The following is a 133,409-nucleotide window of genomic DNA, read 5'->3' as shown; positions in this document are numbered from 1 at the left end:
TGCAATCATGGCAGTTGTGAGACCATATGATATTTACTTCACCAGTCTAGTATATGCTTCCATATTTTGCGTACATGCCGGCTAGGGTTTCTGTTGTGACAACGTCTCCAAAGCTCCTATTTTTGCACAAGCAGGGAAGATGCAAGCTAAAGTCAATGAGACCACATTTCAGAGAGAAAGAAAGGCACACGGGGACAAAGGAAGGGTTCGATTTTTACAAACAAGAATCTAGAATGCAAACAACAGAGGAGAATAAACATAGATGTCCAAGGTGAAATATAGGCAAACCACTTGGGAGGAAGGGTTTGCAGGAGGCAAATATTTAAGGTTTGACGTGGCAGTTGAAAGGAAGAACTGGATACAGATGTGTTCCTTATCCATCGAGTTTAGATTTCACAAACATTATATTTTGTCATAGTAATAAATTCACTTGCATATAGATTATGGAATTTGTATTTTTTTAAAATGGAATTGCAAGCGTGGAGCATGTGGATTATAAGTAAGCCAAGGATTCTTTAGTAGTTGAATTGTGATATTTTAAAATTGACACTCTACATTTAAGTAAGCGAGGGTTGTTTATTTGACTTTTTAAGCAATTATGCTCAAAGATCTTAACTTTGAATAGAGATTTATAACTATGTTATGAAATGATTATTATGGGTTGTATCAAAATTGTATATTTCTTTATTATGAATGTTCATTAAAGGTAAAGGCATCCTAAGGGTAGAAGCATCTCATAACTAAACCATTTTTATTCAACATTATGTACCTTGTTTTTAGGAAAATGGGTTGAAATACAAGGTGTTTTGAAAATATTTAAATTATAAATATTTCAAGGAAATCAAACTGGTTATGTGGTTAGTGGAATAATATATTCATAATGGAATCTCAACATAGTTACAAAGCATGGGAGATACCTAATGCACTAACAAGGCAATCAAGACATGTTCATAATTGGGAATACAAAATAAAAACCTAGGACACATATGGATGCATCCATTAATAAATATAATTGTAAGATACTTTGGGTCATCTGCCTCATTTCTTTTGAGTATATGTATGGGAGTTTCATCACTACATGAGGTCTGGATAACTCATACATATGTATCACTTGAGCTATCAACTGAACTAAGGGACTTGTATGACATCACGGCTTGAATAAATGGAATGAATCTATCATTTAGCTCATTGGTTTTGTAGAGATTAAGAGATAGATCCGTTTTGCAATCATTCACTGTAACATATTTTGATCTACTATTACCCACCAATAATTTCATATTTTGTGAGCTAAGACCATTTAAACATATGGGATCACATCAAACAATAAAGCCTAAAGGGAATTAAAAGAGTAAGAATATATTATTAATGGGTGTATATACTTGGACGTCAATCCAATAGAAATACTGTTTCAAACCTTTTGAAGTTGACTTGAATATAAACACAGCTTAGAGAAATATATAACTATTGTGAATATAGATTTTGAGTATTGTTACCCTTTTAATTAGGAAATTTATTCTAATGGTGAAATCTATTCTCCTGTGGCTTCGAATGAATTAGATGCCTTGGTAGGAATATCAAATATTCTTAAGGCACCCTCGAATGCTATTAATCTATCATGATTATGATGGAGATGGTCATTATATGTTAACATTAAAGGGGTAATATAAATCATTTAGAGCTAGGTTAATCGTGTGAACCTTGCACTAAAATATGGAAGAAACAATATACTACTGCTTAAAGATATTTAACTAAACTTCTAATTTAGAGGAGGATTTATCATTATATGTTTTGTAAATAATGGGTCATGTTATTATGATACTCAATATCATTTCACCATGCTGTAGAGGGACCTCATCAAGAGTTTTATAAGGTTTTGGCATTGTTCATTCTTGTGAGCTAGCCCAAATAAAACCAACATGGCTCTATCTTAGAATATAACTTTTGGATGTTGTAATTATGATTACAATATTGTAACTTAATCTACTATGGTTTGTGTGAACTAAGGTAATTTTAGGATGAGTAATAACGTTAGCCCCTAGGTCAATAAAACAAACCCTAGGACATTCAAATTGGTATGAATAATACTGGAGGACTTTGGATCGGAACCTGATATCTTTAAAGGGAAGTGGTACAGTACCAGCCACCAAATTATGAACTTATTTATGATTTTGTATCTATTGCTAAGTGTTATTAATGGAAAGGAAATAATGATGAAAATTTGATTATGGGGAACTTGAGTATAGGCATCCATTGAGAGAAACCTTGTTAGGAGAACTACGTGTGACTTTGACCCGTTTGGAAGTGGGAACGTAGACAATCCTTGGGTGAAGGATGCCCTTGTGACCTCAAGTTGGTAGGGGTAGGGTCTAAGGGGGGGATAACTCCAAGGTTCCTCACCTATTGACCTATCCTCTTTAGTAGGTTTCAAATGAGGCAGAACAAGCATTAGAAGATTATGAAAGAGTTAAGAAAGTCTTATAACTTGTATTATATATATATATATTGTGATTTTTGAATGATTCAAGTTGATAAGGTGAAAGGGTAGACCACCTTATGGTTAGTTTGTTTATCTATTGAGTAGAGGCAATATTATGTTGGATCCAAGTGATCTTAGGCGGATGTATAATTTAATCCTAGACCTATAAGACTTTGTGTATAATCCTAGATTAGTCAATTATGATCTCTCTGTTTTGAATTAGGAACCTCTCTTCTAGTTACAGTGCTAAGCCATATACAGGTGCTGACTTTTACGGCTACGGATGGAGTAAGGGCCCTATGAGGGCATAGGTAGAGGTTGCATGCCTCAATGCATGGGCTTCCCTTCTCCATCTGAGGTGATCACTGATGGAAATCCTATGGCCCGCATAAGATAATCTTATTTGCTCAAGATTGACAGTAGTCAAGGGACATACTATGCCAATAGATTGTCAGTTGTACTCCGTAGTTAGTGGATGGTTATTGCCAGTTGCATGTAGGTGAGGGATACCCCGCATTGATCTAGGGTATTGGGCAGATTCCTCCAGGAGCATGTAGGCTTTGGGGCCAGTTGCATGTCGGCGATGGATGTCCTTGTTGCTTAGCTGTCCGATGGACTACAGGGAAGAGAATTTCTAATGAAGAATAGGTAGGTAATAATTGGACCAAACCTTGTATAATTTGGGCATATATTTATGTGGAAATGGTATACTTGACTTGTTAGGATGAGGATAGACACCCGGTGTAGTATGGGATACATCGAACCTTGTTCCCACTTGCTCGTTGGTTCAAAAGACTAGACAAAAGAATGTGTCCCACGGTGTAGTGCGCAGTGCTCCGACATTTCTTTTATTTGGGATGCACTATGGGCAAATGGTAGCTAGTTGTTATGGATATGTTAGTTCCTCACTATGTAAATGCTAGTCACTAGGTATGTGATGCGTACTGAAGCTAGTCCCTATGAATATGGGATGTATGCTAGAGCTAGTCACTTTGTGTACGTGATGTAAGCCAGAGCTAGTCATCAGTTGTGTGATGTGTATGAACTAGTCACCATGTGTTAATGGGAAGTGTGCTATGACCCTTAAGTAATTGTGTATGTTTGTACGTTACTTGTTAGCTATTGGTTATTGCTATTGGGCTAGTTTTGATAAATAGTCCTGGTAAAGAGATATCGAAGATCTTATACAAGAGGAGAGAATGAATTCCCTCTAACCTTTGGGGAGGAACTACAAAGCCTTTGACTCTCCTTGAAAGGATACGTAGGCAGGGTCATCTAGAATGAACCCTTGAGGCTTAGGTTTAGGTCTAGTAGGGATCCAGACTTCAAGAGCATACCCTCTTTGAGTGCAAGCTTATTTGGTGATGTAGGTTTGTCGCCACTTTGGTAATCAAAGAAATTATGAAGATGATGCTTCTAAGATCGAACAAGAAGCTTGGTTGAATAATTCGGTACTTGGGAATGTAAAAAAAATAAAAAAAATTGTAGCAACCGAGGGGTGGTTGTTCACTTTTATATAATAATTGCAAACAATTAAATTTATCTCACAGAGAGAAAAAAACAGATTTCTGGTATAATAACAGTGACAAATGCTGGAAGGTTCATGCCTCATCAGTTTCTTGATGATATGTTTCTTCTAGCCTCAATGTTGGTATTAGCAGTGAAGACCCCAGATCGCATTTGAAATGTCTATAAATAAGTCATAGGACCACCTAATAAGCAAAACATATTGCTTTCTCTTTGAAAATATGAGAATCAGAAGGAAGAGCACGGAACTAAGCATATTGGGATTCAAACCTGTTACACTTCCAGCAGCACAGGATATCAACCTAGCAGGGGCCAAAAGTACAAATTGAAAATGCATGAAAAAATGAGAGACTAGACCACAAAGTATAAGATTTGCCGGGAGATTAAATCACCAATGCAAATGAGACTAGCATATTTGCTCACTCTATAACCACAATCTAAGCAAATTTTCAAGTTGCCTTGAAAGCATTCATCGTAACTTTCTGTAAAAAGGGCTAGTCATATCAATTAAGATATTGTATAATCAGATGGAACGAAGTTACAAAGCCAATAGCTGGAGGGGAAGTAATAATAAGGAAATCTACAAGTTTTCAAGAAAATGAGACTAGCATAAAAATTGTATGGAAATCCAGGTCCGGAATGGAGCAGATGAAACAGGTGAAAATACTTTCTAGGACCAGAATTAAAAATTAATCTTCATGGCAAATATGGCGGTTAATATATCAGTTGGGAAATAAATTAAGGGGGACTATAATAATAATGGATTTCACAGTTTGCTTGGCACACCCGATTCTGGTTGGTCATAGCAATGAAAAAAAGTTATCCAAGGGAGTAGAGATCAGGAGAGTAGTTTGGCTCATTCATGTGGCAGTTCTGAACAGAATTTTGAAATTCCGAAAATTGAAATTTAATGTATTTTTTTCATTCTCTTATATTGCATTTTTAGGAGCTTTCAATGTGGAATTTACAGTGGGCAGTTCATTGAATGCCCGTAAAGGATGCAGAGCTACCTTTGGTAGCATTGAAAGTGAAACTACTTCACGACCTAAGCTTTCTAATGCATGTCCAATATCCAGATTCCGAGCTAAGGTCAATTAGCTATATGACCCCGTCAAGTGGCACTGCAAGTGTAGCCTGATTCTAAAAATTCAGTTTTGAAATATTGTCCAGAACTACCACATGGATGACTCAAACTGGTTCACAGATGAGTAAAATAAGTTATAATAAAGGAAGGTTGGTTTGAAAAATCAAGGCATTTATGTTGCATCATCTGCATAACAAAATAAAATTTACAGCGTGGAACTACCACATGAATGGTCTGAACTGCTTCCCAGATAAGTAAAAGAAGCTTTGAGAAAGGAAGGTTTGTCAAAAGTTAAAACAATCAAGGCATTATCTTCTGGCTTTGTCTGCATAACAATATCAATAAAGAGACATTGCACCAAAAAGGTTGGACAGGTTCATCTATATATAACATGCTTCCTAATTCTTGTCAAATATGGAAAGAAATCACAAAAAATTGAAATCAGAGCTTTTTCCTAAACTATTGAACACCACGATAAATACTTGTTCATAGACCAAGTCTCAGTCAACAAATTTACGAATTGCTTCTCAACATATGCTACCTACTTCATTTGTTGGAACGTTACGTTGGGGAATGACATCAAATAATTTTAGTAGTGAAGCCAAGGAACTACAAAATATGCCCAACATAAATGGTAGCCAAATTTAAGAGCAAATTAATGGTTCACAGAAATAAGGCATCTTTTGTTGTTACAATTTTGATTGCTCGTACAAGAGTTGGCAATTTCTAGGTCTACTTGTCTCGCTAGATTTACCAGTCAGACATAGATCAGCAAGGAGTCCACCTATATATAAACTCAGGTTTGATGGATCTAGTAGCAATTTTTTTGGATAGGCTGGCACATAGTGAGATGCATAGTTCTAAAAGCCTTTGCAAATAATACTGAAGACACGACAAAGGTGGCGATGGAAGCATTCATGTGATGAAACGGTGTTAAGACTTGCCAAAGTAATAGCGATTTCCATCTTAAGTGAATCATTCACATTCACAATTGGAATATTTTATATTGCATATAACTACAAAAAATTTAAGATCATCAAAGACAAGTGTCAATGCTTAGCCAAGGTAGGGCTAATGAGGTAGACATATGAGATTGATATGAATATCATATTTGTGCATATCCTTCCACCATTGTTTAGTGAAAAGGAAAAGGAAACATGGTTTAATCTTAAGCAAGGTGAATTTAAAGATTAACTAAGTGCCGTATAATAAAATATTTGAGGTTTTTATAGTCCATTATAGACAAACAAATGCTTTTTAGATAAAGATGTGGGAAAGAGAAACAAAATACATCAACATTTGGGTTTAAACCATAAACCACATGATCCGTCATCACTGCAGATTTAGAGATCTTTATACAAATAAATATTTACAGTACACTAGATGTTACAAACCTTTCTTGCGTTGAACATTAATTATAAGAATTTAAACATAATTATTAAGTGAGAGGTTCAATTAGTTAAAGCTAAAGCTAACTGATAGTACAGTGGCCATTTGAAAGATTAGATTATGTCTCTCTTTTTTTCACAGGGCCATAAGATCTGTAAGATGTTTGTTTTGTGTTCACGCAAGTGTTCGTATTAACCATAAAAAATCATCAGTTAAAAAGCAAAATCAGCAAATCGACTTTAAAGAGCCATCAGTTAAGATCAATAACAACTTTAAAGAGCCATCAGTTAAGATCAATAACAACTTTAAATAGCCATCAGTTAAGATCAGTTAAAATCTTGATGAGGGAATCAAGCTTGAAGAAGTATTTCAAGCTCTGAACCAACTGCCCTCGGGTAAAGCTCCTGGACCTGATGGATTCCTAGCGGATTTCTTTAAGAAGTGTTGGCACATCTTAGGTCAGGATCTTGTGGAAGCACTGGAATGCTCAAGAAGACCAGGAAGGATCCTTAAGGAAGTAAATAACACTTTTATTGCATTCATCCCCAAGAAGGAGAATGCATTAAATCTGGGAGATTTCAGACCTATCTCACTCTGCAATACTGTCTATAAAATCCTTTCAAAAGTCATGATGAATAGAATGAAGCTCCTCATGGAATCAATTATCTTAGAAGAACAAACAAGGCTTGTAGCAGGCCGCTCAATTCTTGATGGAGCCATAATAGCACAAGAAGTAATCCATACTCTCCAAAGCACAAAAAGACCATGTATGATGATTAAAGTAGACATTTCAAAAGCTTATGACAGTGTAGATTAGCGCTTCCTTTGCAAGGTAATGCAAGCTTTTGGTTTTGCAAAATATTGGATTGATTGGGTATTTGAATGCATCTCCACTCCGAAATTCTCAATCTTGGAAAATGGGAAACCAGAAGGTTTTTTTCCCTCGTCAAGGGGAATCAGACAAGGAGATCCCATCTCTCCTTTTCTCTATATAATACAGGGGAAGGTTTTGGGCAGGACAATCAAAAGAAGCCACATGAACAATCTTCTAGAGGGAATCAAAGTAACCAGAAATTTTACAGTCACACATCAGCAGTTTGTAGATGATAATCTCCTCTTGGGAGCTGCAAAAATAAAAAAGCATCCCATCTAAAACAGATCCTAGATGCCTTTGGGAAAGCTTCATGCCAAATAAGAAATAAGGATAAATTAAAGGTCTATTTTTTTTCTACCTCTATACTCCTGAAGTCCAAAATACTCACAATCCTGGATTGTAGTGAAGGATCCCTCCCTTGCATCCACCTGGGTATCCCAATTGAACATGACATGATGAATGCTAAATCGTGGGATCCTCTTAAAATTAAAGTGGACCAGACCTCTAACTCTTGGAAAGGGAAATGGCTTTCTTGGGCGGGCAGATTAGTGATGATTCAAGCAGTGATATCGGCTCTACCCATTTATCTTTTATTCATCCTATGTCTCACAACAAGTGCCAATGCCTTCCTAATTAAGAAAATGAGGAATTTTTTTTGGGCAAAATACAGAGGAGAAACACAGAATAGCTCTAATTGCATGGGAAAAAATAATCAAGCCTAAGGTTCTAGGGGGTTTAGGCATTAAGGACCTCAAACTGCAAAATAAAGCCTTAGGGGCCAAACTAGTATGGAAGTTCATAAAGAATCCCAACACCACATGGGCTAGAATGTTAGCAACCAAATACTTACCAGACCAAGAACCTCTCAATCTTCTAAGAGCAAATACATTCCCCAAGGGATCGAGAACCTGGAATTTCATAATTTCTTGTAGAACTTTGATTTCATAACAGCTCACATGGGACTTCCGAGATGGATTATCAAGTCTCTTTTGGGAGGATTCTTGGGGAGGCTACCCATCTATTGCAAGTTCCCTTAACATTCCTATAACAAAGAACTGGCTTAAGTGTCACTGGGGTGTCAGAGTTAGAGATTATCTGATTGAAGATGGCTCACCCAACTCTCAAAGTTGGAAGTGGAAATCATTGGAAGGAGCTCCAACCCCAAGGAATGAACTAGATCAACTTGAAGAGCTCCTAAAATCAAGAAATGTAAACCCGAGAAGAGGGAATGACTCTCTAATATGGGCATCTTCCAAAACAGGGCACTACAATCCTAAAGATGGTTATTGAGTGCTAGCCAGCAACACTGCTCAAGAGCAACTGGATATTCCGAAAAAGTTATTTTGGAGCTCTAAAGTCATTCCTAAGGCAGGGATCTTTGCATGGCTAGCCTATCAGAGGAATATTTTAACTACAGAAAAATTCCTAAAAATGGGGTATGCAGGACCCTCTAGGTGCATCATGTGCAAAGCTCAATCAGAATCAGTGGACCATCTACTTCTCAACTGCCCCTTTGCCTCCAAATGTTGGAGTTGGCTATGCGCTAAACTTGGGCTGATCACAACCCTGCCAAATGACATTAAATCCCTATTTCAAAGCTAGCCCATCCCAAGCAAAGAGTCCACCCTGAGCTCAATTATGGAAGTATCCCCTTCATGTTTAGTCTGGGAAATCTGGAAGGAGAGGAATAGAAGGCTATTTGATGACAAATGCAAAAGATTAGAAACAATTTTAAACTCAATTGAATCGGTGATAGTGGATTCAGTAAACTGCAAGATAGCTTTCTCCTTGGAACCACCTAAAGCCTTTTCATCATGGGATGAAAGCATTAGGAAAAATTGGCATGGGAAAAATTGGCATGGAATCAGGACTCCTCCTTCCTTTGGGCAAAAAGACAACATGAGAAAAGCGGCAACCTGGTCTCCTCCAAATCCTGGTTGGATTAAACTAAATTTTGATGGTGCTTCTAGAGGTAATTCGGGTCCTTCAGGCATAGGATATGTAATCAGAGATCATACAGGAGCAATCCTTGGGAAAATGGCAAAGCCAATCCCCCCAGACACAAACAACATAGCATAATTTAAAGTATTGCAATTTGGATTGATAGAGTGCATAAAGTATGGTTTAAATAACATTCTAGTGGAGGGCGATTCAAAGATAGCAATAAATGCAATTAAGAGGAAAAAACTCCAAACAGGAGATTGCAGGGAATCCTAGACAACATAATTGTAAGCCTCGATAGAATAGAAAGCTATGAAACAAAGCACATCTACAGAGAAGCAAACTCAGAGGCAGATGCTCTCTTGAAAATAGCTGCTCAAGGAACCTACATCTACAAGTAGGAACAGGGAATTTGGCCAATTGTCTCATTAGACCATCTCATTTGACAGGTAAGGACCTCAAGGGATATCAAGCTCAGATGTAAGAGCCACCTTCAAAAATATGTGAAAGCTAGTTAAAGCTTTGATTAACAGGGCAAACTTTAAAATTAACCTTGGCGGCTAAATGAAACGGCTATCTCAGTTCAAATTTTAATCTTACCTATTTCGGGTAGAGTGGGCTCGTATTTAGTGATCTCACCTAAACTGTGGTTATGAGCTAAGTCCCTCGAATCAACTGTTGAGACCTAGTTGGCAAACTGTCAAATCCGTTTATGGTTTGCGTGTCCTGATCAGGAAATTTGGCATGTCGAGGACAGACATCCCTCGCCACCTTAGTTGGAAAATTTAATGCAAATCTGTCCCTCATCAATTAGTGTGAAAAAGTGTGCCAACCTATTTCTTCGCATTGCCTTCTGCAAGTTGATTTCATTCTTTGCCAATTAATTCCAGAGCTCTGATTTTTTCCTCCTTTGCTAATAGCTACATTTCCAGTCATGTCGACAGAGTTCCCGTTCGGATTCATAATGAGTGTTTACCCCAGACCCATCTCCTATTTTGGAGCAGACACTCCAATTTCTCTTTTGATGTCTACGCGCCAAGTCTCATTCCGAAAAATAATAGATTTGAGACTTAAGCGCCTTCTTGTCTTCTCTGACTTCCCTCTCATTTGATCAGTCAAGATGATCTTGGGTAGTGGGCATTTGAACAGAGATGGGTATCCACAGGACAATACTAGCATCTCCTCCAGGTTTGTTGCATCTTTGCTGGATATAAAACTTGCTAAGCAGGCCGTCTAGACCCTCACGAAGAAGATTTTCCCAGAGGAGGTCACCCAAGAGCCCCAAGAAATTCTAAATAAAGCAATTTATGATTTTGGGGCTCCTCGGCCAGATGATAGAATCCTATTCAATGCTCATGGCGAATTAATTAACTGCTATCCTTTCCTACTTGACCTGAAAGGGAAGGACTTGGATAGGCACAAAGTTTTTGCAGGAGCTGGTCTTGGGTACCTTAAATGGCGGTTTCTGGGAGAAAATCCAGAAGACCAGGGCAGAGAGGACGACCTAATTCAATTTGCCAGACTTAATGGCATATTGCCCATGAAAGCAGAAGAAGATAACCCTCAAGCAGAGTAGGCAGGCAAGGGTGGCGCTAACAGGGGTCATTGCGGGTCTAGGCGTGGTCGTGGCAGGGGCCGCCCTCCGTGTAGAGGCCGTGGGAGTGCGAGGAATGTGAACCTGCAATGTGAAGCCGACAAGGAAATTGCAAGCTAGGTTTCTTTGAGTTTTGTATAAGTTTTTGTTTGAAACTTCAGCGATAAATTTTGGCTTATCAAGTATATTTTTGTTTTTAGGGCAGTAAAGCATCTGCCATTCAGACTTATACTCTTTCAAGTTAAAGTTTTAAGACTTCATGCTAATCTCTGAAGGACATATATGTCTTCCATGATCTGTATAAATCTTGTTAAAAAACCTATTACCTACTAGCTATGTTAGCTCTATTAATTTTTTGCATAATCAATATAATGCTGGCTCTGCCTTTACTGATAGAAAAAGGAACTTTGAAGGGTGTCTTCAACAACAATGCCAGCCCCAAACTTTTTACAAAACTTAGGTGCTTAGGAAGAATAAACATTTAATGAACTTTAAAATAAAGATAACAATAGTAGATCTCGCTGCACAATTTTAGAATTACGAATAAACTTAGATAAAAACTCTACATATGCTAAAAAAAGAAAGATTGGTTTGGAGCACCCATGAATTAAATGGAGGACTCAAGTGGATCCTTAATCATCCTTGGAACTTCTCAAACAATTGCATTCCATCAAAAGAGATTTTGCGAGTTTTATCAAGTATTTTGTACAAAATAATTTGATTTTTTATGGAGCAACATTATTATTATAGTTTTGCATTCAAGAACAAATACTAAATCTTATTTGAAATTTTTTAAGTTTGTTTCTATTATAAACTTGTTTATTTTAATTAAAATGTTTGTTGTAATTCTTAATTATTATAATTTTAAATTATTGTAATTATATTTATATAATATTAATTATAACTCATTTTAATAAATAACTAATAATAATTATAAAATTGTATAATATAAACATTAGATTGAAATAAAACATTTTTTAACGATTAAATAAAAGATATTTAAATTAAGGATTATAAGTTACTAAATTATTTTGTATATATTAAAATGATTAAAATTAAATTTATGATTTGAACAAAAAAAAGTATTCAAAAATAGAATGATTTAATTTTTTTTTGTATAAAATTATAATCATAAACAATACTACAATAGCTGGGTTTATTTTTTAAAAGAAATTTGTCATGTAATGTTTTTAATAAAATAGTTTAATTTTTAATTTAATTTAATTTAAGTAGTTTTAGTTTGAGTCAAATCCTTATAAAACAGTTAATTAATTTTATTACCTATATTTTGAGAAATAAAAATTAAAAAATAACTTTATTTACAATGCTATAAATAAAAAATTAAATTATTTTAAATAGACATTTTTTTTTAATTATAAAAAATCCACAAAAAACAAAACCTAAATAATCTATCATTCCTATAAATTTGTTCTTATAACACCAAATTTCTAAAATCAATCATAGTGGAGATAAATAATTTCTTCAATTTATAAAGTTCAAAAGTTAGATTCACAAACTTTGATTGTTGAACGATTTAAAAGATTTTTTTAAAGTTAAAGATAAAGGGTTTTAAAACAATTATATTGAAACATTTATTAGATGGTTAAATACATTGTGATTTTAAATCGTTTTTTCTTCCATGTGGAAGTAACGGGGTTAATATATGGTTAGCATATTTAAATGTTATTTTTGTTGACATTTTTCAATCTCATAAATTCATGAAAAAATGTGAAAGGAAGGTTTAATAAATTGATATTTTTATTCTTTACGTATTATCTAAAATAAGATATAAATAATTAAATTCTTTTAAAAACTCTAAATTTCCATAGTCTATATTAAAAATAGAGATTTACAATTGATTAAATCTCAAAAATGTCATCTTACTCATATTTAATTAATTATTGTTTCTTTAGCATATGTTATTTAATTTTAATTATTTTATCTTTTCTTCCCATTAGTTCCTCTCCTTACCTTTTCAAATTGTGAGGATTGATCAAATCTAAAGAATGTGTTCTTTTCATGTTTCCTTAGCACGTGCTCTTCATTTTTAATTGATTAAGTTGTGTGTAAGTCTTAATGTAACTCCTTCAACTTCAACAATTAATTAATTTACCTTTTCAACTTTAAAAAGCATAAGTTTAGGAGAGGCACACAATTATTATTATTATTTATTTATTTATTTATTTATTTATTTTAAGTAAATAGTTTCAGAGGGGCAACATCCTTGTATTAATCAAAATAAGAGAATACGAGGCCTGTTTCAGTGAGAGCGGTAGGGGGAAAGAACCAAGAAGAAAACCCCCTACCCTAGCTCTATTCCTTATACAAAAATACCAGCAATGGAGGCTGGATAAGTACAAAACATCAGTTGCCAACCTCTGGAAGTATATAATAGAGGCCTTTAAACAAAAAAGACAATAACCAAAATAGAGAAACCAGAGAGAGAGGTGACAACCGGAGGCAATGGGAGTCTTCAGAGTCAACATCCACAGGAGCACGAGCCACATCCAGGATTATAGGGCATTCAGTGCCATAGTTCGAGTGAGCCAACAATTCTGCCTTCTCCCTAGGGAGTTGGTAGTTGTTTGGGAACCACTCCTTGCCAAGCCCAAAACCCCACTCATTACCATCAACCAAATCTCCATTCTCCAGAATACCAAATCCATCAGCACCCGCTAACTCTTCGTCTCGAAGAAAATTTTCCCTCCATTCCGACGTGAAGCTGTTTTGAATGCCAACCACCTTAAGCAGAAATTCAATATTCCTGGTAATGGCAGACCATGTTTCTTGAAGAGCATCAAAGTCTAGAGAGTTCACAATCACAAACTTCCTCACCTCCGCCCCATTGCCCAAGGACATATAGTAATTTTGGGGAAGCGGTATTCTCAGGTTGGCATTAATATGGATGAAATCATAGAAAAAGCATAAGGTTGTAATGTTTAGTAGATAAAATCACACTAATAATTCTATCTAATTGTGTTGTCTAACAAGATCTAACAATTGCATGTATAATCTTACTATAGAAATGCAATTACTACTAGATAATAATCAATTGACAAATTACCTTATTAGAAAACTAAGTATCCTCAACTCTTGTTTCATTTACACTTTATTTACCATTTATTAAGCAATTACTACTAGATAATAATCAGTTGACAAATTACCTTATTAAAAACCAGTATCCTCAACTCTTGTTTCATTTACACTTTATTTACCATTTATTAATTTGAACCTATTTAATTTTGATATAAATCTAATTATTGTTTAAATTAGTATTATTTTTAGAAGAGAGGTAGCACCTCTTTAGGTTCCTTTTCCTTCTCTTCAATAATATAATTTATATTTTTGGAATATTATGAATGTGACTTAATTAACAAAAGAACTTATGTGGTTTGTAGTTAGCATTTGGCTCACTCGTCCATTGGATATTGGGATAATGGAGGATTAACAAAATTCAATTTGTATATTTGGTTTAATTTATTTTGTATAAAAAGTGTCCTTGGTTAACCATATTTCTCATTCACCACACTTGTTTACTTCACTTTATTAGTAATGATGTTATTTTATAGCTTCTATGTCTTCTTAGGTGCAAAATATTTAAGGCAACACAATATCTTTATGTTCTTCAGTTAGCATCAAAATATTGAATAAACACACATATTGTCATTGATGTTAGAGAAGTATTCAATATGAGAAGTTTAAGAAAGGTCCGCTTAACTATGATGCTTGGGGTTTGAGATAGAACTACAATTTGAAAATGTTAATAGATATCAAAGATTGCATGAAAAATCTTAGTGGTAAACAACAAATTGTCATGCTTGAAATTGTCATGCTTTGATCAAGTATGTAGAATTGGGATGAACAAGAGCTCAGATTATGATTCATATCTTTAGAAATAATTAGAAAAATTAAAGTTAAAGTGTAATTACAAGATGGTTGACTAAGATATACTTATTATATTTTAATGTGAATCTTCTAATGTTGGCCGACCCAAGATTAGTGCCCACAATTGCAAATAAGTAATATTGAGTTTGCATTGTAATGAAATGAGGTTGGCCCCTCTTAGAAGAGATGCCATCTCTATGAAGTCACCTCCTTTGGAGTGGTATGAAAAGAACATGGAGTTAGGAAAGCAAGAAAATATGAAATATCATTCAATTTAAAAGTAGATTTACAAGGCAAAATTGCAAAAAGGTTTGAGCAGATTTAAAGGTTTGAGCATATTTATGAAGACCCTATGAAGTTGTTTATGAAGAGTTTGTGAGTATATATGTGACAAAGGTTTGAGAAAATTTATGAAGATCTTGTGAAGCAGATTCTGAAGAATTAATGAGTAGATTTATGACAAAGGTTTGAACATATTTGTGAAGATTTATAGGAGACTTGGAGTAGACTTATAGTTAGATTTATAAAAGACTTGGAGCATACCTAAAAACATATTTATAGTAGTTTTAGAGTAGAAATAAGTGCAACAATGATAGAGTAAATAGAATACATATGAAGATCATTCAAGGCTGAAGATTATTATTGAATAAATATTACGTAGTGAATAAATATCATGGAGTAAATCAATGATGGAGCATATATGAGTGAGTGTGACAAATTTATGAAGGATATGTATGCAGAGAGATTATACAAGTATACTTATGTTATGGTTAATGAGAAGAAAAGAATCATGGAATGATCAAATGAAGGAGATCTAATTGAGCACAACCTGTTAAAGAAGCAACATTCAAGGTGGAACTTTGTTTGGGAAGTTGGTGCTTCCTAAAGGAGAGATTAGTGTCTCTTGCTAAGTTGGTATTTATGAATTGAGGGGATTGGTGTCTCCTCTGGGTTGGTACTTACAAAATTTGAAAGAAAAATTTATATAAGAATATTTTGTTGTGGTTTTCTCTCATAAGGGTTTCCACGCAAATCTAGTGTTCTTGTGTTGTAAGATTGTTGCATCTTATGTGAATGATATTGTGCAATTGATCTCATTATCATTGTTAAAGTCTAGAAAAGAAAAAGATTATATCACATTTATTCAGCCCCCACCCCAAATATGAGATATCATTTGATTTAAAAGTAGATTTACAAAGCAAAATTACAAAAAGGTTTGAGCAGATTTATGAAAACACTATGAAGTTGTTTATGAAGATTTTGTGAGTATATATATGAAAAAGGTTTGAGTAAATTTATGAAGATGTTGTGAAGCAGAATCTGAAGAATTCATGAGCATATTTATGACAAAGGTTTGAACAAATTTGTGAAGATTTATAGGAGACTTGGAGTAGACCTCTAGTTAGATTTATAACAGTCTTGCAGTAGACCTAAAAGCATGTTTGTAGTAGTTTTAGAGTAGAAATAAGTGCAACAATGATAGAGTAAATAGAATACATATGAAGATTATTATTGATAAAAATTACAAAGTGAATAATATCATGGAGTAAATCAATGATGGATCATATATGAGTGAGTATGACACACTTATGAAGAATATGCATGTGGAGAGATTATACATGTACACTTAAGTTATGGTTAATGAGAAGAAAAGAATCATGGAATGGTCAAATGAAGGAGATCTAATTGACCACCGTCCGTTAAAGAAGCAACATTAAAGGTGGAACTTTGTTTTGGAAGTTGGTGCTTCTTAAAGGAGAGATTGGTGTCTCTTGCTAAGTTGGTGCTTATGATTTGAGGAGGTTGGTGTCTCCTCTAGGTTGGTACCTACAAAATTGGAAAGATAAATTTATATAAGCAATATTTTGTTGTGGTTTTCTCTTGTCAGGGTTTCCATGTAAATTTGGTGCACTTATGTTGCAAGTTTTTTGCATCTTATGTTAGTGATATTGTGCAATTGATCTTGTATCATTGTTAAACTATGAAAAAGAAAAAGATTGTATTATATTTATTCACCCCCCACCCCTCTAAGTGTAATACTCCCCCTTACGACAACTCTCCCCCTATGACATTAATGAGAAAGAAATGTTCATTATTCTTCCATCAACAAGTAGATCGTGGGAAACATTCATGCATTCTCCTTCAACATTCATATTCTCTTTTCTCATTGTTGTATTGACGCATAAATTATCCCAATGATCATGGAAACCTGTAGGCACCTCTTTTAATGGTTCTACCTTCACTCTATCAGATGGTAACTCTCTAATGTGCAATTTTTTACTACCATGTTAATCTCTTTTCTTGTCTTCATGACATAATCAAACAAAATTATTTCATTGCTACTACAATAGCCTTCTCAACCTTCTTCATCTCTTCTCTATGCCTCATAAGCATGTCACTTAACTCTTTGCTACTGGGCATATTTACAATATACTCGTTGTTCCATCATGGAAGATCTATCTTTTGTTGTCTCAATTTTGTTTATGGTCTTCTATAAATACAAATACTTCAACTTGGTTGTTGATCAATATCAACTCCGAACAAACAGTCTTCATTAACTTCTATTTCTCAAAATATAACATGGTAGAAAAATAAAGATGTGATATCTAATGTCATTTCTCCAATCTAGATGGACAATCTCTAATAGTGTTATATTCAATACATCCAATGGTGTTTGAAGTGAACTATTTACAAAAAACAACTCACATTGTTCATATTGTTGCATCAATTGAACAACTAACACCAAAGCCACCATAGCCTCAACCATGGGCACAACTCTAGGTACTACACATGGATCATAATGACTATGTGCTTGAAGTTCAGTCTCCTCCCTATGCTTTGTGATTTTCATTTGTAATGGTTGATGTGAGCTTAAGAGAAATCCTCATTACTTTATCTAGGCACTCCATAATTGTACATAGCTCATTGCAAGAGTACTTGATTATTTGATGCAAATCTTCATGAATGTCAAGATCAAAATACTCAAACTGCAGATTTGGAATTATAGGTCTTCTTTTCCCAATAGCAATAGCAAGAAGTGCATCATATTCCTTCTTGTTCTTCTTATTTATTTCTTTTTTCTCTACCAAAAGCACTTTAGTGTTGAATCTCTTTTTATCTTGCTATTTTACTCTCTACAGAGTGTCCCATAGCCAAACTTGGATATGAAATGCTTTCCTAATCTCTTGTTGCGTAATAAGAATGATTTACACTTCTATTGATTTCTTGAATTGCTTCTCTATAAGCAAATCTTACAGTTTGTAGAAAGAAAATCTGACTTGGCTTTACATAGTCTAAAAGTCTTTAGTTTGCTTTGGGTGTACCAAATACCTTGTACCTTGAACAATTAATTCTTTATAGATCATTACACATGAAAATGAGCTTTGCCAACTCATCTCCAAGAACAACATCTTGAGACTCAAAATTATATGATGTGATGCAATCAAACAACACTTTTGTGTATAGTAACTGTGGGTAATTTTTGTTTCCTTGATGCATGATGCATGTAGGACATAATATCCTCTACCTTCGTTCTCTTGTCGACTAATACATGCTTCCTCTTCAACACAAGCTTGACATAATCCTTGTTGTCTATCTCTACCTTATGAGTAGCCATTTTTTTTACTTGAATAATGATATGCATGGTATTTGAGCCCCCTATTGGTAATTGTGTTAGGAATTAGGTGATATACACTTTGCATAATGTTTATAATGTTTAATTTATTATTGTGTGTGGTGCACCTAGGGGGACCTAGATGGACATGCATCACTAAGAGTTAACATTCTTGGTGCCACTTTATGTGTTGTATGTAATATTGAGAAATATATTTAATGAGGGTGTCACATTGGTAGAATGTATTTAATTTAATAATGGGGAAACATTAATAAAGTAAAAACTTAGTACCCAATATTAATTGTGGGGTCAATAGTTTGGTAGTTTCATGGTATTAGTCACATGGTTTTATATAATACCACTTGGTTGTTTTGTTGGAGTTTGTTTCTATAAAAAAAACAAGAGTAGTTGTGTCTAAAGTTGTCTACTGGGCCATTTTGGCTAAGGGGTTGAGAGCATCTTTTGTCTAGCATTTGTGAGGGTTTGAAGCATCACATAGGATGTGCAGTTACATGCTTGATCACATGGAGTGCTTGTGTTTCAAAAGTATTCATGGAAGACTCTGAAGATGTATTTTAATGTTGCATTTTTGAATAATACATGGAGTATGGATGCTTTGGGATGCTAGGTTTTTCCCTCTTGAGGGTTTTCTTAGCATATATCTTGTGTCAACTTTGATGGGTATGTTTTCTATTCTTTTGCATATGGATTTTAAATACTTGTTTTCATAGGTTTCTCTTTTGGGTTATGTGGAAATTATCATTAATTTGGTTGCAAGTTTATTTTAAAATTGAAGCCTACACATCTGGTAACTTGCATAGATATGTTGATTTCTCTCTTTCAATTCTATCTTTTCCATTTTCCGTTTTTCATTTCCTATGGCTTCCTTCTCTACGATTAGTATCTTGTAACCATTGAATTCTAAGGGACAATGTATGCTCACTTTCAAGGTAGAATTGCATATTTTTGGCTCATTTTTTTTTCACTTCATTAACCTCATTATTCTCTCCAACCATATATTCTAATATTCTAATAGACTTCATCTCTTGAATTGTCATCTCCACAAAGTTGAGATATATTGCAATGATTAACTCCCCTTGAATTTGTGCTTCTCAAATTTGTGCATTTTTCTCAATCATAGATTCTTCCTTCTCATTATCTTGTTTTTTTTCCTTCTCCATGCTTTTGCAAACTTTTCCTTTTGTTTGTTCATGGTATCCTTCTTGTTCTCTTTGGGTTCTATAAGACAACTTATACAAAATCTTTCTCTACGCCCATAGTTGTTACATTTGTAGCATATGACATTATAATTTACTAATGGAGCAAATGAGTCTTAGTTCCTATTTGTCCATCCATAAGAACTTCCCTTTTTGTGCAGACCATAATTATATTTTATACGATCTCTACTATTTCTTGCATTGTGACCAAATTAATTAGATGAAAAACAATAACAATAAAAGAAAATTTGAAACCTCATTATATGTCCTTGTCTTATTGGGAAGGACTTTCTAAACTTGTTCTTGTTAACCTTTGGAGGACTATTGATCCTTTTTGGATCCCAATTCTTCTTCTTGTTGCTTTCACTTTTAATAGGGCTTTTTAAGGCTTCAATATACCTCTTTGGTTCGTTTTTTAAAAATAATTTATTTGGCATCTTTTTGAAGTATTCTTTATACAAATTGAAGAGCACTCAATTATATTGATATGGGGATGTAGTGAATTAGTCTAACAACAAACTTTTACCTTTTCAAAACTTAATTAAACACAACTGTAATACTTAAAAACTTAATCATCCACAACAATAACACACATGCAAGATATAACAACAATTAACACAAGACGAACACACAATTTATGTACAAAACCTTGCAGGGAAAACCATGATAAAATTTGCTTATATAGAAATCTTGTTACAAACTTCAAGGGCATCGATCCATAGGTGGCACCAATCCCCTCTTGATGATTTGTAGGCACCAAACCATTGGAGACACCAATGCCCACCATTGAGCACTAACTCAGTAAGAGACACCAATCTCTTTTTTTTGGAAAGCACCGGTTTCCAAATGAGTAAGTTCCACCTTTAGAATGTTGCTTCTTTAACAAATGATGGACATCTTATTTGCCTTCACAAAATCTTCTTGCTCTTTGCAAATTTGATGCAATCCCCAATCATATATTTTTCTTCTTAAATTTGCATAAACCTCTTCACAACTCTACTCCAAATTCCTTTATAAATCTGCTCCAAATTTATTTATAAATCTTCCCTAAATCCTTTATCAAATCAACTTCAAATTCATTAATAAATCTGCACTAAATGCTCTTGCAGTTTTGCTAAAATTCTATTATAAATTCTTTTGTAAGTCTGTAACACTTTTTCTTTAAATCTACTTCACATCACCTTTAGATCTACTCATGAACTTTTTAATCTATTTTCATAAACTTCATTAATATCTTCTCTTTTAAAAACCAAGGAGATAACCTTTAGGAAACAATGTACATAAATTCCAAGATAAAGAGGCATGACTCTTATAAGCAAGGAAGAGATAGTTGTAAAAGAGATATCTTGCAACAAGTGTAAAAGGGAATCCTTTGGAGGAGGAGGAAGAGATTTGTGCTCAAAGACATCTACCTCCAAGAGGACATTTTGAACAAAAATAACATCATTCCCCAAAAGAAAGGAAGGAGAACACGAACTCATACCTCACCCATATTTCTAGGTAAATGGATTCTTGATGAAAGGTAACACACTTTTGACCCAAAGTGAAGGGTTTATTCATAATAGACATGCATTGTCAAGTGAAGAAGACGTTGTACTCAAGGATACACACCTCTTGCATAAGAGAGAATCCTTGAGAAAACAAACAATTTCACACAAGGAATAATATCATATCATAAGCAAACACAACTCATCATAGGAAAATTGGATCCTTAGAAAGGATAGGAGATAGAACAAGAATCAATGTCCCCCAAGCAAAGGGACCTAGAGAAGGATTACACTCTCTCTAAAGAGAGATTATACATAAAAGGTGTACCATTTCAAGTAAAGAATATGTCCTAACAAAGGAACACACATGTACTCGCATTAAGAATAATTCAAAGCTATAAAATACACCAAATTATGAAAAATACAACTTAAGAGAAGATTCAATCTTCGAAAAGGAGAGAGAGAGGGAATATACTCTCCTTGCCCCCCAAGCAAAGAGACAAGGAAGAACTATGTTGTTCAATTATGATTGGAATTGAAGATGCATCACCGCTTATGACAACAAATTTATAATTCCACGGTTTTCTTGAAAGAAAAGTTAATGATTTCCTACTTAATCCAACAAAGAGAACAATCCATTTTAATGAGATGTACAATAAATTTAGTGGAACAATGAAACTAGAAACAAAGCAATAAGAGATTAGAAGAGGAACGCAAATAACACATAACATAACTCGGTAAAACCCTTGTAAGTGAAAATATAGCCTCCAAAGCACAAGCCCTGTGTATTAGTATATACATAGAGCCTAAGTCATTGATACGATATATACACTTAGATTTTGGAGGAATTTATCACCATAAACTTGCATTAAAATTAGGCATACAATCTTCATACTGATACCTCAATATATAGGTCAAGAGATCCAAAAAATTGTGAATGTTTTTTCAAAACCATAGGCTCAAACTTGTGAGCCAAAACCTAGTCAATGTTGTCCAAACAAGTAACTTCTCTAGAAATAGAATGTAACTCTTGATTTGACCATTTGAATCTTATGAACAAGGGGTTCGAATGTAACTCCCAAGCATTCCATGTGGGTGCAAAAATATCTCTTATGTGCCTCTTACAAATGACTATAAATGGTCATTCAAAGATGCTATTTACAATCCACCTATTTATCCCTTATTTAATGCTATTTTACAATCACAAGACCAATAACAAATAGTAGAGTGCTAACAATAAAATATGAAGATTCCATCCATGTTGGGTGCCCTTTTCTATATGGGCATATCATATATCTTAAATAATTCATCTACACCTAGGATTTGCAAGGTGTCAAACACTTGATCGCCTATCCTAATAATCTCTTAGTTGTATACATTGAAATAATGCTAAGCTACCCATTATATATCATTTTAAACTCTTTTTGTTAATATATTTTGTTAGTACACTGAAAAAATTCACAATAATATCCACATTCTTGACCATAACCATCTTATCCTCCACCGTGTCTCAAAAAATGTGAGAGTTTGGTTACATATTTTAGTGGGGGCTTTGAAAATTATGTGGATTTATCATTTAATGGCATATGGTTATCTTCATGTGGTTTCAGGATGGTGACATCTTGGTTTGTGATGGAGGAATTTTGAACCTTTGGTGAGGTGCCAATTTATGATGTGTTATTTGGAGCATCTGATCTCTTTGAAGGAGATGTTAGATCATCATGTCATGATATGTTCCTAATTCTATAATTATAACTTTGATGATGTTCTTGTTGGTTCTCTTTGGTTTTGAGTATTAATCATTTTCTTGGAGCTTCATGATTTTGCAAAGTTGTTCTTGAAGTTGTCATGGATTAATTGGTGGATGCTCATGGAGACTAGAGAGACTTGGGTGAGGCTAAGAGATCTCATGTTTTTGTGATCATATGTTGAGATGGTTACTCTTTGATGATGATTTCAATAAATAGATTGAGGAGCCTACACTTGGTTATGGATGTAAGTCCATTTTGGAATTGAAGAGAAGATTGTCATTTATTGTAAGCTTTAATTGCTTGAATAACTATGTGCACATGATAATCTTGTATCCCAACCTTGGTCTACTTGGTAGGTGAATTATTAGAGAGGTATTGTTGGCCTAATTATCAATTGTATTCTTTATTTCATATCTTGTATTCTCATGTGAATTATTCTTAAATACAACAATTTTGAGGACTTGATGAGAAGAAGATGCATGATTTATATGGATTTTCATTGTTCTCCTTTTTTTTTAATTAATTAAGCAGGGAAAGGGCTCTAATTTCGAGAGATCAATAGTTCAATATAACCCACAACAGAAACATCTAACCCTAGAAACAACAAGGTGGTCAAAATTAAGAAAACAAATAGAGCCCTCCTTTAATCAACTAGAAGCATTGATATAAGTAGTTAGATAGCTAAAATTTCACTGAACATAGGAGCAAAGAACCATCTTAACATAGCCAAAATTGGAACCTAGGCCAATAAGTCTTAACATTAAAACCATAAGTCTTAATAAGCTTGTCCAACTATAAACAACTAAACTACTAGTGACAGATAGGTTAACAAGCCTCCATTCAGTTTAGAAGAGAAACAAAATCATTAAATCTTATCTTTGGGATTAGAGATGATCCCCCAAGCCTTCACCAATTTTTACAAATTGTTCTTCCAATTATCTTGAGTTGAAGTATGGTTGTCTTCCTCCATCTCCTTTTAGTTCCCAACATTCTTCAATTTCTTCTTTAATTTTGACTGACCCGAGACCATACCCATGACAAAATTCCTCATGATGCCATCAATAATTATGGTAAGGGAATTGATAACTTTTTCCATTTGAATTTTTGACATTCTGAGGTCCTCAGCGCTAGCCTCCACATCCTTAAGCCAAACATGCATGTCAACCACTTGCACTTTGAGGTTACTAAGAAAATACCCATTCTTGTTTCCTTCCTTAATAGCCACTTGTATTTCCTCTTTCACAATGTCTTCCTCTTTCCTTAAAAAAAAACCAATATACTGGTTAGGCTGCACTTCCTCATCTACATTAGGTTCAACAATAACATTTTCTCCTCATCCTCAAACTTAGCTTTGTGCTCACTAATGCCTTCATATAATACGAGTCTTCAAAATTTTCCTTTTCCTTCAACAAGTATTTCTCCTCAAATGGGGGATAAACATTATTTTTAGGATTAACTTGCTCCTTTTCTCTATATTTTCTTATGGAGTCTAGCCGACCTCCTTTCACCCGAACTAGTGTCTTTCTTGTTGTATCCTTGCAAGTTATACTATTCCTCACAAATTTATTGTTCATGCTTATCCAAATCAATAACTTGGCTTTTGGGTTTAGGGGATTTAAGGTTCAACTTCCTAGCCTTAGGGTTACCTATTTTTGCAGCAAAAAAAATACGTTTCTTTAGATTGAGTTTTAGTAGTTTAGCATCCTCATTGAGTAGAGGGGTTTTTCCAAGCTTACATTTTTCCATCTTGAAAGTAGAGGTTTTTTCTAGGGCATGGGGAGTACTCTCAAGTAATTCAATTTTAATTGAGTTGTAGGGATTGCTAAGGTTAATAGACAACAAGTAGCTACCATGTAGACTTTTAGCAAGCTCATGCTTATGTGGGGCATACATAAGACTTTAATGAAGGGGGGTGACACCCAACTCTTAATGTTATGACACATCAAGGAGAGTAGGAAGAAAGGAATATTGATAAGCTCCTTATTCCTATTGTGACTTATAATGAGGAAGTGATACCCATTAATCGTGGTATACCTTCCCTCTAGGGTAAAATAGAACATTACATGAAAACTAACCAAAGTATAGGGAGGGGGGAGCTTTAGCCTGGCATAGATTTTGAAAATCTCTTTAGATTTTCCTTTCTTTAAAGAATTTTTTGATAAAGGTTTCGTAATCTACTGAACTTTTCTTCACCACTCGTAACCCTTCGAGCTTCAAGCCAGTCGTTTCAACAATTAACTAAGGGGTCACTTTGAAATTGACATTGCCTATAGATTATTCACCATTCAACCAAGAGTTACAAAATTTGGATGATATATTGCAGTTATCACCTTGCATAGCCTCACAAAACGGAACTAGGCTTGCCTCCTTAAAGGTTCCACAAATATTCGTTCTATTGCAGAGTCAAGAGGTCATTGGGCTTCACCCACTTCATAGCTTTGCCCATGACAATAACCTCAACTCTAACCTTAACAAACCTATTCCAGAGCTTTGTATGAAAAAATAAGCAACAAAAAATGGAGGTAGTTGTAATATGAAAGCAACTTTGTCTTTTACCAATCACATTTTGAGGAATGATTAATATGGTATTTAGCAACCAAATTACACACATTTCCCATTCGATAAGATACACAACAAATTTACAATTTTGGTCTTTCCAATTTAAATCATTATAATACTACCTTTTGACGAAATTAAAAACTAAGTTTGCAATCTCAAAAATAAAGGGATATTTAACAATCCAATGATTCTTAATATCATTTGTTTCGATATGACACTCCATAAGGTACATTAATTTGATGAATTTAAAAAAGTAATAATTGTATTTCTTGATCCACTTCATGACATTAATAGGATGACATCATTATATTGCAATCTTGCAATCTCTCATTGGCAATAATGTCCTTCAAATATTTAGGACATCGAGAAAAATTCAAATAGCTCCATTCATTATAGTTTAAAGTCGAGCTAGACATTCCATCCATCGTATTGTTACATTCTCTGAAAACATGTAAGACTTTGTATTGAAGGAAACTCCTTAATAAAATATTACATTCTTCCACCTTTCTTTTTATTTCCCATGAGGATTCAACTTCACCTTTTAAAATTGAAATAATAAATTTTGACTCACCTTCTAGGATAATCTTCTACATATTCAAATATTTTAATCTCTAAAATCCCTACCAAGCAACAATCGCTTCAACTCTATTGTTTAAACCTACACCCATGTTATGACCATAACTTTCAAGTAATCTCACTTTATTGTCCCTTATAACTCCACCTATTCTAGAGACACAATGACCCCCCTTAGAGAAACCATCAAAATTACATTTGATCCAACCGTGTTTAGGGGGAAGCCATCTGCTCAAATTTATTTTTAGAATGTTTGACCAATTGATTTTAAATAGGTCATGGATAATACCCCATTGCTATTTGATCCTAAGATCTTTATATCTCGACATCCTTTTAGAGTACCCATAGGAAGCAACATTTATGTTTTCTTGGATTTGTTGTTTGATTGACAGGAAGAGTTCCTTAACATTTCTAGAGTGATCTTTGAAGATGCAGTTATTTCTTTCCTTCCACAACCCCCAAGAGACAAATGGGGGAATCTGTCTCCAGATATCCTTAATTATATGATAAGAAAAAGGGTAGTGTCCCCACATTTCCATGAGCTTTCACAAGCTACTAGGAAAGATCCAACACACAAGGGAAGAAAATACAACATACCACACTTCCTGGGTATAAGAGCAATGCAATAGTAAATGCTCTATTCTTTTAGAATTGACATAACAAGAGCACATCAATTAACAAATAAAAACCATCTTTTATTAATATTATCAATACTAAGAATGTTGTCATGAGAACCAATCGATAAATAATTAATTAATTTTAGGAATTAGTTTAGGGATCCAAACCTGATCCCAAACAAAGGTATCCTAAAGCTCACAGTCAAGAGAAGAGTAAGTTAATTTGATACATAATTTTCTAGGTGGGAGAAACTTCTAGATCCATTCATATTGTCTTTATTAAGGAAACAACAGTCTCAAAGTTAATAATGAAGAGTGCTCAAATCCTCCTCCCATCTATGTTGCCTACCTCCTCTTAGACATTTAGATCCCATAAGCTGCATTCTAAAATATTTCCAAGTAGTATTCTCACCTTCCCAGGTGACATAGTCATGAAAAAAATTACCATTTATGTTACTCAAAAATCATTTTAGAAGGTTTAAATTTTGGAATGAGGAGAGTGCCACTTCCCTTTTCAAAACATCCTCCTAGAATAAGGTATTTTTGTCATTCCCCACCAGCTTCCTTTTTCCTTGTCTAAGTATATGCCTCATTTTAAGCGATTTATTCCAAATAGTTGAACCATAAGGGAGATCAGTGTCTGATAGAAATTGACTCAGGTGTCCTTTGTGTAGGTATTTAGCTTTGATGATATTCACCTAGTCCTTAGTGCCTTCCATATTTTTCCATCTAATTTTGGCTAGGAGAGGTTTATTAAACAATTTTATCTTCCTTATCACAAGACCTCCATTTTTCTTTGATTTACGCACCTTATCCCAACTCACAAGAACAATTCTTGATTTCTCCTCCAAACCAGTTGAAATAAATTTTCTTTGGACTTGTTGAATTTTATCAACAAAAAGATCTAGAATCTTAAAAAGAGATAAGTAGTAAACTATAATGTTTTGCAAAGAAGATTTTAGAAGTTGCAATTTCCCCACTTGACTAAGGAGCTTACCTTTTCAACTAGCAATCTTTTTTTGAATCTCTCAATAATATGATTCAAGTAATTATTGATTGGCTTTTTAGCAACAAGAGGTAGGTACAAGTAGGTGATATGGAGATCAACTTCATGACAATTTATAATATTAACAATCCTTGATTTAGTTAGCTGATCCACATTGAAGAAGTGTATTTTACTTTTATTGTAATTGATGTACTGCCCTAAAGCCATCACATAATTACTAGAATCTCCTTCTAGCATTTTGCTTCAAGGATAGAAGCTTCACCAAAGATTATAATATCATCCACAAACTGTTGGTGAGCTGACGATTACAAGGAGGAAACAATTTTCACTCCTTTTAGTAGATTGAGATCGAGATATTTCTAAATTTTTCTTCCTATGACTTCAACAATAATAATAAATAGGTAAGGGGATAGCGGGTCACCTTGTCTTAGACCCCTACCATAGGAGAAATAACCACGAGGGGATTCGCTTACCAACACAGAATAGGAAGGAGTAGAGAAACATTCTATCAACATTTTCAAGAATCTTCCTTTGTATCCATACTTCTTCACAACTTATATCAAGAAAGGCCAGGAAACCTTGTTGTAAGCTATAGAGATATCAAGCTTTAACATCATTCCAGGTTTCTTATTGGAACCCATCGAATGAATCAGTTCATGCATGGTGAGGGAAACATATAGAACATGTCTTCATTTCACAAAACCTTTTTGGTTCTAAGAAATCATTCTATCAAGCACAAATTTAAGCCTGTTCACCAATATCTTAGAAATGATCTTATATAAGATATTAAATAAGCTTATAGGCTTGTAGTTTTTCATAGAAGCAACATTATCTTATTTCAAAATTAAAGCAATGAAAGTGGAGTTCACTTGCTTTAGCAATTTACCTGATCCAAATAAGTCTCCAACAACATTAAAAAGATTAGAAGCTAACACATTCCAAAATTCCTGGGAGAAGGTTGAAGGAAACTCATCTAGGCCAGGAGCATTGAAACCCCCAAAGGAGAACACGACCTCTTTAAATTCCTACTAAATATAAACGTGTATGACTAACTTTTTAATATCAACATCATTGATAACCTAAGGGATCACTTCAAGAAGGTCATCAAAATCAAACAAAGGATACACATTAGTATCCTGAAAATCGGGAAAGAAAGAAATAACAAATTCAACAATATCTCTTTTTTCAGAAACAACAAAACCATCATTTTTTTGGATATTTTTTATTCCATTCCTACGTCTATGCTTCATGGTTGACTAGTGAAAAATTGTACTTTTATCTCCCTCTATTAACCACTAAACTCTTTTTTGTTTCCAAAACACCTCCTCTTGTTTTGACAATTTGCACCGTTTAACTCTTAATTGCTTTTTCTCATCACTTAGATTCATAACATTATTCCCAAGTTCCATTTCATATTGAACTTCCTTTAGTTTATTAGCAAGAAATTTTTATTTTTTTTGAAGATATTCTCAAAAGAGATTTTAGTTTACCCTTTCACATTCTCCTCTATTATTTTTAACTTTTGAGCAAATTGGAATGTAGGAGTACCATAACTAGGGAGGTTCCACCATTTCTCAACTAGGTCTCTAAACTCGGGATGGTAAGTCCTCATAATATCGTATCTAAAAGAAGGAAAGGGGCCTTTATTAGTATTATCACCTCAATTGAGAAGGATTGCATAATGATTTGAACCCCGATAAAGAGGGGAAGGCTAAAATGTTCCAATTATTGGAGACAAGAAACATGTCTAATTTAACCTAAATAAGATGATTGCCTTATTGTTTGTTAGACCAAGTGAAAGAGGCTCCTTGAAGATCAATATCAACTAGACCAACAATTGATAATAAATCAACTAGATCTCCCATACTATCAGAGAAATCCTCCTTACCACCTTGATATTCTAAAGGAAACGTCGAAGAATTAAAGTCACCTCCTAGTAGCCAATGCTCATCATGATTATTCAGAATTAGAGAAGCTAGAGAGTCCCATAGATTAGCTCTTAAATTCTTTGAGTTAGGGGCATAAATATTTAGTAGATTTCATTCCAGACCAGTCATCTTATCTCTCATCTTAACAACCAGGTTGTTCTTGGACTAAACTCCTTTAATAAGCAAGAATCGAGCAGGATTCTAGAGAGAGTAGCAAGGCCACTTGAAGCTCCTTCAAAATCACTTGCAAAGAGCATACCATTAGGCCATATCTTTTTTTTATCTGTAAATCGTATAATTTTTATTGATTCGTAAAATATTTACATTACCAAATTCAAGCCCATGTTTGCAAAACGAGCCAAAGATATCCAAAAAACCCTTACATCCATTGAAACAAAATGTCCCATCCCCACCCAAAAACTAACATCTGAGACGCAACTTACAAAATACTCTACCAAAACCAAAGTCCAAAATTGGCACTTTCAGCCTCCTTCTATGCCCCCTCCACCACCTTCTTTCCTTTCACATCTTCTTGTTCTTCTTGTTCTTCTTTCTCATCGGCCTGCCTTTCCTCCTCTGCTTCATCCTCTGCATTCTGTTGCCTGGCTTCATGTTCCCATGACTCATCCTTTGGTTTACCGCTATTGCTTCAACTAGAGCTCTTACCATGAAGTAGTATTCTATTCTGTCTCACCCACCCCTTCCCTGCAGGTTATCTGCGCTTTCTCCTTGGAGGGGCATTCCGAGTCTTGAGGTAACGGTAATCCTCATGGGGCCATCTTAGTCTCCTGGAGAAGCAAACTATCATTTTTTTGTTCCATCAAAGTACACTTCAAAATATGTTGATTTAATCCTCAAATGTTCCAAGAAAAAATCTTCATAATCACAACAAAAATCAACACTATCCTTGCTACTAATTGATAACCTCACATAACTATCAGGTCAAAATTTGATTATTTTTGTTTCTTTTTGGATTATGAGAGGCCATCCAAAGGTTTTTGCCTCCCATTAGTAACTTCTTTTGTTGCATCTCTCGTCCTAGTTTCTCTTTGAGAAGGGCGACTAGACTTACTTTGATCTCCAAGGTCAGCCTTATTTTGTTTTTTTGTTTCCCGCTCACTTGAGTCCAATCCTTCTCAAGGTCTTCCTCAATGACACCCACTTGATATTTGTATTATGGTGGGGTAGTAGAGGCAAATGCACTAAAAGCCAAATTCTCTTTTAGATCCTTGAGTCCACTTTCTTATTTTGAAGGATACTTCTCAGTCTTAAATTCGTCTTTTTGACAATTAGTATGTTGGTTCTTTTGATCCTTATCTTTAAGGGGAGAGAAAACATTACTGATCTCACTTTCATTTTCCTTATTACCCACTCTTTGAAACAATACCATTTGATCTTGAAAGATAGAACTACGAGTTTCTTCCATATTTTTGCATAAATTTTGGATACTTTTGTTAGATCCACGGGAATATTAAGGGCATTTAATTGGTTGGCACCTACTTTACCTCCTAGAGCATTCCCAACAAGAATCTCTTCATTTTGGTTTAAAGGATCCCCAAAGGTAACATGTTGATCCTTAGGAAAATCCTAGCTATCAATGCTTAGAGTATTCAACTGCTCATCCTTTTTACTAGAATGCAAATTTGCATTATGTCCCAATTTTCAACACCTTTCACCTCCTTATCTATATTATTAGGAACCCCTAAGGGGCTAGTACCTTTCTAGTTGTCTTTTTCAACACTATTTGCATTCTGTAAGAGTAACTCTGTAGATTTATCTCCTTTAATACCATCAAATATCTATCTCTTGGCATTTTTATCACCATCAATAGTTGATTGTTTCCTTTTAATTGGTTGTCTTCTACATTCGGAAGTCTAATAACTATTTCTTTTGCAATTTTGGTAGTACAACACCGCATTCTTATACTCAATATTTTGTGTCCAAGATTTAAGGCTAGATTTCAAGGTAACACAAGTAGGCAAAACCATATTAACAACGACATTCACACAAAGATGAACAAAATTCAAACAAGATTTTTGTTGAGTCACCTGATCAACCACCAAAAGCTGACTAAAAGAGTTTTCTATCTAAGGGAGACAGATCCAGTGGGAATAATAAAACCTACATCAATCAAGCAGTCAAACCCTAATTCCATTTGCAGATAGATAAAATATTCATATGGTTATCCCCAAAAGTCCATGGGCCTCTCATATCATTTTTTAGTAAATCCTTATAACAAACTAAACAAGAAAGGACCATTAACCATAGCACTAATATTAACACTGCCTTTCACCATCCAAACCGAGTCTACCCAACTTTGAACTTGATCTATAGTGGGTTTGTAGGCAAGGAGCTTACTGATCAAGGAAAGCTTCAGATCTTGAATGACAACATTCATTACTGCATTTGGCACTTCAATCTCAAGACCCCGCACCACACACGAAGGCTTAAGGATATCAAAGGATTTTCACTTGTCCTGTTTAGGGGTATTGCCACCTAGTTTCTTATCAACTAAAGAAGAAAGATTTTCACTAACAAAAAAGGATCCCAAATCGTAGGGTTGATATTTAGGAGAGCCCACTGGTCTTTCATTATCAATATGCAACATATTTGAATCGTTTGTAGGGGTGGGGGAGGCTATTGGCCCCCCCGCCTACCTTTCCCATTTTTGAAGCAGAAAAGAATCAACAAGGAAAAGTCTAATAGAGAACAACAAAACAAAGATGATAGAAGACCCATAAGACCTTAGCTCAATCTCCATAGAAACCCTAAACCCTAGTTCCCACTCTAGCTCCAACTACTTTTTTTTGTTGGTCTTGAGATATGGGTCTAGTTTTGAGGACTTATTTGGAGAGGTCCAAGAAATGGTTTGTGGCTTTGAGCGTATTTCCTTTGTTGAGGGAATGATTAGTTTTTTTATCTACCTTTAGTGTGAGAGGTTTACATCTATTTTTCCATGTTTCATTTGATTTGAATGGTAGAAGTTGATATCCTTTTAGTTTGAGAATGGTGAAGGATATCTTACATTACACAACTTGGTAGATGTTAGTGTGGAACAAGGATATGGTTTGATTTGCAGGTTCTCTTCTATCCTGTTCTTCTTAAATATTTGTATTCGCATGGTTGAGTGTGAAGAACTTGGTGTTGGAATCAATAAAAACTAAGAGGGGGGGTGAATTAGTGTTTTACAAATTTCAAACTTTCTAATATGATTCTTAAACCACCAGATGCACAAGAAAGAAAGTGAAATGTAGAAACATAAAGCAATTAACCATGCAACCATAACACCAAGATTTTTACGTGGAAACTTGGAAAGGGAAAAACCACGGTGGGATTTGAACCCACAATATTATTATACTATGGCCATAAGTATGATAATATTATATGAGGGGAATGCACTTGCATTCATCTACAATGCCTTGAGCTCACTACTTAATTACAAAAGGGCTACAACCTAGAGGAAGACTCATTGCCTTACAAGCTATTACAAATAATTACAATAATGAATGAACTAAAGTATAGCATCTAACTATGCCAAAATGCAGTTCCGGTTAGGCTTAGATTGTCTTCTGCAACAGATCTTTCATTATGCTCTATTTTCTTGCTTTGTCAAACACTGGAGCACCAAAATATTCAATTACATTCACCAAAATTACAAATTCACTCACACAAACTTCCTTCGCTCATGATATCTCTCAAAATGATCAACCAATTCGATCTTATATATCTGCACCAACAAAAAGAATCATTAACCATGTCGGCTTCCAAAAATTGCATAACACACAACATGAAACGTGTATCACCAAGTCGGCTCAATTTGTCCACAAATACAAATGCGGACCAAAACATGATGATAATAAGCTTCCCATAAGTCGGCCCAATCACCTCAAACACGAAATTGATCACCGAAATCAACCCAACAAATCCGCAACACACGTTACACCAAAATAGCTCTTCTCTAACTGAATTACCAGATAGCGGATCTCTAAACTTGTTTACGAATCAACACCGGATATTAGGATCATGAGTAAATCTATCTCGAACCTTGAATCAACTGCCTTGATCCGCAACCAAAATTTGCATCACCAAAATCAAGATATACACAATGATCTCATGCTCTATCGGTTACTGTGTTCCACCTTCTAGACTTATGCCTTATGAATATTATGACTTCCGCTAAACGAAATCTATGTACATCGGATGTGATTTGCGAACTGAGTTGCCATCAATGACAACCCTTAAGCATTAATCATGCACCAATTTTCACCGGAACAGTGTCTCTTGCCAACACTTGGGAGAGCAACAAATATTGGTGGTGAGAGAGGTATTGCATTATACTTATTTCTAAGATTTGTATATTATTATATGCTTCATTGACACTATGTGATAGAGGAATTAGCAACATCTTATATGTGAAGTACTATAGATAGACTTGGTATGATTTGATCTATTCTTAGATTTGACACTAGTAGTGTAGTGGGTGTTTATAGATATACATTTGGTTATCCTCTTTGATATCTTGGTTTATTGATTGTTGATGTGATGATGAGTTTGCATGTTTCATCGGATCAAAATCTATGAGTTATTTAGTTGTGCTGATCACACTTCTGGTTATAGTGGAATGAATTAGATGTGGACTATCTATATGCATGAGATTATTTTAGCATTAATGCAGATTGTTTAGTTGGCCTTGTCTGTGGTCATTTGTAATTTGATCTATTGCATTGAGATAGCTTTGATCCTATGGTTAGCTTGAATAAGTTAAAAGTTGTTTTGGTTGCTATTTTGGGTGGTATGAGTAAGGCAGCTAATTAGAGCCCTTTTTATCATTTGAACTTGATGATTGTGTTGATGTAAATATTAGTGCACGTTTCAATGACACTTAATATGGTTCACCTTAGCATGTTCCTTTTTCTTCCACAAATGGCATGTTGGAGGATGTGGGGAGTTTTTTTGTTGATGGCCAGTTATCATAGTTGCTTTTGTAGGTGTCTTATTGGAGCATTTGATTGTGATGAATATTCATGTTGTACATGTATGGTTGAGGGATGTTTTCCCCTTGTTTGTGATTCCTATGGGTGTATTTACAATGTATGATGTCAAGTGGGAGATTGTTAGTATTAAGGTGTCATTTACCATGTAAATCCTATGGCATGGTTCGAACATCCTTGGAAAGTTTCCCAAGACACTTATTTGTAATATTTATTCTCACTATTGTTTGTAATAAATTCGTAAGAGGATATGGATTTCACTAGTAGTGATAAAAGTGGTTTATGAACAAAATTACTTAATATTGTTTTCCCCACATGTGGATGCCTAGAATGGGATAATTAATGAAATGGGAAGTGGACAAGCAAGTGACCTTTGGAATTATCGAAGTGGTAACTTTGAAGAGGAAACGTGTGTTTCTTCTTATTATGTTATTTATTACACAATGTAATGTTTATCATCCACGTTTGGGTGCCCAAGTTGGAGGGGAAGTATTGGAGCCAAAATTGGTTTCCTTTCACATTCTATGGAGGTAAGCCAAGGCTTTGGGACATTTCGAATGAATATCCTTCTTGGGATGACTTATTGGGTAGTTTTGGAGCTCCTGTCATTATATTTAAATAACTCTTTAGGTGTAGAAATAATGAGGAACAATTGAAAGTAAAGTTACTCTACAAGAACAAGGACATGTGGGAGACATAAGAATTTTTTTCACAAGTACACAAGTGTTGGCATGTTAGAGGCAAAGAGGATAATGGAAGTGGATATATTGTAATCATATGTATTTGTTAATATTGCATACTGGGCCTCTCTTCTTGGTGGAGTTTTTTCTTGCAAGGTTTTCTACACGTAAATTTTGTGTTATGTGATTCTTTTATGTTGCTAATTTGTGCATCTTTCCTGCTATCTTATGGTAATGTTATGCTTTGTTTATTGCTGTTATAAGTTCGCATAAGGTAGCGTTAATAAGCATGATATGAAGGCTGATTTTTAGCATAATAAATAATATGGATCTAAGAATAATAATTCCATATTAAGGCAACTTAATTTTAGATTTGCATATAAGTTTCAATTGTTTTTTTGTAGTTTCCCAAGCATTGTATGTTATCCTTTGATTGGTTTCTTAGATAGAAATTGAATTTCACAATTTTTGGCATAAGAACTTTTATATTTCTCAAAAATATGCACTTACTCTAAACATGTTTCCTTTCCTTATAAAGAGGACTAAATCCCCCACATGGTTCCTATTCAAGGAACTTAACTCCTACATGGTTGCATTCCACTTAGGAATGTTAGAGGCTTCATGAAAAAAATTATGGATCTAAAGCAATTACAATGAAAGTATGTGTAATTCCTCAAAAAAATTATGTGTCCTATCAATTGATGGATCCCTAACCTAATCACTTACAACATTGATGAAGGGCACTCCTTGTTTAACACACCTTAGGATTGAGATGGAGGGGGGTGTGAATCCATCTGGACCTTAAAACATTCAATCTTTTACTTTATCAACAACAATGAAGAATAAAGCAAAGAAATATAATACACAAGAGAACACTGGATTAATGTGGAAAACCCAATGAGGGAAAAAACACGGTGAGAGTCATCTCATAACATATAAAATAATTATAAATCTATTTTAGACTCGTTGCCAAGGAAGTACATTGTTATCTATAAGACTTGCAAGTTGAGATGCATTATCCTGGAGCAAGATACACATGGACTTATATGTTGAAGCTCATTGCTCTAGGGAAAAATACAAAAGGACTTATATGTGTACACCATTCAAACCCATCTTCTTATTTTCTCTTTTCCTCTTCTATTTCTTTGTAATTGAACTTATTTCCACCAAATACTTGCATGCACTTTTATATTTGTTTTTATGTTTCTTGACCCTCTTGGGATCCTCTACTTCTTTATACTTGAAACAATCCATCTCATTGAGCGGATCAACTCTTCTGGGTTCAAATTTCTAAAAATTGTAGATACTTTGACCCTTGACCTCTTTCTAATCTTGGAAATGACCCTCAAAATTCCATATTCTTTAGGATTTCTTGCTACTTGTTATTTTTCATTTTTTTCTCCTTTAGATTCATCCCTACTTTCACCTCTTCATCTAACATCAACTCATATATGTACAACTCCTCTTATAATAATTGAACTTGTCTTTGAAGGGCTCTAAAATCCTCTTCTGTCAAATCAACATTTTTTCCACCAAGGTTCCTTCATGGACACATTTTCCTTTTTTCTCACAAACCCACAACTATAGTATTAGAGCAAGTTGTCTCTCACATTCTAGCGATTTGTTTACACACTTAGGAAATCTTTCTCTAATACCACTTAATGAAGGGTACTCTCCTTTCAAACCCAAACAAATGACAACAACAAATAAATAAACAACAAATGTAAGAAATAATCTCCTTTCTATTATCTCAATGAAATAAAATTACAACATTTAGAAAATAACATGCTACAACCACATGGAATCTCATTACAAAAAACTATAAGCTAGAGCCACAACTTACACTACTAGAATCGTCTTCTAGTGCACTTCATTCACCTTCTTTATTTGGAATGTGTAACCACCCTAGAATGTTCTAAAAAGTGTGATCCCCTATTTTTTGTTGCCAAAAGTCTAACCATCCATTTTCCCACTCAAGAAGATATTTTATTAAAAATTGTAAATTGGGATTTTTGGTAGTACAACTTATAGGAGCCATAAATTTCAATCTTGTTGTTGGATCTTTAATCATTATATATGATTGGAAAGCTCATGAATAGATCTACAACACTATAAACTTTGAGCCTATCTAAGGCCTCTAAGACCCTCAAAACTACATTTGAAGTTGTAGTGGAGGAATTTCGTGGAATAAACACTTTGATATATTTTGAATGCCACAAGATGTTGAAATGATTCTTTCACCATTCACTTTACATTTTAGTTTCACTCCTTAGGATAAGTTTTCTATTTTATATGTGTACAAATGCAAACTTTCTAAAAATGGTAACCCTACTATTTTTAGCCTTTATTGAAACTTATTCACCAAACATAATATAAATAAAAATAATTAATATTTTTTGGGTGATGCAAGATTGTTCTTACACCTTGGATGCTCTTGCATCAAAATTTCAATGCTTTTGGTGTCTAAAGTAGATCTATAGTCGAAGAATTGGAAGGAGATTCCCTAGTGTATGAGTGACGAATAAGAGAGGAAGGAGGTGAATTATCATCATCAATCTTAATATTTTAAGTGGAGGAAGAAGAATCCTCATCATTAGGGATACACCTAGGTTGATTTGAATCCTTAGAACTATCATTTATGCCTAGTGACTCTAATGTGAATGTAGGATGAGAAGAACAATTTAAAGAGTCGCCCTCAAAGTAAACATTCCTCTCAATGAACAACTTGTGTGTGTGGTAGTATAGAGAAATTGATTCCCTTAGCACAATAGAGATAACCTACAAAGGTACAAGGCCTAGTATGTGGATGCATGACCTTATAATTCTTCATACTAATGTGGGTCCACACTTAAGAGCCAAACACCCTAAAGTGCTTAATTGCGAGTTTTTGACTCAAGCATCAAAATGAGTGAATCTATTCAACTCTCGAAAAGGAGTGAATCTATTCAACTCTCAAAAAGGAATATGGTTTTGGATATAAAATAGATAGTTAGTGGCCTCTACCAACTAATGAGGTGTAAGAGACCTAGACTTTATCATACAATTATCCATTTCCTTCAAAGATCTATTCTTTCTTTTTTGACACACTATTTTATTAAGGAGTATATAAAATTATACTCAATAGATCAAATCCCCTTTCAAGTTTAAAAATGATCAAAACGATTGTTACCATACTCAATCATTATTGACGTGTAAAATCTAAATGGATTTTTGTGACTATTTTCCACAAAAGATTAAGTCCTAAAAGTGCTCAAATAGCTCAAAACTTTTTTTAGAGAATATTTCTAAAAAATCATCACAAAAGGTCAAGGCATGAATGAACCTCTTAAAAGAATTATGTAGAAATAGACTAGGCACATTAGATTGAACAAACCCTAGAATTGCTAACGCTCAAAATCGTGATGTCTCTCGCCCAAAAAATTTCAAACTCTCCCTCCTCTGCTCGCGTCTCCTTTGTTGTTGTGTTGGTTGTGCAGGGCGATGCTCAGTCAATGCCTAGTGTGGAGACTCAGGTCCAAGGGGAGTATGATGCCTCTCGGCCCTTGGATGCTCCTGCTAAGGTTCTGGGTGCGATGGGATCCTCCCCGGTGTCCTTTTGTCCCAGTGTTGCTGGTTTCCGACCTGGTGTGACTTGAAATCCATGACCTAGACCATTTGGTGGGTTTGTTCCGATTACTATGGTCATTACCGTCAATCTGAAAGATGATATGGTAGAGGAAATTGTTTATAATTCTTCTATCCTTTCTTTACATGGTGCGATCTGTTGTTTTAGGGAGTTTTGGCCTTCTCTTCCTAGGCTGCACACTTGGATATTTGAACACTGGGAACCCTTTTATCACTGGTAAAGTTCATATTTTCCCCATGGCTAAGAGGTTTTTCGTTGCAAAGTTTGATAATGTCCAGGACAGAAACAAAATTTTAGGTGATAATTTTTTTAGCTGGGAGGATAAATTTTGCTGTTGATTAAGCCTTGGCACTCTGATTTTAACCCTTCTACTGAAATGTTTAATAAGATTCGAACCTGGGTTCGGCTTCCTAATCTCCCACTTCATTTATGGAATGATTCTCTTTTAGAGGAAGTGGGAGATGCCCTTGGTGACTTTTTGATGGTGGATGTTAAATCCTCTGATATCTTCCACTCTACATTTGCTCGCATACTTGTTGATCTGGATATCTTAAATGGCCTGCCTGCTGAAATTTTACTTAATTCTTCAAAGGGTTCTTGGGTCCAATATTTGGACTATGAAGGGATTCCCTTTCATTGTAGAAGATGTTTTAAAATTGGGCATGTTGTTGAGCATTGTGGGTTTGAAAAAAAGGCAACCAAGGCTACATGGTGGAAATCTGCATCGGTACAACATTAAATAGTGTCGAAGATTCCATATCAATCTAGGAGTTTTTTTGAGGTGGCTGCTTTGGATCCACAGGATTTTGAGGCATCCCCTCCGGTTGTCTCTTTTGGTGGGGTTGTTGATACTATGCATGTGTCTCCTGATGTTTCCCATGTGAAGGAGACTCAAGAGGCTTCTTCTGGTTTTAATGATTTGGCTTGCACTCTTGTTCTTACCAAGTCTATTGACTTGCCTACTGATGTTGGGGTTTTGTCATCTGTTGGTTCTGGTGAGGTTGTGTCTGTCGGGTTGAGACAGACTGGTGATGTTGGGGTTTTTCCTTTGTTGTTTGTTGGTTCTGGTGAGGCTAAGACAATGGCTATTGATTCTCACTCACAAAATTTTGGTGCACTGATTGGCATGTTAAGGTAGCACAAGTGGAAGAGGGATGGATTTTTTTTAAAGGCAAAAAAGCTAAGTCCTTTAAACCTTCTTTCAATATGACTCTTCGATCCCATAAGAGAAATTTCAAATGTAAATCTTGACGGTTCTTGGGTTGGGGAGGGTTTTTGGTTGGCTGCAACTTGTTCTTTTTGTAGCTTTGTTGTTTTTGGTTATGGGTGTCCTTTTTACCCATGGTTGTTTGGTGCTTTCTTGTTCCTTTTTTTCGGACAACTTTCTGGTTGAGGATTTCAGATCCTATCATTTTGTGTTTGTAAAGGGTTTCGGGTCCCTTCAAAACCTGTTTTTCCCCTAATAAAAAACAAACTCTAGAATTCCTATAGATCTCCAACCCTCATCTTTATCATTATTCTCTTCAATATTCTTACCTATCGATGTGGGTTTATTAGACCAATAGGTTGAAATGATAAAATTTTCCCTACTTGGAATGCAACTAGCCTCAAGAGTCTATCAATAGAAAGTTTAATATACTAGTATGAGAGTGTTTGGATTGGTCCATTCAAGGGGCTACATGTAGAATATCAAGTCAATCATAGAATTAGCGGTGTAACTAGGAAATCAAGCATAAACATCAAAGCAATTAAATTAGCTAACCACGAAAGCTAAATTGCTTTGAAAAATATCCTAATACATTCAATGAAAGAATTGAAGGTAAGATATAAACAAGAAATGCAAACCAAATACAATCTCCTTCAATTGATGTCCATTGTTCTCCTTTCTCCTCCAAATAGCGGATTTGTGTGGATCTCACTTACAAGTGCAAAAGCATGAAGCGAGATTGATTTTGATAGTGTGAGAATACTAGAAGTGTGGTTCCATTCTAATGAGAAATGCATTCAATTTATAGAGAAAATTGAAAAGAGGACAAAACTAGCATGAAATTGATATTAGAGGCAACTTTATTCGAAAATGGGAAAAATTAGATTTAGAAAGAAATGCAGGACACACTTTCCCATGCAAAAGGATAAGACTAGATATCAAATCCAGTGTTAGGATAAGTTGTCAAATCTAGACTCATGATGAATAAGGAAACATGTTTTCAAAATGAAGCACAAAAATAGGAGCCACTTGAGAGAGATAATGAGTTGGAAATTAATTTAGAAAATTTAGGAAATTAGGTGGAAAATAGGAATTAAGAAATTAGGAAAAATTAGAAATGATGAATTAGAAATTTAGGAAATTAATTAGAAATGATGAATTAGGAAATTAGGAAATTAGGTGAACTAATTAATAAGTTTTCATTCATTAAGTAATTCACAAAAGAGGGGAAATTAATTAGCCAATTAAATATATATTTAATTGTGACAAGAGCACCTAGGATAAAATAAATAAATTATTTAACCTAGAGGGAAAATGATAAATAGGATTAAATAATTAAATTAGAAAACCCTAGGAGATGAAATAGAAATGCAAGGACGACAATTAGGTCATGACAAAATATAATTGATATACGATCGATTTGATCAATGATTTAATGATGAAAATTGAATAATTGATAAAGTGTCGATGTTAATTGACAAAGATCAATGATAAATTGATCAAGATTGACAAGGATGAAATTGACAGGCGCCAACTGAAGAGGACCAATGACTAATCGATCCAAATTGACAAGAAATGATAAATTGATGATTGATCAAGATAAAACCCTAATTCAACATTGAGAAGGGTTGACGATGTTCTATTGACATGATAATATTAATAATGATCAAAGATCGCAATTGATAATGATAATGTTGACATGACCTAATTGAAAATGCAACAAATGCAAGAAACGTAGAAGAATGACAAAATGTCGACAAATAATAAAGATCAAGTGTGCGACATAAAATAAATGTTAATAGGATGTGAAAACCCTAAAATAAGGTCACACAGACATGTTAAAGTATGACACTGCAAGCGTTGACCATTTTTAGATGCCTACAAGCGGTATAGCATGGTGAGATTAATCAATATTTGTTGGTGTAAACCCTTTAATTTGGTTTAGATTGTGCTCATGACTTTCGTTACAAGTTATCAAATTTCATGTAAGTAGTTTCTATATCAATTGTAAATAAAATAAATAATATAAAACTATGTGGAAACTTAGTTGTTTCTAAAATTAGAATTATGTAACTTGGAATATGAAAATTCATTAATGTTTTTTCACCAACTATGAGAGAATAATGATTTTTATTTTTATAACAATTAAAAATATGTGAAAAATAATTTTTTTACCATGTGGAAGTCAAACTGTCACATGTTTTTGCCTTGTGAATAGAAGTTAATCACCTTAAACCTAAAACTTACTAATCTATCATTGATATAAACCATGAAAAATGGACAAGGAAAATGAAACAAAAAGAGAATCTAAATTTGTCTTCGGCGCTCCATATACAATTTAACAAATGAGAAAATTCAATGGAACCATTCCTTTCTTGACCCATTTCATGCAATCAAAACATAGGAAGGTGTGATATTCAAAGGAAAAAAAACCCACATGTATAATATATGTTGAATTTTAATGTGACAAAAAATGTGTTCAATTTGACCATAAAAAATGCCTTACCATCAATTATATAAAAAAATTTTATTGAATTAAATACATGAAAAATGGGAGAAAATAAATTTAGAGTTTGGAAAACACCATAAAAATTAAAAACCAAATAGAAAAGAAAAAATAGTATATTTATTTAACACTTAAAAATGAGTTTCAATGACATTTATAATTTATTTGGAATGGGAAGATGAAAATTCATTCCCTCCAAAAATGTCATTTAAGACAAAAAACATAATAGAATGTGAAAGTTCACTTGTACTTTACTTTTTAATCCTTCATTCAATGTAATGTAAAATTTGACGTGTATATGAACGTCATGCATCCATGTACATTTCCGCTTCTCTCATCCTCCTTAGCATCCTAATTCACCTACCAATATTCACATGAGGATCTACACCCTTGTTGACCTTGCCTTATTATTGATTAATGTTGTTATGGAAGTCCTTGTAAAAAAAACTGGTCTCAAGGTGAAAGAACTACAAAGGTCTTATGGAAAGTACAATTTTGTGAATAAACAAGTTCATCAACAACATGTTTTTTAGGGTGATATAATATAACTTGAATTTAACAAATAATGGATCCAAGTACATGCAAAGGTTAATAAACTAAACTATGGAACACTTTCCATGTTATAAAATCTTGGAGAGATTGCTTTCTAGCTTGATCCTCATATATCTTCTTCATAAAGATAAATTATATTTTAAATTACATGAAAAATGAAATTTTATGAGCCATAAATGTCATATGAAAAGGAAAAGATAAATTGCTACCTTCTGTTGATAACTATGCCTTGGATTACTAAGGGTAGCTAAGATGACAACATGACAAAATCATTAGTTTATGTTAGGATCAAATCCTAGACAACAAGGCAAGCAAGATGACTTACCCATGAGAAAGTGGGAAATAGTTAAGGTTTTGTAGGACCAAACACTTATTAAGAAACCATATGATCCATATAGGCTTATGAAATATGTTTTGTAAACACAATAAGGCAACTAATGATTCAAACTATTTGGCATGTGAAAATGGGTTGGTGAAAAATCCACAATGACAAATTATATTCTCTACTCATCTCCCTCTTAGAAAATCCTTACATGTTCTTGATGTTAAGTGGGTTCCTTTCTCTTGAAATTATTGCACATAAATAAAAATGTCATTGGTGTAATGACTACTATTGGAGGTATAATCTTGAGTTAACTTAAAGTATACAAAGATAACATCTCAAAAAATCAATGGTGTAAAACTATTCTTGGTCATCTTAAGATAAATTTATACATTAGTCAAATCCTAAAAAAAGAATTTGTTAATATGATGGAATAACCACTAGTAAGTTCATCTTACCCTACAAAACCATATTTTCATTGTTAACACTATTGGTTGCACATTTTAGAATGGCTCTACTATATTTTGTGGTTACACAATTCCCATCCAGGATTATGCAATTTTCATTGAAAACCGTGTTTGGGCAAGTAACAATCAAGTCCTATATCTCATCATGACATAAGAGAATCTCAAGGGTTGTGTATTTCTAAGTTAGCACCCAAAAATATGTTTGGTAAATACAACTCTTGGTTATGTTCTTTATACACATGTTTGTGATCTATGTTTTGGCTGCACTATTCAAAGACTTTTGGTATGATTTGTGTGGGCATATTGGTTCCTAGCATTATTCACAAAAAATCTTGGGCATGCATAAATTTTTGCTCACATGCATATTCCTTCCCAGGACATAGTTTTCTTTTAAATCCATATTCTTTGGTTGGTTATGTGTGATCATTGTTCATGCAGATATTTGGTGTAGTTATAGAAAAATAATAATTGTCAACCTTTTAATGGTACATTGGAAGTTGAATTTTAATTTGGAAGGTGAATCATCTCGAGTTGATAATGACTTTTCTCTTGAAAGTCACATTGGTTGAAAAGGTTGCAATGTTTTGAGTCTATATATGTAGAAAATTCAAAGACAAGAGGTTGGCATTAGATACTAGCTAAAGAGAACTGGGCATTGATAGACTATGTATTGAACAAACTATTTGTACATACATTATATTTAACAAGAAAATCACCCATCTATGGATGAATTGGTTGATGACATTGATTACTAACCACTATTGGATTCAAGGTGCAGAGATTCTGTATACATCTATGTTATCACATGTTGTGAGTGGATAATCAAATTTTTTTATTGATGGTATATTTTTTTATAATTATGATACTATTTCTCAAAAAATCCTCTTGTTTATTTTGTTGTGTGCTTCACGTGTGTAATAACTAGTTGTCAGTTTAACCAAAAATATTTATTACATCTATTAGTATTAGATCAATAATTTTGAGTCTTGAGGTGATTTGTGATCCATAGTTGAAGAAAATGTATTCATGTGACACCTTACAAGTTGTCTATTGACAAAATGACCCATAAACATTTAGGACAATGAACTAAATGGTGTAGCATTGCATGATGATCTAGGTAACATATTAAGATCCATTCAACCCAAGCTTGAATCTACTAAGACAACACCAAGAAGATGAATGGTTGTGGTTGTGGATGTTTTTGATGATAAGCAATAAATTTGAGAAGCATGTGATGATGGTGCATCAAGTTTGGAGGAAGAACTATTTTCCAAAGATAAAATTTGCTTGATGTTCATGAAGGAATGAAAAAAAACCAAGATTCAATCTCACAAGTTGTTGGCATTAGATTGTCATTGTTGTCAACTGTTGAGAAGATGTAGTGGACAGAGATGTAGAGATGATTAGTGCCACCGAGAAAAAGTCCATCTTGATAGAGAATGTGTAGAGACATGCAGAAATCCAATTGGATAGAGATGTTGGACGATGAATGCCCACGATGAAGGCCAAATTGATAGAGGTGGTGTTGTCCCAGGTTGGCAGAGGTGAGCAGATTTATGTGTATGTGTGCAAGATGAACAATCATGAGTTTGCATGTAGTCAAAGGCCACAAAGAAGATAAAGAATATAATTGGAGTTAGCTATTGGATTTGTAATTGCACAAGGAAGGCAAAGGCTATGGAGTTGGTAAGGCATTGGGCAAACTGGCTTGACTCAAAAAAAGTGTTGCTACAACATAACATAACACATTGTGTTAGTCACACAAGAAGATATAAAAGGAAAGAATGAAGTGTGTTATTAGGGATTGTAATTAGATAAGAAGACATAGGCCTTTTAATTGGTAAGGCATTGAGAAAACTAGTTTGACTCGAGAAAAAGTGCAGTTGCAGTTGTGCTAACACATTGTGTTAATCGCATGCAATTACAGGGAGTGTTAGTCGCACATTGTTGTAGTGATAACATAACACACCATGCCATCGCTATCACTATTTACCAGTCAACTCTCTGTGTTGACCCAAGGCAGTTGCGAAACTGCTGTGGGGGATGTAAGTAACACGACGGGTTTGATGCCTTGCCATCCTGCAGCAAGGAAAACCTAAGACAAAAGTCCCTGCGGGGTAATGCTAAATTGTGACGGAGGATGTCAATAACATGACAGGTTATGTTATCTTTCTATCTCATGACGTGCTTGAGTAGAGAGAAATGATCGCACGAGGTAACAAACATGAATAAATGTACCCCGATATCCCACGCTCCCATCATCTCGCACCCAAAAAAAGACAAAAAGGAGACAACCTCGTGGGGTAACATAAAAGTGTAGCAAACAAGGTCCCATGCTATCCCATGCCATAGAAAAGAAAAATAAAATTGTCTCACGAGGTAACAAAAAATGAAGGAGAGTAAGATGCCCCGCTATCCCGTGGTGATGAAGGCATGAAAGAGATGGTCCTGCGAGGTAAGAAGGTAAATAAAAGTTTGACACGACCCGCCAACCCGTAGCAAGGACTTGGGAAAGATAATCCCGCACGATAATCAAAATGGAAAAGAAGGTGTGTTATCCTGCTAGCCTATAGGAAGGAAGTTTTTCATTGAGCGCATAACACATGTGTTAGTTGATCTACGAAACAAAACAACTCAACGCGGCCTGTGAAATCTCACATGAATTCCTTCCACAAGTGGACCTTTTGTGAGCTGGGGGTTTTAGTGATGGGTCCCACCATCTACCATGTGGCTAAGAAACATATGAATCCATTTTCGACAAAACATTTGACCAGTTCATGAAGGCAAGAACACATGAAGATTTTTTTGCAGTCAAAACAACAAACAAGAAATGGAGTTAATGTTGAATAAGAGATAGTTGGGTAAAGAAGGAAGGTTGCATTTAATATGGACAACTACAGACTGAAATGAAGAGACAAGGTGGATGATTTAATGGCTCAAGAAGATTTTTAGTTTGACCACAAAATATAAAAAAAATGGAGTTGTGGTTGATCGATTATTCCCAGTGTGGGGATTGTGTGCTGGGTCAAACAAATTAGCAGAGGTTACTAAAAGAAGAAGGAAAACAACATTGATTGTGGATTGTTGCCAATCTGAGAAGAATAGATAAGAAAGATTATTTAGTGGCTCAAGAAATTATTTTTAAATTTTTTTTTTTGGAGAGAAAGTCTTTGGAGTACACAGTTGATCACCAAGGGAGAAAAGTGGATGTGAGTAGTAGTTGTAGCAGAAAGTAAGAGAGAGTGTGCATAGGCATACAAGTGGAGAAGCTCTACAAAAATAGAGGTAACAAAATAGAAGAAAACGTAGAGGGTCGCAGGTGCCTATAACGCGATGCCAGTGTAGGCATAACACTGCAAAAGAGATATAATGCTAAATGATCGGAGGTGAAGATTGGACAAGAAACAACTGACAATCAGAGCAGAGAGCCAACAGAGAATCGAACATAATCAAAGACCAAATATCAAAGAGTGTAGAGCCAAGGCAGATAACACAGAAGGTTAGTCACACAGAGTGGGACAGAGAAAGAGGTATGAGTCAAGCAGAGATCAGAGAGCTGAATGCAGAAATAAGAAGAAGACAAAGAGAAAAGGATACTGATTGATAATAGAGAGCAGAGAGAAGAGGACAAAGTTTGTGAGCAGAAAGGATCAAGTCAATCTCAAGTGCCAAGAACAAATTGTGAGTTACAAAATCTCATTTGTAATAAGGTGATTAAACTATATTTGAATACGTGTTCATTGTAATCATTTGAGTGGGTGCTCAGATAGGGGGTTGGTGCTCCTTTAGGTTGGTGCCCATAAATATGTAATCAAAATTTTACTTGTGAGGCTCAATTAGAGTAGTAGACTCTAACAACATTTCTCACCGAGTTTTTTCCCCATCGTGGGTTTTCCTCGTATATCTTGTGTTATGGGTTTTCCTTTTATGTGTGTGTGATGATTAGTTTAATATCTCTGGTCATAGTTTATTGATTTTTGTTATTAAAGCTTAGATGATTTAGAAAAGTTAGAGTTTTGGTTACCAATGATTCACCCCCCCTCTCAATGGTCCATTTGTGTTCCTTCACAAGATACTTAGGAAGCTTAAATATAGAAGATTTAGTGTACTGTATCATTTAGCCACAAAGTTGAAATAATTTTTCCTTGTGATAAGATTCAATTCATAAATGTTATGTATAGAAAGAGAAGCACAAGATCACTAGTTGGGATAATTTGGTCATCAAGTTGTTCAAAAGGAAAGTTTATTCCTACTCATTATTTGTTGGATATATTCATAAAAATATTGAATGTACACTAATGTGATATTGTTGTGAAGAAATAGAAGGAGGAGTTCTATTGGATTATTATTCACGTGTCAATCGAGTAGAGGATGAGATAGATAAGGTATAATTGTATTGCAAATGGTTTTTGTGCATATATTCAATATGAGGTTTTCTTGTTGTAGGTTCATTTTATAGAGGAAGCCTATTGTCTTGTACTCCATGTAGAGGAGAATTTATGTCATAAACAACAGGGCATGCACAACAAAGGCCAAGGAAAAAAGGGAAAATATTATGGTGGAAGAAAAACCAATACATAGAAAGAGGCTACCAAGTCTATTAGTATTACATAGATCTTAAGAGATGAGAAAACCCCTAAGAGAGGTGGAGAAAGAGAAAGCAGATGCCATAGAAAGGGCTTTAGTAGGAATCGATTAAGATGTTGTCAATCAAGTCAATAGGCATCTACATGTCTAAATGTTGCATTAGAACAAGGTTGTGTAGACAAATATGTACAAGTTACATACGAGAGGAAACCATGCTATGAAGTGATGTTGAAAGTGTTTCTAGAGGCTCGGGAGAATTTGAAAATGCACAAGGCTCTAATTAAATAAAAAAATTATGAGAAAGAACCATGTTTGGGGGAAAATGGTGCAATGTAGATCAAGGTGTCTAGTTAAAGACAACCTGACCTAGTAGCCTAACAAAATTTGAAAAAAAATCACACATGCCAGATGGAATAATTACTTGTATGTATTAAAATTGAAACAAGCATTGAATGGATTACAATCATGCTAATAAATAAAATTATCTTAACTATTACAAAGAAGAAAATGAGATCATTTTATTCTCTGCTTCTATATGGATGAGATATTTGACTAATATTTCTTCTACTTGTTATTTTATTTTGTTTTCTATTTCCCCACTGTATATATGCTTCAAATGGATAAACATCTATTCTCATGATCCACCCTATAATTTTATTTTTCCTATATGAATATTCTTTGTTGCTCACAGTTTAAGGTATGTTTTTTTCCAAGACTGATCTACTTGCTTATGTTTTGCCCACATTTCAAGCTTAAAGAGGTTATGGATTAGTTCATTTACCCAAAATCCTACATGATGACTTTGAATAATGAAAATCATCATGGAACATAACAAAAAATAATAGCTCTATGTTCTTACTAGGTTTTTTTTGTGTTCAATAAATGTTGTTAAATCATCTCCCCATCTACTCTACTTAATGACAATTCATTATCAAGATTAAGGTTTGGAAACTATCAAGTTTTTAATGAAATATTATGGATGAATAACACAAACCAAAAAAATCACGTGATCCCTTTCGATAGATGGAAGTTTGAAAATAAATACTTTGGATCAAAGATGATTCCAAGTTTCCTTTGATATCCGCAATCAAAAATTACCCCTACCAACATTCATTCACACCTTGTTGAAATAATCCTCATTGTTGCAAGGTTATAGTGTTCTTAAAGTGAACTCATGATGATGGTAAAGTTACGAATATGATTGTATTCAAAGTGGCATGCATTGAAGATGTTGTAAGTTGTTGTTGAAGTGAAACTAGTCATTTGTTGAAGATGATATGAGTGGCTTCCAAAGTGAAATCAATTGTTGCTAAAGATGCACTCTAAATTTCTACCTATTACTAAACTCAATTAGTACATAATTTTTGTTAAAAAAATATTGAAACTATTGCAATTGAATCTAAAATATTTTTGTTTAGACAAGTGTATGAAAATCTAAAATATTTTTATTTAGATTAAGATTACCATAGATTGTCATGTGATTGAATAAAATCAATAATGAGAAATAAATCAAAAAAACATAAATCAACAAACCATATCAAAATAGGTTTCCCCTGGAGAAATTGTCTAGGAAAAATCCACACAAAAGAGGAAAAGTATACATTAATCTTCGAGAATGAGATACATCAAACACACTAACGCTCTCTTTACTTTGATAGAACTCCAAAATCACCTATGTAATGATAAAATAATCTCATTTGAAACCACAATCTCATATCCTCAATATATAGCAAAGGAAAGAGGACAAAACTATAAACAGTTTTCCAAAACAACAAATACCATCTTTAAAGAATAGAAAATACATCAATAACTTCAAATGAACTTCACATGGGTGCAATCAATTAGCCCCCATAATAGTAAACATAATACAAAGGAATATTTGTAGTCATAACTTGATGCATCATATCCCTAAATATAACACTCCAAAATGGAGTGGCCAACTCGTGCAAGACTTGTCCATCATACAAGATTTTATACTCCTCAATCCTAGCACCTAGAATTGGGAAAGTACAATAAGTGGTCCAAAGTCAATCATAACCACCACCATTGTGTTTCAGCTCCTTCATGAATGTATTTGACAACTAATGCTAATATTCTTGGGAAATATAAATTATAAATTAGTTTCCAATTACACCTTAGGCATCTAAGAACACTTTCCAAGAGTGTTGGAGACACATGAATTATACATAGGATTGCAAGGTAAATGACACCTTAGTCCTATCATTCTCCAAATTGAAATTATACAATACAAATGCATCCATAGGTAAAATAAATATAGTAAGTACAAATATCAAATCCCATGGCCTTCTTGAGCCAAGAAAACTTATCTATGGTCACTATCTTTGAAAAAATAATATGCAACATTATCTAGAGTGACATACTTCTCTAACAAAACCTTACCATTCGCAATCATTTCTCACACAAAACAACATTGAACATCAATATGCTTAGTATGATCATGATACATGGGATTCTTGAACAAAAAATAGCACTCTAATCGTCACATCTAATTCTAATTATATTGCAACCAAAGCTAATACTTGTACCCAATATCTAAAACAAAACCGTCTCCCTAGAGAATATGTAGTAGCCATATACTCTACTTCTACGATGGCCAAAGCAACTGTAGGATTCCCTTTTTCCATTCAACTCATAATTACTTCGAAACAAAGACAATATTGCTAGTGGACCTTTAATTGTCCAAGTTACCTGCCCAATCTACATGAACAAATCCCTATATGTACAATGACTTGTTCGCATCATTAGTAACACATGAGAATACAAGAGTAATTAGAAGTTCCACATAGATATCACATATGTAATGATAAAATAATCTCATTTGAAACCACAATCTCATATCCTCAATATATAGCAAAGGAAAGAGGACAAAACTGTAAACGGTTTTCCAAAACAAGAAATACCATCTTTAAAGAATAGAAAATACATCAATAACTTCAAATGAACTTCACATGGGTGCAATCAATTAGCCCCCATAATAGTAAACATAATACAAAGGAATATTTGTAGTCATAACTTGATGCATCATATCCCTAAATATAACACTCCAAAATGGAGTGGCCAACTCGTGCAGGACTTGTCCATCATACAAGATTTTATACTCCTCAATCCTAGCACCTAGAATTGGGAAAGTACAATAAGTGGTCCAAAGTCAATCATAACCACCACCATTGTGTTTCAGCTCCTTCATGAATGTATTTGACAACTAATGCTAATATTCTTGGGAAATATAAATTATAAATTAGTTTCCAATTACACCTTAGGCATCTAAGAACACTTTCCAAGAGTGTTGGAGACACATGAATTATACATAGGATTGCAAGGTAAATGACACCTTAGTCCCATCATTCTCCAGATTGAAATTATACAATACAAATGCATCCATAGGTAAAATAAATATAGTTAAGTATAAATATCGAATCCCATGGCCTTCTTGAGCCAAGAAAACTTATCTATGGTCACTATCTTTGAAAAAATAATATGCAACATTATCTAGAGTGACATACTTCTCTAACAAAACCTTACCATTCTCAATCATTTCTCACACACAACAACATTGAACATCAATATGCTTAGTATGATCATGATACATGGGATTCTTGACCAAAAAATAGCACTCTAATTGTCACATCTAATTCTAATTATATTGCAACCAAAGCTAATACTTGTACCCAATATCTAAAACAAAACCGTCTCCCTAGAGAATATGTAGTAGTCATATACTCTACTTCTACGATGGCCAAAGCAACTGTAGGATTCCCTTTTTCCTTTCAACTCATAATTACTTCGAAACAAAGACAATATTGCTAGTGGACCTTTAATTATCCAAGTTACCTGCCCAATCTACATGAACAAATCCCTATATGTACAATGACTTGTTCGCATCATTAGTAACACATGAGAATACAAGAGTAATTAGAAGTTCCACGTAGATATACAAATCCCATTGTAACAAAATTACAATGCTCTTTATTAGGATTAGATAGACTTTCTCAAAACTCCCATTACTTGGAAAATATTTGGTTTTGTGTAAATCATTGCATGTATCAAAGTATGAATGACAGTATTATTAGAAACACTAGAAATTCCATCAAAATCATCATCTAATTTAGGGCATGTGTCTAAAGTAAGATAAAAAGAATACTAACTGGTTTGCAATCATGCATATTGAATTGTCAAAAAATAGTACCCACATACTTTGACTCAATCAAAACTTTGTGTACCTGATCTTTGTTGATCTCCATCCCAAGAATATATTTCGCAACACCCCAATCATCACTTTAATGTTATCAATAACAACATATAATATACATACAAGATGATGATTCATATTTGATCATCAGTTATCTAAAAATAAACATGGTGATCTTCTTTGCTCCTAACAAAACCTATTTTCAATGAAAAAGTATCAAACTTTAGGTATCACATTCTGGGTAACTATTTTAGACCACACAATGATCGTTTCAACCTACAAACCAACTATTTCTTCCCTTCCAAAACAAAACCATCAAGTTATAGAATATAAATATTTTCCTTAAGATCCACATGCAGGAAAGCAATTTTAACATCTATTTACTCAATCTCAAAATCACAAGTTGTAGTAATAGATAAAAAAAAATATAACTTAGCAACAATAGAGAAAAAATAAGTAAAATAAATACTCTCTAGGAGTAGTCCTTGCCTATCAATCTAGTGTTATATCACTCTAAATGACTATCTAGTACACAATCTATATTTGTACACCCACTCGTAACCAATAGACTTTCTTCCCTCAAACAAACTAACAAGTTATCAAGTATCACAAGTGCCTAAGCCCATCATCTCTTCTTATATGACTTGCATCCAAGACATACTATCCTCCAAAGGGAGAGAATCCTTAAAATATCTAAGATCATTATTAGTACTTAACAAAGTAAATATACAACAACAATCTAGTGGGTTATACTTGTCAACTAGATTTTATTCTCATGGAATTCCTCAAGGTAGGATTATTGGCTATGGTTTTTATTTGTGTGCTCATCCTACACATCATCATCTAAAGTCTCATCTAAACCCTCTTTTTATTTTCCTTCCTTTAGTCCATCTAATTATTCTTCCATATATGCATCTTCATACTAGTTTTATTTTTGTTTCAAAGTGCATTTTGTTCATTCCTTTTCTTTTGGTTGTCCTTTGCTTGAATAATCTCTTAACTCTATCATAATAACATCACTTAAGAAAATATGTTGTAGGCTAGAGGATTCTAAAGCTTATAGCCTTTAACATTCTCATTGTAACTAATGAAAACGTATTTTTTTAGATTTTGGATCCAATTTAGATCCTTGTTTTGAGGAACATAAACACAAGCATCACAACCAAATATCCTTAAATGTGAAATTAGAGGATTTTTACTTGTTCACACTTTATAAGGAGTTTTATTAGCAAGAGCTAAACAAAGATCAATTGATAAAATTACAAGTACTTACATCCTCTATAAAAAAATATCGATCTTGATGTGTACCACTAAGCATACCTCTAACTTTTCCATTAAGGTTTAGTTTATCCCATTTTAACCCCATTTTGTTGAAGAGTATAAGGTGTAGTCTTCTACTAAACCACATGCATACTTACATGATTTGTCAAACTTATAGGAACATTATTCCCTACAATTGTTAGATCTCAACACCCTTATCTTATAATTTTTTTGCTTAGGCTTTCAATTATTTAAATCTACTAATTTTTATTTATTTTAAACACAAAATAAATCTATGTGTATCTAAAGACATCATCAATGAATATAACATAAAAAAACACTCATAGAACCAACATCCAATGAACCAAACACGTCCAAATGAATGACTTTTAATGATCTCTTATTCAATTTTGAAGCAGTCAATGCTCACAAGATCTATTTTTACCAATAGAATTAAAAAAATAAAAATAAAATAAAATAAAAAATGTTAACTAACTTTATATGAATAATGTCATTTAGATCTTTTTCACGTCTGTGATCCAATTGTTGGTGCCACAAACATACATGAATATTTAGTTCTATTTATATTGGTAGAACTACCAAATTTGGAGGCATTTAAACACAAAGAGTCCTAATATGAGATCCTCTAGCAACCACCATTTTTCCCTTTTACCAACTTCCAACTAGACTTGTTGAACAACACATGCACAAAAAAATCGTTAGTAAATTTTTTACAAGAATTGGAATGTACAAATTATGATTGAAATATTTAACCCTTTCATCATTGAAACACAATTGTATCTTTCCCCTTACCAACAATCTACTTGGTATTGGTGTGTCCAAGGAAAGTCTTTCTTGCATCAGAAGTTGTATTTATTAAAAATCATGCTTTGTGAGGATTCATATGATAGAAGAAACTTGAATCGATAAGCCAGACATCATCAATTATAGTATTATCAAAAAATTAAATGAAGTATCATTATCACCATCATCAAAATACTTTTTGTGGAGGAACCTAAACCCTTTTTTTTACTTTTGCAGTCCTTCTTCACATGTCTCCTCTTGTTACAATTCCAGCACTTTACTATGCTCTTCCCTAGGATTTTAGAACATCTTTTAGATTTCAATTTCTCTTTCTTCTTGTCACTGTTAGGCCCTCCTTTTTCTCTAGACTTTTTTTTGGTACATGGAAAACATTTTTTAAGCCTTATTTCATGGATTTCCTTCTCATCGTCTCTAAAAGAAGAGTAGCAATAAGATTGTCCATTTTTGGCTCTACACCACACTACCACTAAAATGACAACAATACACCACACGACCACTAATGACAACAATTGGATTTGCCAAGTATTATGTAAATACAAAGTAATAAGATGTCTTTATCTTCCTCTTCCAACTTAACATCTACAAAATAAATTTGAATTAAAATTAAATTAAACATTTAAATGGTCTACAATAGAATCATCATTTTTATTTTCAATAAATATAACCATCTTTTGAGATATAATTTGTAAGACTTTTGGTTTGAGAGATATTTACCTATTTTCTTCCACAACTTGTATGTGGTAAGTCTCCTTATATACATTCAAGACGACATAAAGTACAAGACACAACCATATGGTTCCTCATGCCGCCTTCTTTATTTTTGACCAATATTCATCAAACATATTAGATGGCATCTTTTCTTGTGAAACAAGAAACCACTGATATTTTTCTTTAAGGAGATCTTTCATCTTCAACTTTCACATCTTGTATTGAGTATTATTGAATTTATCAATATCCATATGAGAAGTAAAAGCCATGGTTTTCAGTCATTCTCTTATATTTGCAAATTCAAATAATGTAAAAGCTTCCACTATAGCCAAAATATCGTCAATGCTTAAAAGAAAAGAATCCCCCTCTATGTAGAGCCATTAGATTAGATACCAAATGTTGAGAAATAGGGTGAAACTACTGCAATAAAATATTCTACATGTATGCAAATATGAGATCTTTTTTCTTTAGATTAGGATTACCATAGGATTATTATGTGATTGAATAAATTAGTAATTGAAAAAATTAGTAATGAGATTAAAATTAAAAAAATCCATATCAACACAAGATTTACGAAGAGATATTTTTGAAAAAATGCCACATAAAAAATGGAAGTATGTATTAATATTTAAAGAATGAGATACATCCACCACACTAACACTCTTCACTCTAATAGAACTTCAGCAACACCTGATAGCTGGTACGGTGATTAAATCTTAACATTTAAATTTTGATCCAACAGAGAAAAATTATTGGTTCTATTGTATAAGTTGAAATGATGGATAATAATAGTACAGGACACTGAACTGGTCGCATCTTCAAGAAGCATGTTTGTCATATGCAGCTATATTTTGTGGCTCACATTCAGGTAGAAAAAGGTGAACAAGCAAAGCTGAGCTACAGCTCCCTGAAACTGCCCCACACAAACACCATCTAAATGCCCTGGGGATTTGTATTCGTGGACCTGCATAAATACAATCACCAGAATAACCTTAGTCCTTAGAAACAGATACAATTTAAAGTAAATAAATTTATAAAAAAATGTGTCTTGACAATCTTGCTCATCTAGCTAGTGGTCAATCCCACAAGGTCATCTTCTCTAGGTAATAGTGTTGCTAACTAAACATTCATGTTCAGATGCTATCTGAATGTCTTTGGCAAATACAACTAATTTATTGGAATGAGCTTTCAAAACAATTACTGAAAAGGATGAATAAAAAAATGTTTGATAAACAAAACATTCATCGAACACTGTTGAGGTTGTAGAGAAGGTTCCCATAGTGTTTTATAATTAGAAGTAGACAAACAAAATGTCAAGAAACCATGCTTGCCAACCTGGCATTGAAATTGTACTTCAAGAATCAAGTAACATTATGAACTGCAAAATAAAATAATAAAAGATACAACAATATAGACTAATTATGCTCGCTTCTGGTTTTGATGCAAACAAACACACACAATCAAAACCAGAAGCGAGCATAATTACTAATATGGGTTGTGGAAAACTAATATCTTTAATATAGACTGTTTCAAATGAAATAACAAAACATGCTTATTTCAACAAATCTATGGTAAGATAGAAATTAGGAGTATCAAAAAACTAGTAGACTTTGATACACAACAAACAAATTTCAAGCAAGCATATTTTTAATACATGCAAAATTGGAGTCCATTGTCATCTAATAAGGCATTTGCAGTTGTTTTATAACGTCTGTTTTAATTTCCAAAGTTCTTTGATTTAGTATTTTACCCAATAATTTTTCTGATTCTTTATTGATGCCATGTTTTGCCAAGACCTTGAGATTTTCAGTTTTGTAACACAATTTTGACCTTTTAGTGCTACCCTGTTTGCATCTATTTGATCTTGATCTTGTATCATCCTTTGTTTTCTTGATCTCCTGTATCAAGTAATGTAGGGTGTGGTTAGAGCATTTATGTGTTATGCTCTATGAATGTTGGAGGCATTAAGCACCCTTTGGATACTACTGAATCAAGTATGGATGCATACAGATTGGCGAAGCATTGCTTATCCTTGCAATCTACTATAGTTATGGTTCATTGGAGGCTTGGCTCTCACTCTCTGATAGTCATGGCTCTATCTCTTCTTGCTGTCAAGGACCCTCTCACATCCCATCCCTCTTCCATGGCACAGATCTCAGGGGCAAGCTCACATAACAATTGTTATTCTAACTACCAGTGGTTCTTTGGCCTTAAATGTTGGGATTGGTCCTTTGTAGAATTGAATGCCTCCTACAATTGTCCAGCCTGGATGCCTTCACCCTGCGATTTCCCCAACTAGCTTTTTCAGACTCTGCATTGGTACTCCTATAATGATAAATAATAACATTGTTGGCTCCTCCAATGCATTACTGAACACCAACACCTGAGGTTTTGGGATCCCCATATGGGTGGCCTTCTATTTCTATTGTTTTGTGAGTTTCTCCCCCTTATTTTCTATTTATAATTGAGCTAGTTTGCAGGTCTCTTTTTTTTAGCTTTGTGTCTACGGCCCTTTCTTCCCTAGTCTTTTGCTATTGTATGTTCTTGTCCCCTTGATCTATTTTTAGTCATTTGTGGACATTAATATATTTTTCTTTCTTATTAAATTTATATTCTGTAGATACATATTAGCATGGCAATTCTTGTATATGCATGTTAATTGTAGGCACATTTATGTCCATCCTCTATCAGCCATATGTCAAAGAGCCATACTTGAAAAACCTAGAAATTAAAAAGAAAACCAAAAAAAAATTTACTGTCTTGCTGCCATATGCACAGGTTATTAGTTTTTTTGACAGTGACATAGGATTGACCTACTTTCTCTTAACATTAATCGACCACACAAAATTCTCTATCATTGAAGTACAATAGTCCTTGTTATATTTGCTTGAAAGGAATTCTGCATGTTGTGTTTTTCGTGAATTTATTTTTCACAAATGTCTTCCAAATTTCAGCTATTTTTAGCTTACCTTAAAATATTTTATATTTAATGATTTATTTGTATTTTAAAATTTAAAAATCAATTTCTTTTACTATTTTAATAGTTATACCCCTTTTGTGCCTAGAATAATATTTTTTTGCCATCCCCAAATCCTTGTTCCCCTATCCCTTGTCCTTTTTGGCAGGAAAACCCTTCAAATCTGTAATGTCGCCATTTTTAGCAAGGTTAATGAAGGAAACAGGTTCAGTCTTGTAGAGTTATTGTTGTTGGCAACGAGTTCAGTTGGCCTTGGTAAGTCTAGAGATGCTTTCAGAATCAGTTTCTGATCTTTTAAGAGCTCTCCAGACTACTTGGTGGAGCAGACCATTTTTAGTAAGTCACCTAGTTGCCTCTGATCATCATCCCAAGTCTTCAGTAAGAATTTGATTTCTATGCCATTTCAATTCCTTTCGCAACTTGGGTTAGTTATTAAACTATTAATTAATAATTCACTTAAGTTGTCTAATGTTGAATAATAATAAATGAACAACTTAGTGCAATAGCTCATTGAAAAAGTGTTGAGATGTGTTTTAAGCTGGATACTTAGGTTTGGGAGACTTTGCACAAGAAAAATAATATTAATTCTCTAAAAAGATCTTAGCAAGCAAAAAAAATAAAATTTCAATTGGTTATTTGCCTCAAAAAAATTTATTAAAGGAGGTTGATGGCTCATAGGAGAGTTTAGACTTGGAAATGAACCTTGCTTTATACTTCTCAATACCTCCATCTAGATCAATCTTCTTCTTAAACACCTATTTGACCAATGAGTTTTCGTCCTTAAGGCAATGGTACAAGATCCCATGTATCATTCTTTTTCAAAACTGCCATTTCTACATCCATAGCAATTTTCCAAGATTTTGTATCATTAATACCTAATTCCTCTTCTATAAACCTAGGCTCATCTATGCTAGTATTCAAAGCAAAAATACATCTCCAATCATCAAGTGAATACCTTTTAAGTGGTTATCCATGCCTTGTAGACCTTCGAACAAGCTGAGTTGGAGGTTCTTACTCCTCTTTTGATGATTTAGAGCTAGATGAGCTCTCTTTGCTTTGTTGTTGGAGAGAACTTGAGCTCTTCCAAAGCTTCTTGAGGATGAAAACCCTCCTGGAGTTGTTGGCTTCGGGGATGAAAACCCCCTAACTGGCTAGTGTGGTTTCATCCAAAGATCACCATTGTGCTATAGAGAAGAGTTTCAATTTTGGTTTGTAGATATGGATGTTTTCGATGTCTCCTAAAGTAGTTGATTTCAAAATCATTTGTGGAGATTCGGTTTAAGATTCTGATGTGAATAGAGAGTGATTGAATAAGTGTTGTTATTGGGCCTTGTTGTGACGTTTTCACACATCGCCCCATTGCAAATGGGTCCCCCCTACTTTTTAGGTCCTCTTGGTCTTTTCGCGGCAATCTCGTCAATCCTCTTGGTTTGCAAGTGTTTGGGGGTCAATTTGATCAAGTTTGCAATTCGTTTGAGTAAATTTGGCTAAGTTCGGAGCCTGTTTTGTTCGTTTTAGGGTTTTGCCCTCCAGATTTGGATTTGAGACCTTTCCTTTAGGGTTTTGGAAAAACTGAACATTACATTGTAATCGGGACCCTTTAAGGAGCCTACTAGTGAAATTTGAGCGAATTCTAAGCAATTTTCTATTTTTACAAAGTTTCTATTTTTAGGGATTTCATTGTCTCCCAGATTGGTCTAATTTTGCCAAAAATCAAACTTACTATATTTAGTAAGTTTCTATTTTTAGTGTCTTTGCGTCCACTTTTGCCCTAATCCTAACATTTTGAAACACTTACTATTTTGGGAAGGTCTATTTTTGGCAGGTTCTTCACAAGAAAACATTGAAGACTGAACATTCCTGAAGAATCGTCTAAATCTGGAAAGTTGGAAAAGAAGGCTACCGATCAAAAAACAGCTGAGTATGAGTTCCAATTCCAAACGTGGAAAGCATTGAAAATCAGTTCAATCCAAAATGGCATCCCAGTTCGAAAATGGTCAAAGTGGCTAAGTCGAGAAGGATGAGTTTCTAAGACAGTAAATGGCTTTCAAAGAAGGTGGGTGCCAAATTGAGGGTTTCCTCCACACCATATTTTCCTTCACCCTACCAAATCTCCGCCCAAACATGCATGTGGGCGCCAAAATGAGGCCATGGAGGAATTTTCCTCCATTGCGACTTTTCCTGAATGAAGCCAAATTTCCACCCATGTTTGAGGTTGGGTGCCAAACAGGGGGTATAAAGGAACACAAATGGACCACTAAGAGGGGGCGTGAATCAGTGGTAATTAAAAACTTGAATTTACTGTATGAATTAAAACATTAATAACAGAAGTCAAGAAACTATGAGCAGAGATATTAAACCCATTAGCGCACACACACACACACACACACACAAGGCAAGCACGACACAAGATATACGAGGAAAACCCATGGTGGGGAAAAACCTTGGTGAGAAATGCTGCTAGAATCTACTGCTCTAATCCAACCTCACAAGTAAAAGATTGATTACACATTTATGGGCACCAAACCCCTATCTGAGCACCAACTTAGATGATTATGAATTTATGGGCACCAACTTAGACGATTACAATAAGTAAATTACACTAACCAGTTGAGTACCTTGTTACAAATTAAGTTTTTGTAACTCACAATTGTTCTGCACTTGAGATTGACTTGATTCTTTTCTGCTCACAAACTTTGTCCTCTGCTTTCTGATCTCTATTGTCAATCCCTGCACTCTGCCTTTTGTCCACTTCTCTCTGCAACTAGCTCTTTGATTTCTACTTTGATCATTCCTCTTTCTTTGCCATGCTCTGTGTATATAACCTTCTATGTTATCTGCCTCGGCTCTACACTCTCTGGTCTTTGATCTCTGCTATTCAATTTTGTACTCTTCTTTGTCTGTTCTCTGTTCTTGCTTTCAGTCGCCTCTTATCTCCTCTTCACCATCTGATCATTTAGCATTCTATCTCTTCTACGATGTTATGCTTACACTGCCATTGTGTTATTGCAGCTGCAAAAATAACTCTCTTCGGCCCTCTTCTCCACTCTCTATCATGTAACCTTTGTTTTTGCAGAGCTTCTTCACCTGCACACCTCCTCTACTAAACTCTACTCTTCTCCACTTTTCACTTTTTCCACTAGCTTCACTTAGTGGTTATCTTCGTACACCTAGATTTTCCTCCAAAAGGAAAATAAAATAAAAAACAATCTTCTCGAGCCACTGGAAGATCTACCTTGTCTCATCATTCCAGTCTGGTAGCCGTCCACATTTATGTTGCCTTTCTTCTTTCAGCAACCTCAGCTATCCTTCAACTACCCTCTATACACAAAATCATCCTGCCAGGATCAGAAATTGAATACATATCTTGTCGTGCATGAAGACTTGATCTTCTGCAACTTTCAAACAATTGGTTGCCATCATTCAATGCACCTTCTTCCATCTTTAGTCATTCTCTACATTCAGATTACTATATTTAGTAATCTCTACCTACCCATTGCATTGATGTCTTGTCAATTGGAGGTTTTTGATCTTCCCATAGCAATAATATCTTGTCTACTGGAAATCTTTTGATCTTCTTGAGCCACTCAACTAATTATTTGTGTGTTCTTTATGCAGAAACATTTAATGCAACCACCTTCCTTAATTGTTCCTTCCTTCGACAATTAGATTTGATCAATAGGCAACATCCATTCACAGTCAGAAACATTTGATTCGTCTTGTATACTCCATGTCCTCAACATCTCCCTTTATGCCATCGGGTCAAACTCGGTCAACTGTCCACGTGGGCCACTTCTGAGTGGGCATTTGGTGAGATACCCATCGTGTTTTCATCATCGCAAAATATACCTGCAGGATGGCGGGGCTACGCACCTTCTTCCATTTCATTATCCCACGAGATCATCTTTCATTTGTCTTCTTGACTGCGGGATAGCAATGTGCATCACTTTTCTTCATTTTTTGTTTTCCTGAACGGTCATCTCACTTCTATCTTCCCTGCTGCGAGATAGCGGGGCACTCCATACTTCTTTGATTTTCTTACCCCATGAGACCATTTCTTTCATGTCTTCGTCATCGCAGGGTAGTGGGGGACGCCATTTGCTTCACTTTTATGTTACCCCGCAAAGTCACTTTTCTCCAAACTTCCATGCTGCAGGATGGCGGGGCAACAAACTCTTCACGGTGGAAACTATTAGCAGAGACTTTTATCTTAAGTCTTCCTTGTTGCGGGATGGCGGGCGTGGTGCAAAACATGTCGTTTGATCTACTCTTGTTCTTAGTGGTATTTGGGCCACAGTTCACGCGCGCTTGCCACGTGGTGAGACGACGCATCTTTTTGATAGTCTTCTTTTCTCTATGTCGTGGAGCCCCGCTTGAGCGCCAGTGGCATTGCCCTTTGGATTGTTCAAGTGGTTGATATCACGTTGGATTTACTGCAACCCTTTTTCTCAAGCATTATCGACATGCCCATCTACCCGCAGACAACATGGTCAAGATGGGGTCCACATGTTTCTTTCTTACCACACAAGTTGTCGACTATGGGACTGCTTCCATTAAAGAGTTAGGCTATCGAGCACCACAAGAATTATGGAACAACAAAACGTTTATGCGAAAAAATCCTAAAAGTGTGATCGACCGATATGGGACTTGTGAGGACCCCTTTGACACGACACTATCGGAGATTGGGGATCAAATGGAACGAGACTTAATACAAATGAGAACTAATGAGTTAAACTTCCATCGGGTGGCAATAAGCCGATAAAGCAAGGGTAGGGCCCCTTTAGAGATAAGTGAGACTTGATGCCTAAAATAAGGTTGACCGGTCGATCGGGCATTTTTTGAACTAAAGCATATGAAATGTGACCCAAAATGAAAAGAGACTAACATGTTGAATTATGCATAACCACAACTGCACTTTTTCTGAGTTAAACCTGTTTGTCCAATGGCTTCACCACACTATGACCTATGACTTCTTTGTCCAAATGTAAAACCAAGCAATCTTCCAATTGTGTTCTTTGTCTTCTTTGTGGCCTGTGATTAAATGCCTTTGCATCTCTGACCAATGGGTGTGAAGCTATCGCTTTGCACATTCTCTGTCAGGCTGCACTTGTTCTATGTGGCACTTATCATCTTTGCATCTTTGTCCAATAGAAGTCTCTACATCACTGTCCAGTAGTGCATCAACTCAACTGTTGACATCAATGACAATCTAATGCCAACAGGGGATGATGGAATTTTGTCCAATGCATAGAAATCCTCCACAACATAGAAATTCCGCCCAAGTGTGCATCAGAGCACCAAAGGAAGGGAAGGAATTTTCCTTCCAAAGAAAAATCCTCCACAAGGTCATTCCAACACCCAATATTGAAGGTTGAATTCCAAGGCATGGAAATTTGAAGTCAAGGAATTTTCCCTCCAAATAAAATTCCTCCACAGGGTTATTCCAGCGCCCAAGATTGAAGGTTGAATTCCAAGGCATGGAAATTTGAAGTCAAGGATAAGAATGAGAAAGGAAAATTTCATCCAAACTTCGAGGCAATGACAAAATTGGCCAAGGGAGAGAATTTTCTATCTCCTAGACCCTGGAACTCAAATTTGAAAAATTCCTAAAAAATAGGAAATGTGGAAAATTGATCCAAAATTTCCTTCAAGATAGAATTTTTGGAAAAAAGCAAAAAAATGACTTAAGTGTTCAAAATTCCTTCCTTCAGGATAGAATTCGAGAAAAGTCAAAAATTGACTAAGTGGTGGAAATTCCTTCCTTCAGGATAGAATTCCAAGAAAGTGAAAAAATTGACTAAGTGTTGGAAATTCCTTCCTTCAAGACAAAATTCGAGGAAAGTGAAAAAATTGATGAAGTGTTGGAAATTCCTTCCTTCAAGATAGAATTCGAGGAAAGTGAAAAATTGACTAAGTGTTGGAAATTCCTTCCTTCAGGACAAAATTCCTAGAAAATGTGAAATTTGGCTAAGGATTGAAGGAATTCCTTCCTCAGGGTAAAGTAGAATCAAGGTCAAGAATGGGCGCCAAATGAAGGGTATGGAGGATTTTTCCTCAAGCAAAATTCCCTCACCATGTGTTTTTAGCGCCCAAGTTGGAGATGAAGAATTCCTCCACAACATAAAATTGACATTGGAAGAGAAGCATGGATATCCCAATCAAGGAAGAAATTTAAATTTCTTTCTTAGAGAAGAAAATTCACCCAAAATGAGGAAATTTCGAGGCAAGGTAAAAAAATTGGTCAAGGGAGAGAATTCTCTCTCTCTTGGATTCTGGAACTCAAATTCAAAAAAAATCCTAAAAAAACAGGAAAAGTGCAAAATTGATGAAAAAAAACTTCTACAAGACAAAGAAAGTTCAAAACTTCAAGAAAATTCTTCCCAAATGAAAGTTTCTCTCTCCAAGGATTTTTCGCCAAGTGTCAGTCGGGTCAATGCAAGTTGAATCAACGGAGCATCTTTTTGCATGCAGTCGTCACATTTAAGGCATTATGGCAAAAAAAATTTGCATGCAGCCGTCGCGTGTGGAGATGGTGCATTTATGACATAATGGGGCAATTTTTGCATGGAGGAATATTCAGTGCACATTGTATGAATTTAGTGAAGAGTGGTGCATTTGGTGCATTTCGGATACTAATTGTAATGGGATGGAATTAATTGTATATGGGCATAATGGGCATTTATTGTTGATTCCCACCTTGTTGCATCATGTGTGGGGGATTTTTTAGGGAGAAACCATAATTAGGGTTTTGCATGTAGCCAAGGCATGAGGCATGTATAAAGAGGTGATTGTATGAAATTGTTGTGATAAGTTTTTGAGATAATAACAGTGATGCATTGTTCTCTAATGGTGTTCACTTAAGTTATTTTTCAAAACTTGCATGGTTTCACCTTCGTCACTTAGAGTAGAAATAGAATAGTGCTTTGATTTCAACGAAGAATGTAATGGTGTTTGATGAATTTCCATGGCTCATACTTTTTGCATCTTGTTGATTATAAGTTGTAGTGTAAAGTTAGCCCGAGCCACTAAATTTGTGCTAAGTTCAATTGTGGATAGTCATTTGGATTGCGTCGTTTTGGGTATTCAACTGCACTTTCTCGATTTGAATCAACATCCTTGGAAGGTTGCACCAGTTCTTGTGGAGTTGTTAATCTTGGCGAAGCAAAATTTGGTTGATTTGGAATTCGTCCATTAAAGCATTATCTGTTGATATCGCTGCCCTTAGAAGTAGATCTGGATCCTTCTAACCCTTTCTCCTTAAATTTCAGTCCATTCCAATTTAGTTCGTTTGAAGCAGAAGCATCGCATAATTGCTATATCCGATGATGAAGTTCCAGCCACAGCAAAGAAGTGAAAGAATGATTCAAACGTAAATCCCCTTGGATTACCAGCGTATCACATCAAGCCATCTGAGTCATGTCCATTGCATAATCGGAACCTTGGAGTCAATTGTTTGAACTTATTGCAATCTTAGCATACAATTGTACTTTGAGCAAGAGAGAGTAAAGTGACTGTTGGGCAACTTTATTCTGTGTTAGACACTGTCATAAAAAACACGTCAACAGGCCCACCTTTGGTATAGGCTGTACCATTCCTATTGGCTACCCTTTGGGTATACTTTCTAAATTTGCTTTCTCTTTAATGCTGTTTGGAGTTGCACTTGTTTATCTCTGTAAGTCGTACAAATTGTAAAAGTTGCAGCAAAGAAGAGGCTGTATAGTTTGTATCTTCTGGACGTACCATGCTTGGGAGGGCTTGGGAATGATTGTGTGAAGGGCCTAGTTTGTGTGAGCTATTTCTCTTGGTGTGGAGTTACCCTATCCTTGTTACCAGTTTCCAAGCAATTTAGGGGTGGAGAAATGAATGTGGGATAAGTTTTAAAGTCATTTATGGCACAGTACATGTTGTACCTATGTGATGATAGAACTGTACAGATCTAATTTCAGTTACAAGACTGTTATATAACTTATACTCTTTCTTCCAATGGTTTACCTGGAGGTGTCTTTCCAACTTGTGAATGTTGTGTGGTGTTTGGGGAATGAATTAATGATGTTCTTGGATGCTTATCACATCGCCTAAACCTCTTTTTACCGAGTTCTAGAGCCAAATCAGGACTATACCACCATAATTTTCATCATCCATCAAGGTATATTGTTGTTGTTTCAAGTTAGGTGGGTTTGTTCATGATTTTGGGTCCTATTTGGGCTAGTACAAGAGTTCCATTTTATCATTAGTACTTATACAACAATACTTATCAACACTTTGTAACAACAGATATACTTTTATTTTCACATAGTTGTATGCAAGCTAACATTGTAAGCATTGGATGGTAGCACCGCCAATGATTTGATCTTGTTCATCGTTGATACCTACCCCACTGAATAAGTGGTGATATTGTATTCACTCGTCCTAAATAAGTGGAAGAGTTGTTTTGTATTTTCCCACTAAATAAGTGGATAATTTTGTTGTTACTCACCCAATTGAACAAGCAGTTTAGTGGAGGTGCCCCTTTGTTTCCCACTAAATAAGCTTGTTTCAATTCAATATTGCATATGCACTTTACTGAATAAGTGGTATTGGCTGGCCTGTCGCTTACTACTTTACTGAATAAGTAGATCCTTTCACCACATGCTCTCACCTTGCCCATCTTGACAACTAGGTGATCAAAAAGTGAAATGGATATTGCATTGTAATCTTATTTTTACTTGATGTAATTTAAAAATAAAATAAAATCTAGGGTGGCTATGACAATGGTATCAAAGCTAGTGATCTTGCAAGATTGCACTTCTAACCCTTGCATGCAGCTTGAATAAGTGAAACAAAGTTGAGATCAAAGTTGCACAGACATGGATACGGATACGGGTGTGGTATCGGAAACAAATATGGACATTTTTCAAGACCTCTCATTTGTATATGGCAGGATGCGGCATTCATAAAAATCACTTACACATATATTTAACATAATTTTCTAAGTTACTAAAGAATATTTTCATTAGTGTGAAAGCAATATGGACACATAATTGTGATGATGTAGTTTTATTATTAAAACAAAATTTGAATACATTAATAGTTTGGTAGCATCACATGCTATCAAAAATATCATCACTATTCTCCTAAAATTGGAGATCTAGATCATCAAGGTTCTCTAAAGTGTTAGGATAGTTGGATCGAGTGTAACCACCAACTAGACTCTCAGAACCCATTGAAGATTCACCAGAGTATCCTCCTACTATATCAAAATTCTTAGCAATGGGATTGAGATGTGTCAACGCATTTATGGACACATCAATGTCACTCATCTCAAATTGTACATCCCAAAGTCTACTAGGCCATTTCATGTAGTTTGTGGAGGAATGCGACAGGAAACGAAGATTGGAATGCACATATACAAATTCATTTTCTTTGTTGGCTGCGAACCTATTTCATTTCACAGAATGGATGAAGCCATATGTACTCCAATTCATCTCAGATGCAAAAGAACTTGAAACCTATTAAAAAAAGTTCATATTATAAGTTACGAAAACATAAACAATTAAATAAAAATTAAAATAAGAAATAATTTAAATTAGAATATAATTCATATAAAGTTAAAACTATGACAAAAGTTTGCTAGTCAACTTTTGCAAATGTGTAGTCGTGGCACCATGGAAGTTCCACCACATTATAGGGCCCATTTCTTTTTTATTTGCCATTTCATCAACATTTGCATAAGTTTCATCAAAGGATGCAAATGTCCCAAACTCATTTCAAATCTTTGTAGCAACTCTAGGATTTGTAAATTTTTGAAAGCATTTTTGTATCCATCAACAACCTCAACATCCATATTTGGTGTTGTCTTATTTGGCAATTCTAACATATTGGCATGGTAGTACTTGGGGTTCAAAGCATATGCCAAAAGTTGCAAAGGAGTTGTCCTTTTATCCCATCTTTTCTTGATAACCTTATATATTTTCCTATAAAAAAATTCAAAGGGGACTTGCTCTTTTGCTATAATAATATTTATATTTTTCTCCACCATTGTATCTATGGAATCATAGATGTCCCCCAACATTGCCTTATTAGTATCACAACGATGAATGAAGGTGTATATTGGCTTAGTGAAAGATCACGAATAATCTATGTTTGGGATTGCCTCCAAACTGCCCAAATGTCATTAATCACCATACTTCTCAAGGCTTGTTTGACATCCACAAGCCTTTTGAGAATAATGTAGTGCATGGAAAAGCGTGTTTCAACCACCTTCAATTAAAAAAATAATAAAAATACACTTGAATATTTTAATACAAAAGAAAACTTACCTTTAACAACTCTAACTTGGTGAATTGGCTTAAAATGGCCTATGACGTGATGTTTACAAATAAACATCTTCTTTGGCTTCTTCATAAATCTTTTGTATCCATTGAATTTTGCCAATTTTTTGTAGCAAGTTTAAAAAATGAACTACACAAGGGGTCCACCAAATATTTGGATATCTTGCTTCCACGACCAACCTTACTGCTTTGTATCCTTTTGCATTAGCTGTGATCACCTAAACAATGTTTTCTGGCCCCATTGACTCAATTGCTTCAATTAGAATGTTGGAAATAAATTGACCATCTTTCTCTTCAGCCTTGCATTCTAATGCTTTCAAAAACATTGCCCCCTTTGGGCTCATTGCAACCACATTGATTAGTGGCCTATTTCTAGCATCCTTCGATCCATCACAAATGATAGAAACCCTTGAGGTTTTCCGTGAATCTCGAATCTCATGCAATTTTCAGTCAATAATATCATTTTCTTTAGCCAAAAGGGTTGTACAAAACCTTCTCATACCCTAGACTTTTGTATCCTTTTGGGGCTTCATTAATTGGCCTAACCATCTCTTGCCAAAATGGAGAGCAAACCACATTGAATGAAATTCAATTCGCATACAAACAATGTGCAATATTTTGATCTGTATCCTCTCGACTTTGCAAATTAGATGCCTTTTCAAGAGGTCCTAAATTGCTCCTCTTGTGACCAATAGATGTTCTCAAAGCTGGATGCAAAGGGGGTCTATTTAAACTTAGAGTTGACCTTTGATTCAATGATTGAACCCGATTATTAGCTTTATCCTCTTCTTTTTAATATTTTGTGATCCTCTCAGTTAGCAATCCCTTCCCTGGAAGAATCACCAACATCTGCACCAGGGCATACTTCACATCTTGTACCTTTTATGTAGCAAACGTGCCCACGAACCTGTTGTGACCATTTCACACATCGCCCCATTAGAATGGGGACCCCCTCTTTTTGCTTTTGTTTTTTGCTTTCTCTCTGCTTGTTCTTCTATCTCTTTTTAGGGTTTTGAGTGAGTGAGTGATCCTGGGCTAGGGCTAAACCTTAAGGGTTCCTTTTTGGCGTCATTCAGGCTAAGTCCAGTCAAATTTTGGAAAGTTGTTAAGTATCCTCCTGAAGAATTGAGATTGTTGAAATAAGGTAAGCCTTCCAGAGGAGTCAAATAGGTCTTAGGTTAGGTCTAATAAGGGTTTTTAGGGTAAAGTCCAATTTCGACTAAGTGTTAGCATTTTTGAAGGAGAAATTGTGTGTTCTTGCCTGGGTAAGTTTTGATCAATTTTTGGAAAGTAAGATGATGCCTGAAATAGAGAATTCGCTCTTGACCCTTGCTGAGGGTCCAGGGCGAACTTTATCCTAAGCACAATTTCTTGTTTTTTGATGGACTTGCTAACTAGTTCCTGACCTTGAAAATGACCTAACTTTGCCTTGTGAAGTGATTTGAGACTCAAATTTTGAACAGTTTAGCCTAAAAGGGTAATTTCGCTCCTGACCCTTGCTGAGGGTCCAGGGCGAAAAATGTTGTTTAAGCATATTTGTCACTGACTTTTCTAAATTGTTTTGTGCAGGGTCTCTCGAAAGGATGATTGAACGTGACTTGATGCTGTTGAAGGTTTGAGAGCAAGAAAAGTGATGAATTTTGGAGACTAAAGGGAAAATCGCTCCTGACCCTTGTTGAGGGCCCAGGGCGAAATCTTGATTTACCTCATTTTGCAATGAAAAGAGACCAAGTTTTGAGCATGAATGGAAAATGAATGACTTCCTCCACCCGCCTGAAAGAGTTTTAACTTGAAATGATGAAGGACTTTGTTGAAAACATCAAAATCGCTCCTAACCCTTGCTGAGGGTCCAGGGCGAAAATTCTTATTGGAGTCATTCCTGGCCTTGTTTGGCCAAATTGAGATGTCAAAGGCATGGTGGAGCATGAAATGAGCATGATAAAGTATCCAGACTTGATTGAAGATGATGAGATGAAGGAGTTTTGCCCAGGAAAGGTAAAATCGCTCCTAACCCTCTCTGAAGGCCCAGAGCGAAATTTTCAAAAGCACATTTATCTTGCAAAGTCAAAATGATTTTTATGATTGGAATGGATGAAAGGAGGCATGTTTTACCCATTGAATATAACTTGGACGATCAACAAGGAAGCAATCAAGCCAAGACTGGAAAATTGCTCCTGACCCTTACTGAGGGCCCAAGGCGAAAAACTTAATATTCAACCTTTTCCTCCGAGTTTGGACAAATCTAAGCCTAGACATGAGCTTGAAATGATGTTTAAATTGCCTTGAAGTAAAAAAGGATCATGGAGAGTCAGGATTTTGAAGACAATACAAAAATCGCTCCTGACCCTTGCTGAGGGTCTAGAGCGAATTTCCAAGATTCTCTCCTTTATTTGAAGAATTAAGGCAAAATCTTGCTTGGATAGGAAGAGGACATGATGTTTTATGCCTTAGTGGCGATTTGAAGTCTAAAAGATGAAGAAGTATGTCTAAAACCAAAAAGTCGCTCCTGACCCTCGGAGAGGGTCCAAGGCGAAAATCACAAAAACCACATATTCCCTTCAAAATTTTGCTAAGGCAAGGTTAGGCTAAAGAAGAAAAGACCTCCAAAAGCATGATGAATGATGATTTGCCTCTAAAGCTTGATGATCTTGGGCTAAAAATGAAAAATCACTCCTGACCCTTGGAGAGGGTCTAGGGCGAAAATTTGAAAACCTCTCATTTTACCTTGCAACAACAAAGCAAATTTGGATGGAATGGATAAAGGAAGGACATTGCCTAGTGGTGAATAAAGTTTCAACAAAAAATGATGATGAATTAAGCAAAAAGCGCTCCTGACCCTTGGAGAGGGTCCAGGGCGAAAGTTTGGAAAGAAGATTTTCTTGCTTATTTTGGAGGCCTAAACATGATCTTGATTGATGGAGAAGTGTTTTGATAACGAAATGAAGATTTTTAGTCAAAATTGAAAAAATCGCTCCTGACCCTTGCTGAGGGTCCAGGGCGAAAAACACCAAAATTGCACTTTTTCTCCCAAGTTGGATAGAGCAAAGTCTGGGAGCCAGTGAGAAGATCTATTTGAAATATCTTGAAGAGATTTTGAACGTTGAAAAATGCTAATTTTGAGCAAAATTAGGAAAATCGCTCCTGACCCTTGCTGAGGGTCCAGGGTGAAATTTCCTCTAAGGACATCATTTCCTTCAAAATTGTTGATGAATTAACATGGCAGTGCAAGGAAATGGATCTTAGAAGTGACATTGAAGGGTCAACAATCAAGCTAAGGTGGATTACAGCTAAAAAATGAAAAATCACTCCTGACCCTTGGAGAGGGTCCAGGGCGAAATTGACATTTCCACCTATTTTCCTCATGCAAAATGTCAAAATTTGAAGTGCAACACCTTAACTGGATATCAATTTACCCTCCAGGAGATTTACAAGTCAAGATGTGAAGTATTCAAGGCTAAAATTGGAAAATCGCTCTTGACCCTCAGAGAGGGTCCAAGGCGAAATCATCATGGAGTTTCATTAAGCCTTGTTTTAAAAATTAATATTCTCCAATTTGCATTAGATCGCCAAAATTGCTAATTTTGAGGCATTTGGAAAATTGAAATTAAATTCACATTAAATTAAAGGCATTTTGGCATTTAATAAATTAATTTTAAGCCTTGAGAAAATCGAAATTTTACTTTGGAGGCATTTAAAATTAATTTTTTTATTAAATTAAAATTCATTGGTGAGCGCTCAAGGCATTATTTTGCTTTTATTTTTCAAGTCGGCCACCCCTTTTTGGAGATTTTATTTATTTTTTACCTCCTTTTTGCCAAGTCGGCCTAGGGGAAGCAAGGCGTGAGCGCTCTATATAATAGGGATGCTTTGATCAAGTCTAATCATTCATTCAATCATCCTTTTAAGTGCGAAATTGGAGAGCTAATTGGACGTGCGAAATAGAGCTGGTTTGGAGTGAATTTCTTTCAAGTGTTGAAGGCTAAAAGGGAAGTGGAGTTTATTCTTTTCAAGCTAGAGGGGGCGCAATTCATCCAAGAGAGGGCTTTGATCTAACTTTGCCTAGCGAAATCCATTTTTCTTGCATCATTTCTTAGAGTTTAATACTCAAGAGGAGGTATGGCGAAATCATCTTAACATCCTTGGTCAAGACTTGATTTTTGGACACTTTTTTTAGAAAAGTCTTAAGTGTTGCATGGTTAATTAGGAAATGATAACTCTAAATTTATCATGAAGTTTCCTAATTAATATCTTAAATCTTCCTTTTGAGTCCTAATTTCTACACTTCAAGATATAATGCTTAAGAACTAATTTTGAAATGTTGTGTAGGTGTCAAGATGGCGACTCCAAAGGCAGGAGCATCTACTAGTCGCCCGGCTCTCATCAAGGAAGATCAGAAGAATGACGAATTGGAGACCAGGATCGTGTCCAAATGGAGTAATATCGGAGACACCAACTTAGGAAACTTCAATGTGAAGAAGTTTCGAGAGGTCCCCTACATTGGCAAGCCATCGCCTGTTGCGAAGAAGATAATTGAAAGTGGCATCATCAAGGCGGCAGGTTTCCCTCCAGCAGTCAAGTGTCATGAGCTGATGATCGAGTGTGCCCGCCACTATGACTCACAATCAAGGTCGATCGTATCCAAGGAAGGGAACACCTTAGCTTACCTTTCAAAGGAAGCTATAAGTGAAGCTCTTCATCTTCCAGAGCATAAAGATATGATTTACAAGAGCCTAGAAGGAGCCAGATCAATGTATGAAGATGATCCCGACACTTGCTTGAATCTCATCAATAAGAATTGGTTGCTCAAAAGTCGTCCTCGCCTGAACAAGATTCCCAACACACCACATAGGATCGACTTCCAGGAGGAGTACAGAGATTTGATAACTTTGCTCAATCGAATTACAGGGGCTCCTCAAGCCTTCTACTTCGAAAAGTGGATGTTCTTCTTCATTCAAGTGATAGTCCAAGGAAAAGGAATGCTTCATTGGGCCAGAATTATTAGCAATAGTCTAGACGTGCAGTTGAGAAGGCTAAGGCCTACCAAATCATTCCATATGAGCTCATATGTCATATATGCCTTGATCAGGAGTTTCGAGTATGCAGGGCTACCTCACAGAGGAGTGATCGGAAGAGGACCCGGAGAAGTGAGAGTTTGTGACTCTTATGTTCATCTGCATCATCCACCTGGAAGTGACTACAGGTTAGTCAATGATACCTTCACGATGAACATTACTTGGATATTGCAAGGCGGGATTCATAATTGACTATCTCCGGATGCACAAGAACTTGTGAAGAAGTATGGTGCATGGTTCATCCAGTTTCAAAAGTTTACATACATCAAAGTTCATGGGTGTCCTTCACCTCCCTACATGTTACCGAGATATCCGACAGACAGGATAGTGCTACTTGAGGTGACCAGACAGTTGGCAGCTTATGCGAAGGCATCTAGACACAAGCATGGAAATGGAGTTCCCATGCCCATCATATTGGGGAATTCAGTTGAGGTATGTCCTAATACTCAAGCCTCGGAGGATGCAGAGAAGGAATTAGCTTTATATTCATTCACATTCTTTGCCTCGAGGGAGAATTTTGATCCTCATGGTTATATGGAGGAGACAGTTGGTAAGAAGTACAGACATGAGTTTCAGGTAGAAGACTTTTGGATGAATATCTCTAGTGATTTAGAAGTTAGAAGAAAGATGCATTCCAGGCTACCTTTAGATTTCATCAGGAAATGCAAGGTTTATAGAGTAGCTGATCAAGCCCAAGATAATGGCAGATACCTCCAATCGTCCTATGACGAAGAGGATAAAAGAGTGAAGATAGATTGGAACGAGCCCGAGGTTTTAGACTTGAGAGCTTTGATGGCCCCTGTTTTATCATGTACTCGCAGATGGGTGGATGTGCAACATTAGAAGTTGAGAGAGCAGAACATATCAATGACTTTTACTTTGGAGGCAAGGCCAGAAGAAGGAGAAGCAAGCGTGAGTGAGGACACTTCTCATCCTAGAGGCGCAAAGAGGAAAGAAAGACCTGAGAAAAGAGAATCTTCCAAGAAGATGCAAGAGGCCAATCGAGATCGCCCATCAAGCACATCTTCTCGACATGAGAAGAAGGCAAGTCAAGCTGAAGGTCAAGAGAAGATGGTACCTGAGGTTGATGAATCTATGGAATCCATGGTGCAAAATGATAAGCCAGAGAAGGGACAGACACCTCAACATTCATCAAGTCAATCTCCCCGAATTGATGAGCTACAGGAAGATCAGGGAAATGATGATGAAGTGACATCTCCCCTCCGAGAAGATGAACCACTGCCGAAGGAAATACAAGTTAGAGAAACAAAATCCGCCATTCCGGATTGGTTAAAAGAGAGACTGACAAGAGTGATTGTGGTTGAAGAGGAAGAAGATGTATTTGATTTAGAAAGGCTCCTAGGAAATTCTCAAGAGGTAATGGAAAAGAAGAAGGCCACAAAGATGTCTAAGGTGATAAGAGATGAGGCAAGATCCAGGAAATTGCAAATAGCTACACCAGCAGTGGACAAGTATGAAGGTGAGATTCTTGCAGATGAGTATGACTTAGAAACATTTGAGCTTGGTCCACTCACTACTGAACAAGCAATGGAAGAAGCAACTGATTCATTTGAAGCACTTAAAGACAAACTTAAGGAAGAAATGGAGAAGAATAGGAAACTTGAGAGAGAGGTTGATGCTTGGAGAGGCTATTTTAGTCATCTCAATCAGCCCTTGAGACGTCAAGATCTAGCAGTATCTCCTTTACAAGCACTTCCTCTCGAATCGGTTGGCGAAGCAGAAAGGGTCAAAAGCTTGGTACAGCTTCTGAGCTCTTGGATTGATAAATCCCACACGGTAGCTGTTGAATTTGCAACAAGAATGATGAAGACAATTCATCGAGCTATCCAGGTCCTTGAGATTATTCATAATCTAATGATAACTGTAGCTGCTTTTGCTCACACTAGAGATGTTATCATTCCTGTCCTGCAAGTAATAAGACAAACACCAAGACGGATCCTGGCACAAGAAAAGATAATGGATGGAGGAACTCATAACCTACTACAGTGGTCAGCTCTACTCCAGATGAAAGAGGTCCTTTTTGAGGACATCGGCACCAAATGCAGTCAAGTTGAAGGTATCATCCATCCAATTCAAGATAAGGTGTTTGAAGTATTGTGTACCATTCTTGGCAGGCGGATCGAGATTGAGATAGATTTGGACATCCAAGAGTTGGAGGATAGAGTCAAGGTCATCTTTTGCAAAGAAGAGAATGTCATCACAGATGAGCAACGAGACCTGATGTTCACTACCATGCTCCTGATTGAGAAGATCAAAGAACTGGAACCTGGATGGGAAACGGCTCTTCTCACGGCTTTTGATCAAGTCATTCACTTGGAGGAACAAATGAAGAATCTTCCTGAGATTCCTATTGCTGAGATTGAAGGAATTGTGTCCAGATTCATTGGATATGCTAAGAAGGAGCATAGGAAAGGGAACAAAGTTCTAGAAGAAAGGTTGTTATAGGTTGATGTGGCATCTTAATTCTCATTGGTCTATGTTTCCTCGACTTTTGTGCCAATTAAATATTTGGCTATGCATTTAATAATGTTCATCTAAAAGGGGAACTTTTTGTAACAAACCCTAATTAGGGTTTAGGTGTCAAAATCTCAGCCATTGATCTTCTTTTGATCTGGGCCATTCATTGTAATTGAGGATGCTATATATACCCTCACTCATTTTCATTTTGTCATTAGAGATTAGAAAGAGAGATTAGAAATTAGAAGAGCTTAGAGAGAAGAAAGTTATTGTGTAGCAAGATTGAATAGTGAAGAGAGAATTTTGAACAATTGTTGTCTATTTGGCTTTGAGATCAATAAAATATTGAAGTTATGGTGTTTTATTGCAATGCTTGTGGCTATCTTCATGGTTGTTTATCTTCTTGAATCATCCTCAATCGAAGTAGTATTTAAGTTTGAAGGACTAAGTGTTGTGCTTGATCTTTGGTGAGATTCATATCCAAACCACTAGCTTCTTACTGATTGTAAGGACGCCTTGTGTGGTCGACTGGAGATATTGAGATTGCTTGAACATTCAATCGTTATTGAAATATTGATATGTATCTTTATGATAGTATCTATAGTCCTTGATGATTTGAAAATCACTAATCACCTTAGAAGATCGCATCAATTCCAGTAGAGTTGTAATTCCTTGGCAATACTGAAATTGGTAGAATCTTACCAAGTCTAGCCTACATTGAGCCATTCTTAGGATTAGATTAGCATTCATCCCTTGAAACCTTTATCTTTTGCTATTTTTTGAGAATCTGTTAGTATTAGGAAAATCCTGTTCCTGAAATCAAAAGAGAGTGACACAAACAAGCTTTCTCAGAAAGTGTGTAAGACCCCTTGAAGAAACAGCATTTACAACGACCACTGGTGCTTATCCACACGTAGAGATCCTACAACGAAGAACCTTGAAGTCATCCTGATTGATCCTTTTCACGATATCTTCAGCATTCAGAGGCTTTATTCAAGAGAGGATAAGGTACCTTTAGGTATTTTATTCTGTGTTTGGTTGTGTACAAAATAAACGTCAACAGAACCCTAATATAGGAACCATTATAATCACTTAAACGCTCATGACACCTCCATTTATAACCTTCACCACCTTCAAACTTTTCAAGGATAGTGACATATTTTCACAATGGAGACTTAGTGTTTGGTTTGATCCACTTGTCATTTTCGAATGATGATAATGGTGCCATGATTACTATCATGCAAAAAAATAATTTAATAAAATTATAAAATATAAATAATTATACATTGAGTTTAACTTTATAAAACACAAAATTGATATAAGAATGTAACTTAAATAATTTATATTTACTATTTCAAAATTAATTTTACAAAATATACAATCTAAAAAATCTATAATAATATAATTATATACACAATAAATTTTAAACTTATTTTAAATTTAAAAGAAATTATATACATTAAAAGTAAAACCAAATATAAAGTTACTATTAAATAAATAAAACTAAAACTACAACTATTAATAAAGTTATTGATTAGTAAATAAAACTAAATATAAATTAATTATGTTAAATAAATTAAAGTAAATAATAAATCAAACTAAATATTAAATCAAAAACATTAATAAATTGTAGTGTCCACCCCTAATACTTTGTCTTGTATGAAATATCCCCCTTGATTTTTTTCACATTTTTCCAATTACAAACATCACAAGCACCCGTTAGGGTTAGAAAATTGATAATCAAAATGTGTCTGAAAGGTAACCCTTCCAGTTTTTGATCACCAAGAGCCCAGTGTAGGAAGGTAAGAGCATACGGTGATAAGGGGATCGTTAGCTTCCAAAATCAACTGAAAATTACAATATTGGGCGGCAAGCCAGCCCCTTCCGCTTGTCCAAAAACCACTCCAAACTCCAAATTCTAAAATCTGATATACATGAACAACAAGCTGGAAAACTCAGACCGGCAACACTAAACTCCACAAATTCACTCCTAACTCACTCATAAACCAACCAAATAACTTCAAAACACAATCAAATGAACCCTAGACATGAGGCAACCCAAATAGAGATGAGAACAGCAATAAACATTGAGCAAACAATTAACACGCAACCCACAACACACTCTAGCATAGTACAGCTAGGGCATGAAGTTTGACTTGCAATATCAAAATCAAGACTCCAAATTAAGAGCTGAAAACTGACATGAAGAATCGCCTAGGGCATACGAAAAGATTGAGCGAATACCCAGAACCATTGGAGAACCACACAGAGACTTATGAATTAAACACACCTACAGCCACACTAAAAATCAGCAACCTGCAAATCACACACTTCACACCAAAAATTAGAAAACATCAAACATAAACTTCTCAATGAACTCCATCTATTCTCCTAAGTGAAGAATAGTCTCACAGTGTCAACTAGTCACTATCTTTCAAGCGAGAAGCTAAGATTCAGCTAGGAGGTAAGCATCCCCTGAAGGAATAACTCTAAATTTCGGCAGCACTTTGTTGCAAATAAACATGGATACCCAAAAAGAGAGCCCAAGGCCTTTATTTATAATCTTCTCTCCAAATCGAACTTCCTTTCCCTCCAATATGGGTTTAAACACTGACATTCAAATTTCTTTTAATTTGCCTTTCATTTCATTTCATTCCATCTCCTTCCCAAATTGCCTAAGTGCATAGATGAGTCACTTTATTAAAATTGTCAATAATATAATAAGTGAGCATTCAACATAAACTTAGGGAAATGGCTTTTAAATATTTTATTTGGCAACAATGTATTTCTCCCTTAAGCAAATATCAAATATATTGTAAAGTCATAATCCCTTTTAATGAAAAACACCTCCATGGGCGTCCAAACTTAGGCTATAAGTTGATAAATTAAATATCAAATCGACCCCCTTTATGTCATACACCATTTACGCCTAGGCCAAGGGGAAAATAATAGAGTATTAAAAAATACTTTAATTGTCATATACCGAATACTGCTCAAAAAAATTTGAAGGTTGGAATACTAAAAACTACACTGCCTGCCATAGCTTCTGAACTGAACCACAACAACCTACCAAAAATAGTACTTACTATAAATTGCCATCATTACGAAGCTTTCCGAAAACCCAAAAGGAATCCAGAACCCAAACTGACAAACTCTAACATGTAGGCCACCAAAAATGACGAAATATCCTCCTAAAAAATAGGAAACCCTAATTATGCGTCTGACTGACCAACGGGTTTTAGAATTGGCCAACAAACCCCAAAACAAACTAGAGCGGAAAAGGGGACATTACAGTCCGCCCTTCCCAAAATTGCTAGTCCTCAAGCAATGACACCACAACTCTAGAAAATTTTAAACTAATTCATACCAAAGCAAGTACAATCCCAAGGTCCCATGTATGTCTCAGGAAGAACCCACCATGTCGATGTTGCACCACTTTGATCACATCAGTGAAAACATCACGCCAAAACTGCACTTACCTCCCTTGTAACTCCAAAATGTTATCATCCATGATACTTAGATTGAAAAATCTTGAAGGACTGAAATCAATATCATGCAACATCTCGTGCCCATAAAGCTCCGAGTAATCAATATCGACAATGCCACTGTCTATCACAAGCCTGGGCAACAGGAAATAAAGTCTACTCAACTCACGATCAAACTCCACAACACATCTGCCCAAGGTGTCAAGCAGAGCTATGACTGTAAATGCGACTTCTCCAAATCTTCCTGCAAGGAGGAAAACAATCCTTTGGAGAAGCTCAACAACTCGTTCTCATAACTCCACATGAATCTACTAGGCCTCAATTGAATTATTCCGATACAACCATGGAGACTTCTGAAATCTCTTATAGTTCCCACTCCAAGCACCTCAGAATGATGAACCATAGAAAGCAAAGGTTCATTGTCCCAACCATAAGTAGAAGAGAGGGCATAAGAATAACCACTAGTTAGAGCTTGAACACTTCCCATACACAGATACTAATTGCCCCAACTCGCCATACCTCTCATCTGAGACCATAAACCCGTCTTGCTAGGAGACTGTGAAGTCTGAAAAAGAGTACACCAACAGCCCACCAAGTTTGAAATGATTGACTTGAGATCTCATTTTAGGAAGATCAGCATCCAAGAAGATGAAAAGTTGCTGCAACACAAGAAATCGTCATCCAAAACAACACATCTGCTCACGTCCAAGGCTAAAATTTCCTCTCTAGTGACTCCAACTCCACATAGAACCATCCTTTTCTCAGAATATCTTCCCAATCCACTAGTTGATGAGCAAAAGGAACCATCAAATGGCTGGTAAAGATGGGAACAACACCATCAAGACTGAAAATTTGTTCCTTATCCCTCCAAAGATCCTTCTTTCCACATGTAACAAGGTCCATCAGACCATGTTGACGATCTCGAGCCTGGATACCCAACCGAAAGTGATCTTCAACACACTGAAAAGAAAACTCAACACATCCCCAAGTGCTAGTAAGGACCAAGTGCATACTTAAGACACTGATGTCTCCTCTAGCAAACCCTTAAAGCCTAACCATGAAAGTTTCAACCACATTGGAGTATGGAAAATCCAACTCCCAAAATGGACTAGTATGAGCCTTATTATTATTCAACCCAAGGAATAGGTTATCAAGCATGCAATCACCACGTTCTGGTCCTTCTTTCACCCCTACTTCATGAGTAACAAGTCTGAAATCTTCACTCCTTGTTGTTGCAATGAAACCATAGACGGCTACTAAATAGTGTTTAGACAACACCTTGATGCCAAAGATGTTGAAAACATCTTGATAGAACACTTCCCAAGTGGAGTCTTCATCCTCAACCCCACATGCATTTAGTATCAAGCAGCCTCGAAAGATTACTATTCACAAAACGTGGCACATCCTCATGGTTTGACATCACATCATCCATACACTGGAAACCATACTCGGTCTCATGTTCGATCACTTCACCACGTGTTTTATCATCCATCACGACAAGAGGGTTTTCATAACTTTTCTCGATACCCACTTCAAAGAGAGGATTATCAAGAACTTGGAAGCCATCCCTTTCCCCTTGCTCACTTCCATCTTGCTCATCCGAATCTGCACATGCAACTTTTGTTTTTCTAGTGAAGTTCTCAAGATCAAACTCTTCTCGAAGACTATCAAACTCACCAATTACTTGCTCGATTTCTTCAGCTCTTAGTGCATTCTCTTGCTCCCTAAAAAGTTTGAAATCAACAAATTGACCTTCTACCTCCCTTAGAGCCAATTGAATGCTTTCTAACATGTCCTTTGTTGATTCAAGCTCAAGAGTAAGCTCATTAACCTTTCTCTCTTTTCCTTACAATGCACTAGTGGTCTTCCTAGCAAGTTTGAAGGCATAATCCTGATCTTCAATCGAGTGTATGTAATCTGATTTCAATATATCCAAAGAGTCTTTAATAAGTTGCAAATTAGGGAGAGTAACTTCATCCTTAACCCCTTTCTGTCTCTCATCCATTTGAGCCTTCCAATAGAGTTCTTCAATCAAACTATGTGTGTGATCAAATTGGGATAGAGCTTGCATTTCTTTTTCAACAGACACCTTGAATTGACCATCCCACTCATAAGAATGCAAAGATGGTGTACTACTGATAGGCAGCAAGAAAAAATCACAACTTTGTTTCTTGCAATCACTGCCCCCATAGCTGCTCCAAGACTCTTGTCTAACTCCACCAACTAGCTAAAAATGCTCAATATCATAAATAGGATTAGACTCCACTAGTTCTTCGAGGCTTTGATTACAATCAAAATTTCCATTCTTGTTTTCAACGACTCCTTGGTTGTCCCTAGTCTCACCCCCCACATCATCCACGTGATAACATTGCTCAACACCAAGATGATGATCAGCTATGTGCACTAATATATCTGATTTATGTTCAAGAACACCATCAAACCCTTCACTATCAGGAGCCTTGTAGACTTTTAAACCTGCTCCCACCTCATTGTCACTTTGATCAAACGAGAAGGCAATTCCAAGATCAAGTGTAACGTCACCATTGTTTGCTGATATAGAATCCTCATCAAGTTCCATTTCATCATCCGGATCAAAGGGAAATTCATCCCACACAGGTTCCTTGTCATCGCCAGGTGCCATCACACTCGGATCCAAAGTGCTAAGGGGCTGATTGTTCGGTTCAAAGGGAAAGTGCTCATCATACTCATGGAGTCTTGACTCATTGAATAAGTCACCTCCCAATTCACTTAAACTGATATCTTCATAAGTATCTCTCTCCCAAAGCTTAGTTTGATAATCAAACCCAAGACCACCCATGTCACCAACCCTATAATGAACCAAAGAGTCATCAATGCTAGTTGTTTTGAATATTTTATTCCTTTTGCCTTCAATGAGCCCACCGTTTATAGGTGTATCTTTCATCTTATATTTATTAGTCACATGCATACCAAAGAGGTCTTCTTGTGAAAACTCTTGGGAAGTTGGGGCAGCAACAAGAGGAGAACCATTTATCACCAAATCTTCAACATGATTATGTACAAGCTCATTGGAATCATCACCAACATCATCACTTTGGTACTCGTCAAAAGTTGGTTCAATGACGCCACCCAAATCATCCTTAACATGCTCTTCTTTAGCAAACTCAACCCACACAATAGTTCTACTTACATCTTCTGTGAAGTCATTAGTCTCAAGACCTTCATGGGATAATCCAAATGAGGTTTCCAGACTATTGCTTTGTTCTTATTGCCAAACTGATCTTTATCACTACCAACCACATGCAAGTCTAGAGGAGTATTTTGGGGCTCTAACACACACTCCTCATGTGTCAAGGTTTCTCCTTCAAACTCATGGTCATCTTGATGTGTCATGTGCACTCCTCCATTAAAACCTTTGGATTTCGCAATAATCCTTGAATATGCCCTTTTTAGGTCAGGATCCCTCATTACCGTGGACAACTCTTGTATCAACTCAGATATAGATTTCTCCGTAGTCATCTTATTATGAATTTTTGTTGAAAGCACAAGATGGCAGGAATACCTCATTTCTCTATCACTCATGGAGATATTTACCAATGGAACTCACAAGCTGGCAGGAAAACCAGCTCTAATACCACTGAAATATCCCCCTTGATTTTTTTCAAATTTTTCCAGTTACAAACATCACAAGCACCCATTAGGGTTAGAAAAATGATAATCAAAATGCTTATGAAAGGTAACCCTTCCACTTTCTGATCACCAAGAGCCCAGTGTGGGAAGGTGAGAGCATACGGTGATAAGGGGATCGTTAGCTTCCAAAATGAATTGGAAATTACAAAACTGGACGGCAAGCTAGCCCCTTCCGCTTGTCCAGCGGGTAGTAGAAATTTTAACAACAATCTACTCAACCGCTTATTCAACGGGAGAACAACAGTACAATAAATAATATAGGCAGCAAGCTAGCCTCTTCCACTTATTCAGTGGGAAATTAAGAGCAATTCACAATATAACTTGTTAGTACTACTAATCAACATTACAAAGGTAAATATAAATGGCACATCAAGTGCTGATAACCAATCTAACAGCTGCAAATGATAATCAGTTCCTTTCCCAAAAATACCGAAGAACTCACACTCCCAAAAACCACTCCAAACTCCACATTCTAAAATCTGATATACATGAACAACAAGTTGGAAAGCTCAGACCACCAACACTAAACTCCACAAATTCACTCCTAACTCACTCATAACCCAACAAAATAACTTCAAAATACAATCAAATGAACCCTAGACATGAGACGACCCAAATAGAGTTGATAAACAACAATAAACACTGAGCAAACAATTAACACACAACCCACAACACTCTCTAGCATAGTATGGCTAGGGCATGAAGTTCGACTTGCAATATAAAAATCAAGACTCCAAATTAAGAGCTGAAAACTGACATGAAGAATCGCCTAGGGCATAGGGAAAGGTTGAGCAAATACCCAGAACCATTGGAGAACCACACAAAGACTTATGATTTCAACACACCTACAGCCACACTGAAAACCAGCAACCTGCAACTCACACACTTCACACCAAAAATCAGAAAACATCAAACATAAACTTCTCAATGAACTCCATCTATTCTCTTGAGTGAAGAATAGTCTTACAGTCTCAACTAGTCGCTATCTTTCAAGTGAGAAGCTTAGATTCAGCTAGGAGGTAAGCAGTCCTTGAAGCAATCAATCTGAATTTTGACAACACTTCATTGCAAATAAACATGGATACCCAAAATGAGAACCCAAGGCCTTTATTTATAATCTTGTCTCCAAATCGAACTTCCTTTCCCTCCAATATGGGATTAAACACTGACATTCAAATTTCTTTTAATTTGTCTTTCATTTCATTTCATTCCATCTCCTTCCCAAATCGCTCAAGTGCATAGATGAGTCACTTTATTAAAATTGCCAATAGTAAAATAAGTGAGCGCTCAACATAAACTTAGGGAAATGACTTTTAAATATTTTATTTAGCAACAATGTATTTCTCCCTTGAGCAAATATCAAATATATTGTAAAGTCATAATCCCTTTTAATGAAAAACACCTACATGGGCGTCTAGACTCAGGCTATAAGTTGATAAATTAAATATCAAATCGACCCCCTTTATGTCATACACCATTTATGCCTAGGCCAAGGGGAAAATAATAAAGTATTAAAAAATACTTTAATTGTCATATATCGAATACTGCTCAAAAAAATCTGAAGGCTAGAATCCTGAAAAACTGCACTGCTTGCCATAGCTTTTGAATTGGACCACAGCAACTTGCCAAAAATAGTACTTACTATAAATAGCACACTGCTAAAAATAGTAAGTCCGGAAAAGTCTTCAGATTCATTTGCATGTTACACCATCGCGAAGATCTCTGAAAACCCAAAAAAACCCAGAGAAATAAGTTGCTCTCGCCTCCACTTACTAAAAATAGTAAGTTTGTCAAACTTCACTGCTTGTTATGCATGTACCATTATTGCGAAGCTTTCCGAAAACCCAAAAGGAATCCAGAACCCAAACTGACAAACTCCAACATGTAGGCCACCAAAAATGCCGAAACATCCTCCTAGAAAATAGGAAACCCTAATTCTACCTCTGATTGACAAACGGGTCTCAGAATTGGCCAATATACCCCAAAACAAACTAGAGCGGAAAAGGGGTCATTACATTGTGATAGAAAGAGACAATTGCAGGAGTGTTTTGTATTTCATTTTTCATTCATCATGATGTTGCATGTATTGAAAATAACATTGCATGGGATGAGTTTATGCATAGACTTGCTTTCAAATCAACTTGGAAAACCAATACAAATCAAAATGCAACAACAGTTATCAGAAATCAGAGTTATTGAAACAATTGCAGACCCGGTAAACATGCCAAGAAGTATATAGTTTTAGTTCTTTATCAAATCAGCAACTACTCCAAACTCCTTCAGAAATCTTTGAAAACAACTGATCATATGCAGATTTTAAACTCAGAAAACTCTACTTTCAAGAGCAGATTGAATCACTAATATGCAGATTACAATATTCACCAAAACCCACATGTTAGCAAGGAGATGACACCCAGCTCTAGGCGGGATTTGGAATAAATCAGTTCTTCAAACCCCACACATAAAAGCTCAAAAGTTAGCTCCCAGCCAAGAGAAACACAATGGAAGAACATCCAGAATGTTTGTCTTCAATCTTCAAGAGGTATGAGTAAATATTTGATTCTAAGCTACTTATAAAAGCACTTCCAAAACTCAGTAAACTCGCTCCAGCACTTTGAAAAAAGCAACTAATCTTCTCCAAACTCATTCCACATATCAAAATAACACACACCACACCAAAAACTGCAAAATCGCTTCAAAAAGCACTGTAGATTTTCATTCTAACTTCACCAAAATGATAGAAATCAGGAACTCTATGAGTACCAAAGTGACCCGAGGTAGAATCACTCCTTCCAACTAGGGTGGATCTTTCATCGGTGAAACCAGCAAGCAAAGATGAAGGTTTTCGTCCTCACCTAGCAAAAATTAAAATCCTGGAAGCAATCCAACAACATCAATTATGTTGCCAAAAGAAAGATACATAAATGAGAGCTCAAACATGAATTAATGTAGGCCTCCTTTCCGGTTTCAACCATTTTCCCTCCAAAACTAAAAGTTCAAATTCCCTGGAAAGTTGTAGCTTTTTAAGAAGTCTGAAATAAAACAATTTAATTTACTTTTGTCTTCTTATATCCCCTAGACATCCCCCTTTTTGAAAAATATAATAAACCTTTATAAAATATTAATTTTGAATTTTCTCCTCCTACTTAGGTGTTAACTTTTTGGAGGCTAAAAATTTAGCCTTAGAAAAAGATAAATCTCTTAATTCTTGGAGTCCCATCAAGACATAAAAGACCCCCTTTTTAAAAACAACATTGTGCAACTAGGCTAAGGGGTACAAATCACTTCAGTAATTAAACAACAATATTAAAGACTTAGGTGACAAAAATAAAAATATATTTCTCTGAACATAATAAAAATTCACCCAGTGTCCAAGTATGAAGTATTACACTGCTAGAGAACAGAGGTTGGCCCAGCTACTAAAAATAGCAACTGCTAAAAATTGTAAGTGTGTCCAGACTCCAAACACCAAACTGGCCCAATCTGAGGTGCACTAAAACTTACTATAAATAGTAAGTGCTAAAAATGGCCATTGCTAATATTAGTAACCCTTGCCAGAAAGCACCAAAAACCACCACCAAGCCTTGCACAAGCCTTGAGTCCCCCAACCAACTCCACTTAGCCTGTTGGAACTCTGCAATAGGCTAATGGGCTCCCAAACTGATTAGGTGCAAGAAGGGGACATTACAGTCCTCCCTCCCCAAGATTGCTTTTCCTCAAGCAATTGAAACTCCACAATCACCAAATTGATCTAGACTATAACCACGAATGATCCCAATGTCCCAAGTAAACCTAGGAGATCTATAGCACGGACCTCTAAAAGAACTCTCCCTCCCCCAGATTGCTTGTCCTTGAGCGATTACAACTCCACAATCACCAGACTGATCCAGACTATAACCACGAATGATCCCAGGGACCCAAGTAAACCTAGGAGATCTGTAGCACCAACCTCACAAAGCACTGTCTTGCAAATGCCAACACAAGAGACAACTTAATAACTACCAGCAAGAAGAGCAATCAAATGTTGCAACAACTTTGTCAACTCCTCAAGAAACTGCTCTCTGAAAGAACTAAACTAGAACACCATAAGAGTAAACCCCAATAAGCCAACATTGGCTTCCTCATCCTCAACTGCAGAACTACAAACCCAAGTGATCCTGGGGTTACAAATCAATCTCAAAAAGGAGCCACCATGTTGACATTGTGCCACTCTAATCACAACATGAAACATCACTTGTTGTGGCAACCCAGTAAGATCCATAACTACAGTCCAAGTAATGAACATGATCTTGGGCAACTCAAAGAAATATCTACTCAGCCCAAAACTATAATCCTCAACATATCTCCTCATGAACTCCCAAACAAGAAACGGATCTATTACTATCAAGGGACTAGTAAGGACGATGTCAACATAACCAACCCTGAAATCAGCTAACCAAGTGATGCCTTTGTGGTCAACAACTGGAATCATATCACCGAAACTGAATCTCTAAGAGTCGAGGGAAGAAACTTGAATATGCCAAGAAATCCAACTCACTGAAATCAACCAATCATCGTCTAGAAGCATGCGTAATAAGATCATGAAGTGACTGTAGTGACCCAAACTCTCCCAAGTGGAAGTGGAGAATAATCGAACTATACCCAAAGGATCCCCCAAAACAAACTGCCCAGAGACTAAGGTCACCCAAAACAATGTTTTGAAAAAGTTAGAACAGCAATGAACAATCTGAAATCTCACTAGATACATAGAATTCATGAGTGTGGAATTCACTGAAAAATCATCTCCTACGATAAAATTATCTCTACCAACCAGCCTCAACCATAAAGAACTCAACTGTAGGTTTGAAGAAAACATCCAACACATCTGCATGTTGTGAACTAATGTCATGTATAGGCTGATTGGAAAGTGGACAGTGATGCCAATGCTCACTGTTACAACTCCAAGGGCCTCTAAAAGACAAACCATAGCATAAGGAAGTTCACTGTCCTGAACCATTTTTGAGGGCAAACTATCAAAGCTTACAACACAAGCCTTCATAAGGTGAACTCCCTAAGTTCGGAAGGTCTAAATTAAACAATAACTACTGCTGTTCATAACTGTAATCAGCAAAGTGCAATCTGATTTAAGTGCTGTACATAGTGGACAACAACTGCACTAATGGAATCTCCAAGAATAAGCATGAAAGTTGAGCGTTGTAGTGCTCAAAAATAACTCGAAGTTGTTGGAAAACACCTCAAAGCAATCTCCAACTGAAAACTCACTTCCTTGACAAATAATAATGTGCCAACTCCCCTGAATGAGAGCAAACAATAAAGTGAAGTGACTGATCTGCAGCCAAACAACAAGCTCCAAAACTGGAAAACTGATCTATTATTTGCCAAGGAATACTCCCAAGAGTGGCCACACTATCGATGCTCCAATCTTTGCTTAAAATATCTCTCCTATCCACCCATAGATGAAGCAATGGAATCACATAGTGGCTCATAAGAAAACAAACAGCACCTTAAAGTCTGACATTTTGATCCTTATCACTCTAAAGGTCACTCTTATAACTCACAATAATCTCTATCAATTTTTGTTGAAGAACCCAAGCATAGATACCAAACCAAGAACAATCTCCAACATAACTAGAAAGGTACAAATCATAACTCCAAGTGTCATCCATAATAACATGCTCATCATGAAAAGTTTGTGACTTGTTTGTTAATCCCTTGTAGCCTATCCATGAAAGCATCAACAATTGAAGTGCAATTGTTGATTTCAAAACCAATCCCAAAGAAAGATTAGTATAACATATAACATCACTCAATCCAAAGGATAGATTGTCAAGTATATAGATGTCATATTTATGTCCTCCTTTCTCCAAAGCTACATAAGAAACAAGCTACAAACTATATTTCCTTACTATTATTGTTCTAAAAATCCCAGCAAACTCAAGAACACAGTTTTTTTCCCTTTCAAAATCTGAAATGTAGAAGTCTCCAAAAATCAATATATCCATTGAAGAAGAAACATCACCAACTACAATTGAAGGGCATGCAATGCTACTCATCAACACAATTAAAGTATGAAATGTCCCACTTGTTAGCCAATTCCAAAATTCATGACCAATTCTCATGCAAGAATGATATAACTCAAAAACAAGTACTAACAAAGAAATAGCCCTCAACTGGAATCAATAAATCAAATACCCATGTTGCCTTTCCAAATCTCGTGTTGTTATGAATGATGAAGCCACCTAGTGTCATATCACTCCAAATTTAGTCTTCATCTATCTCTTCATTTACACTTTTCATATCTGGTGGTCTCCCAAGAGGGTATCCATCCACCTCATAATGTGAACTAAGATCAACACCACGCTGGAATTCACACTCCAACTCAAGTCCAAGATCCCATACCTACTATTTCCACAAAGTGCAATGCCACAACCAAGAGTAGTTCCCATCATCCAACTCAAAAAGTGGATTGTCAATTATCTTCTCAACATCCATCTCAAACAATGGGTTATCAATGGATACCACAAACTGATTTTGCAAATAAAGTGAGCTACTGAGATGATAAATACCAAAATCAGAACTTTCATACTTGTCATCAATGATTCCATAGCTGTCCCATTAAAAATCCAAAAATTATTCAACAAAGGATGTAAATGGCTATAAGCCAATCGATATGCCGTGTCCAAGTGTGATGTGTAATTCCCATGTTGCAGAAACTAATTGTTTTTTATCACCCAAGATAAAGAGAGAGCATATGCAACTTGCACATCCGTTTTTGGTGGCACATTGTAACTTCTTGGGGCTAATTGCTTGCCAGTGCTTTACAACTAGGTATGGCCGAAAGGTTTTTATCTAGGATGTACAAGATTTCTGGGGAATCATCAATATACTCGAAACTCGAAAGTATAGCAGGCTTAATCTATGAACCAAAGCCCATCTACAAGCATGGGACCTAAGTGCAAGCAAAGGTCCCTTCGCCTTGTGTCCTAACAAATAGGGGCCCCATGATTGTGCCAAACACAAAGATGACTCCTTTAAAGTACAACTTTCATTCTTGCCCTTTATGTACCTTGCCAGAAATTTGGAAGTATGTGTTTTTATTTCTCAAGATCACACAAGTATATGAGAGAATAGCCTATGCACCCCACTTATTAGGGATTAAAAGACACTTGTTTATTTTAAAACTTAAATCAAATCGTGAGAAAATTTTAACCCAGTTTCCAATGCTTCAATGCAAACACAACAAATAGAAATAGAAATGGTCTAGGAAATGTCTTCAACAAAATGTCCCGCAAAACCACAGAGTTAGTGGTTTCTAGTTGCAATGTCTTTGACTAACATTTGCATTAAACCACTGTTAGAAATTGAAAATAGTCAGACCTACACACAAAATGAATGAAAATAACCCTGCAAAATAATGGGGTCAAAAATAAAGAAACAAATCAAAATAAGCAGAAATAAACTATGCCACTATGTAGTTCTTAGAAAAATATCAACTTAAGAAAAACAGTACTTGATTCTGAGTTTGTGAAAGTTATGGAGTTTTAAAGATGTTAAAAGAAGAGCTGCACATGCACAACTGAGTAAAAACATAAATTCTAAAAAAATGAGATCTGAGAAAAAAACCAGTGTAAAGGCCACCCCTGATTTTTTTATTGAAGTATATGTTTGCAAGTTTATGGAACCCAATGAAGTAGTTTGCTGATTGAAGCTTTCAGATTTCATTCAAGATAAGAAACATACATAAAGCATAATACTTTTCAACAAAGTATAGAAAATAATGAGCTGATAACAACTAGTCTTCATTCAAACTTCATTGAACTAGCTCCAACATTACAAATCAGATTAAAACAGTTTGCAAACCTGATATGAACTCCAAACATTAAGATTGTACACAGAAATCGACCAGCTACCAAGATAGGTGCCAAACAAGACAAGGGCGATTAGCTAGTTCTTTCCCAAGCCTTCAAACTCGCCTAGATTCTGCTCCAGCTTGCTCATAACATCTTCAGAAACATAAGATGCAACAAATGGAAGTTTCCCCAACTAGCAAATTGCATTTCAACCCACAAAGATCCCCAATGCCAAGGTAAAGGTGTACGACCCTCCTGGAGGGGATGACCAACTAGAAAATTCAGTTCTTCACCAAACATAACAAATGATCACTTAAATGCATCGCCCAACAAAGAGGAATCCTTTAAAACATTACCTAGTAGGAAATATCTGGCAACCAACACACTGAAAATACTTCTAAATTCTTCAAAACTCAAACCACACTCCAAATAAGCACACACCACACCAAAACTATTTTCCCATATCAGAAAACTGAATATATCTTCATCTTACTCAAACCCAAAATCACCCACAAAGCCAAAATCACTAAATAAATTCAACCAAAAGAACCAATCAGCTAGGGTGGATGTTTCACCACCGAAACCAGGTACCTAGTAGAGGGATTTTGTCCTCTATCAAGCCAAAGATGAACTCCAGAGATCAATCCGGCAACATAACATTAAGTTGTCGAAGTAGGCATGTCCAAATGAGAGCTCAAAACAATATTTATAGCGTGGGGGAAGAATTAGGGAAATCTTCATTTGAATTTGAATTAGTTTCCCTTCCATTTCACATAACAAATAAAATGAAATTACCTCCAAGAGGTTTGATCCACCTTTTGAGCTCACAATAACAATTTTTTTTTAAATCACTTTATCACACCAAGCTTGGCATCCACTTTTGGAGGCAATGAAATAATCTTTTAAAATATTAAAACACCTCCATACCTCGGCATCCACTTTTGGAGGCAATGTAATAATCTTTTAAAATATTAAAACACCTCCATACCTCGGCATTCACTTTTGAAGACTTCATTTGCATTTTATAACAACTTGAAGTTAACACTTCCCTAGGTGTTGAACAAGGGGAACACCTCATGAACCCATCACCCTCAACTCATAAAGCTACTTTATAAAAGACTTAAAAGTGACAAAATCAAATATCACTATAAAAACATTATAACTCACCAAGGTCAGAATTGGAAGGCATTGCTCTCAGAACTGAAAGTAGAAGCCAAGACCAAGTGCTATAAATAACACTTACTAAAAAGAGACATTTGCTAAAAATTGCAACTTTTTTTGAAAACTCTGAAAACCTTTGCTAGAGCTCACCTCAGGACATTGATTCCCCTAACCACATCCACTTAGGCTACGCGAACCTAGGAGTAAACCTCATATTAAACTAGGGCCGACAAAAGGAACGTTACAACTAGTTAGTCCATTGTGAAGACCACAAAATCTAAGCCTTTTTTAAAAAACTATGAGCATTTTATACTTGTTCAAAGTTGCCCTCTAGATTTTAAAATTGCAATGGAGGGGGTTGGAGGTCTAGTGGTCCATGGGTGGTGCTCGAGTGGTAGGATTAAAATTTATTTTTAAAAATATGAATTTATTTAATTTTAATTATTTATATTGTTTCAAATTGAAATTTTAATTAAACTAAATTAATGAAATAAAAAATGAAAATAAATTATTTGATCACAAGCTAGCCTACCCAACGATTGGCAAGAAAGGTTATTGGTGAGGGTTTGAACCCTGTTGGTGGGGGTTTAAAGCCTTGGTAGTAGGGTGTGAGGCCCTATGCTTGCCACAATAGGGTGGTAGGTATGGGTACTTGCATACCATGTACGCTACCAAGAAGCTAAGAATTTTTCTTTTTGAACTTTAAAAAAATCAATTTTTGGTTTTGTTTTTTATTTTATTCAAAAAAAGTAAAATAAATACTTTTTTATAAAAATTAAATGTTTTTTTACCTATGCAGGTGTCGTATGACCTCAAATTGTCTACCTAGGGTTAAATTTTTTGCCTAAGATTGTGTTGCTCTAGTTTTGACAATTTGATAGGTGACTTTTAGGTTTTAATGCATTTTCAACACAATAGTAGGATTTTCTTTTTTGCATCAAAATGCTCCTGAATACTTGTGACCTATAGATATTTTCACAAAACCTTACAAGTAACTTGAAAAATTAAGCTAAAGAAACCTATGAAATCATGATTAGATTAGGAGAGTTGGGTTCACCAAAATGTATTGCATGCAAATAGAATAAACTAATAAGAATCAAAATTAAAGCAATTAAACACTCAAATTCTACAAAAGCAAGCCTTAGATTGAATACAATGTGAAGCTTTGCTCATTTCAAAATGTAGGTGCTCAATTTGCTAGTCTAACATTAGCATTCCTTGGATGTAAAATTGATAGAATATGGACATGAAAAAGAATGCTTATGAAATGATGAGTAATGAGTTTGATTTATAGACTTTCAAGAGGATTAAGCAAATGGCTAGGATTCAATATGGTCTAAAATTCAATTTGGTATCTCAAGTTTTATCCATTATTAGAGAAAAATGAGATTAGGTGGCAAGCATGGGAGAGTTGCACATTGTTTTAATTTTTAATTAAAATAATTATTATTGCTCAAATCGAATTGCTTGGGGGGGTGACAAATCTAATAGATAAGTTAATAGCTTGAATAAAAGGGGTTAACTAAGTGCATGAGACAATTAGGGGAGTTGACTATTTGCATGGAATAATTAATATATTGCAACTTGCGCTTCCTTTTGCACAAACATGGCTACAAGGAAGGGAACATGAAGTTGTGGGATATAGAGCCAAAGCAAACTAACTTGGATGATTCCACTTCCCAGCATATTGCACTTGAAGAGTTTGAAAGCTAACATACTTTTAATACAAGAAGCAATGGCACCAGCACTGCTTGGTTCATCTAATGTTCCTACATTATTTGATATCAATGATGAAACTATGATATTGATGATTTAGAAAATTCATTTGATAATTAAAACTAATGTTGAATTTGATATTATTGTTATTTTAATACTAAACTTGAATTTTGAAGGATGAATACTTCATAATATTTATCATTTATGTTTTAAATGACATTCAAGTTTACAGTGACTTTGTTGTTTATATGATGCTATGTGATATTCTACTATTAATTCATGCTTTTTGGCTAAATATAGATATATTTATGATTTTTACATGTTTTTTGTATGAACAAGCCCAAAATGAATCCAACCCCAAAAACGTTTTTGCTAGATCCACAAACCCGAATTAGAATCTGTACCATAACCAATGACATAGATGGTAAGACAATCAAGGATAAAGCTTCCAATACAGCGATCATTTGTTAGTTCAAGTTAATTCAAACAAGAGAAACGATTGGTCTTTCTAGGAGATGACTATAATAACAAAGTAGTTGAGAGACACCAATCAAGCCAATGATGGAGCTGACTTGAGTTTCCAATTAGCTAATAAATATCCCACAACTAAATACAAACAACATAAAAAATTTGTGCATAAATAATTAATCAAAAAAGTTGAATAAATGAAAATGAGGAAAAAAGGTTGCCTAGTTTTGCATCTTTCAAAAACCCTAAAAATTATGACTCTACCATTGCTTCCATGACCAATGGTGGCTCCCATGTAATTGCTCCTATCACACCCATTAGTTTGGTCTAGATACTAGGTCACATGGGAATTTGGCTATGGTAGCAAGGGCTTCTCTTACAAAGAAGAGTTATTTTGCTTCAAAAAATGCCAAGGTTAGGGTATCTAATCTGATTCTAGCTCCTGCAGCAATGGCTCATGCCACAAAATGTTTAAATGCCCCTACTTGTTGCCTTGCTCCACAAATACTCCATTGTTGATTCTAGGTAAGGATATTTTCAATGAAGAGAAAAAATGTTTTAAAAAAGGCTTAATATGTATATTTAATAATTTTGGCCGGTGGCCCAACCTGTCCAAACTGTATTCATAGAAATTTTCTTGTGTAGAGGGATTTTTTATTCTTCTTTTAGTTCAACTAAGGGTAAGGCTAATATTTTGGCAAAAGGTTTGTGGTTTTGGGGCAAGGCTATACTTATTAAACATTGACATCCAACCTTCAACTCTCTCAAAAATCCTTCTTAGTGCTTGCTATGTGGGTCAGGTTGCCCTATCTTCCATTGCAATTTTGGGTTGATTTTTGCTTACAAGGCACTACAATTCTTTGGATACTTTTTTGACTATTGCTCTAAGGACAAATATTCTCAACCATTTCACATATGTCAATATTCAAGTTGAGATTGACATCTCTAGAGTTTTCCCTATAGAAATATAGCTTCATGTTGAGGATTGCATCTAGAAACAACAAATTGAGTATGAAATATTAGCTTTTCAATGTCAGAATTGCTTTGGGCTAGGCTATATGGCTGTTGATTGTTTGAAACGTAAATATAAGGTCTACAAAAGTATGTGACGACCTAGTGGAAAGATGATTTTCTTGCCCACTTGACAGTCTTTAGGGTTTTAGGGAAGGCTTCCAAGGTTCCCTTTTCTCGTGCATTTATTCCTTCTTCTACTTCCTCTTGCCCTGCTATTGTCAATGAGGATCCTTTAGAGGTTGCTCCCACAATAGTTCAATCTACTCTAGCACTCCCTTCTTCTCCTCCACGTGCTTTGATCATGTGGTGGTGGCACCTAGCTTTTTGGAGTGGTTCAATCTATGTCTCAAGCTAAGAAGGCTATCCCTATTGTCTCAATTCCTCTTCTAGCTAGTTGTTAGCTCCCTTCTTCAAAGGACGTTGTGTCTCATGGCTTTGATGGCTATCAAATATGGCTTCTTTTATTTTGTGTTGAAACATATTTCCATGGAGGTAAATTTGTCCCATCATTGTTCCCTTCAAGTGCTGATGAAGATGATTATGTGGATTGGGCTTTTGTTCATAACAAAAAGTCAATCTGGGAAGGATAATTCTAGTAAAATGGTTCTGCATTTTCACAAGAAAAGGGGCAATTTTAGCCTTGTTTTCTTTCTACTATCTATTTGATTTATCAATGTTGCACGTTTGTGCAAATTTTGGTGGGCTGGTTTACATCTTTGTGCCTTGTTTATGGCTTGCTTCACCTCATTTTGTCTCTAAGTCGAGGCTTGTTGTGACCATTTCACACATCGCCCCATCACAAATGGGGCCTCCCTCTTTTTGCTTTAGTTTTAGGGTTTAGATAGGTTTGGTAGTAGTCAGATCTTTTCGATGAGATGAATTTAAATAGATTTGCTTCTCAACACCTTGGCTATGAACGACAAATGATGATCATTTCATTTGATCATCACCATCTAAGATAGAGACAATGAGTGCAAGCATGAAGATCATCATGAGATTGAGATGATTGATGCAAGATGAAGGCTTAGATTGCGTAAGAAGGCTTTAATAACGACGAAGGACCCTTTGAGATGGGAAGGCGACTGCTACTACTCAAAATTTGACAAGGTTAAGTCACAGTCGGTGAACCCCCAAAACCCCCTCCAAAGCCCGATCTTTCTCAGTCAATGTTATTGACGGGTGTTTTATGACCACACCAACACAAAATAAAGTTTCCAACAATCACTCTATCCTCTCTTGAGCAAACACCCCCCATATGCTAAGATTGAGAAGATCATAGAGGCGACTCCAAGGTTCCTATTGCATACTAGTGACTTAATGTTGGATGTGAGCTCATTTGGCTTGATGTTTTGCTGGTAATCCAAGGGGGACTTTTGATGTGTTTTTAAGGATAGTGTCTAACACAAAATAAAGTTACCAATGGTCACCTTACTCTCTCTTGATCAAAGTTAAACTGTATGCTAAGATTGCGAAAAGATCAAACGGCTCACTCCAAGGTTCCTTCATGCAACGGACGTGACTCAGTTGGCTGATATGTTTTACTGGTAATCCAAGGGGACTTACGATTGAATCATTCTTTCGCTTCTTTGATGTGGTTGGAAATTCATCATCAAATATAGCAGTTTTGTGATGCTTTTTGCTTCAGATGAACTTGTTGATGTGATAGCTAGGTCGGATCCCTTCTAGGGCCGACCTAGCATGTGTATGTGACTAATTGGTCGTTGGCCTTAGTCATGCCTTATATGCAATAAATACAATGTAACTTGTAACGTGTGGTGCTAACCCTATATTGGGAGCCAAACTTAAAATATTATGTTGTAATTAAATTGCTCTCCTTGAAAGCCGACCTAGGGTGTATTGGAAGGCTAAGAAACACATATATATACAAAGCATCCATCATGCATATCACACAATCAGTGAATATATTCATTCATTCAGCACCTACATCCTTATCAGCAGCGAATCATATCTTACGGTCAATGAATCATCTTCTATGCATAGCGAACTACTTTCCAAGGACAGCGAACTTCATTCTAAGGCTAGCGAACCTCATTCAAAGGGCAGCGAACTTCCTTGAGGCAGCGAATATCTTCTCTTGATCTGCAAATGGTGCTCTTCATCAGCATTCAAGTATATTGCAGATAAGTCCTTACATTGTTGTGTGTGCCCTAGCTTGGATACTTTATACTGTTGTGCATTCCTTGCTGTTCTGAGTGCTTCAAGTGTTGAAGCAGATTTGTAAAGACTCATACTGATTTGTCTAATAAAGATATGAGATTAATTGTTGGGTTTTTCACCTCCAAGAGGGAGGTTTTCCCGGGGTATTTTGGTGTTCCTTGTGTTCATTGTTTTGGTTCTTTGTTATTGCTATCTATATTTAATAGTCTGATCTAAAATTAACATGGTATCAGAGCTAAGGTTTGTTGAAATTAGTAGCTAGCTCGGATTATGCTAGCCCATATCATAAAACTTTAATGTTGCTAAAAGCAATTAAAGTTTGATTTCACACACTTAAACTCATATAAGTCTGGCCCTATTTGGGCGTATAAGCATAATGTAACGTGTTCTAAGGCAAGACCCAAATTGGGTGGTTAGCAAACATAATGTAACATGTAATAACTTCATTATGAGGTAGGACCTATTGATCGGTTTAATTGTAAAATATAAAATATATAAGCAAGCCGACTTGCTAACTTCACACCTCAAGTCAAGTATATAAACTTGTTAATTGTATGGCATTAAACATATTCATTCACACACAACGAATTGTCCTTAATCAATGAATTATCTCCTTCATTCAGCAAATTGTTCACTGAGTCAGCAAACAATAACTTAAGGATAGCGAACTGGTTTCCAGTGACAGAGATCTTCATCGGAAGGACAGCGAACATCATTGGAGGGACAACAAACATCATCTGAGTGACAGCGATCATCATTTAAGTGACAGCAACTATTCTGGGCAGCGAACCTCATCCTAGGATCAGCAATCTTCATCTCAGTGACTGCAACTCTCCTTGTGGCAGCAACATCCTATGTATTGCAGATAAGTTCATAATTGCAGACTTTACATTACTGTGCATAGTTTGCTGATTACTTCTCATTGTAAAGATACACTTGATAATTGCTTAATAAGATCTGAAAATTAATGCTGGGTTTTTCCTCCAAGAGGGAGGTTTTCCCAGGGTAAACTGTGTTATGTGTTCTTGCATCTCTTTATTTCTGAGTTCTGTTATATCTGATTGCTAAAATTAACATGGTATCAAAGCTTTAGGTTCATTATAAAGTAATCAGATTATCAGTTATCCTTCACTTTCAGTTTGTTGTTTTAGTTTTTGCAAGATGGTTACAGGACTGAAGGTAGAGGATAGACTTGATGGTGCTCTCAATTTTATTTCTTGGAAAGTTCGTGTTCTTCTTGCCCTTGAAGAGGTTGAGCTGTTACAGTTTGTGGAAGACAAGGATCTGCCTGACCCCTCAGATCCAGATGAGTTAAAGCAATTCAAGAAGAATGCTCTCAAGGCAAAGAAGTTTCTAATTGATTCTATGAAGGATCATCTTGTTCCAGTCATCTCCAAGTTACCTTCAGCCAAGGAGATGTTCAAACACCTAGAAGGAATGTACGAAATCAATAACATCAACCGGGCACTTACTCTGAAGCAGCAACTTCTTCAAATCAAGATGAGCAAGGGAGATTCAGTCATGTCCTTCTTCATGAAAATTTCAGAATTGAAGGACCAACTCAGCTCCATTGGAAGTGAAGTAGTGGACAAGGATATTGTCATGATTGCATTAAATGGTCTTCATGATTCTTGGGATCCATTCATTCAAAGCATAAGCAAAAAAGCTGAATTTCCCTCGTTTGATCGCCTTCGGTCTGATTGCATTCAAGAGGAATCTTGCCTAGCCGCAAGAGGAATGCTTAAGGGCACTCATGGAGGTGACCATCATGTGCTTGCATCTCAACATGTCAAAAGAAAGGGTGATCATTGGAAGAAGAAAAGCTTCAAAAGAGATAGAGACTTCAGACCTTCTGCTACTTACGATTCAAGGAAAGAAGCCAAGGGATCTTTCGCGTATCCGTTGCTTCAGATGTGATAAGTTTGGACACTATGCTAAAGAATGTCAAAATCTGCCCAAGCAAGGAGAAGCGAACCTGAATGAAGTTGCAGATTCGAAGGATAACGAAGACTTCCTCTTCATTTCTGCCTTATCCAGCAATGTGCCAACTGACAGCAACACTTGGTTGATAGGCAGTGGTGCATCCAGGCATATCACGAGATACCGGGAGCACCTCTTAGACTTAATGGAGAAAAAGTCCAATCTTCATGTGGTAATTGGTGATGATGCTCAGTATTCGGTAAGAGGTTTTGGCAATACTTCTTTAAATTTAGAATCTGGTATCTCCTTGCATCTTAGTGATATTTTATTTGTTCCTGGAATTAAAAGAAATTTAATCTCCATTTCTACCCTAGAAGATAAAGGTTATCAAGTAGCATTTTCTAAGGGTAAAGTACTTGCTTGGCCTAAGAAATCTAGTTTTAAATTTGCTCGTGTTATTGGAAATAGATATGATAGTTTGTATAAGCTTTCAACTAATCCTGTTCAAGCACTCATTCATGAAGCTCTCGAATCTAGCGAGCTATGGCATAGAAGGCTTGGCCACCTTCACTTTCAGGCACTTCCCTCACTTGAAAAGATAGTTAAAGGTATGCCTAAACTTAGTCAATTTCATGATGATACTTGCAAAGGTTGTGCATTAGGTAAGAACACTAAAAGTCCATTTCATAAAAGTGAAAGTAGAGCTAAAGAAAAATTAGCACTTGTTCATTCTGATTTATGTGGACCCATGTCTCTTCCTTCACCTAGCGGATTTCTATACTATGTTACATTTATAGATGATTTTTCTAGAAAGACTTGGATTTACTTTCTAAACTCTAAAGAATCTGATGACGTGCTAAGTAGGTTTAAAGAATTTAACTCCCTAGTTGAAAACATGTATGGTAAAAGGATTAAAGTGTTAAGATCTGACAATGGAGGTGTTGTGACCTTTTTCACACATCGCCCCATTTGCAAATGGGGACCCTCTCTTTTCCTACTTTCTAGGGTTTTTGTTATTAGCTCGTGGCCTTCCGCTTCAATTTTGTCAAGCCTCGCTCAATTTTGAACGGTTTGAGTCCTAAGGATTGAAAGTTAGTTTTTGCAAACCATGTGATTCCAGAGTATGAACACCGCCAAAGTGCTTATAAAGGCCAAAGGACAAAGATCGCAATTGATTTGGAAAAATTTGGACAACTTTCTATTTTTAGAAAGTTTGCTTTTTTGCTTTTTCCTATTTTTTAGGAAGTTTCGTTTTTGGCATTTTTAGCCCGATCCCCGATATGGCTATTTTTAGAAAGTTTTCCCTATTTTTAGGGATATCTACTTTTTGCTTTTTTGGGATGGGAATCTAGGGTTTGCACTAACACCACTGAACTGCCGCGACCGGGACCCAAAATTTCCAATTTTTGACCTAAAAAAGCCAATTCCCTACATTTTAGGAGTCATATTGCTCCAGAGGGTTTGCCTAGGTATGGGTTTCAAGTTTCAAGTTAATTTGGTTAAATTTGGTTAAAATGTGAAATTTTGAAATTTTCCAATTTTTTTTCTAAGTATGGCTAATGGATAAGGTTGAGTGTCATGACAGGTGTTCAGAAAGTTCGCCCAAGCAAAGGTCCGCTATGTTGGGGAGATGATCAAGGTTCGCAATGATTGGAAACCATCAAAAGTCCGCCATGATGAAGGGAAACCAAAAGTCCGCCATGTATCAGAGAGGCCAAGAAGAGGGAGCTTAAAACTCCGCCCTCCTTGATGTCCTTCCTAAACTCCCCTCAAGGAAATAGATGCAACGTTGAAGACCTCCAAAAGTCCGCCATGTGGGAGCCTTCCTAAACTCCGCCATGCCTTGTGGAGTGGGAAAAGTCCGCCATGTTGAACACTTAAAACTCCGCCATGCATGTTGAAGGAGATACCTTAAAACTCCGCCCTATGCTTTAGGTAGGGCCCCCCTTCAAAGTCCACCATATAGAGAGATACTTGAAGTCCGCTAAGGAGAGGTCATAAAACTCCGCCCAAAATGGAGGGACCATCAAAGTCCGCCCCATGCCTTGAGGAGCTAATCCAAAACTCCGCCCTTGGTGATAGACCAAAGTCCGCCCTCCATGATGCCTTGAAAGTCCACCTTGGTAGCCATAACTCTACCCATGTTGAGTGTAGGAGGTGTTCAAAAGGTCCGCTCAACCATGACCAAGAGAGGTATCCAAAGTCCGCCATATGTTGAGACCACTCCAAAGTCCGCCCAAGGTGCTAAGCATGATGTTAGAGACCCTCTTAAAACTCCGCCCTATGACTAGGATATGCATCAAAGTCCGCCCAAGGAGAAGCCTTCAAGCTCCGCTCTATGATGGGGGTGATCAAAAGTCCACCATATGTGTTAAAGACCCCAAGAAAAGAGAGCATAAAACTCCGCCCTAGGCCTTGCTTAAGGTAACATTAAACTCCGACGTCCTAAAGTCCACCTTGGAGAGGGAGTTAAAAGGTCTGCCTTGATAGAGAAAATGGTGGGGTCAAGCAAGTCCACCCTCATAAGAAGTTGAAACCCAAGCAAAACTCCGCCCTATGCCTTAGTAGAAAGGCCACCCATGAAGAGAGTTATAAAAAGTCCACCCAAACATGAAGGTGAGCCTCCAAAAGTCCACCCAAACATGAAGGTCAAACAAAGTCAATAGAATTTTGAGTCATGTCATCAAATCTTCCAAGAAAATCGAACTCTTAATCGAATTAGAAAGTGGAACAAAAAGAGATTTCAAAGATTATTAAATTGGAAAGTCAAAATGGAAACTCAAAATTAAAATTGGAAAGAAGATATTTTGCAAAATCAAGAGGATTTTCGAACCAACTAAAAACAAATTAGAAAATTGCATAATTGAAGGATTTTTGAACTAAAGAAGATGACAATACTTCCCCAAAATGCGAGTTAGATTAAGAAATATGAGTTGGAGGATTTTGCGTGTTTCTAATTGGGAATTCAACTTTATTTACAAATACTTCATTTGTAACTTCATTTTTACACACCAAGAAGTTCGAAGTTCTTAGAGAGAGCATAGTGAAGTATTGGCAGTTTGGAGTTCATCTGGAGAAAGTTTTGATATTGTTGGTAGTTGGACAAACTTCGTGATGAAGGATTCACAGATTTTTGAGTGAAGCCAGCTGGTATAAGAAAGAATAGCTAATCCTTGTTGAGTGTTCTAAAGAATTTTCCAGCCTTACTTCAATCTATTCAAAAGTGAAGTTGAATTTATGATGCAGATTTGTGTATTTTCTGAGTTTTTTTTCAGAGTTATGAAAAATGATTTTTAGTGGATTTATTCGAATTTCTAGTGGAGGAAAATCGTTTTTTTTAAACTAAGTATAAGAGAGTTTTGGAGTTATAACACTTGGTGTTGATTTATGATCACAACCATCCTTGAGATTGAAGGGTTTACAGATGAAAATTTAGTTTTTTTTGCTAAGTATGAGAATAAAATGAAATTTTCAAACACTTAGCCATTCGCAACCCCCTTTATTTTCTTCAATTTGCGAATCAATTCCTAACTTAGGTTTCATTGTCTAAATGTCGATTTTAGGCACTATGAAATTTCAAGTGGATAAAGATGCTCCTCTTGAGTCAAGGATGACTTCGAAGTGGAAAAATGTTAGCAACACCAACCTCGGACACATCAATCTGAGGGAATTTAAGAAGCGGATGTTTGGTTTGTACAACCTCGTGCCTACCACAACCACACGAAAGATGATGAAGAGTGGCATCGTGCATGCTGCTGGTTTTCTCCCCACTATGCAATGCACTGAATTAGTAGTTGAATGCGCTAAACATTACAACCCCACTAGTAAGGACATTGTTGCACCTAATGGAAGAGTGTTGGCAAACATCAGTGATGAGGCCATTAGAGAGGCCTTCAGGATCCCAGAGTATCACAACACGGTGTATGTGACAAAGGACGAAGCTGATAGCATGTATCAGGACCAAAGAAACGGGACTCGGACTCAGCTCGGACTCGGCAAGGCCAACTCGGACTCGGGACTCGGCGTCAGACTCGGCTCCAGACTCGGCTGGACTCAGGAAAGTGAAAAACTCAAGAAATGTAGAGATTTTTAAAGATTTAAAACTTGTTTTAGACACCCTTTATTGAATACACCTTAAAGACACAATAACATCATCAAACTCGGCTCATTTGATTACATACACAAGTGTACATCAATCACATAAGCATAAACGCAAATTGTAGCCGAAGAAAATAACAAACATAGATATATAAATATTGTCAAATGTATACAATATTACAAAACTCATGGAATAAAAAATACATGTCATCATATGATCATCATCAAATGTTTCATACAAATACCAAAGGTAAATACAACTACAAGCCTATGGCTCAAAGAAGCCTGCACGGCAGCACCCTCCGGCCTCGGCCCCCTGCGAAGGCGTCTAAGGTAGGTCCTAGATGATTGGACAGCCATGGCCGCTCCCCGTGACACCATGCCATGCTCACCAACATTAGGAACATCCGTGTCACTATCTGCCTCTGAATCTCCTGTCTGTGCTCGTGCTCTCCGCTCCTCCTCTACCATGGCTACAGTCTCAGCCTCTATATCTACCTGGTCGATCCAATCAGTGTCAGACTCGGAGGTTAAATTTTCCCTACTTCTATCGACGTAGTTTCCCCCCATATTTTTCGGCGTCGAGTGTTATTTTTCTATTGGCTAACATGTTGTAACCCTAATTTTTCTATTGGCTGACATGTTGTGACCCTAATTTTTCTCATTCTCAGGCGAAGGTTGTAGTGAACAAAGACAAGATCATTCATTTTAAAAAAACTTTTTAAAATGTTTTTTTTTGTCATTTTACTTAAGCTAGGCAGTAGCCGAGTTTGGGGCTCAGGACTCGCCGAGTTTGGTGAGTTTGAGCCAAACTCGCCAACTCGGCGAGTTTGAGCCAAACTCGCCAACTCGGCGAGTTTGGCGATTTTACTCACCAGACTCGGACAAGTCCGAGTCCGAGCCCCTAGGACTCGCCGAGCATGACTCGTACTCAGACTCGCCGAGTCTAGGCGAGTCTGGGCGAGTCCCGTTTCTCTGATCAGGACCACTTGGAGGAGTATGATGCCATCGTCAACCATTCCTGGCTGGACAAGCCAAGGAAGGGCGCCTCCAAACTTCAAAGGAAGAGCTTAGTGAGAGCATACTTCAAGGAAGACATTGGAAACATGATCATTCTGCTGAACAAAAAAATGGGAAATCCTCAAGGTGCTCCATTCGAGCCCTGGATAAATTATTTCATTAATGAAATAATGAATGGAGTAAAGATGATCGATTGGGCCCGGATGATTAGCGACAACCTAGACAGCCAGCTGAGGAACCTAGAAACGAATAGGACCTTCTTCATGAGTTCGTACCTGTTTTATTCCTTGGCCAGAACTTACAGATACAGAGGTCTTACTTGCAGAGGAGAAGTAGGGAACAAAGAGAACCAGTTTCCAGTCTATGGATTTCATCAGTCGATTCGGGTATTGGTATATCCAATACCCAAAATTCACTTACCTTAGAATTCAGGGATTCTCTGGGTGTTCCTACAAGCTTCCAGCTTACCCTACCAACCGAGTGGTGTTACTCGAGGTTGTGAGGCAATTGGAGGGGTATATGGCAATTCAAAGGGATAAATAGAAGAAGGCGGGAACTTCCTCTCTTACAATTGGTAATGAACTGGAAACATGTCCATCGTCACAAGCTGTTGCGACTGCTGAGAAGGAGTTGGCCTGGTATCCCCTCTATCAGTACAAGGCAAGAAGGAATTTCGATCCATTCCACAGAATAAAGAAGGTCGAAGGAATGACATTTGAACACAGGGCTGATCTAGAAGATTATTGGGCTAAAGCAACCGATAGTTTTGAGATCAGGAAGAGATTTTGGTCGAGAATTCCTTTAAGTATGGTAAGAGCAACAGAGGTATTCAGAGTTGCTGAACAAGTAGAGGATAGCCTTGAGCTTCAGCAGCCGGGATTTGAAAAGATGAAGAATGAACCACTAGTTTTGATAGATTGGGCAGAGGGAGAGAAATCCGATCTAGCAGACCTCATGAGGACGGTGGTTGAGTATTCTAGGTGGTGGACATCTGAAAGGACAAGGCAATTAAAGTCCAAAGGTGTGGCCTTGACCTATGAATTGATGGGGATGGATGACTCTTTGTCCTCCAATCCCTGTACTTCTGCAGGTAATGCCCGGAATCCAGAAAGTGTTGGGTCTCGGAAGAGGAAGGAGTTAATTGGAAGCTCCGTAAAGGTCACAGGAAAGAAGATTGTAGGGGAAAGAAGGGAGTCCAGCGAAGGCCAGTCCATCCTGAGTGCCGCTTCTATCGTACCTGATCAGAATGCAGTTAAGGAGCAGGAGATAGATATATGCATGGTTAATGATGAAGTAAGAGTGCCTTCTCCTTCGATTGAGGAAGTAATGAAGGAAGTTGTCCAAAGTCCGGACAGAGAGCAAATTGAAACGCCTACATCTCCCATAGTCTTCTTAGATGGTATAGCTATTGATCCAAGAAGGACAGATGATGGGTTTGACCAAAATACCGTAGAGCAATCAACTATCCCTGATTGGCTAAGGGAAAGAAGAAAGGCTAAGGTCCCCAAGGAGGCATGTTCTGAAGAAATCACAGCAGCATTTCTGGAGAAGGTAAATGAGCCAGCTATAGCTAAACCATCTAAGCCCGCCAGAAAGTTTTCTTTAATCCAGAGAGATAGTGCAAGATTCAGGACAGTCCAGATAGCGGTGCCTAAAGAAGGAAAAACTAGGGACAACGTCGCCGCAGATGATTACAAGATCACCACCATAGAGCTAGGTAAGCCCACCCAAGACCAAGAGGTCCAGTATTTCGATGACTCTTGTAACGCTCTGAAGGCAAGTCTAGCTCAGGAGAAGGAGAAAAGAACGAAGGTTGAAGAAGAAAACCAGCAATGGAGAAAGTATGTTCTCCATCTTACCAGGGCACTTAACCATGAGATCCCGGTTACCCCTCCACAGCCTCTTCAGCAGGAATCAATGAAGGATTATGAGGATATGAAGGGCACGTTCACACAGGCCAAGGAGTGGATTTCAGAAGCTTCAGTACTTGTTGATATACTGGTAGAAAATTTAGTGTCAGCACATGAATCAGCCTCTTCACTGGTCAGCCGTATCCAGGATCTAGCTACCAATTGGGAGGACGTGGAGGAAATTCAAGATGAAATACTTTCGCATTTGAAAGTTATCTGAGGCTTGTCGAAGAGAAGTCTAGAGGATGCAGGTGTCATACAGGCTGGAGATAGGTATGACTTCAACACCTGGTATTATACCTTGGTCACCCGGATTGAAGTTTTGAAGAAATCCGAGACCAAGTGCTTCGAGACAGAGGAAAGTGTAAGGGAGATCTTGAGCAAGGTGTTTTATGTAGCGCCTGATATCTGGAAGAAAGAGAGTATAAGGGAGAAGCATTTGCAGGCAGAGAACCTGAGAGCCAGGATTTAGTCAAGCTTCTTCAAGGATTCAGGGATGATTGACAAGGGCGATCTTTCAAAGATTGTAAACTTTCTCTTCATCGATGAAAACTTTCTTGCTCAAGCGGTTGAGTGGGAAAGCATCCTCGCCACATTTATCGATGATGTGGACATCATCGACTTCCAGATTAGCAGTTTGTCAAGTGTCACTATGGAGGAGGTCAGGCTTATTGTGTCTAGGTACATCGAATCTACGAAAAAGGAAAGTGGATGCTCACCTCAATGAGATTAGCAGTTGTGTCACATGTCACTTTCTTATTCATTCAAGCTGATAGTGTTTTGGGAAACCCTAATTAGGGTTTGTAGCTTTCAATATGGGCCCTTGATCACTGTTTGATCTCAGTCGTTCATTTATTTTTTTAAACTATATAAGGCTACCTCCTCTCATTTGGAGAGTGTGAGGTTTTGATGTATTGTTGCGTAAGGTCATTTCCAGATAATATATTGCATATGCACTTTCTCTTAAGGCTTTGTAATCCCTATTGTTTGAATGATTTGCATGGTTTCAATTTCCTCAACACTTCGTTAAAATTAATTTAGATTTGCTTTCATTGTTGTTAATTTGAATGAAGGATTTGATAAGTGTCAATTGATGGTGTACCTCTGCTCATACTTTTGGTGAATGGATGATTTCCATTTCACCGTGCAAAGTTAGTCTGAGCCCATCCTCTGTGCATCCCAACATCTTAATCACAAGCACAATCCATTGAAGATTGCACCAGCTTTGTGTAGTTGTCCCTAGTGTGGCGAAGCAAAGTTTGGTTTCTCGAGAGCACCCATTCGATACCGTCTCTGGAGTTCGTAGGATTAAATTAGCCTTCCTAAACCCTATCTCTTTTTCCCTTTTCTTGAAAGTCTAAATCCCCGAAAATCCCAAAAAAAAGAGAGAGCCTAAAATTGCTAAATCTATCTAAGTCCAGCAGTTCAAAGACATTTGTTAACGTAAGTCCCCCTTGAGATTTTCAGCATACACTACCCAAGAAGCTATTTCACTAAAGTCGCTTGTTCGCACATATAGACCTTGGAATCAGTAGTGATTTTTCAGGAGAGGATAGAATGCCTTCGAGTATCCTATTCTAATGTTTGGTAGATGATAAAACAGACACCAACAAGAGGTGAATACACCTCAAGTAGTTTCAATAGCTTTTGTGTAGAGACAGGAATTAAGAGGGAGTTTTGCGTTCCCTACAATCCTCAACAAAATGGTGTGGTTGAACGTAAGAATAGGGCCATTGTTGAAGCAACTAAAGCAATGATTCATGATCAGGATCTGCAGACTTTCTTATGGGCTGAAGCATCCAAGACTGCAATATACATTCAGAACAGATGCCATCACCGTGTCTTGAAGAACATGACTCTTGAAGAAGCCTTCACTAAAGTCAAACCGGATATCAGCCACCTAAGGATTTTTGGAAGTCATGTCTATGTTCATGTGCCAAAGGAAAAAAGAACTAAGCTAGAGCCATTCGGGAAGAAAGGTATCCTTGTTGGATACAGTGAATCCTCCAAAGCATTTTGTATCTACATTCCAAGACAAAGGTATATTGAGGTAAGTAGAGATGTTACGTTTGAAGAAAATATTGCTTTTAAGAAATTTAAAGGTTCCCTTGTCAATAATGATAGAGAAGTTCAAAACATGGATATTGATACTAACCCTGAGTTTCAGAGGGAGACTATTGAGCCTCCCGAACCTATTGAGCATGGTGATCCTCCTGAGCCTCTCGTTCCAACTGATGGACCTAGAGATATTGCAGTTAGCAAGAAAAGGCCACTTTGGGTTAGGAGCACAATTCAAGAAGCAGAAAAGTTTGCAGCTCCTAGTGGTACTTTTAGAGAAAGTAGGAGACCTCAAAAGTTCTCCAACTATGTTGCAATGATGTGCAACATCATTGAGACTGAACCATCCAACATAGAAGAAGCTATGAACCAACAAGCATGGAAACTAGCTATGGATGAAGAGTACCAATCCATCATCAAGAATGATGTCTGAGATATTGTGCCTAGACCTAAAGGTAAGTCTGTTGTTTCTTCTAAATGGTTGTTTAAAATTAAACATGTTGCTGATGGTAGTATAGAGAAATATAAAGCTAGATTTGTAGCTCGTGGTTTTTCTCAAAAGGAAGGCATAGATTATGAAGAAACATTTGCTCCTGTTGGTAGATATACTTCTATTAGAACTATTATAGCCATTGTTGCAGCTAAGGGTTGGAAGTTACATCAGATGGATGTAAAGACTGCCTTCCCTAACGGTGTCATTGAGGAAGAAGTCTATATTGAGCAACCAAAAGGATATGAGACTCATAATAGAGAATCTCATGTATGCAGATTAAAGAAAACTCTTTACGGCCTCAAGCAAGCTCCTCGAACTTGGTATGAAAGAATTGATAAGTACTTGGTTAGTTTAGGGTTTTGTAAGAATGATGTTGATCCTAACCTTTACTTTAAAGTATTTAATGGTGAAGTGTTAATTTTGGTTTTATATGTGGATGATTTATTTCTAACTGGCGAAGATAGTCTCATCATTAGGTGTAAGAAAGAATTAGCTACTGAATTTGAAATGAAGGATCTAGGTCTAATGCATTACTTTCTAGGGTTAGAAGTGTGGCAAAGACCTAATGAAATCATTCTAAGTCAAGGCAAATATATTGTTGATATTTTGAAAAGATTTCGAATGTTGGATTGCAAATCTATGTCTACTTCCATGGAAACTAACTTGAAGAAATTGAGTTTATCTGCAGCTAACTCTGATTTAGCAAAGCCTTCTGAGTACAAGCAGTTGATTGGATCATTGATGTATCTGGTTAACACTAGACTAGACATTTGTTATGCAGTGAGTGCACTCAGCCAATTTATGAACAAGCCAAAGCATGTTCACTTTGTTGCAGCCAAACATATTCTAAGATACTTGCATGGAACTGTTGGCTATGGTCTAAAGTATCCAATCAACACTACCGTTACCTTGGAAGGTTACTCAGATTCTGATTGGGCAGGAAGTGTTACCGATAGGAAGAGCACTTCAGGTATCTGCTTCAGTTTAGGTTCTGATGTGATTTCCTGGGCCAGCACAAAACAGTCCTCAGTAGCCTTGAGTACTGCAGAAGTTGAGTATATTGCATCGAATGTTGCATCGAGAGAAGCAGTGTGGCTTTGAAAGCTTCTTGTTGGGTTGTTTGGCCAACCTTGGGAACCCACAGTTATTCATTGTGACAATCAAAGTTGTATTAAAATATCTGTTAATCCAGTGTTTCATGACAGGTCAAAACATGTGGAAACTCATTATCACTATATTCGTGATATGGTACAGAGGTGCCATTCAGCTGAAATATGTCAGCACTGATGAGCAGATTGCAGATGTTCTCACCAAACCTCTAGCTCGAGTGAAGTTTGAATACTTCAGAGAGAGGCTTGGAGTTGTGGAGAACGCAACCTTGATTGAGAGGGAGTCTCAATCTCAGTGATGCAATCAAATTGCATATTCCACCCTCTGCGAGCAATGCAAGGTGGAGTCACCCTCTGTGGGCAATGCAAGGTGACATTGTGTCCTTCTCTGGGAGAAGGCTGAGGTGTAAGACCTCTTCCACCCTCTGCGGGCAATGCAAGGTGGATCCATCCTCTGCAGGCAATGCAAGATGGATGTCATGGAAGGTCAATGGCGTGTTATGGTTACTTGGTGTTATCCTCCCTAGCTAAGAGGAAGTGTTGAAATTAGTAGCTAGCTCGGATTATGCTAGCCCAGATCATCAAACTTTGATGTTGCTAAAAGCAATTAAAGTTTGATTTCACACACTTAAACTCATATAAGGCTGGCCCTATTTGGGCATATAAGCATAATGTAACGCGTTATAAGGCAGGACCCAAATTGGGTGGTTAAGCAAACATAATGTAACATGTAATAACTTCATTATGAGTCAGGACCTATTGATCGGTTTAATTGTAAAATATAAAATATATAAACAAGCCAACTTGCTAACTTGACACCTCAAGTCAAGTATATAAACAAGTTAATTGTATGACATTAAACATATTCATTCACACACAACGAATTGTCCTTAATCAGCGAATTATCTCCTTCATTCAGCAAACTGTTCACTGAGTCAGCAAACAATAACTTAAGGATAGCGAACTGGTTTCCAGTCACAGCGATCTTCATCGGAAGGAAAGAGAACATCATTGGAGGGACAGCAAACATCATCTGAGTGACAGCGATCATCATTGAAGTGACAGCAACTATTCTGGGCAGCGAACCTCATCCTAGGATCAGCAACCATCATCTCAGTGACTGCAACTCTCCTTGTGGCAGCAACATCCTATGTATTGCAGATAAGTTCATAATTGCAAACAATACATTACTGTGCATAGTTTGCTGATTACTTCTCATTGTAAAGATACACTTGATAATTGCTTAATAAGATCTGAGAATTAATGCTGGGATTTTCCTCCAAGAGGGAGGTTTTCCCTGGGTAAATTGTGTTATGTGTTCTTGCATCTCTTTATTTCTGAGTCCTGTTATATCTGATTGCTAAAATTAACATGGTATCAGAGCTTTAGGTTCATTATAAAGTAATCAGATTATCAATTATCCTTCACTTTCAATTTGTTGTTTAAGTTTTTGCAAGATGGTTACAGGACTGAAGGTAGAGGATAGACTTGATGGTGCTCTCAACTTTACTTCTTGGAAAGTTCGTGTTCTTCTTGCCCTTGAAGAGGTTGAGCTGTTACAGTTTGCATTAAATGGTCTTCCTCACTCTTGGGAGCCATTTATCCAAGGCATGAGTGGAAGATCCAAATTTCCCAAGTTTGACCGCCTCTGTGTTGATTGCATTCAAGAGGAATCAAGACTAGCTGCAAGAGGAATCATCAAAAGCTCTCATGGTGAAGACTCTCATGTTCTTGCTACCCAGTCCGTCAAGAAGAAAGGAGGAAATTGGAAGAAAGGCAACTTCAAGAGGCGTAGAGATCAAAGATCTAAATCTGCTCCTGATTCAAGGAAGAAGAAAAAAAGATATATCCCAAATTCAGTGCTTCAGATGTGACAAGTTTGGTCACTTTGCAAGAGATTGTTTGTCAAGGCCAAAGCAACAAGGAGCAAACCTCAATGAAGTCTCAAATCAGAAAGAAGCAGAAGACAACTCCAATGACTTCCTCTCCATTTCAGCATTGTCAAGCAATGTTCCCACAGATAGTGATACCTGGCTGATTGACAGTGGTGCCTCTAGACACATCACCGTCTATCGGGGGCATCTTTCAAATTTAATGGAGAGGGAGACTAATCTCCAAATGATTATTGGAGATGATGCATGCTATTCTGTGAAGGGATTTGGTGCCACTTCCCTCAACCTTGATTCTGGAATCTCTCTTCATCTCAGCGATATTTTGTTTGTACCAGGAATTAGGAGGAACCTTATCTCCATTTCAGCTTTGGAGAATAAAGGTTATCAAGTGGCATTCTCTGAGGGAAGAGTTCTTGCATAGCTAAAGAAATCTAGCATTAAATTTGCTCGTGTGATTGGGAGTCGGTATGACAACCTGTATAGGCTTTCCATTCAACTAGTTCAAGTTCTTCTACATAACATTTCCAGCTCAAGCGAACTGTGGCATAGGAGACTTGGTCATCTACACTTTCGGGCTCTTCCAACCTTGGAGAAGATGGTTAAAGGTACGCCTAAACTTAGTCACGTTCATGATGATACATGTAAGGGTTGTGCTATGGGTAAAAACACTAAGAGTCGATCTCATAAAAGTGAAAGTAGGTCCAAGGAAAAATTAGCTCTTGTACATTCTGATTTATGTGGACCCATGTCTATTGCATCTCCAAGTGGTTTCTTGTATTATGTAATCTTCATAGATGACTACTCTAGGAAGACTTGGATTTATTTCTTAAAGTCTAAGGAATCGGATGAAGTCCTAGGTAGATTCAAAGAATTTAAGGCTTTAGCTGAAAACTTATCTGGGAATAGAATTAAAGTTTTAAGGTTTCACAATGGAGGTGAATACACCTCGGGTAGCTTTCATGATTTCTCTGTTGAGGCAAGGATTAAGAGGGAGTTTTGTGTTCCCTACAACCCACAACAAAATGGGGTTGCAAAAAAAAAGAATAGATCTATTGTTGAAGCTGCAAAAGCTATGATTCATGATCAAGATCTGCAGACCTTCCTATGGACGGAAGCCTCTAGAACAGTTGTGTACATTCAGAATAGATGCCCTCATCGGATTTTGCAGGACATAACCCCAGAAGAAACCTTTTCAAGGATCAAGTCTAATATCAGTCACTTGAGGATCTTTGGGTGTCCAGTATATGTACATGTGCCCAAAGATAAGAGAACCAAGTTAGAACCTTCTGGCAAAAGAGGAATATTTGTGGGCTACAGCGAAACCTCCAAAGCCTATAGAATCTACATTCTAGGATAGAAATATATTGAGGTTAGTAGAGATATTTGAGGAAGATCTTGCATTTAGCAAATCCAAAGGTTCATGCATGGAGATAGATGAAGTTCATGAGAATCCTCAAGACATGGACATTGATCATCCCCTTGAGATCTAGAGGGAGTCTACTAAACCTTTAGCAACAAAAGGATCCTACTGATGGGCCTAGAGATATTGTTGTGAATTGGAAGAGACCTCTTTGGGCAAGGAATACTATGCAGGAGGCAGAACAGTTTGCGGCTCCTAGAGGTACATTCAGAGAAAGTAAAAGACCTCAAAAATTCTCTAGCTATGTTGCATTAATGTGTAATCTTATTGAGACTGAACCCTCCAGTGTTGAGGAAGCCTCAAATCAGCAAGTATGGAAAGATGCTATGAATAAAGAATATCAATCCATCCTCAAGAATGATGTTTGGGACATTGTGCCAAGACCTAAGGGACAGTCAGTTGTATCTTCCAAGTGGCTATTCAAGATTAAGCATGCAACTGATGGATGTATTGAGAAATACAAGGCTAGATTTGTGGCTCGTGGCTTCTCTCAGAAAGAAGGGATAGATTATGAAGAAACATTTGCTCCAGTTGCTCGATATACTTCCATCAGGACCATCATTGCCATTGCAGCAACTAAGGGATGGAAGCTACATCAGATGAATGTGAAGACAGCTTTTCTCAGTGGTGTGATTGAGGAAGAGGTCTACATTGAGCAACCTGAGGGTTTCGTGGTTCATGGGAAAGAGTCTCATGTATGCAAATTGAAGAAAGCCCTATATGGCCTTAAGCAGACGCCTCGTGCATGGTGTGAAAGAATTGATAGATACTTAACAAGTTTGGGCTTCTGCGAGAATGATGTTGATCCGAACCTTTACTTCAAGGTATTCAATGGTGACATGTTGATCTTGGTGCTATATGTTGATAACCTATTTGTTACAGGGGAAGATCATCTCATCCACAAGTGCAAGAAGGAATTGACTTCAGAATTTGAGATGAAAGACTTAGGACCCATGCACTTCTTTTTAGGGTTGGAAGTATGGCAGAGGCCTAACGAGATTATCCTAAGTCAAGGGAAATACACCATTGATATTTTGAAGAGGTTTGGAATGTTAGATTGCAAGTCGATGCCTACTCCAATGGAAACTAACTTGAAGAAATTGAGGGAAGCTACAGCTAGTTCAGATCTTGTGAATCCTACTATTTATAGACAGTTGATTGGATCTTTGATGTATCTAGTTAACACTAGACCGGATATTTGCTATGTTGTGAGTGCACTTAGTCAATTCATATGTAAACCGAGACAAATACATCTAGTTGCAGCCAAGCATATCTTGAGATACTTGCATGGCACATTTGGATATGGCTTGAAATACCCTTTCGGTGTGAACCTGAGTTTAGAAGGCTATTCTAATTCTGATAGGGTAGGAAGTGTTACCAATCGGAAGAGCACCTCTGGTTGTTGCTTCAGTTTGGGTTCTCCTATGATTTCCTGGTGCAGCAGGAAGCAGTCTTCAGTAGCATTGAGCACCGCAAAAGCAGAATAAATTGCAACATGTGTGGCAACTCGCGAAGCAGTGTGGCTTCGGAAGCTCCTTGCAAGATTGTTTGGTCAATCGTTGGAGCCTACTACTATTCATTGTGATAACCAAAGTTGTGTGAAGCTTTCGATTAATCCTATGTTCCATGACAGATCAAAACATGTTGAGATTCAGTACCACTTCATCAGAGATATGGTACAGAGGAATGTTGTTCAGTTGAGATACATTTGCACTGAGGAGCAGACAGCTGACATCCTCACCAAGCCCCTTGCCAAAGTGAAGTTTGCACATTTTCGAGACAAGCTTAGAGTAGTGGAAAATGAAGCGCTTGCTGAGAGGGAGTCTCAGCATCAGTGATTTCTTGAGATGTATTATAATGCATTCTTCTTTGCGAGAGAAGTTTGAGGTGAAAGCCCTCATTCCACCCTTTGCGAGTAGGTATGGTGGATGTCATGGGAGAAATTCCATGATCTAGCACTTGTGCTTATTCACCCTCTGGGAGTAGCTATGGTGAACGTCATGTTGTGATGACGACATCACGATTGCATGATGGGCACTTGTGTTCATTTGTTTTCCATCCATGGGTGTAGCCATGATGGACCCACCCTCTGGGAGTAGCCATGGTGGTTGTCACTATGTGACTCAGATCTTCAAAAGGTCTCCTCCCTAGCTAAGAGAGAGTGTTGATCTTCAAAAGGTTTCTTCTAGGGCCGACCTAGCACATGTATGTGACTAATTGGTCGTTGGCCTTAGTCACACCTTATATGCAATAAATACAATGTAACTTGTAACGTGTGGGGCTGACCCTATATTGGGTGCCAAACTTAAAATATTATGTTGTAATTAAATTGCTCTCCTTGAAAGCCGACCTGGGGTCTATTGGAAGGCTAAGACACACACACATATATATATACAAAGCATCCATCATGCATATCACGCAATCATTCACACAGCGATCTCCTTCAGCAGTAATCAGCGAATACATCATTCATCAGCGCCTATATCCTTATCAGCAGCGAATCATATCTTAAGGTCAATGAATCATCTTCTATGCATAGCGAACTACTTTACAAGGATTGTGAACTACTTTCCAAGGACAGCGAACTTCATTCTAAGGCCAACGAACCTCATTCAAAGGGCCGCGAACTTCCTTGAGGCAGCGAATATCTTCTCTTGATCTGCAAATAGTGTTCTTGATCTGCAAATGGTGTTCTTGATCAGCATTCAAGTATATTGCAGATAAGTCCTTACATTGCTATGCATGCCCTAGCTTGGATACTTTATACTGTTGTGCATTCCTTGCTGTTATGAGTGCTTCAAGTGTTGAAGCAGATTTGTAAAGACTCGTACTGATTTGTCTAATGAAGATGAGAGATTAATTGTTGGGTTTTTCATCTCCAAGAGGGAGGTTTTCCCAGGGTATTTTGGTGTTCCTTGTGTTCATTGTTTTGGTTCTCTGTTATTGCTATCTATATTTAACAGTCTGATCTAAAATTAACATAACTAAACTGAAATGAACTGAAATTAAAGGGGAAAGGGTTAGAAGGATTTAGATCTACTCCTAAGGGCAGTGATATCAATAGATGATGCTTTAGTGGACAAATTACAAATAATACAAGCCTTGCTTTGCCAAGATTAACTACAACTTCGCAAGAACCGGTGCAATCTTCTTTGGATGTTGAAAGATTTTCACATTGAGAAAGTGCATTTGAATACCCAACATGACGCAATCCAAACAACTATTCACAATCGAACTTAGCACAAATTTGGGGGTTCAAGCTAACTTTACATTGCAACTTACAATCAGCAAGATGCAAAAAGTATGAACCATGGAAATTCATCAAACACCATTACATTCTCCATTGAAATCAAAGCACTATTCTACTTCTACTCTAAGTGAGGAAGGTGAAACCATGCAAGTTTTGAAAAATAACTTAAGTAAACACCATCAAAGAACAATGCATCATTGTTATTATCTCAAAAACTTATTGCAACAATTTCATAAAAATCTCCCTCCCTTTACAAATGAGGGGTCACCCCTTTATATAGGCTTCAAGCCTTGGCTACACGTAGAACCCTAATTAGGGTTTTCCCCCAAAAGATTCTCCACTCATGATGCAACAAGGTGGGAATCAACAATTAATGGCTCATCATGCCCATATACAATTAGTTTCACGTGCCCAAAATGGCATCCATTTGTGTATCAAATGCACCATTTCCTCTCAGATTCGCCCAACATGTAATAAACGCTCCATCATCTCCGAATAGCAATTACATGCAAAAGATGCTCCACCACTGCATTAAGTACGGTGGCAGCCATGCAATGAATTAGCCGCCACCATGGTCAAATATTCCAATAATGAATACGCCATTATGCCTTCATGCAACGGTTGCATGCAAAAAGATGCTCCTTTGACTCAGCATGCGTTGACTCAGCTACCACTTGGCGAGACACCCCTGGAGAGAGAAAACTCCCAAGAGAGAGAAAACTTAATCCAAGAAGAATTTTCTTGAAGCTTTTGAACTTTCCATGTCTTGAAGAAGATTTTCCATCAATTTTCACCATCTCCTATTTTTTAGGGATTTTCCACAAATTAGGGTTTTAGGTCCAGGAGGGAGAGAATTCTCCCACGAATCCAAATCTTTAAAAATTTTGACATTTGGATGAAATTTGGTGTCTAAAAATGGATTTTAAAAAATCTTTTCCAAGGGGAAATTTTTGCTTTTCTTACCATTCCTGACCTTCAATTTGCTCTTTGCCTTGGAAAAACTTTCAGCCTTGAACATGGAATTTGCTTGAAGGAATTTGATTTTTTCCTTGAATTCTCCATGCCTCAACCATTTCAACACTTTCTCCTTGTCCTGGGCGCTAATTCCTCTTGGTGAGGGAATCCAAGGCTTTTACACTTTCCAAGGCCACCTCACTTTGGCATCCTTCTCCCTGCCTTGGCGTTGAATTGCTTGGGTGATGGAATTTTGAATGTTTGGAATTTTCCCTGGCCGATCACCTTTGGCGCTATTTCAACCTAGGCAAGAAATTTGAGATTTTTGATCCTCCATGGAGACCTTGATTTAACACCTTCCCCTCGTCCTTGGGCGCTAGAAGCACTTGGTGGTGGAATTTCATTATTTTCAAGTTTTCCATGCCTCAACCATTTTAAGTACTCATTCCATGCTTAGGGCGTTGAATCGTCACGAAGGAGGAATTCCATCCTATTGCACTCTCCATGGCAAACCTATTTTTGGCGCCCTTGCTCTGACTTGGGCGCATTTTCCACTTGGTCAAGGATTCTTACATCTTTCACATTTTCCACTACCACCTTGATTTAGCATCATGATGAGGCCTTGGGCGCTATTTTGCCTTAGTCAAGGAAATTTGACTTTGCACTCTTTTCCATGGCACTGTGATTATAGCACTCTCCTTCTGGCATGAGCGCTATTTTGCCTTAGAGAAGGATTTTGAGGTTTTTAGCCCTTTTCATGCCTACCTCACTTTGGCGCCCACCTGACTATCTAGGGCACTAATTTCACCCGAAGGAGGAATTTCAAGATTTCACAATTTCCATGTCACCATGGATTTGGCACCAGACTCCTTGACTTGGGCGCTAAATGTCACATGTCAAGGGATTTTCAATTTTCTTCATTCTCCATGATGAACTGACCTTGCCAATTTGAATGTTTCCAGATGCCACTTTAGGAATTGAGGTGATCTTCCAAACTTAGGTGATTTCACGATGCTTTCCATTCCTGGAAGGTGAACCCACACAACCAAATTTTGATCACTTTAGCCTGCTTTTCCAACTCTCTGGATTTAGAAATGATCATGAACATCTGGTCTTCAGTGTCTGCCTGCAAAGGACCTGCCACAAATAGACTTTCCAAAAATAGAAACTATTTCAAAATGGCAACATTAGGGTAAAACAAGACACAAAGGACTTACTAAAAATAGAAATTACTAAAATAGTAAGTTTGATTTTTTATGAAATTAGACCAATTCGAGAGGCAATGAAACCCCTAAAAAATAGGAACTTTCTAAAAATAGAATGTTGCTCAGAATTCGCTCAAATTTCACGTGCTAATTCCTTAAAGGGTCCTGATTCAAACACTACATTCAGTTTTTCAAAAACCCTAAAATCTAGGTCTGAAGGATAAAACCCTAAAACAACCAAAACATTCTCCAAACTTAGCCAAATTTGCTCAAATGAGCTGCAGACCTGATCCAATTGAATCCCAAATATTCACAAAACAAGGAGACTAACGACACTGACGCAAAAAGACCCAACAAACAAAAGCCAAAAGGCTGAGAGGGCCTAAAAAGTAGGGGTCCCCATTTGCAATGGGGCGATGTGTGAAAACATCACAACATGACTTACATGTAGTGAAAAGGACGTTGAACGAATTTGCATTTCAAGAAAATTTTGGGAATAGTTTGGCAATGATAAGTTCTTTTTGGAACTTTTCTCAATAAGATGCAGAAAGTAAATAGGAAAGGGTTTAGAGAGATTCTAATCTAATCTAAGGAACTCAAAAGATAACAAAAGCTCAAAAGAAATCGACCACACTTTGTTTCGCCACCATTAGACAACTACACAAAGCAAGGTGCAATCTTCAAAGGTTGTGCATAAGATTTTCATATCACCAATGAATACCATCAAGACGAAACACTTTGTTTCGCCAACATTAGACAACTACGCAAAGAGAGATGTAATCTTCAAAGGTTGTACATAAGATTTTCATATCGCCGATGAATACCATCAAGACGAACAATATTCATTCGATGATTGAAGTTAAACATACACATTCAAAAGGCTCTGTCCAACCTTGCACTACAAGTAGAAATCATCTACTCACAAAAGGTATGAGCATATGATTCCACCATGAAACAATGCTATCCATCTCATTCATCTAAGTACTTGAAAACAAATCTAATCAAGTGAGGAAGAGAAACCATGCAACTTCAAAATAACTCAAGTAATCACCAAAATCAATGAATCGATCTTATTATCTTGACAGCTTAAGGCAACAATTATTTACAAATTCTCCCTCCTTTACAAATGAAGGGGTGAACCCCTTTTATAGGCCCCATAATGAAAATGAACGACCTAGATTACAATAAAATCAATGGCTAAGATTTGCCCATGCAAAACCCTAATTAGGTTTTGACCAAGAATGACCATATGTGGCGCCAAGTAGTGGGCATGGTCATAAATAAGGAATCACGCCTATGTGCAATTAATAGCCCATCACTCCTAAATTTGGCATCCATCTTGCATTAAATGACCCAATAATCCATCGAAGCACCCACCATGCCATAAATGACCCATTACTCCATCATGCATTTAATAGATTCTTGTCCAAAATAGGAGCCCATTATCTCTTTCCCTGATGGCAAATGCGATGAATCTAGTCACGACAACCTCGAGCTCTCCTACAGACACACTTGGCACGATCTCCAATTTGAATTCTAGTATGGCAGTATCCTTTTCACACTTGGAGAAAAACTTCTCCCATCTCGGCACAGTCTCCCTAAATCTTGCGCATTGTGCTTGAGAAGAATTCATGCAGCCTATCCTTCAGGTTGTCCACTTTCAAGATACTTCAGATGAGAGTAGAACCCAATTCCCAGCTGCAAAAATATCAATGATTGGTTTTGGCAAGGATCTACAAAAGATCATGATACATTACTCTATCCTCATGGATCAACTATGTTGCTCTCTAGAAGTGGATGATGTTCTTGGCTGGGATAATGATCCTAAAGGAACTTACACAGTAGCTCAAGGTTACAAGAACCTTGAAATGAATAACAGCAATAACAGAGATTTCTGTTGGTGGAACGAAGTTTGGAACAAGTTTTGTTTGCCTAAATGTAATAGAAAAAGTCTCACCTAGGACAATATACTAAAGAAATACTTTCAGGGACCTTCAAAATGTGTGCTTTGTAATAATGATGAGAAATCAGCGGCTCACTTTTTCTTCCAATGTCCCTTTGCTCTTGGTATCTGGTGGCAATAGTGGCAAATATGGGATTGGCAGGTTATTCATGCTACCTCCTTATCTGATTTTTGGGTCAACATGGGTCAGCCTCCTTCCAATGCTAGTGTTCTTCAAGGTGCTTGGAAGCTGAGTCTGATTTCTTTGTTTTGGAAACTATTGCTTCAATGAAACCAATGGATTTTCCAAGGACACCAAGGTCTTTGTTCTCATACATGGCGAAAAATCCTGGTTCCTCTGCAAGAAATCACTGCTGCAAAGGGTAATTTTATTGAGCAAAGGTCAACCTCTGACCCAACAGTCTGGAAGATTCTTGGTCTGTACTCTGTTGTTCAACCTTTGCATCAAAATGTATCAACTATGAGATGCTCTAAAGCCGTGAACAGGTCCGATTCCCAGTCCCCTTCTCCTGTGGAATTTAACAAAATAAACATACACAAAGAGGATGTAACCAGCCTTGGAGAGATTGCATGGGATGAGGATGGCTCTGTTCGCTTCCTTTTTCTCTATGGCAATGGGAACTGATAGCAACAACTACATGGAAGCTAGAAACATTTGTATTGCTCTGAAAAAAGCTTCTGAGAAAAAACTGAAGAAAATTATCTGTGAAACTGACTCTTTAATTATAATAACTCTTTTGAACGGGGACAAGGCCCACAACTCCTCTTGCCACTTGCCAGCTATAAACCTATCTGAAGAAATCCTTCATCTTGTCACCATGTTCAAGGTCATACCCTTTGTATATATTGCTCAGGAATGGAAAGCAGTGGCGAATTTTTTGGCTAACTGGAGAACTGAAGAGAATTACCTCTGGGATGCTTTAGACTGGGACTCTTTGATCCATGGGAAGAAGGCTGCCTAACTTCTTCAGCTTATTAAGAATGACCACCCATAATACTTTTGTGGTTGATGTCTTGCTGAACAGCTCTGGCCTTCAGTATTCTTTATAGAATTTTCTCATTGGATCTCTTGGCTGGTCTTTTTGTCTTTCTTGGTATTTTGGGTTCTCTAGGTTTAAAAAGATCCTCTTGTCTATGGGGTCTTCTTGGAGTCAGGATTGTACTAATATCATTTGGGTCTTTTCTGTTAGTGTAAATAGTGTCATTACCTAACTAGTTAGTTATTAACACTTTCTAGATTGACCTATTCACACACAAGCTTAAGTTGATTTAGGCATTTTAGTCATTTGTTTCACTTAATCTAGTTGAGACATGTGTACTCACTTGGTGAGACACCTATTGCATGTACATTAGCCACTTACTCACACACTTGTCAAGTGTACTCACAAGTGTCTAATCTTTGAGGGTGAATCAGTTGTTGTATCCAACTTCTCTACCTCATCCAGCTTGTACATTTTACTTAGCCCTTTGACATTATTCATTTGGCTTTGTTTGCTAATGGTTTTTGGTCTGGTATTTTCTTTCAGATTCTGGCCAATCCCAACATTTTCTCTTCTTTCCCTCATTATGGCAGTGGTCTCTGGAAATCTTTGGTTTGTTAACTGTAACTTCTGGTTATTTTAAATGAAAAAAAAGAAATCATTTTTTTCCAAAAGACTAGAAAAACTTATTGTGAGCCATAAATCAGTTTTTTAGAGAGATGACTATAATTTAAAGATAGTTGAGAACAGTCAAGCCAACAAGAATCCTCCAATGATGGAAAGCACGCTTAAGTTCACAACTAGCTAATATATATCACAAAATTGAATATACAAATTACACAAAATAGGTGCATAGATAATTAATTGACAAAATTGAATAATTAAATATATCAATGAATATTCAGAGCTGTGATGTGGGAAATAAGCACAAAAATTAAACAGTGGGTCTATATGAGGAGCAAATCTAAACAAAAGCTGTTGAAACAGTTGAAGATAAATTATCACTAAGGTTCAGATAAGATAAAGTTCTCTGAAAGGGAAGGAAATAGTGTGACAAATTTGTGGTAAGGGGAAATAAAGTGCAAGGAACCAAACCTGTCCAATTGTGCAGTGTATGATCACTAAATGAAAAGGAGTCAAACACAGAATCAGACTGCATCATTGTTAAAAAGAAGAATATCAAGAAGAGGAAGCTCTTGTCATGGACACAATAAGAGGAAGAAAAGGAAAGAAATGAAATCATCTACGAATAAGTATATTACCTAGTTTCAGGGCTTTTGCAGGCAGTGAATGTGATGTGCACTTTCTTCATTGAGTCAAGTAATTCTTATTAGTAGATTCCAATATTTTTTATGAGTCCAACAGGTGTTTTTTACTTTGGACATGAGTAAAAGAATTTTTATCTCACACACAAGCATAATTATGTACAAACAGATAACTGGGAGAAAAATACTGCATACCATAGTATACCCTAGCAAGAGTCCAAAATGCCAGAGCTCCACCAACACTGAAGATGCCAGCAGTTTGTCGCATCATTGTTGAGCAGGGTTTTGCATCTGATCTCATTAGCTCCCCATTAGACCATCCTAAAAATTCTCTCAGATCCATCTTCCTTCTTTTTGATACTTTCCTATAGCCTGTTCCATTCACAGCCAATTACCATAAACATCAGTACTTATAATATCAAAATACAATAGGAAAAGAAGAAAAAGCTTTAAAACATATCACTTAGGTCGAAAAGAAAAATAAGCTTTACAGTTAACCATAACATTTAGAATTAATCTTTTTCCTGCGTAAGATTTAGTATATTTGCTCTCAAAGTATTGAAAAGAAACTTGACTGGACATGTTTATGCCAGAAAATTCTATTAGTTTCAAATTAGAACCCGATGAAAATGTTCATTACTTTGCTTCAAATCAAAATTTCATTAGACATGAAAAACAAAGCCCCATAGTATACTGATATATAATAGGGTAACAGAGGGACACATCCCCCCAAAACTCACATCCTCATTCCCCCAAGCATCCCTGGGACAGTGGGATGATAAAGGATGTCCCACTGCCATCCCTTGTCACTGGGGAAACCAAGGATGGGGGATGTCTGGTCATCCCCAGGCCAACCAGGAACATCCCCCAGCTGGTCTGCATACTTTTTAATTAAAAGAATACTTCATTTTTTTAGAAAAAAAGAGGTTTTGGGGGCCCACAACCATTATACAACCCTAATCAACAGACTCCTAAGTATTGAGAAACTCCAACCACACATTGGGATGTCGATCCTAAAGATATTAGAGTCTTAGACAGATTGATGAGGAGGAGATGCAGCAGAGATTGCTTGAAAGATCTTATCAGATAAGTCAAAACTTGATATACAAAGTTACTCACAATCAGAGGACCTTTTGGATATTGATAGCCCAAATGAGGCATAGTTGATATTTATAATCTTATAGCTATGCCTATTTTGTGCATTTTGTCATTGAGTCAATTATAATTTTGTAGCCTTCAGGCCTTTTATTGTAACGAAAACATTGAACAATGAAATCAGAATTTTATTTTTTTAATCAATGAACATGTCACATTGAATATAAAATTTGATACATTATACAAATGTCTAAACTTGAATTTCAATGTCACGTGCAGCTAAACTCGTAAAAATTTGAGTTTATCTATCTATCCATATACTGACAGCCCCTGCCGTCCCCAGGAAAATGCCCATCAGAACTCCCATCCCAAAAGGCATCCCACTGCCCCCATCCCTGAATCGTAGTGGAACATAGATAAAAATGTGTAGTAATGAGGGGAACCACCTGCATCTACATGATGTTGGATCTCCACTTGAGAGAAGCATTAATTATTTCTCTCTACCACTCATGAGAGACAACGATCACAAAACTCAAAGGGATTGTTAAGGCTAATTAAAAGAGAATTCAGTTATAGATATGAAAAATAAAAATGACAACTGTTTTTATAACTTAGAAGTGACATTAATCCATCTTATCAAAAGTTTTGAATAGCTCATTGACAACTAACCTGACCACTAGCTAGACAAAAAAGTTACCTTCATCTTTACCATGTAGCAATCACAAATATCTAGTTTATGCAGTTATAAGTCCCTTTAGATTCAATGCCGATGTATGAAAAGCCTCTACTAGATTTGATTGCAAATGTAGACTGGAGATTATTTGGTGTTTCACAAGATCAAGCAACCTTAAGCCATCACGCACTTACACAACATAGGCCACCAGTCTGAATTAATGGACTAGTCTTTGGGGAAAAATGACAAACACCTTTAGATCTTGACCGAGCTCAATTTTATTTTTGTCACCCTGGTTGTTACTGAATTTGGGAATTAAATTTTATCCAGACGTTACTCTTTCTTGTATAAATAAAATGCAAAGCCGCTGGAAATATCTGTCGAGTTCATTGGTTATGCTTTTTCCCAAATTGGTAAATACCATTATGAATATGATATGTATCAGGTTAATTCCCCACGATACGATGAGGGTTTCCATTTATGCTGTTGACCCTCAGGTCAAGGCTCGTCCTAGGGTATACTGGATTCCTAATTCTCATAGGATACGTCCAAACATATCTGATTCCGCGCAATAAGAAAGTTTCTGGAGAAGAATTCCGTGAATACTATGCCTTCGTTTAGAACTAGATTCATTGTTGGGAATTTTATTGATTCAAAAATGCTGCACATCCTTAACCCTGCACATGTTGAAAAGGCATGTAAGCGCCTTGTATCTACAAGTGCCCTTGCCCACTAGGGATTTGGACGCAATTGGGATGAACCTTGGTAGAAAGGACTCTTGTATACAAGTTGGACATCTTGAGGTATCATCCATTGACAATAATCCACATATTAGGAGGCTAAAATTTTTCTGTTGTCGTATGTAAGAGGCCATTGCAAGAGTGGAACGTGGGATCATATGCTTATCATTTGGAAAGTAATCTGAGATTCAAGCTTTTAAACAAAATTTGCGAAGAGTATATAGATTCTTATCGAGTGGGCATGACTCAATTTATGAATCCTAACCCCACATTCTTTAATGAGTGATATCGTTGTTATTTTCAGGATGGAAAAGAAAATGTACCTGTCCAGGAAAGCATATAAGCAACAATCTAAAAGAAACCCTTCTTGCCAGGTACGCGGAGATGAGTCTGCTGGCCTTCTACCGTTTCCAAGGACCACAGGATCAAATGCCCTCAAGTAACCTGTGTTTATCCCCTGTTGGAAATGGTCTTTGCATAAGTCTTCAACTCTGGTATATCCTAATAAGCATGAGCTAGCGTTGAAGCCATAAACCTCAGAAGCCAAAAAAGCAAAATAAAATTCATTCGAATGCTTAGAATGCATTGCGCTAAGCCGCTACTTGGGTTACCATTTGTAAACTTAGATTTGAACCCACGTATTTTGACCCCTCCAGATTGAAACTTGTACCTCCTCAACTGAAGCCCAAGATCTTGACCATCGAATCGACTCATGATCATTAACTACAAAAGAAAGAGAATGATTGAATGATGTTTCATGCTTGCAACAAACTTGAGAACAAGAGAGTTAAGATATTTCCAATCACAAAAAACAGTAGGCAGACAGAAAGCATATTAAGGAAATTGTAATACTCCAGGAAATATTTAAAAGGACAGCATCCCATCAAACACGCTGCATTTTTCTCTCAAATCCCAAACATAATTACACAAAACACTTCCTGCAACCAAAATTACTAGTATTGCAACCAAATGTCGTGAAAATTAGGTATTAAATGCTCTTTCTTCCTGATATTATAATCTAAATCCTCCGATTAAAATAGATTTGATTACTATCCAGGAAGACTTAAAACCACGAAAGCACTCCAATCATTATAAGTCGCTGAATCTTTTAGACCTGTCTGAGCTAAAATTAGTATATTAAATCTCTGTAGTTGAGCATGGTACTCACCTAAAACGGTTGCAGCTCCTCTGGTATGACAGTGTTTCTGCAAAAAAATCTTCTCGCCAGACATCCATTTAAACAAATTGCTCAACAGTCACTTTTTGTTTTTTTAAATTAAACAATTATAGTATTTACCTATTTGATGATAGACACCGCGCGAGACATGCATTAAAACAAATTTATCTAACCGTCACTTTAAAAAATAAATAAATTATAATTGATTAGGAATTCGTTTCATCCATTTTTGTAAGAAAAATTTATACGCTTTTGTACGTTATTATTTAAAATATTAGGTTTATCATAAATGTCAAAAAGTTTTTTTCAATTTTAAGGTAGTAAGAAGACTGTCCATAATTGTGTATTAAATCTACAATTTATCATTTCATTTTATCTTTATTATCATCATATTATTTTTTATATAAAGTTAATGCCTTTCAAAATCATGTCACAGATTTTATTGCTTAAATTATGATTAGAAGTTCATAGTCTCACATTTATTGGTTTTAGCTCTTGTATTATTATCAACTAAAGGTCCACTTGAATATAATTTTCACTTTCAATGACTTAAACGCACAAATCCTAAACCTAATCTCCCACTTAATTCTACCTACCCACGATTCCCTCTCTTATTAACCTCTACAAAACTAATATACTTGAAATCATATTAAGATGTCATATATAGAGCTACCACTTTTTGTTTGCAAATCAAGATGTCACATACACAACATTTGGACCACGTAGTGACATATTTCTTGACCTTATACTTGCTTTATAGAAAGTTTGCTATAACAATTGGATGTTGGTGAGATATAAGAGGTCGTTTGATATGACATGAGTCATTGAGATCATTTTTGGACCCATACACAAGTTATATAATGGGCTATGAGAGGTATAATTTCGCGTAAATCTTTATCAAAGCTAAAATGCAATGCAAGTAAATTGACCAATTGAAACAAAACTTAATGGACGAGGTAACCTAGTTGAGAGATGATCAAAATATAATTTAATTAATAAAGTAAACATTATAGTTGTTAGATGACTCAATTTCAAATCTCAAGATACTGACAAGTGTTGTGGCAATTTTATGTTGAGGGCAACAAGTACTTAGTTTAGGAGTTTAAATACAAATACAATTGTCACAAATAAAGCATCTAGTTTGAAGAGCCTTGTAAGTTAAAATTTGGGAACAAACCAAATTTTATTAAAGATAATTAAATAAATGCACTTGCTTAAATTAAAACATTGTAATCTAATAAGGACAATAATAAATAGTAATAATCAAAGAAGGAACTCAAGAATTTATTGACCTATTGAGTGTGCCCTTTCTTGCTAGCACAACCTCTTCTCACATCTTTTAGCTATTCAACACTAGTCAACAAACAATAATTTGTCTGGAATAATGCAGAGATTTTTATTAATCTTTATGTACAATAGAGTCATATTTATCATGAAAAAGTTCAAATAGTAGTCTTCAAATAGTAACCATCGATCCCTTAAGTTTAGGCATACTAACAACAAAATATCTAATTTATTGAACACAATTTTCATGGATATTGAAATGTTGAGAAATGATTCAATCCTAAGCCAATCAAAGCAAAAATAAGATCTCGATTGCTTTCATAACATTGGAATATGAATAGGCCTAGCTATACTCCTAATAAAAGAGTTAAGCGCTTAGTTTATGTTCATTTGTTGCAAAAAAAAATGAGATTGTGAAATGTATGTATGTGATCTAGGCTAATGATGACAAAGTTATTATAATTAACAATAAATAAAAGATACATATTATAAACTAAAATAGTAAGGCAGATCTAGGGGTTCTAAGCATATTTAGAGGTGGAATGTTGGTGACTAGGAACTCTTGTCTCCTGAGTGTTCTTAATATTTGAAAGAGTTAGTTATGGAGGATAGGAACATGTAACTAGTTTCTTGTTCAAGGTTTCTCTTTAGGATTCTTTTGGTTGTTTGTGGGTTGTTCTTGGCTCTTTTTGCTATGTAATCTTCATTTAAGATGAATAAATTTTTAACCTCTAATTCAACAAAAAAAAGGATCTAGAATAAAGATAGAGAGGAAATTGAATCTAAATTTTGAAGTAGGTTGTACTAGACAAGGGTGTTGGTCACCCTAGTATGGAGGTGTTTAAATCTTTGTCAAATGATCATATTTATGTGATTGTTTGGGTTTATACCACTGTCTCCCAAAAAATCATCTCAAAATTGTAGGAGAAGGGCACTAGATTTCTTAGTCTAAGGCTTTTCATTCATTCAAGTTTATCACAATCTGCCACTATGTACTTTACACTTTTGTAACTTTCTCGCTGCCGAATATACACATATGAAAATGGGGAAAAGTATTGTATAATTTAGGGGCTTGCCTAATTCAAACCTCGTGTTAGTGTTTCCACTTCCATAATGGCTAGTGTTGAGATTTGAGTGTGTTTCCTCACAAGGACAAATACTAAACAAGTAATGAAATGTTGAACTGATAAGATATTACCTCAAATATGAAACCCTTTTATGGAATCTCACCCAAGGCTTGTTGTGATGAAGTGAAGTCATATAATATGAAACCCTTTTATGTTATTGCATGCTTTCAAGTTTTCTATTGCATGCAATTGATCATCATTGTTGTAGAAAACTTAAATTCTTGAATGCTCCTCGAATATGCTTGATTACATTTGAATTGATTTGCTAGAGTGTTTGGATGCTTGCTTGAAAGACTTAGAGTTTGAAACAAGAAAGGGAGTTGTATGTTGGCATGATGATGATTTCTGTATTGGATGACTTTATGTGTTGTCATTGATGGCACATATATACACACACATATGTTCATATTGTCATAGTCATCTTAGTTAAGTCAAACCGGTACTACTCCTAAGACTATGTATTGCGAACCGGTATCAGTCCAACCGATATGAAGGTGTCTAAACCGGTATATGTTGTCAACCGGTATACGCAAGAAAGATAATTGGTTTTGGTCAATTCCATTGTTACCATTTTTGAGATGCAACAAAGAACGACAAGGAGGCACATGGAGACAATCGATATATGAGTTTGATATGGTGAACACTAAACCGGTATCGGTGTTCTAACCAGTTTTAGTGATTGTGTGATGAGTTATCACCGGTTGTGATGTGTTACCATCAACCGACATTTTTGGCAGTGATCTGTGACGTGTTATGGAAGATTGTCCAAATACACTTAACCTAGGAAATTGTGTTGAGGTTCTTGAAGCCGACATGAAATCTAATGTCTATAAAAAGGCACTATGATGAGTTATTTAGATATGCAAGATACAAGTGATGTTATGAGTTAGAGTTGATGCGAATTACTAAAGGAGATACAGAGTATGTCGGTGATACAATATTCAGTGAGCAGAAAATGATCTATACAAGCAGAATGTGCTATTTCTAGATCATGCCATTTGTTGTCTTCTAATCACTACAACAGTTAAATCCCCTAACCGGGCAAGCTCTAACAAGCTTCAATGTACAAATCCTCTAACAAGGTGATCCATTAGCTTGGATTTTAAATCCTCCACTGAGGTTACCTTTAACTAGGTATAGCTCCTAACATGACTTGGGATCTTTAACAAGATTCGCTCAAAACAAAGCACTTTGTAGACCTTAACTAGTCAGTTACCTATCACATGATTAGAACATCATTGAGAATAAAGAACAGGATGGAGAGCGAGAGCGGGAGAGCAGGAACGGGTAGGGTTTCTTGCGAAGGAGTTGCAGAGGATGGGGAAGACGGTGTTGCAAATGAGGATGATTTCCTCCCCCCCCCCCCCTCCTTTCTCCTTCCAAGCCACGATCTTTGTCTGATGGGGCTCTTCATGATTTGGCCCTTGTGGCTTCTTTGCTGGAATGGTGGGTGGAGGAGTTTGGTGCGGAAGAAGGAGTGGAGGCTGCAGCAGCGATGGAGGCGTTTTGGGTGGGTCTCCCTGTGGATTGGGTCCCATTTTTGGTGGTCCCTTCTCAAGCTTCCTACCTAGTATTGTAGCGTAGGTTTTTTGTGGCCTCTGTTTTTTGTCATCAGGGGTGTGTGGTGGCTCCTGACCATGGCCTTTTTTCTGCTCTCTCTCTGGTGGTTGGTGTTCTCCTGCTTGTGTCTGGGAAGGTGTCTGGGAAGATCTAGGACCCTAGCGGATCTCTTATGGAGAGGCTCTTTTGCAGTATTGTGTTCTCTCCTTCCCTCTATGCTGAGGATTTATTGCAGATCTGGACCATGGTACTCTGTTTTTTCGAAGGAGTTTCTTTTTTGGGATCTTCTATGTTGGGCTACTCTCCTATTGAGGTGGAGAGTCTTCTTTGGTGTGACCCTTTGAGAGGGGTTTCTTGGCTCTTGTTCTTTTCCCCTCCTTGTCTGTTAGAGGTGAACCGATTTTCTATGGAGGTGGCAATTTGGTGGAGGGGAAAGGACTGGTTTCTGCTTGCTGCTAGAGAGCTCTAGTTGTTGTCTTTCTGCCTCATTCTTCATCTTGTAGAGGTGGATATATTTCCTATTGAGGTGGAGAGATGGAATTTTGGGGATTTTTGACTTTTGGTGCTCCTCTTATTACTGGCTATAGTTGCTTGTTTCTTCTCTCAAAGGTGTCTCCTCAGGTGGGTCTGGAAGTTCATTTTCCCAGACTCCCAGCTTGTCTCTTGGCCTGGATCTTTTTTGTTGTATCATGGTTTGGCCTTCTTCCTTCTGGTTTTTGGGGTCTTTGATCCCCCTTTTTCTAGTTGTGGGTTCCTGGCTTATCCCACAGGCAGGTCGGTTGCTAATAGTTTTAAAGGCCCCAACCTGTCCTTTTGTTGTCTTTGGTTAAGGGAAAGTCTTGTGTTTGGTGTTCAAAGCTCTTAATTTAAGATTGAGGGTGCCTGGTAAAACCCCTGGTTGCTGGTCTTGGGTACCATTTTAAAACCCAGTTTGAAGGTTGAGGGAGCCTTTCAAAACCCTTACTGGCCAGATTCAAATTGTATCAATATTTGTTGTAATCTGGTGTTATTAATGAAGGTTAGGGGGACCTTTCAAAACCCTGAAAGTTGGCTGAGGGTGCTTGTTATACCCTCGATAATTACTCTTTCGTGCTATAGTTTGGTGATGTAGCTTTGTTTGTTTTGGTGTGGCTATGCTGGTGTGTTGCTGGTGTTAGTCGTCTTTGCTGGGTTTTGGCTGTGATTTTTCATTGTTTATTTCTTTTAGCTGCCTACTTTGTAGGGTTCTAGATCCCAGTAAAATCTATTTTGTTTTGGGTCCCTCCAAAACCTGTTGTATGGGGTTTCAAGTCCCCTCAAAACCTGTTTTCCCTTAATCAAAAACTAGTCAGTTACCTATTACTGCAGATAGTTAACTTGTGAGTTCCATTTCACCATGGTTTTTCCCAGTTGGGTTTTCCACGTATTATTTACTGTGTTATGGTGAATGTTTTACTTACTATGAATGTTGTTATAACACTTTGGATTGCATGCAAAATCTTAAGTAAACTGGTTAAATGTTTTTACCGGTCTGTGTTTAAAGTGTTATTGTTTTTGCTATCACTAATTCACCCCCCCTCTTAGTGCTTTATAAGTCTATCATTGTATTCATATGCAACTTACACTTTTTTGAAATTATAATTTTTAAGGAAGGTCAACAAAGTAAGATATATTCTCGCTATTTCCAAATTTGACTTTCATTCTTCGAAAGTTGGGTTTTTTTTTGCCTAGACAGGGGTGATGGGCACCCTAGTCCTAACAAAACAAGCCGTAAAAAAGGTCAAGAAGAGGGAAATGAACTAGGCTTATAGAAATGGTCTCAAAACCAAGCACAATCATTCATAAATTAGGTACATTCACCAAAATAGTTCCAAACCTAGTGTAAAATTAATAAGATTGACAATTTACAACATTGCACATATTAGTAAATAATAAACAACTAACTAATATCTAGAAAATATCACACAAATACTTAGTAAAGGACCACTAGGTATGGTGTTTAAAAAGGATGGAAACAATGATTGCTAAAGACAAACACATAATAATTGTCAAACATCATGGTTTGTGGTTGTTGAAGACCATAGTTTTTGCATCCACCAAACATCTTCAAATTACGCATATTATCAAAATGATTGTTAAAAGAAACAACAATTAACACTTAAATCAATATTAATATCTATTTCTTATTTATTTTTCTTAAAAATTAAAGTAATGATAACTACTTTAATTTACAAATAATGGTCAAGAAGAAATAGTGTTATGAAGGAAATTAGGAAAAAGAGGAGATAAAAAGGCTATGTGGAGATATATAGTCATGAAAATCATCATGTACCCCTAGTTGGTTGTATTTCACATCCTCGAGCGATCAAAATTATTCTTACTTTAATATTAGCTCCTC

General features: G+C 36.4%; 1 protein-coding gene across 4 annotated transcripts; it reads right to left on the bottom strand.

Moving 5' to 3' along the window:
* Positions 1–56,060: 56,060 nt before the first annotated feature.
* On the bottom strand, positions 56,061–127,177 carry LOC131063848 (uncharacterized). Of its 4 annotated transcripts, none has more exons than XM_057997803.2 (5): positions 127,053–127,166; positions 126,496–126,607; positions 126,208–126,385; positions 123,572–123,748; positions 56,061–56,425 (listed from the first exon to the last, which is right to left on the bottom strand). In XM_057997803.2, exons 3-5 carry the CDS (start codon positions 126,221–126,223, stop codon positions 56,280–56,282), a joined length of 339 nt encoding a protein of 112 aa, XP_057853786.2. In that variant the 5' UTR covers positions 126,224–126,385; positions 126,496–126,607; positions 127,053–127,166; the 3' UTR covers positions 56,061–56,279. The 4 variants fall into 4 exon arrangements, with proteins under 4 accessions (XP_057853786.2, XP_057853787.2, XP_059069570.1 ...); XM_057997804.2 differs by having other exon boundaries at positions 126,208–126,375; XM_059213587.1 differs by having other exon boundaries at positions 126,208–126,341.
* Positions 127,178–133,409: the final 6,232 nt, after the last annotated feature.

Source organism: Cryptomeria japonica, chromosome 10 (assembly GCF_030272615.1).
Source record: "Cryptomeria japonica chromosome 10, Sugi_1.0, whole genome shotgun sequence".
Lineage (NCBI taxonomy): Eukaryota > Viridiplantae > Streptophyta > Pinopsida > Cupressales > Cupressaceae > Cryptomeria > Cryptomeria japonica.
Note: the sequence above shows the minus strand (reverse complement) of the source record. Positions and strands in the feature narration are given on the sequence as shown.

What these genes read in the sequence shown, in the direction of transcription:
- LOC131063848 (XM_057997802.2), bottom strand. Translation starts at nt 127,116, where the DNA reads ATGTCTGGCGAGAAGATTTTTTTGCAGAAACACTGTCATACCAGAGGA. An exon ending in AGGAGCTGCAACCGTTTTAG is followed by an intron (nt 123,749 to 127,052) that starts GTGAGTACCATG and finishes TGAATGGAACAG; the next exon opens with GCTATAGGAAAGTATCAAAA. An exon ending in TCTTGCTAGGGTATACTATG is followed by an intron (nt 56,426 to 123,571) that starts GTATGCAGTATT and finishes GTATTTATGCAG; the next exon opens with GTCCACGAATACAAATCCCC.